At 42.4% G+C, this 144,179-nt stretch overlaps 1 protein-coding gene across 1 annotated transcript; it reads left to right on the top strand.

Annotated features, from left to right (window-relative positions):
* The first annotated feature begins 42,204 nt into the window (after window positions 1-42,204).
* On the top strand, window positions 42,205-128,367 carry OPRK1 (opioid receptor kappa 1). The gene is made up of 4 exons (XM_056518556.1): window positions 42,205-42,446; window positions 92,771-93,092; window positions 109,736-110,088; window positions 127,296-128,367. The coding sequence occupies exons 2-4, from the start codon at window positions 92,794-92,796 to the stop codon at window positions 127,817-127,819; spliced, it is 1,176 nt and encodes a 391-aa protein (XP_056374531.1). The 5' UTR covers window positions 42,205-42,446; window positions 92,771-92,793; the 3' UTR covers window positions 127,820-128,367.
* The last annotated feature ends 15,812 nt before the right edge of the window (window positions 128,368-144,179 follow it).

Genomic DNA, 144,179 nt, shown 5'->3' with positions numbered 1-144,179 from the left:
GCCATAGTTGAGGGATAATTTCCTGCGGTTGCTTGCGCAGTTGGTGCTGACTCATTTATTGCTAGGGACGATTGGGGCTTGGGAGCTCGTATCTTCCTGCAGTAGCTCCCGTCCCCGATAAGACAGCACTAGGGATGGGCAAATCGAATCTGACGAATCCAAATTTGTTACGAATTTCATGAAAAATTTGATTTGTAATGAATTCGAATATCAGTGTGATTAGATTGCGCAAATTGCTTTATTAAACTCCATTTAGTTTAATGGATCCACATGTGAGGACATAGGGCAAGGAATCCTGGGAAGGTGGGAACAAGTGTAGGCGTGATGACCCTGAATCACATGCAGCATGCAACCTATCAGCCGACAGTCGCCCCTGTGATGTCACAGTCTTATATAATTGGCAGCCATCTTGCGGCCAGACACTTCAGCCTTTCATTGCAGAGAGATAGAGAGGGAAACTGTGCTGTATGTTGGCCAGAAAAGCTTTATTCACCTCCTAGTCACATCAGTGTTCTGTTGCACAGAGGGACAGAGAGCAGTGTGTGTTGCACAGAAAAGCATTCCTACTGCAGCGATTCACCTCCCAATCACTACAGCTTTCTATTACAGAGAGGGACAGAGAGCAGTGTGTTGCACAGAACAGCAGCGATTCAGCTCAAGCACAAATCCTGCCTTATAGGGAAGGGAGTGAGATTGAGAGAGAAAGTGCAATTTTGCGTGTAGTACACAGCGACTGTGTGCTGCAGCACTGGTGTGTACTGCTGGTGTAAACAAATACTTTTTTAAGTGTACTGGAGTGCATTGTCCTCCCCTCATATGTGCATACCACATATCTACATCTAAGTGGTGTACAATATTGTTCATGTTAAAGTCTCAAGGGCCCAGATACTGTGAAAGGCCAGTCAAAACTACACACTGGCTGGTGTTGTACACAAATACTTTTTTAAGCATACTGTAGCACATTGTCCTCGCCTCATAGGTGCATACCACATACGTACATCTAAGTGGTGTACTATTTTGTTCCTGTTAAAGTCTCAAGGGCCTAGATACTGAGAAAGGCCAGGCAAAGGTACTCACCGGCTGGTGTTGTACACAAATACTTTTTAAGCGTACTGTAGCGCATTGTCCTCCCCTCATAAGTGCAGACCACGCACGTACATCTAAGTGTTTTGTTCCTGTTAAAGTCTCAAGGGCCTAGATACTGTGAAAGGCCAGGTAAAAGTACACATCTGCTGGTGTTATAGACAAATACTGTTTTAACCCCTTAAGGACGCAGGGTTTTTCCATATTTGCATTTTCATCTTTTCCTCATCACCTTCTAAAAATCATAATGCTTACAATTTTGCACCTAAAATTCCATATCATGGCTTATATTTTGCGCCACTAATTCTACTTTGCAGTGACATTAGTCATTTTACCAGAACATCCACGGCGAAGCGGAAAAAAATGTGCGACAAAATTGAAGAAAAAATTCAATTTTGTAACTTTTGGGGGCTTCCGTTTCTATGCAGTGCAATTTTCGGTAAAACTTACATCTTATCTTTATTTCGTAGGTCCATACGGTTAAAATGATATCCTACTTATATAGGTTTGATTTTGTATCACTTCTAAAAAAAAATCATAACTACATGCAGGAAAATTTATACATTCAAAATTGTCATAGTCTGACCCCTATAACTTTTAATTTTTCCGCGTATGGGGCGGTATTTGCACAGTGATCTGAAGTTTTTATTGGTGCCATTTTTATATTGATCGGACTTTTTGATTGCTTTTTATTCATTTTTTCATGATATAAAAACTGACCAAAAGTACGCTATTTTGGACTTTGGAATTTTTTTTGCGCGTACACCATTGACAGTTTGGTTTAATTAATGATATATTTTTATAGTTCAGACATTTCCGCATGCAGTAATACTACATATGTTTAATTTTATTTACACATTTTTTTTTTTGTTTAAATGGGAAAAGGGGGGTGATTCTTACTTTTATTAAGGAAGGTGTAAAATGTTAAATTAAATATTTATTAACTTTTTTTCACACTTTTTTTTGCAGTGTTATAGCCTCTCCTAGTGGCTATTACACTGCACACACTGATCTGCTACACAGATCATTGCCGTGCATTGACACTGCAAAGATCAGTGTTTTCGGCGGTCGATTGCTCAAGCCTGGATTTCAGGCTTGGAGCAACCAATCGCCGATCGGACATGATGGAGGCAGGTAAGGGGACCTCCGCTCGCATTCTAGCTGATGGGGACATCGCGATTTCACCGCAATGGTCCCAATCAGCCCGACTGAGCTGCCGGGAAGCTTTCACTTCCATTTTAGATGCGGAGATCAACTTTGAACGCTGCGTCTAAAGGGTTAATAGGGCGTGGCATAGCGATCAGTGCCACACACTTTCAGCCCAGGTTCCCGGCTTTCATTAGCCACCAGCATATTGTCATCCCCTCATATACATGCTAAGTATATCAGGCAGGCCAGGATGTGTACAGAGGAGTGGCAGAGGCCTAAATTCACCAGGCAGAGGTCACAGCAGACTAGGGGAGAGTGGCAGAAGGAGTCGCAGTAAGAGGCCGGAGCTCTCGTTATCAACTAGCGGTCGTGTCTCGACCAGCAACCCATCTGCTGTCATCGATTGGTTAACATGGTCATCCACTTCATCACAAGTGACATCTGACACCCTCAGTTGGCATGGCCTGGCTGCAGTCTCTGTCCTCCCATTGCCTCTGTCCTATGCTGTTCACTCCCGCACAGAAGTATCTTATGCTGTGGGTTTAGCTCCACTATTTAGTGAGGACCATCTAGAGGACAATCAGCAGCTAATGCCCAGCCAAGAAGTGGAGGAAACATCCGCCGCTTCCTCCGCTAGGCGGGCAAGCAATGATGAGGAGAGAGTCAGGTAAGTGGTGTTGCGAGCTTTCAGCAGACACTGTTGAGGAACCTGAGGAGGACATCAGTGAGGTGCAGACACAACTCGATGATAATGAAGCCGATCGCACTTGGGAGCCGGGTGCAAAAGGGGCATCATCATCAGGAGAAGAGGGTTGCTGGTTGCCCGTGAGGCAGCAGATGAGCCAGCAAGGTGGTAGCATGGTTGGCAGTCAGTATGGTGGCAGAAGTGGAAAGTCTGGAGCCAAACGTGGCCGGGGTAGACCACCTGCTTCGCGGAAGCCTACCTTCATGGGAGGTAGTGAAACAGGGGTTCCTGGAGTGGGCGGCAGTTACAATCAATCAGTGCGGACTGTTGGTGGGAAAATCAACTACTCAGCATTGTGGCAGTTTTTCATCCAGCATTCGGAGGAGGTTAACATGGCCATATGCAAGATGTGTCAGCAGAAGGTGAAGCATGGCCAGGGTCCCAATGTTGGCACCACAGCCCTGCGTCAAGATATGCAGTGTCACCATAAAGCGGCCTGGGAGAACCCAGTGGCACGCCACTCCCTGTTTCAACCAGCCAAGGCTCCAATACCTCAGCCGAAGGGAGCTGTGTGTCATACCCATCTTCTATCGCTCCAGATGCTCCTGCTCCTCCTACTTCGAGTCAGTCATTTCGTCAGCAATCCATCGGCGAAGCCATGTCCAAGAGACAACAGTATGCACCCACTCATCCAACGACGCAGAAGCTGAATGTGCTCCTGTCCAAGTTGCTGGTGCTGCAGTCCCTCCCTTTTCAACTGGTGGACTCTGCACCTTTCAAAGAACTGATGGCTTTTGCCGAGCTGAGGTTGAGAGTGCCAAGCCGTCATTTCTTTGCGAAGAAGGCAGTACCAGCCCTGCACAATTTTGTGGAACAGAAGGTGGGCCAGTTCTTGAGCCTGTCGGTGTATACCAAAGTGCACGGCAGCGCTGACGTGTGGAGCTGTAACAACGGTCAGGGAAAATACATGTCCTTTACGGCCTACTTGGTGAATGTGATTCCTGCACAGCCACAACAGCATCTTGGACAGGTCACTCCACTTCCACCTCCAACACATCAGCCACCCCACCCATTGAAACATAAATGAGCTGCATCCATCCAAAAGACCTGTGGTTTTCAATCAGGGTGCCTACAGCTGTTGTATTAGTTGCAGATTGATCTCTCTCCCACCAAGCAATCCTTCCACCCACTGAAGCAGTCAGGCTCCCTGTCATCAGCTGACTAGTGAGTCAGGTCTCAGACGCATTGCAACCTGGGAAAAATATGAGACAACAGTCATTTTGTATGATGGTAAAAATAAATATTGGAGTTAAAATCACAAAAGAATTGTGAGAAAACGTCACACACAGGTACAGACACTATATTATGAACTACACTAACTTTACAGCCCCTGTAGCATAGTCAAATAAAAAAAATTCCTGGAATACCTCTTTAACTCTGGCAACATCCATAAATGTATGTTGTGGACTTATGCTCAGGGGATATAAAGTGAGCTCAGGAGCCGACACTCCTAACTGACAAGCAGCAACATTCACATTGATCCTGTTCAGTTACCCTTTAAATGTTTTGCTCAGTGGCAATCACAGAATTTAAGAGAGAATGTCCGTGTTCCCTCAGGGTGCCATATGTAGGCTGTTTAGGCTCAAAGTCAGTGTGCAAAAATCAACAGTAATTTATTTTCAAGTTCATGATTATTGAGAATTATAATATCAAACATTTTCAAATGAATCCATGCAGCTCTGTGTATTTAATTTATAATCAGAAATAATCACACTCTGGGATTACATTCATGTCAATACAAGAAGGGGACATTGGAATGTGATTTATATATATATATAGAGTTGAGCAGGTTTGAGCAAATGTTTCGTTTGCTGGGCTTGCAGAACTGAAAAAGTTCAGTATGCTGTGAGCCTGCAATGCAATAAGCCTCAAAATATGGGCATAATGCTACCTGAGGGCTCTAAACCCCTGTATAAACATGCTAACATCACCTAGAAATGTATTCATATACGGGGAGATTTATCATCATTGCTTTGGTAAGCGAGTTCTGTAGGCATTTTTTTTTTTGCTTTAGTTTTGCTTATGTATGACTTATTTATCATACTATCACAGGGGGTTCATAAATTTGGCTTACATAAGCAAAAACAATAAATCCCTTTTGAATACCATTTTTTTTAGCACACATAAGCAAAAACCGATAAACGACTTCAGAACACCAATTTGCAGCTTTGAAAAAAATGTGCAATATATATATATATATATATATATATATATATATATATATATATATATATATATATATATATATGTTTATTACATTATTTTTACCACTTTTTTTCCCTTAAATGTACTAACTCATTTGCTGGTTTTTTTTTCCACTTTTTATTTCAGATCCGTGTCTCCTGTAAATTACTTTAGATTCTGAGGAGTATGGTAACCAATGTTTTTTTGGTTTAATGTTAATAAAATGGTTAACAAGAGCTTTTGGAGGGAGTGTTTTTTTGGAGTAAATTGTTTTTTTAAACGTGTTGTGTTTTTAAAAAATGTTTATTTACTTGACAGACTTAGTAGTGGAAGCTGTCTTATAGACGGAATCCATTACTAAGCCAGGCTTAAAAAACAAAAACAGCTTGTGCTAACCCCCAATTATTACCGTGGCACTCACCGCCACAGGGGTGCCGGGAGGAGCCGGCAACAACAGGCCCGGAGGGTCAAAAATGGCACTAAGGAGTTAAACAGAAAGAAAAAAAAAAATGCTGGTCATCAGCGCAGTCCACCGAATCCGAAGTAGTCCACAGGATACACGGATCGGAAATGAGAAAAAAAACACAAGAAAAATAGGTTTATACACTTATTGTCATCTGCTAGCGCAACTCCCAGCATGCCCTTACAGTAAGGACATGCTGGGAGCTGTAGTCATGTGGTGCGGGAGAATAACATGCTTGTCACCTAAACCCCCCCCCCCCCGCTGCACCACTACAACTCCCAGCATGCCCTAACAGTAAGGACATGCTGGGAGTTGTAGTTGTGCGGTAGGGGGCAGGTGACAAGCAAGCCAGGGAAGCGGGCGGTAATGTGCTCTGCTTCCTGGCCGGCGGTTATCAGAAAATCACTGTAATTTCATATTTCCCGCCGGGTCCTGTGACACGGGACCTGGCGGGAAATTTGAAATGACAGTAAACTCTGTGGCGCCATAGTAAAGGGAGCCCGGGCTGACATAACACTGCAGCTGCCCGGTACTCCTGCAGCTGGACTGGGAGATGTGCAAGAGCCATCCCTGCTATCTCTCAGTGTATACCGCAGCGCTTAAGGATGGCAGGGACGGCTCCTACACATCTCCCAGCCTGTCTGCAGGAGTCCCGGGTGGCTGCAGAGTAATGCCAGCCTGGTCTCCTATTAACATATAACGGAGCCGCAGAGTTTTAGTCCCTACTCTGTAAGATTTCCCGCCAGGTCCCGTGATTGGCTGCTCGGTCCTGGCCAATCACAGGACCAAGTGGGGAATGTGGAATTACATTAGAGACTCCAAAAGCTCTGCGGTGCCAAGGTATGTTAAAAGGAGCCTAGGTTGACATCACTCTACAGCTGCCCGGGCTCCATTCTAACTCCACCACTCTAACTTAATGAGGAGACGGGAGATGTGCAGCGTGGGCGAGTGGGAGACATCCCCCCTTGTCTCCCACCCGCCCACAATGAGACTACAAATCCCACCATGCCCCCGCTGTAAGGGCATGCTGGGAGTTGTAGTCTTGTAGTGGGCGGGAGATGTGCAGCGTGGGTGGGTGAGACACAAGGGGGAGGTATGTAAAGCAGTGTCCCTGTCCCCTCAATAAGTTAGATAGAGTGAGGGGGATAGAATCAGACGGTGTCCAGAGCGGCTGCGGGATGATGCCAGCCCGGGCTCCTTTTAACCCCTTAACGACGCCAGACGTAAATGTACGTCCTGGTGAGCTGGTATTTAACGCACCAGGACATACATTTACGTCCTATACATAACCGCGAGCATAGGAGCGATGCTCGGGTCATGCACAGCGGGAGTCTGTAGGCAGAGGTGTTAAAACGTCCGTACATAACGGATGTCACAATGGGTCTTAACGGATGAATATGCACTTTATTTGGACAGACATTATTCAGCCGTTAGCATCCGTTACTTCACCCGTTATTAAATGTCCGTTAACAATACATTATAATGTAGGTTTATTAATGGGTGAACTTCATAGTGTGAAAGCACCCTAAGAGTGTGGCTATCCAGTTCTCATCTCTTTTACTGCACAAGCAAGAAAGCATACAGCTCGCCATCCTTGGTAGCTTTTTCGAGGGCCCGACTTGTTTCCCATCTGTCCCATGCAAAGGTCACGGCAAAGTTTGGTCATCATGGTCCTTGTCATCATCATCATGTCTGTCACTTTGTGTAGGTTTCTTGCCTCCTATCCTTTCGACAGATCATGATCATGATAGCTGTATATAGTGTATACAGAAGAAAAGATCCCCTTATCTCCCTCGTTCCTGTCCCTGCCAGTTCCATGTAGCTCCGCCCCTATTGATGGCATCATTAGGGGGGGAGCTACAGACGGGAGCCAGGCTGGTAAGCCTGAGGCTCTGTTCACATTGTCCGTTTTGTATGATGTGAACGGACACTTCTGCAAGTGTCTTCCCAGACAGGGAGACTCCAGATGTTGATAAACTACAACTCCCAGCATGCCCAGACAGCCAAAGGCTGTCTGGGCATGCTGGGAGTTGTAGTTTTGCACCATTTGGAGGCTCCCTGTTTGGGAAGAGATTGCATTATGGGCGCTTTCCCTTGCGGAGAATGCCAAAAATGTCCTAACCCATTTTTTGGTGTTTTTTTCTTCTTCTCGTTTCAGATTCGTGTATGCAGAGGATTACAGCGGATTTGATGGACTATGGTAGATGAACTGGATTTTTTTATTTTAATAAAATGGTTAACGAGGGCTGTGGGGGAGTGTTTTAAAAAAAAATGTGTTGTGTTTTTTTTTTTATTGAATTTTCAGGCTTAGTAGTGGAGGCTGTCTAATAGATGGAATCCATTACTAAGCCAGGCATTAGCGTTAGCCCCAAAAACAGCTAGCGCTAACCCCCAATTATTACCCCAATAATACCCCAATTATTACCCCAAGAGCTGGTACCAACAGGCCCCGAGTGTCAAAAATGGCCTCCTGTGCCTAGGCGGTAACAGGCTGGCATTATTTAGGCTGGGGAGGGCCAGTAACAATGGTCCTCGCCCACCCTGGTAACGTCAGGCTGTTGCTGCTTGGTTGGTATCTGGCTGTGAATAAAAATACAGGAAACCCTATGCGTTTTATTTATTTATGAAAAAAAAAACGCATAGGGTTCACCATATTTTTATTCACAGCCAGATACCAACCAAGCAGCAACAGCCTGACTTTACCAGGGTGGGCAAGGACCATTGTTACAGGCCCTACCCAGCCTAAATAACGCCAGCCTGTTACCGCCTAGGCTCAGGAGCACCATTTTTAACACTCCAGGCCTGTTAGTACCGGCTCTTCCCGGCACCCCTGTGGTGGTGGGTACAAGGGTAATAATTGGGGGTTAGCTCTAGCTGTTATTGGGGCTAACGCTAAGCCCCGGCTTAGTAATGGATTCTGTCAATAAGATAGCCTCCAATACTAAGCCTGAAAATTCAATTAAAAAAACACAACACATTGGAAAAAATATTTTATTTAAAAAAACTCTCCCCCACAGCCCTCGTTAACCATTTTATTAAAAGAAAAAAAATACAGTTCATCGGCCGTAATCCATCGAATTTCCGTAATCCTTTGCATACACAGATCTGAAATGAGAAGAAAAAAAACACAAAAAATTGGTTAGGACATTTTTTACGCTGTCCGGTTGGGAGAGCGCTCATAATGCCATATCTAGCCAAACAGGGAGCCTCCAATTGGTGCAAAACTACAACTCCCAGCATGCCCAGAAAGCCTTTGACAGCCTGGGCATGCTGGGAGTTGTAGTTTATCAACCGGCGGAGTCTCCCTGTCTGGGAGGACACTGCTAGAAGGGTCTGTTCACATTATACAAAAAGGACAATGTGAGCAGAGCCTCAGACTTACCAGTCTGGCTCCCAGGCAAGTGTACTGCATTAAAGTAAACCTCTTTATAATTGTGTTCAAATTTCACTCCATAAGTAATCTTTTTTATTACTTTGACTTTTTTTTTTTACTTCTGTACATTTTATGATAAAATTTTAAATAAAATTGGTCCAGCAAAAAAAAAAATAATAATAAAGAAAAAAAAACATACAAACAAACCCTCATGTGGCTCTGTAGATAAAAAAAATAAATAAAAGCATTATGGCTCTAAGAAAAAGGGAATGTCAAAAATGAAAATTTTGTAAAGGGGTTAAATGCAGAACTTCAGGGTGGATACAGCACCAAATAGCTGAGGACTCAGGCTAGTAGATGGAACAAGACTTTATTTGCCATCCATGTGCAACGTTTCGGCAAAAAGGCAGTTTATTGCCGAAACGTTGCACATGGATGGCAAATAAAGTCTTGTTCCATCTACTAGCCTGAGTCCTCAGCTATTTGGTGCTGTATCCACCCTGAACTTCTGTATGCCATTCCGGGTTGGCATTCCCCGATGATCACCTGCACATGCTGATTGGATCGGTGCTGTCTCTCCTCTTTACCTTTTGGGGTTAAATGCAGTTTACATGGGAAAAAAGCAAGCTGAAAATGCCAACTCAATCTGCTTCAATGGGAGCTTCAAAGGAGAAACGTGTTGCTGACCTGGCCTGTCTGATTTTCCTGTGTAGGGGCTGTCGCCCAGTTGAGGGCCACCGTTTAGGGGAAATTGTCCAAGGAGGAATTGTCTGGGTTTGGGGTAAGTTCTAGTCTGCACTATTTCCTATCCTAACAAGTGCCTTTCTGAATTCATATTTTTTAAGCATGCTATTCTTTCCTGGTGTTTCTGCCAGTGTTATATATAGAAGAAACGTGGCCTTAAAGCAAATAAGAAATTTGACCTCCTATTAGGTTACCTGTTTTTGCCTCTCCCCGACCACAGACAGAGAGGTCTGGTGTTTATTTTGTCTTGCTTTGCATAATCCTTGGGTCACAACCTTTATCCCTTTATTTCCAATTCAATTCTCTGTAGAGAGAAATCCTGCATGGTTTCTTACCAGCAGTAAAAGAAATAGGTATGACTGGCCCCCCTCTTTCTATGGAGCCTATAGTTACACCATGGTCTGCTTCTTTCATAGGCATGCAAGGCATGCACCTAAAAGCCACAGCCTTAATTTTGGGGGACATTTCACTTCCATTCTGATGAATGGTGGGGATTTCTCCTGTAGGTAGGACCCCCTATTGATAGTTCCCTCTGGTAGGTAGTTTTCACCTGTATAGGCCCTCTATAGGTAGTTTCCCACCCCCTGTCGGTAGATCCCCCAGTATTTAGGTCCCTATATTGGTAGTAAGTAGTGTCCCTATATAAGTAGTAGTGTCCCTATATAAGTAGTGTCCTCCCCCTCGTAGGTGATTACCCCCTGTATATTGCTAGTCCCCCCCGTATGTAGTTTCCTCCTGTATATAGGTCCCAATATAGGTAGTTTCTCCCCCCGTAGGTAGTTACCTTCATATATAGGTCTCCATATACAGATGTAGCAATCATTACCATGATCGCGCTAACACCTTACCCCGTCACAGTCAAGTTTTCTTGTAGCGTTTAGAAAAGAAATCTTAACGAGTTAAAAGGCACATTGACCTACAGAACGTATATTGTAGTGTACACATAAGGAAATCTATTACATAATTGTCAAGTAATGGGAGATAATAAGTAGTCAGTTGTAGTAGATATCAAAGTTGTAAATTATCTAAAAAAAAAGTTAGTCCAATAATATTTAAAAAGGCAAACTGCAAGGCCCTTCAGTCAGCTAATATCGAAGTAAGAATTAGCAAATAAATATACTGTAGATTAAGCTCTTGATCCAAAAACAGATATCTACATATATCATAATGTTTTTTTTAGAGACGTTATGTAGAATATTAGTGCAAGCTAATAGCAACAAGCCTTGTCTCATTCTGATACACTCTATCCATGGGTTATGGCTGTTCTGTTTAACATTTTTCCATCCCCTAATAACCAGAGGATGGTATGTGTGTACATTTAATGCTCAAGATTAAACACTGGGGGACTGCGGGCATACCTGTACATCCTGGTCTCATTACAGGCGTTTAAAGCGTTCTCAAGAGCAGTCTCAAAAAGTCCCATCAAAACAAAAATGGTACAGATTAAAACTAAAGACCACAGCACAAAAAATTAGCCCTCATACATCCCTGTATAGAGAAAAATAAAAAAGTTATATGGGTCAGAAGATGACAATTTTAAACATACTAATTTTGGTGCATGTAGTTATACATTTTTTAAGTAGATTATGTTATATAATAAGTGATGTCATTACAAAGTACAATTGGTGACACAAAAAATAAAACCTTATATGGGTCTGTAGGGGCAAAATTCAAAGTGTTATGATTTTTAGAAGGGGAAGAGAAAAAAACGAAAGTGCAAAAAACGAAAATTGGCCTGGTCCTCAAGGTGTTAAAAGATCAGGATCATAAGTCACAAGGCAATGTCCCTCTACACACAATACTGCTATATTGTTCCTAAATAAAAGCCACTATACATAGACCAATATTCTCACATACAGTGATCATATAGTGGAAGATATCAGAAGATGGCACCCTGAAGACTGAATTAGTGGTGGTCTAAGCTGGATAGAGTTCTCCCATATACATATACATTTTCAGGGGGTCAATGCGACCTCCATCTCCTGAGGGGGAAATCATGTGATTCGGCAGTCATCAGACCCGCAACGAACATGCTTGGGGGCTGATGGTAACAGGGTGCTGCGTCAAAGATCACTGGGGTCCCCAGTGGCGGGACCCCCGTGATCCTATCCTTTAGATAGGGGTTAAGATGTCTTAGCGCCAGAGTACCCCTTTAAGTGGTTAAGATGTGCCCAAGCACAGGCCCCGTGTTCATGCCTTTGGCTTTTTAGTATGTATCGTCAACCTTGGTTTTTCATTTTCCATAGAGAAAATATAAACCTTTGGAAACATTTATCAAAATCTGTGCAGAAGAAAAGCTGACCCGTTGTCCATAGCAACCAATCATATTGCTTTCTTTTTTGTTTTTCAGAGGCCTCTGAAAAATGTAAGAAGCAATCTGATTGGTTGCACCACTCTTCTTCTACACAGGTTTTAAAAAAAAATCTCCCCTATTGTTTGTAGTGCCTTTTGTGTTATTTTACTATTGACATTCTGCTAACATCTGTGCAGTTAAAAATATAAAAATAAATAAATAGCCAGGAAAAAAACTTCCCTTTTTAAGTGATACAAATAAGTTACAATGTACAATGTTCATAAGTAGTTAGAGTTGCTGTATGCAGGTAAAATAACGTCATATATAAAAAGAAAAAAGGAGTGCAAGATGTTTTTTTAAAGGTTAATTCTAAAAAGAAATTTTGTTTGCCAGCCCTTTTTATTTAGCTGCATAGTCAGATCTGCTTCACAACTGTAGGTGCAAATTGAACAACTTCCATGATATAGGCCACACTACAAGACTCAAGTTATTCCCTCATAACTTCTTTTTATTGTCTATTGACTAAATGATATTACAGCATGGGGTAAAGGTAGTTTTTGCTTTAGTCATTGACAAGCATTATCATCTCTCGTACAATCCATCGAATTGTCGATGGCTTACAGATGAAATTTCACACCTTCTACAACACACTTCCTTTTCTTTTCCTTTTTTTTTTTTTTATATATTTTAAAAAAAAAATCACATGGGAATTAATGAACACAATATCTATATTTTTTTTTAAAGAAAAGTTTAAATGGGCACTGTCATTTGCTATGCACTCCTTATACAGTAGAAAATAAAAAAATGTTTTATTTGTGTTTAAAAAAGCTGCCACTAGGTGTCTCCCTACTTGTCCAGAGCACATTTTCCCCCATCTTTTGCACAGACTTTGAACTTCTGCTGTCCTGGCAGAAGTCCAAAATCAGGAAATGCAGTCTGGAGTGCTGAGGGGGGGGCTTAGCCAATCATAGCTCATCTCACACACTAAACTGCTCTGGGGTGTGTGTAGCAGAGGGAGGGAGGAAGTTCTCTCCTGTATGGCTTCAGATGATGTCACAGCCTGCTGGTGAATGCCCATTCCCAGTCTGGGAATCTAATTGAGACTGAGCAGAAAATACAGAGCAATATCGCGGTAGAAAACTAACTTGTGGTAAAGGGTGTGATGAGGGCAGATGGAATTGCCCTAGGGGTAGATGGTATTAATACCTTGTGTTCATGGCGTGGTTTATTCCCAATACTACCTGAAGGTATACCGCTGGATCCTGGGCTAGGCACGGGGGCAATAATGACTCCGACGCAAAGTTATGGAACAACGTTAGCTTTACTGAGTTAGACAGGGAGAATAGTCTATACAGCTTAGCCAGGCCCACGGAGGTGACCAGTGACTTCAGAGACTTTAGGGTTTGCTGAGGCTTGCAGTGGACTGGGGCAATTTTGATGCAGGCCACGCTGACTGAAGACAGGTTGACTTTGACTGACTTGACTGAGACTGACTATACCCTGTTTTTTGCTTATCAGGCTCTGACTGGGACCTGGGGGTTGTTGACTTGTAGACTTTTGGCTGCGTGGTTGACTTCAGGCCTCCTCTGGACTCCAGACACACTCTTAGGATTTGACTGGACTGGACCTCAGCAAAGACTTAACTGGAAACCAAGAGAGTGAGCTAGCTCCTCCCAGGGCTTATATGGGGGAGACTAGAAGGGGTCCCATAGGTCACCCTAGGGTCACATGGTAACTGATACCTCACCAGGTTACAATCACATGACACTGGTTAATCAGATGTCAACGGTTCTTAAAGACATAACACTTTTATATACAATACACAGCATAAAGATAACTATACAAGGGGAACAGGAGCAGGGGGCCCAGGGAACACTGCAAGAAGGCTGCCTGACAGGGCAGCTAGGGTACATGGGTACAACCCCTGTACCGGTCCACCACAATAAAATGCAGGGGGTGGTTTATTATGGTTTATCATGATGGGGGCATTGAACTGGAAGATTATAAAATTTAACAAGATAATGAGAGGTACTGTTTAACCCCTTAAAGGGGTACTCCTGTGGAAACCTTTTTTTTTTTTTTTTTTTTTTTTTAATTAACTGGTGCCAGAAAGTTAAACAGATTTGTAAATTACTTCTATTAAAAAATCTTAATCCTTCCAGAACTTTTTAGGTGCTATATACTACATGCTTTTCTTTTTGGATTTCTCTGATGTCACGACCACAGTGCCCTCTGCTGACCTCTGTTGTCCATTTTTTGAACTGTCCAGAGGAGGAGAAAATCCCCATAGCAAACATATGCTTCTCTGACAGTTCCTAAAATGGACAGCAGAGGTCAGCAGAGAGCACTGTGGTCATGACATAAGAGAAATCCAAAAAGAAAAGCATTTCCTCTGTAGTATACAGCCCATATAATTTATTGGAAGGATTAAGATTTTTTAATAGAAGTAATTTACAAATCTGTTTAACTTTCTGCCACCAGTTTATTTAAAAAAATAAGTTTTCCACAGGAGTACCCCTTTAAGGACGGAATTTGAAAAAAAAATTGACATGTATCTCTTTAAATGGTAATAACTTTAGAACGCTTTTTCTGAGCGGAGCGATTCTGAGACAGTTTTTTCGTGACATATTGTACTTTATATAAGTGGTGCATTTTTGTTGACACATGTAAAAACATGTGTTCACACATGTGAAAAACTCCAAAATATTGTGAAAAAATTGAAAATTTCTTAAGGACACAGGGTTTTTCAGTTTTTGCATTTTCGTTTTTTCCTCCTTACCTTTTAATAATCATAACCCTTTCAATTTTCCACCTAAAAATCCATATTATGGCTTATTATTTGCATCACCAATTCTACTTTGCAGTGACATTAGTCATTTTACCCAAAAATCCACGGCAAAATGGAAAAGAAATCAAAAATCGAAGAAAAAACACCATTTTGTAAATTTTGGGGGCTTCCGTTTCTACGCAGTGCATATTTCGGTAAAAATGACACCTTATCATTATTCTGTAAGTCCATACGGTTAAAATGATACCCTACTTATATAGGTTTAATTTTGTCGTACTTCTGTAAAAAATCATAACTACATGCAGGAAAATGTATACGTTTAAAAATGTCACTGACCCCTATAACTTTTTTATTTTTCCACGTACAGGGCGGTTTGAGGGCTGATTTTTTGCGCCATGATCTGAAGATTTTATTGGTCCCATTTTTGTTTTGATCGGACATTTTTTAATGGTATAAAAAGTGACAAAAAATAATCTTTTTTGGACTTAGGAAATTTTTTACGTGTACGCCATTGACCGTGCGGTTTAATTAACAATATATTTTTATAGTTTGGACATTTACGCAAGCGGCAATACCACATATGTTTATTTTTCTTTTTATTTACACTGTTTTATTTTTTTTATGGGAAAAGGGGGTGATTCAAAACTTTTATTAAGAAAGGGGTTAAATGATCTTCATAAACAAATTTTTTAAACTTTTTTTGCAGTGTCATAGGTCCCATAGGGAGCTATAACACTGCACACACTGATCTTTTACACAGATCACTGGCGTGTATTAACACGCCAGTGATCAGTGTTATCGGCGCTTGACTGCTCCTGCCTGGATCTCAGGCACGGAGCAGTCATTTGCCGATCGGACACCGAGGAGGCAGGTAAGGTCCCTCACGGTGTCCTGTAAGCTGTTCGGGATGCCACGATTTCACAGCGGCGGTCCCGAACAGCCCGACTGAGCAGCCGGGATAGTTTCACTTTCACTTCAGACACGGCGGTCAGCTTTAATCGTCGCGTCTGAAGGGTTAATACAGGGCATCACCGCGATCGATGATGTCCTGTATTAGCCGTGGGTCCCGGCCGTTGATGGCCACCGGGACCGACCCGATATGACGCGGAGGATGTAAATATACGTCATAAATTTTTTTTTTATGGTGTACATTGTGCGGTAAAAGTGATGTTATATTTATTCTGTGGGTCGGCTGATTGAAATGAACTACCGTATTTTCCGCCGTATAAGACGCACTTTTTCTTCCCCAAAACTTGGGGGGAAAAGTTGGTGCGTCTTATGCGGCGAATACCTGCAGCCATCAATGGCCGGGACCAGCGGCTAATACAGGACAAAACCGATCGCGGTGATGCCCTGTATTAACCCTTTAGAAGCAGCGATCAAAGCTGACCGCCGCGCCTGAAGCGAAAATAACACTAACCCGGCTGCTCAGTCGGGCTGTTCGGGACCGCCGCGGTGAAATCGTGGTGTCCCGAAAAGCTTACAGGACACCGGGAGGGACCTTGCTTGCCTCCTCGGTGTCTTCTCCGTGCCAGGATCCCCTGCACTCTCCTTCGACGTCATCGCGCATGCTGCCAATAGGAGCGGCGTGCGTAGCGGCGTGATGACGGCGACGTGAGGACGTTGACAGAGAGCGTGGATCCCGGGCAAGAAGAAGTCTGGAGCGTCGGGGACACCACGGGGACGCGGCGACAGCGATTGAGCGACATCCAGGGCACCGGTGACGCGTCCGGAGCGGCGGGGACACGTGAATACTACCTCCTATACCAGTGGTCTTCAACCTGCGGACCTCCAGATGTTGCAAAATTACAACTCCCAGCATGCCCGGACAGCCAACGGCTGTCTGGGCATGCTGGGAGTTGTAGTTTTACAACATCTGGAGGTCCGTAGGTTGAAGACCACTGTTGGGTTCAGAATCTTTATTTTTTTAGATTTTGCACCTATAAATTGGGTGCATCTTATACACCAGTGCGTCCTATAGGGCGAAAAATACGGTACATATTTATGTATGCGGTCCCGTATGGCTGAAAACATGATGTGAACCCAGCCTAACTTATTATTTGGGAAAGAATATAAATAACGCTTTTACTACATTATTAAATCATATGCATACAAAGTTTAACCTCTTAAGGACCCAGACATTTTACACCTTAGGACCCGGCCATTTTTTGAACATCTGACCACTGTCACTTTAAACATTAATAACTCTGGAATGCTTTTAGTTATCATTCTGATTCCGAGATTGTTTTTTCGTAACATATTCTACTTTAACATAGTGGTAAAAAAAAATTGTAACTTGCATCCTTTCTTGGTGAAAAATTAGAAAATTTTATGAAAAATTTGAAAATTTTGCATTTTTCTAACTTTGAAGCTCTCTGTTTGTAAGGAAAATGGATATTCAAAATATTTAAAAAATTTTTTCACATATACAATATGTCTACTTTATGTTTGCATCATAAAATTGACAAGTTTTTACTTTTGGAAGACACCAGAGGGCTTCAAAGTTCAGCAGCAATTTCCCAATTTTTCACAAAATTTCCAAACTCACTATTTTTCAGGGACCAGTTCAGGTTTGAAGTGGATTTGAAGGGTCTTCATCTTAGAAATACCCCACAAATGACCCCATTATAAAAACTGCATCCCCCAAAGTATACAAAATGATATTCGGTCAGCCTTTTAACCCTTTAGGTGTTTCACAGGAATAGCAGGAAAGTGAAGGAGAAAATTCACAATCTTCATTTTTTACACTCGCATGTTCTTGTAGACCCAATTTTTGAATTTTTACGAGGGGTAAAAGGAGAAAATGTATACTTATATTTGTAGCCCAATTTCTCTCGAGTAAGCACATACCTCATATGTCTATGTAAAGTGTTCGGTGGGCGCAGTAGAGGGCTCAAAACCGAAGGAGTGACAAGGGGATTTTGGAGAGTACCTTTTTCTGAAATGGTTTTTGGGGGGCATGTTGCATTTAGGAAGCCCCTATGGTGCCAGAACAGCAAAAAAAAAAAAACACCTGCCATACCATTTTGGAAACAAGACCCCTTGAGGAACATAACAAGGAATTAAGTGAGCCTTAATACCCCACAGGTGTTTCATGACTTTTGCATATGTAAAAAAATAAAATAAAATTTCACTAAAATGTGTGTTTCCCCCCAAATTTCAAATTTTTGCAAGGTTTAATAGCAGAAAATACCCCCAAAATTTGTAACCCCATCTCTTCTGAGTACGGAGGTACCCCATAAGTTGACCTGAAGTGCACTACGGGCGAACTACAATGCTCAGAAGAGAAGGAGTCATATTTGGCTTTTTGAGAGCAAATTTTGCTCGGGGGCATGTCCCAATTAGGAAGCCCCTATGGTGCCGGGACAGTAAAAAATACCCACATGGCATACCATTTTGGAAACTAGACCCCTTGAGGAACGTAACAAGGAATAAAGTGAGCCTTAATACCCCACAGGGGTTTCACGACTTTTGCATACGTAAAAAAAAAAAAAATTCATTAAAATGGGTGTTTCCCCCCAAATTTCACATTTTTGCAAGGGTTAATAGCAAAAAATACCCCCCAAAATTTGAAACCCCATCTCTTCTGAGTATGGAGGTACCCCATAAGTTGACCTAAAGTGCACTACGAGCGAACTACAATGCTCAGAAGAGAAGGAGTCATATTTGGCTTTTTGAGAGCAAATTTTGCTCGGGGGGCATGTCGCATTTAGGAAGCCCCTATGGTGCCAGGACATCAAAATAACCCCCACATGGCATACTATTTTGGAAACTAGACCCCTTGAGGAATGTAACAAGGGGTACAGTGAGCATTTACCCCCACTGGTGTCTGTCGGATCTTTGGAACAGTGGTCTGTACAACATTTTTAATTTGCACAGCCCACTGTTCCAAAGATCTGTCAGACACGAGTTGGGTGTAAATTCTCACTGCCCCCCTCATTACATTCCGTGAGGGGTGTAGTTTCTGAAATGGGGTCACATGTGGGGTTTTGTTTTTTTTGCGTTTGTCAAAACCGCTGTAACAATCAGCCACCCCTGTGCAAATCACCTCAAATGTACATGGTGCACTCTCCCTTCTGGGCCTTGTTGTGCGCCCCCAGAGCACTTTGCACCCACTTATGGGGTATCTCCGTAGTCGGGAGAAATTGCATTACAAATTTTGGGGGGCTTTTTTCCCTGTTACCTCTTGTCAAAATGAAAAGTATAGGGCAACACCAGCATATTAGTGTAAAAAAATTATTTTTTTACACTAACATGCTGGTGTAGACCCCAACTTCACATTTTCATAAGGGGTGAAAGGAGAAAAAGCCTCCCAAAATTTGTTAGGCAATTTCTCCCGAGTACGGGGATACCCCATATGTGACCCTAAACTGTTGCCTTGAAATACGACAGGGCTCCAAAGTGAGAGCGCCATGCGCATTTGAGGCCTAAATTAGGGATTTGCATAAGGGTGGACATAGGGGTATTCTACGCCAGTGATTCCCAAACAGGGTGCCTCCAGCTGTTGCAAAACTCCCAGCATGCTTGGACAGTCAACGGCTGTCCAGCAATACTGGAAGTTGTTTTGCAACAGCTGGAGGCTCCATTTTGGAAACAGTGGCGTACCAGACGTTTTTCATTTTTATTGGGGAGGGGAGGGGGGCTGTGTTGGGGTATGTGTATATGTAGTGTTTTTTACTTTTTATTTTGTGTTAGTGTAGTGTAGTGTTTTTAGGATACAGTCACACGGGCGGAGGGGTTACAGCGAGTTTCACGCTGCGAGTTTGAGCTGCCGCGCAAAATTTGCTGCATCGCAAACTTGCAGCCTGATACTCACTGTAAGCCCCCTGCCCATGTGAATGTACCCTGTACATTCACAGGGGGGGGGGGGGGACCTCCAGCTGTTGCTAAACTACAACTCCCAGCATGCACAGTCTATCAGTGCATGCTGGTAGTTATAGTTTTGCAAGAGCTGGAGGCACACGGGTTGGGAAACACTGAGTTAGGAAACAGACAATGTTTCCCAACCAGTGTGCCTCCAGCTGTTGCAAAACCACAACTCCCAAACATTCTCAGGCATGCTGGGAGTAGTAGTTCGGCAACATCTTTAGCGCCAGATGTTGCCGAACTACAACTCCCAGCATGCTTGGAGTTGTAGTTTTGCAACATCTGGAGGACTACAGTTTGCAGACCACTAATACAGTGGTTCTCTATCTGTGCCGTTCCAGATGTTGCAAAACTACAACTCCCAGTATGCCCTTACTGTCCAGGCATGCTGGGAGTTGTAGTTCTGCAACATCTGAAGGGCCAGATGTTACAGAACTACAACTCCCAGCATGCCTGGACAGTAAGGGCATGCTGAGGATGTGTAGTTTTGCAACATCTGGAAGGGCACAGTGGTCTCCAAACTGTGGACCTCCAGATGTTGCAAAACTGCAACTCCCAGCATGCCTAGACGCCAAGGGCTGTCTGGGCATGCTGGGAGTTGTAGTATACAGGGTCCCATTACAGCAATGTCGCTTTACGGCAACGTGCATTGCTGTAAAGGGCCCGACCGCGGCTGAAGATCAACTCACCTCTTGTAAAGGGCCGCCGCCGTCTTCATCGCCAGGATCCGGGTCTTCAGGCACGAGGTAAGTACCGGGGCCGGTCCCCAGCACTCCCCCGTCCCCCGACGCGTCCTCCGGTCTTCCTCCCGTCCTCTCCGGACTTTCAGGGGCCGGGCAGGACGGGAGGAAGTAACCGCCCCCCCTCCTGCGATTGGTCGGTTAACTAACCGACAGATCGCAGGGTATAGGAGGAGGTGGCCGGCTTGCCACCTCACTCCTATGCTTTAGCATGGTCCTGGCTGTCTGTGACAGCCGGGATCATGCAAAATTACCGGCGGTCGGGTCCCAGAGACCCGATCAACCCGGTATCGCCGCAGATCGCAAGGGCGATTTCCCTTGCGATTTGCGGCGATCGCCGACATGGGGGGCCTACATGGCCCCTCGGCGTTTGCCCTGGATGCCTGCTGAAGGATTTCAGCAGGCATCCAGTTCTGATCTCTGCCCGTATGGATACGCCCTTGGTCCTTAAGGCCTAGGGTGTGAGGGCGTATCCATACGCCCTGGGTCCTTAAGAGGTTAAAGGGGTACTCCAGGGAAATATATATCTATAATGTGTGTGTGTGCGCATATATATATATATATATATATATATAATATATATATACCAAAGCCATTATACTACCTGGATGTTGATCATTTTAAAAGAAATGAATTGGAAAGTGTCTGCCAATTACACAAGGAACACTATATTAAAAGTTTTATTTGGTGACATGTACTCTTTAACACATCAGGTTGTACATTTATGTCCTCTACATGCAGCGATGGCAAGAGCTACATGCAGGGCAGGTCCCGGCTGCTAGCAGCAGCTGAGGATTCGTTTAGAGTGGTAGACATCAGCAGTCCTCTAGATACCCACCATTAACCCTTTAGATGCTGTGATGAATACTGATCACTGGATCTGCGGCATAATTGGGCTCAGGGGAGGTCCCTTCACTTGCCTTCAGTCCAGTGATCTTCTCCTCTGGTCTGCCTTCTATCAGACCAAAGAAATAGATTGTCAATATATGCATATGCATAGCACTAAACAGTAATAGCAATCTATTGATTGCTATGAATAGTCCGCTATGAAAAAAAGTTAATAAAAATTGCCAATAAAAATTGAAATCACCTTTGCCTTTTTTTTACAAAAAAGTGTAAAAAAAACTAAACAAAATAAATATATTTGGTATCGCCATGTGCATAAATGTACCTACTATCAAAATATAATGTTTATGATCCTGTACAGTGAATAGCATAAACATAAAAAAAATAAGTCCAATATTGCTGCCTTTTGGTCACATCACATCCCAGAAAAATGAAATAAAAAGTGATCAAAATATCTGCATAAGTGGAAAAAATAAAAACATCAGAACATGGTGCAAAAAAATTAGTCCTCATACGAAAAAAATTGGGAAAGTTGTAGGGGGTCAGAATAGAGCATTTTTAAACATTCCTACTTTGTCTATTAACCCCTTAAAGGTGTATTCCGCCCTTAGACATCTTATCCCCTATCCAAAGGATAGGGGATAAGATGTCTGATCGCAGGGGTCCTGCTGCTGGGGACCCCCGGGATCTCGGCTGCCGCACCCCACTGTCATTACTGCACAGAGCAAACTCGCTCTGTGCTTAATGATGGACGATACAGGGGCCAAAGCATCGTGATGTCACGGTTCTGCCCCTCGTGACATCACGGCCCGCCCCCTTAATGCAAGTCTATGGGAGGAGGCGTGAATGGTATCGCCGCATGCGTAAATGTCCGAACTATCAAAACATAATGTTAATGATCCCTTACAGTGAGTGGCTTTTTTGTCACATGTTACTCCAAAAAAAAAAACTTATAAAAAGTGATCTAAAAGTTTGATATATGCAAATGTGATATAAATAAAAAGTACAGATGACGGCGCAAAAATGGAGCCCTCAAAAAGTTTGCGATTTTTTTAAGCGGTATAAAATTGAAAAGTATCTAGCCATGGGTATTATTTTAATCATATTGACCACAGAAGAATGAAAACATGTCATTTTTGCCGTAAAGGGTACAGCGTGAAAATAAAACCCTCCAAAGTGTGCAAAATTGTTGTTTTCATTTAAATTTCCTCCATAAAAAAATTATTCTTTGGGTTCGACATACATTTTTGGTAAAATTAGAGGTTTCATTACAAAGTACAATTTGTCATGCAAAAAACAAGCCCTTATATGGGTCTGTAGATGGAATATAAAAGAGTTATGGATTTTAGAAGGCGTACTGGTATGCCCTGACACCCTGGTACTTAAAGACCAAGGGCGTACTTGTACCCCCATAGGAATTTCGGTCCCCGCTGCACACCGGGCGGGGACTGGACCGGGATGCCTGCTGAAATCATTCAGCAGGCATCCCATGACAACACTGATCTGTGGGGATTCTAGTCATATAGGCCAAGGTGTATACTACACCACCAATCACCTCTTGTTGCTGGGGGGAGATTGCAATCCTGCTACCACCCCCCCAGGAGCGTTGTTATTGGGTCCAACCAATAGCAGCTGGCAGAGGAGAGGTTAATGTCCCCTTCTCTCAGCTCAGCTCGCCCACCAAGCTCAGTCAGTGGGCAGAGCTGAGAGAAGAAGCCAGTGACCCCCTCTCTGTCAAGATCTGTGCCGCTCAGGGCAGAAGATGTGGCTTCCTGCCACCTGTAGTCAGGGTGAGTTTTTCTGTTAGGGAAAGTCAGGGGTGTTCAAAAGTTAAAAAAAAGTTTAAAAAAAAATTCCCGACGCCCCCGAATAGGTCCTCAAGGTTCTGCCACAGATTTTGCAGTGTGACCCGAGCCCTATTAGGGTTTCAAGGTGCTGCGATTTGCCACCCTTTTTTTTGGGCCGCAGCGGTTTATATATTTTTTATTATAACGGTGTGTAATTTGTAATCACACACCGTTATATATAGTCTACACCAAGCACATACACACTTTGCCACCCCCTGCACACAACCTATACCCTCCACACCGCCCCCCCCACCACCGTAGGAAAAAGTCGATAGCCCGCCAGGCATATTCGGCGGAGGAGGCATACGCTTCACTTGCCTCCGACTCCGAGTCTGCCAGTGAGGACGAGGAAAATCCTAATTTTCTGTGTTCTTCCTTGCCCTCCTCATCATCTAGCAGTGATCATGAGTTCCCCAGAAGGTGGAGGAGGTGCTTCCAGGTGAGGCCACGCACCCCCATGAAAGTGACCCAGTGGCTGACACTAGTACGAGCGTCCATGATGCTTGTAATAAGAGTCCAACTCCCCAGACAATTTTACCGGAGCCCCCTTCTGGTGAACCTGTCTAGAGACCCCTAGAGGGATATCTGCCATGGATTCCTGGGTTTGTTGGCAACTCAAGAATCCATATTGACACAGCCGGATACACTGAACCAGACTATTTTTGTTATTATTTCAGTGAGGACTTTGTCAATCATATGGTAGAGCAAACAAACTTGTATGCCCAACAGTTCATTGCCCACCACCCTGATTCGCTTTTGGCTAGGCCCAATGAATGGTACACCGTTAATGCAGCCAAAATGAAGACATTTTGGGGCCTCGTGCTGCATATGGGCCTAGTCAAAAAAAAGTTTCAGGCAGTACTGGAGCGGGGACGTCCTCTACCCCGCTTTATAGTACGGCCAAGGCACAGAGGCGGTTTGAGGCCATTCAGAAATGTCTGCATTACGCTGATAATGCAGCATGTCCCCCTCCCAAATTTTGGGAGGCTTACGTACCCCTCAGGGAGCTCTTGGTAGATGAGTTTCTTATCAGTTTTAAAGGGAGACTCATCTTCTGCCAGTACATTCCCTCGAAGCGGGCGCGGTATGACGTGAAACTCTACAAACTTTGCGAGAGTACATCCGGGTACACTTGCAAGTGTAGAGTATATGAGGGACGAGATTCCCATATTGAACCCCCAGAATGTCCCCCACTCTGGGTGTTAGTGGGAAACTCATGTGTGCACATTTGAGGCAACTGGTTAGGAACGGCCACACACATCACATTCCCAGAAAGATGATTCAGAGCATAGGGTTTGGGGTGGGCATATTTTTTAATTTTGGCTATGCTCTGGGTCATCATTCTGGGAACATAACCTATTTTGTCATTTTACGGCCCACTGTGCCACACTTTATTAACTCAGTGTACCCCATGTAACGTGTTCCTTGAGGGGAGGTCCCGCTGTTGTGGCTCCATAGAAGCTCAGTAAATGCTCAAGGCCCCTGGCTGCATTCCTGCTCTTCGGAGACCTGGTGTGCACCCACAGAGCAGTTTACTCGAATATATGAGGTATGTCCTTACTCCAAGGAAATGTATTTACAGATTTATGGTGACATTTTCTCCTATAATCACTTGTGAAAATTTTTGGTCTAAAAAATCAAAATTTTCCCTTTCACATCCCACTTTAATGAACATTTATCAAACACCTGTGAGGTGTTAAGGCTCACTGTACTGCTTGTTACATTCCTTGAGGGGTGTAGTTTCCAAGATAGTATGCCATGTGTTTTTTTTTTTTTTTTTTTTTTTTTTGCAGTTCTGGCACCATAGGGGCTTCCTGAATGCAACATTCCCCCCAAAAACCATTTCAGCAAAATTTGCTTTCGAAAAGCCAAATGTGACTCCTTCTCTTCTGAGCATTGTAGTTCACCCGCAGTGCACTTGACCTCCACACATGGGATATTTCCATACTCAGTAGAGATGGGGTTACACATTTTGGGGGGCATTTTCTCCTATTACCCCTTCTAAAAAATGTAAAATTTGGGGGAAAACCAACATTTTAGTGAAAAAAAACTATTTACACATCCAAATTTAATGAAAAGTCATCAAACACTTGTAGGGTGTTAAGGCTCAGTGTACTGCTTGTTACATTCCTTGAGGGGTGTAGTTTCCAAAATAGTATGCCATATGTTTTTTTGTTGTTCTGGCACCATAGGGGCTTCCTAAATGGGACATTCCCCCCAAAAACTATTTCAGCATAATTTGCTTTCCAAAAGTTAAATGTGGCTCCTTCTTTTCTGAGCATTGTAGTGCGCCCGCAGTGCACTTGACTTCCACACATTGAATATTTACATACTCAGGAGAGATGGGGTTACAAATTTTGGGGGGCATTTTCTCCTATTACCCTTGTAAAATGTAAAATTTTGGGGAAAACCAACATTTTAGTGAAAAAAAAAATAATTTACACATCCAGCTTTAACGAAAAGTCGTCAAACACCTGTGGAGTGTTAAGGCTCACTGTACCCCTTGTTACTTTCCTTGAGGGGTGTAATTTCCAAAATAGTATGCCACGTTTTTTTTTTCCTGTTCTGGCACCATAGAGGCTTCCTAAATGTGACATGCCCCCCTTCTGAGCCCTCTACTGCGCCCCCACCGAACACTGTACATACACATATGAGGTATTTCCTTACTCAAGAGAAATTGGATTACAAATTTTGGGGGTATTTCTCTCCTTTTACCCCTTTGAGGGGTGCAGTTTTTATAATGGGGTCATTTATGGGGTTTTTCTAATATGAAGGCCCTTCAAATCCACTTCAAAACTAAACTGGTCCCTGAAAAATTCAGATTTTGAAAATGTTGTGAAAAATTGGAAAATTGCTGCTGAACTTTGGAACCCTCTGATGTCTTCCAAAAGTAAAAAATGTCAACTTTATGATTTAAACATAAAGTAGACATATTGTATATGTGAATCAATATATAATGTATTTGCTTTGTCTATTTTCATTACAAGCAGAGAGCTTCAAAGTTAGAAAATGCAACATTTTCAAATTTTTCATGACATTTTTGAATTTTTCAATAAGAAATGATGCAAGTATTGGCGAAAATTTACCACTATGTTAAAGTAGAATATGTCATGAAAAAACAGTCTCGGAATCAAATTCATAACTAATTAGAGTTCTTAATGCTTAAAGTGACAGTGGTTGGATGTGCAAAAAATGCTCTTGTCCTTAACCTGTTGGGGACGAAGGGCGTATGCATACGCCCTTGCGTCCTGGTACTTAAGGACGAAGGGCGTATCCATACGCCCGTGGGAATTTCGGTCCCCACTGCGCGCCAGGCGGGGACCGGACTGGGGTGACTGCTGATATCGATCAGCAGGCACCCCGCGCGAATGCCTAGACCCCCCCCATGTCATCAGACCCCCCCATGTCAGCGATCGGCGCAAATCGCAAGTGAATTCACACTTGCGATTTGCGCCGATTACGGGTCATTACAGGTCTATGGTGACCCGGTGACCTGGAATATAAGGGGGATTACGGTTGTCTAAGACACCTACGATCCCCCTGAAGGGATAGGAGTGAGGTGGCAGAGGTGCCACCCCTCCTATCCCTGCTATTTGTGGTCTAGACGCAACCACAAATAGCAGATCGGGGGCGGGGGGTTAACTTTCGTTTTCCCCGTCCTGCCCACCCACAATAGGCGGGGCAGAACGGGGAACCGAAGGGGACCGAACGCTGACGTCCACTTACCCGTCCGGAGGCAGCGGGCGACGGTGATCGGCGGGTGGCGACGTAGATCGGCGGGCGGCGACGTCGTGCGGCAGAAGAGGATGGCTCCCTGGATCCTACGGAAGCCGGTAAGTTGCCTAACAACATCTGGAGGGCTACAGTGGTCTCTAACCTGTAGCCCTCCAGAAGTTGCAAAACTACAACTCCCAGCATGCCCAGACAGCTGTTTGCTGTTTGGGCATGCTGGAATATGTAGTTTTGCAACAGCTGGAGGACTGCAGTTTGAGACCACTATGTAGTGGTCTCTAAACTGTATCCCTCCAGATCTTGCAAAACTACAACTCCTAGCATGCCCAAACAGCTCTTTGCTGTCTGGGCATGCTGGGATTTGTAGTTTTGCAACATCTGGAGGGTCACATCTGGAGCAAACAGCTGTCTCGGCATGCTGGGGGTTGTAGTTTCGTACCTCCAGCTGTTGCATAACTACATCTCCCAGCATGCCCTTTGGCGATCAGTACATGCTGGGAGTTGTCGTTTTGCAACAGCTGGAGGCACACTGGTTGGAAAATACTGAGTTAGGTAACAGAACCTAACTGAAGGTTTTCCAACCAGTGTGCCTCTAGCTGTTGCAAAAGTACAACTCCCAGCATGCACGGTCTGTCAGTACATGCTGGGAGTTGTAGCTTTGCAAAAACTGGAGGCACACGGGTTGGAAAATACTGAGTTAGGTAACAGAACCTAACTGAAGGTTTACCAACCAGTGTGCCTCCAGCTGTTGCAAAAGTACAACTCCTCAGTACATGCTGGGAGTTGTAGTTTTGAAATAGCTGGAGGTTTGCCCCCCATGTGAATGTACAGGGTACATTCACACGGGCAGATTTACAGTAAGTTTCCTGCTTCAAGTTTGGGCTGCGGTAAATTTTTCGCCGCATCGCAAACTCCTAGCGGGAAATTCACCGTAACCCGCCAGTGCGAATGTACCCTAAAAACATTTTTTTTTTACACTAACTTGATGGTGTTGCCCCATACTTTTTATTTTCACAAGCAGTAAAAGGAAAAAAAGACCCCCAAAATTTGTAACGCAATTTCTCCTGAGGACGGAAATACCCCATATGTAGGCGTAAAATGCTCTGTGGGCGCACAACAAGGCTCAGGAGTGAGAGCACACCATGTACATTTGAGGCCTAAATTGGTGATTTGCACAGGGGTTGTTGATTTTACAGCGGTTCTGACATAAACGCAAAAACATAAATACCCACATGTGACCCCATTTTGAAAACTATACCCCTCACGGAACTTGACAAGGGGTATAGTGAGCCTTAACACCCCACAGGTCTTTGACGAATTTACATAAAATTTGGATGGGAAAATGAAAAAAAAAAAAGTTTTCACTAAAATGCGGTTTACCCTAAATTTTTAATTTTCACAAGGGAAAAAAGGAAAAAAAGCCCCCCAAAATTTGTAACCCCATTTCTTCTGAGTAACAAAATGCCCCATATGTGGATGTTAAGTGCTCTGCTGGCACACTACAATGCTCAGAAGAGAAGGAGCACCATTGGGATTTTGAAGAGAAAATTTGTCCGGAATTGATGGCCACGTGTGTTTTCAAAGCCCCCATAGTGCCAGAACAATGGACCCCCCACATGTGACCCCATTTTGGAAACTAAACCCCTCATGTAATGTAATAAGGGGTGCAGTTAGCATTTACGCACCACAGGTGTCTGACAGATTTTTGGAACAGTGGTCCGTGAAAATGAAAAATTTAATTTTTCCTTTGCACAGCCCACTGTTCCAAAGATCTGTAAAACGCCAGTGGGGTGTAAACACTCACTACACCCCTTATTAAATTCTGTGAGGGTGCAGTTTCCAAAATGGGGTCACATGTGGGGGGGTCCACTGTTCTGGCACCACGGGGGGCTTTGTAAACGCACATGGCCCCTGACTACCATTTCAAACTAATTCGCTTTTCAAAAGCTCAATGGCGCTCCTTCTCTTCTGAGCATTGTAGTGCACCAGCAGAGCATTTTACATCCTAACATGGGGTATTTCCATACTCAGAAGAGATGGGGTTACAAATTTTGGGGGGCATTTTCTCCCATTACCTTTTGTAAAAATGGTAAATTTGGGTAAAAAACTGCACTTTAGTGAAAAATTTTTTTTTTTTATTTACACATCCGATTTTTACAAAAAAGTTGTCAAACACCTGTGAGGTGTTAAGGCTCACTGGACCCCTTGTTACGTGCCTTGAGGGGTGTAGTTTCCAAAATGGTATGCCATGTGGGTTTTTTCTGCTGTTCTGGCACCATAGGGGCTTCCTAAATGTGACATGCCCCCCAAAAACCATTTCTGCAAAATTCACTCTCCAAAATTCCATTGTCGCTCCTTCGTTTCTGAGCCCTCTACTGCGCCTGCCGAACGCTTGACATTCACATGTGAGGTATTTCCTTAATCGAGAGAAATTGGGTTACAAATTTTGGGGGGCTTTTTCTCCTATTACCACTTGTAAAAATAAAAAAAAACTGGGTCTACAAGAACATGCGAGTGTAAAAAATGACAATTTAGAATTTTCTCCTTTATTTTGCTGCTATTCCTGTGAAACACCTAAATGGTTAACAAACTTACTGAATGTCATTTTGGATACTTTGAGGGGTGCAGTTTTTATAATGGGGTCATTTGTGGGGTATTTCTAATTTGAAGGCCCTTCAAATCCACTTCTAAACTTAACTGGTCCCTGAAAAATTCCGATTTTGAAAATTTTGTGAAAAATTGGAAAATTGCTGCTGAAATTTGAAGCCCTCTGATGTCCTCCAAAAGTAAAAAAAATTAAATTTTATGATGCAAACATAAAGTAGACATATTATATTTGTGAATTAATATATAATTTATTTGGAATGCCTATTTTCCTTACAAGCAGAGAGCTTCAAATTTAGAAAAATGACAAATTTTCAATTTTTTCATCAAATTTTTTAATTTTTCACCAAGAAATGATGCAAGTATCGACAAAAATTTACCACTTCTATAAAGTAGAATATGTCTCGAAAAAACAATCTCGGAATATAATTTATAAGTAAAAGCATCCCAGAGTTATTAATGCTTAAAGTGTCAGTGGTCAGATTTGCAAAAATGCTCCCGTCCTTAGGGTCATAATGGGCTCCGTCCCCAAGGGGTTAAGGTTAAATGGGCTTGGTCCTTAAGGTGCTAAGGAGTTAAAATAAAGAAAATAGATAAAATATATTATAAAGTAATAGAATCTCTTGGCAGCCTTTTTATAAAATCTAAATAATCATTCAACTTTGTTTGCACTTTTCATACCAATTTAATTCTGACTTTACATGGTACAGAAATAGGAGACACTTATAAGTGCAAAGAAATATATTATAAAAATACCTCTTTTCATTAAATCACAGTATTAGAAATCCTTTCAGGGGAAGGGGGCATGTCCCTCACTTGTGGGGGTGGGAGGTGATTGGTGCATCTGCTCATGCAGCCTTGTCCTTGAGTCATCTCTTGTCCATGACTGATGGAAAAGCTGATGCAGGTCTGGTTAGTGTCCCAGCAGTTATGGGGACTCCTAGTGGAGGGATTTTCAGGAGCCGTTTTTTTAATTAAATATTCAAACATTTTTAAACAACCGTATTAAACAAACATTTTTAAACAACCATATTACAAAAGGTCTTTCATCAGTAACAACATATATAAAAAATTAAAGACTGTGAAGTCTCATAGTTACTGTGGGATCTCTTTATTCACATTATTCCTGGGTAAAAAAAAACTAAATGCATTAGGTACTAATCTAATTGTGTGCATTATACCTCCACTATGACATCATTATATCTTTTTTTACTGTGCGATGGCATCATTGTGTATATGGGGTTCTTAAAGGGGTACTCCGCCCCTAGACATCTCATCCCCTATCCAAAGGATAGGGGATAAGATGTCTGATCACAGGGGTCCTGCCACTGGGGACCCCTGCGATCTCCCTGTTGCACCCGATGTTAGTTTAGAGCGTCGGGTGCAGTGCCAGAGGCTCGTGAAGTCATGGTCACGCCCCACTCGTGATGTCACAACCACGCCCCCTCAATGACGTCACACCTCCTCCCATAGACTTGTATTGGGGCGTAGCCATGATGTCACGAGTGGGGCATGTCTTTGATGTCAAGAGCCTCTGCCCCCCACCGCCAGTCATCTGGCATGGAACAAAGTTTCGCTCCGTGCATCGGATGTCTGGGGTGCCGCAGCTGAGGTCGCAGGGGGGTCCCCAGCGGCGGGACCCCCGCAATCTGACATCTTATCCCCTATACTTTTGATATGGAATAAGATGTCTAGGGGCAGAGTACCCCTTTAGGTTTTGATATAATGTTATGCATAATCCCTCTACTGTGGCATTTGTGAGCTATGACATCACTAATCATATGCTATTATATTGCTTAGAAAATGATCATTTTACTGTGATATCACTGTGAATATCTCCATGTTGTCTGCATTATCACTGTACTGTGACATTCCTTATTGTATAATGCCTGTACTGTGACTTCACAGAGCAGATTGTCTTTGTATATTATCCCACCATGCACATTATTCCACTATTATGATATAACGCTGCCCATGAGTCTCGTGCTTTTATTTCACTCAAATTATAACTTTACTGTCATTTAATGTTATGTTATTATCAATGTAAGCATTGTGCATAAGATAAAATATTCAAAAACTATTCATGTTATAAATTTCCTGTTAAAGTTGGCCAAGATAAGATTGAGTAGGACCCATTCAAAATTTTGCTATGGGCCCCTAGGCCTACTTGTTATGGCCAGACTAGAGATGAGCGAACTTACAGTAAATTCGATTTGTCACAAACTTCTCGGCTCGGCAGTTGATGACTTATCCTGCGTAAATTAGTTCAGCCTTCAGGTGCTCCGGTGGGCTGGAAAAGGTGGATACAGTCCTAGGAAAGAGTCTCCTACGACTGTATCCACCTTTTACAGCCCACGGGAGCACCTGACAGCTGAACTCATTTATGCAGGATAAACCATCAACTGCCGAGCCGAGAAGTTCGTGACTAATCGAATTTACTGTAAGTTCGCTCATCTCTTGGCTAGACTATAGTGGTCCATTGTTTTTGTACTCAGAATATAATATTATAACATTTAAAGTAAGAGCAGTAAAATTCAGTACTCACAGATTCTTTATATATTTGGCAGCCACATATAATCCTCAACAATAAAGCACATCATGCATAGAATGATTGATAATAAAAACATGCATGACCTTTAATTCTCTCAAAATATACAGACGGTGATAAAGAACTTTCATTTGCAGAAGTCCAAGTCACTGTAACCATAAGAGGCTAGGTTTCCACCAATGAAAAAAAAAATTTGTGAAAAAACGCTGCGGCCAGATGTTAGCTGCAAGTCAATAGGGAACTGCAAATGCCATATCCACTTGGTTATTTTTTTTTTCATTCTTTAGGCGTTTTTCAGCTATTTTTGGCTCCTTGGCAGTTTTTCAAAAATGATCTCTTGAGACTTTGTGGATTTTTTTTCGGGAAAATCTTGGTGTTTTCCTCTCATATAAGTCTATGGGAGTGAAAAAAAAACAAGAAAAACGCCATGTGGGTTTTAACTTTGGCGTTTTTACAGGCGTTTTTACAGGCGTTTTTATTTTTATTTTTTTACTTTAGCAATCCAAAAAAGGATGGAGATACCTTGTTTAACCTCTTAAGGACGCAGGGCGTATGGATACGCCCTGCATCCCGAGTCCTTAAGGACGCAGGGCGTATCCATACGCCCGTGGGAATTCCGGCCCCCACCGCTAGCCGGTTGGGGACCGGAGCCGGATGCCTGCTGAAATCGTTCAGCAGGCATCCCGGCATATCGCCCAGGGGGGTCATTATGCCCCCCCCATGTAGGCGATCGCCGCAGATCGCTGGACAATTCAGTCCAGCGATCTGCAGCGATTCCGGGTCAATTGGGTCTCCAGTGACCCGGTGACCCGGAATTACTGGCTGTTCAGGGCCGTCTCTGACGGCCCCGAACAGCCAGAGCCTGCAGGGGTGAGGTGGCACTGGTGCCACCTCACGATCGCCCTGATTCGTCGGCCGGATTACCAGCCGACCAATCAGGCGCCTGCTACGGGCGTCACTCCCGCACCCGCTCCGCCCCTCTTCCGGAGGGCGTGAGCGGGTGCGGGAAGACGACCCCGGGTGCTGGGGACCCCGATCCCCGGCGTCCATGTTGGGATTGGGGCCCCAGGAGCGACGGCGGCGGCGAGGGACAGCCTGCGATGGAGCAGCAGCAGGAGGTGAGTTACAGCCTCCTGCTGTTGCTTAGCAACAGCTCCCAGCATGCAAAAAGGGCATGCTGGGAGCTGTAGTTATGCAACAGCAGGAGGCAGACCACCACAACTCCCAGCATTCCCTTATGGGCATGCTGGGACTTATGGTTTTGCAACAGCTGGAGGCACATTTTTTCTATGGAAAAGTGTACCTTCAGCTGTTGTATAACTACAACTCCCAGCTTGCACAAACAGCTAAAGTGCATGCTGGGAGTTGTAGTGGTGCATCTGCTGGTTGCATAACTACAACTCCCAGCATGCCCGTTGGCTGTCGGTGACTGCTGAGAGTTGTAGTTTTGCAACAGCTGAAGGCACACTGGTTGTGAAACTTAGAGTTTTTTTTTTTTTACCTAACTCAGTGTTTCACGACCGGTGTGCCTCCAGCAGTTGCAAACTACAACTCCCAGCAGTCACCTTACACCATGCACCGTACATTCTGGGAGTTGTAGTTTTGCAACAGCTGGAGGCACACTGGTTTTGAAAAACTGAGTAAGGTCACAAACTCCGTGATGCATAACCAGTGTGCCTACAGCTGTTGCAAAACTAAAACTCTCAGCATGTACAGTCTGTCAGCGCATGCTGGGAGTTGTAGTTTTGCAACAGCTGGATGTCCCCCCCAATGTGAATGTACAGGGTACACTCACATGGGCGGAGGCTTACAGTAAGTATCGGGCTGCAAGTTTGAGCTGCAGCAAATTTTCTGCAACAGCTCAAACTGCCAGCGAGAAACTACTGTGAACCCCCCGCCCGAGCGACTGTACCCTAAAAACACTACACTACACTAACACAAAAAATAAAATAAAAAGTCAAAAACACTACATATACACATACCCCTGCACAGCCCCCCTCCCCTTCCCAATAAAAATGAAAAACGTCTGGTACGCCATGGTTTCCAAAACGGAGCCTCCAGCTGTTACAAAACAACAACTCCCAGTATTTTCGGACAGCCGTTGACTGTCCAGGCATGCTGGGAGTTTTGCAACAGCTGGAGGCACCCTGTTTGGGAATCACTGGCGTAGAATACCCCTATGTCCACCCCTATGCAATCCCTAATTTAGGCCTCAAATGCGCATGGCGCTCTCACTTTGGAGCCCTGTCATATTTCAAGGCAACAGTTAAGGGTCACATATGGGGTATCGCCGTACTCGGGAGAAATTGGGCTTCAAATTTTGGGGGGTATTTTCTGCTTTTACCCTTTTTAAAAATGTAAAGTTTTTGGGAAAAGAAGCATTTTAGGTAAATTTATTTTTATTTTTTTTACATATGCAATAGTCGTGAAACGCCTGTGGGGTATTAAGGTTCACTTAACCCCTTGTTACATTCCCCGAGGGCCCTAGTTTCCAAAATGGTATGCCATGTGGTTTTTTTTTGCGGTCCTGGCACCATAGGGGCTTCCTAAATGCGGCATGCCCCCAGAGCAAAATTTGCTTTCAAAAAGCCAAATGTGACTCCTTCTCTTCTGAGACCTGTAGTGCGCCAACAGAGCACTTTTCACCCCCATATGGGGTGTTTTCTGAATCGGGAGAAATTGGGCTTCAAATTTTGGGGGGTATTTTCTGCTATTACCCTTTTTAAAAATGTAAAACTTTAGGGAAACCAAGCATTTTAGGTAAAAAAACTTTTTTTTTTTTTTTACATATACAAAAGGCGTGAATCACCTGTGGGGTATTAAGGTTCACATTACCCCTTGTTACGTTCCCCGAGGGGTCTAGTTTCCAAAATGGTATGCCATGTGGTTTTTTTTTGCAGTTCTGGCACCATAGGGGCTTCCTAAAGGTGACATGCCCCCAAAAAAACCATTTGACGCTCCTTCCCTTCTGAGCCCTCTACTGCGCCCGCCGAACACTTTACATAGACATATGAGGTATGTGCTTACTCGAGAGAAATTGGGTTTCAAATACAAGTAAAAATTTTCTCCTTTTTACCCCTTGCAAAAATTCAAAAATTGGGTCTACAAGAACATGCGAGTGTAAAAAATGAAGATTGTGTATTTTCTCCTTCACTTTGCTGCTATTCCTGTGAAACCCATAAAGAGTTAAAACGCTTACTGAATGTCATTTTGAATACTTTCGGGGGTGCATTTTTTATAATGGGGTCATTTATGGGGTATTTCTAATATGAAGACCCTTCAAATCCACTTCAAACCTGAACTGGTCCCTGAAAAAAAGCGAGTTTCAAAATTTTGTGAAAAATTGCAAAATTGCTGCGGAACTTTGAAGCCCTCTGGTGTCTTCCAAAAGTAAAAACTCATCAATTTTATGATGCAAATATAAAGTAGACATATTGTATATGTGAATAAAAAAAAAATTATTTTGAATATCCATTTTCCTTACAAGCAGAGAGCTTCAAAGTTAGAAAAATGCAAAATTTTCAAATTTTTCATCAAATTTTGGGATTTTTCACCAAGAAAGGATGCAAGTTACCAAAAAATGTTACCACTACGTTAAAGTAGAATATGTCACGAAAAAACAATTTCGGAATCAGAATGATAACTAAAAGCATTCCAGAGTTATTAATGTTTAAAGTGACAGTGGTCAGATTTGCAAAAAATGGCCGAGTCCTTAAGGTGATAAAGGGCTCAGTCCTTAAGGGGTTAATAAAATGTCATAGGGTACCATTTAAAAAAAATAATAAAAAAAACATACAGTAGGGATGGAAAATAAAGTATTTAACAAAATCTATATTTTTTATAATGAAAATATTATTAATTTTTAAACAGGGATCAATTTATGTGGGCGTGCAGGGAACTAGAAATGTAGCCGACAATAATAAAAAATGTAGAAAGGGGCCATTGATATGTAAAAATACTAAAAAAAAAATTTACATTCATTTTTTTAAACTTTTTTATCAGTAATGCATTTTAATAATGTGTTTAATAAAGTGTGTGTGTGTTTTTTTTTTTTTACTTTTTCACTTTTTTTCTTTATTTTTTTAATTTTTTAGGTAGCACTATTACTCCCAGCATGGAACAGACTGTTGCATGATAGGAGTAGTAGTACCTGTACTAATAGACAAATCGTCCCAGGTGTCACTTCTGACACCCGTTGTGATCCTCTTACATAATGTATAGAAGCGGACGGCACTGCCGCTCTTCTCTGGTCCCCTACACTATGTTCTGCAAAGTGAGGTTCTTTACATCACAGATTCATAGTTCCTGCAGAGAGCTGTGATTAGCCAAATGGTTCCAGCCAATCATAACTGTCTGCGGGAAATATGAATAATAGGTATATATACGGCATATACTACAGTGAAGACCAAACTACAGTGGGACCAGAAACCGCATCTATACATTATACAGGATGATCGCAGCGGGTGTCAGGAGTGATTCATATTTAACGCTGAGAGCAGTGATTGGCTGCCACCATCCGGCCAATCACCACTCTGGGAGGAAAATATGAATCAGTGATATGAATTCGACTCACATCACTGGCTGGCCCGGAGTTCAGAGCAGAGATGCAAGTGCAGGAGAAAGCCGCTCATCTCTGCCATCTCTGCAATATAAAGGACAATTGCATTGGGTGTCAAGAGTGACACCCGGGGCGATCTGCTTTTTAGTACAGGTACTACTACTACCAGCATGAAACAGTCTGTTCCATTCTGGGAGTAGTAGTACTAGCTAAAAAATTAAGAAAAAAAAAGTGGGAAAAAAAACATACACTTTTTATTAAACACATTATTAAAATACATTACTAATAAAAAGTTTAACAAAATAATTTTTATTTCATCCCTACTGCATCCTTTTTTTCCCCCTTTGGTAACCAACAAATTTTGAAAAAAACGCCAAAGGGGCCAAAAATGCAATTTCCACTCAAAGGCCAGAAAAAACGCAAAAAAATATGCCAAAACGCAGGCAAAATCAGTGGCAGTTTTTCTGCTGTTTTTTGTAAAAATAAAACGGCAGAAAAGAAAAAGTCAGTGCGTCTTATACGGCGAAAACACCCCTATCGCGGTGGTCCCTGTGGCCATCAACGGCCGGGACCCGCGGCTAATACAGGACATCACCGATCGCGGTGATGCCCTGTATTAACCCTTCAGACGTGGCGATCAAAGCTGACCGCCGCGTCTGAAGGGAAAGTGACATTAACCCGGCTGTTAAGTCGGGCTGTTCGGGACCGCCGCGATTTCACCGCGGCGGTCCCGAACAGCCTGACTGAATAGCCGGGTTAGTGCTTACAGGACACCGGGAGGGACCTTACCTGCCTCCTCGGTGTCTTCTCCGTTCAGGGATCCCCTGTATGGACGGCGCTCTCCTTCCTTGTCATCACGTCGTCGCGTACGTGCGTCGGCGTGCGTAACAACGTGATGGCGGCGACGGAGAGCGAGGATACCCGGCCGGCAGCAGAGACGTTCCGGAGCGACGGGGACACGACGACAGCGATGGAGCGACATCCAGGGCAGCGGTGACAGGTCCGGAGCGGCGACATGTGAGTATTACCTCCTATGCAGTGGTCTTCAATCTGCGGACCTCCAGATGTTGCAAAACTACAACTCCCAGCATGCCCGGACAGCCAACGGCTGTCCGGGCATGCTGGGAGTTGTAGTTTTGCAACATCTGGAGGTCCGCAGATTGAAGACCACTATTGGGTTCAAAATCTTTATTTTTTAAGATTTTGCACCTATAAATTGGGTGCGTCTTATAGGGCGAAAAATACGGTAAAGGAAACCTAGCCTAAAAGTACTACCATGAGAGTACTTCCTAAATCTTTTACTAAAGTACCCACAGCATGACTCCACAGTATTGCCTCCGCAGGCAGACAATGCACTACAAAAACTTGGGTGAGAAAGGCAAAGACTCCTCCAATCCAAATGAAAATAAACTACCAAACAGAAGTTACCCTGTAGTCCTTGATTCACCATTCTGTTCCAGGTGAGGATTTCCTCTTCCTAGTAGCCATGAATGGAAGTGTTTAATTGCATCTGTCAGCTCTTTATCATACTCAAATCTCAAGTGTCAAGGAGGCATTGCTGATTGAGATACAGAATGCATGCCTATTACCTCCCCCACCCCTCCCTGTCTATATTTATTGTTGTACTGGGCTTAAAGGGGTACTCCGGTGGAAAACTTTTTTTTTTTTTTTAATCAACTGGTGCCAAAAAGTTAAACAGATTTGTAAATTAAAAAATCTTAATCCTTCCAGTACGTATTAGCTGCTTAACCCATAAAGGACTCAGGGTTTTTCCGTTTTTGCACTTTCGTTTTTTCCTCCTTACCTTTCAAAAATCATAACCCTTTCAATTTTCCACCTAAAAATCCATATTATGGCTTATTTTTTGCATCACCAATTCTACTTTCCAGTGACATTAGTAATTTTACCCAAAAATGCACGGCGAAACGGAAAAAAAAATAATTGTGCGACAAAATCGAAAAAAAAACGCCATTTTGTAACTTTTGGGGGCTTCCGTTTCTACGCAGTGCATATTTCAGTAAAAATTACACCTTATCATTATTCTGTAGGTCCATACGGTTAAAATGATACCCTACTTATATAGGTTTGATTTTGTCGCACTTCTGGAAAAAATCATAACTACATGCAGGAAAATTTATACGTTTAAAAATGTCATCTTCTGACCCCTATAACTTTTTTATTTTTCCACGTACGGGGCGGTATGAGGACTCATTTTTTGCACCGTGATCTGAAGTTTTTATCGGTATGATTTTTGTTTTGATCTGACTTTTTGATCACTTTTTATTCATTTTTTAATGTTATAAAAAGTTACCAAAATACGCTTTTTTGGACTTTGGAATTTTTTTGCGCGTACGCCATTGACCGTACGGCTTAATTAATGATATATTTTTATAGTTCGGACATTTACGCACGCGGCGATACCACATATGTTTATTTATTTTATTTTTTTACACTGTTTTATTTTTTTTATGGGAAAAGGGGGGTGATTCAAACTTTTATTAGGGAAGGGGTTAAATGACCTTTATTAACACTTTTTTTTTACTTTTTTTTTGCAGTGTTATAGGTCCCATAGGGACCTATAACACTGCACACACTGATCTCTCATCCTGATCACAGGCGTGTATTAACACTCCTGTGATCAGCATTATCGGCGCTTGACTGCTCCTGCCTGGATCTCAGGCACGGAGCAGTCATTCGTCGATCGGACACCGAGGAGGCAGGTAAGAGCCCTCCTGGTGTCCGATCAGCTGTTCGGGATGCCGCGATTTCACCGCGGCGGTCCCGAACAGCCCGACTGAGCAGCCGGGATACTTTCAGTTTCACTTTAGAAGCGGCGGTCAGCTTTGACCGCCGCTTCTAAAGGGTTAATACCGCACATCGCCGCGATCGGCGATGTGTGGTATTAGCCGCGGGTCCCGGCCGTTGATTAGCGCCGGGACCCACGCGATATGATGCGGGATCGCGGCGCGATCCCGCTTCATATCGCGGGAGACGGCGCAGGACGTAAATATACGTCCTGCGTCGTTAAGGGGTTAATACCACAGATGAAATTATTTTCTTTTTGTAACAGAGAGCTCTCTGCTGAATCAGGAGCACAGTGCTCTCTGCTGACATTTCTGTCCATTTGAAGAACTGCCCAGAGTAGGAGAAAATCCCCATAGCAAACATGTGCTGCTCTGAACAGTTCCTAAAATGGACAGAGATGTCAGCAGAGAGCACTGTGCTCCTTATGTCAGCAGAGAGCACTGTGTTCCAAAAAGAAAATAATTTCCTCTGTAGTATTCAGCAGCTAATAAGTACTGGAAGGATTAAGATTTTTTATAGAAATAATATACAAATCTGTTTAACTTTCTGGCACCAATTGATTTTAAAAAAAAGTTTTCCACCGGAGTACCCCTTTAATACTTGAAGCTAATCAGGGAGGGGTGGGAGAGGGTGGAGGTGAGCATGTGCAGCTTTGCAAAGCCTCCTTGACACTTGAGCTCTGAGCATGGTATAGAGCTGACAGATTTCCTTTAACAGACACTGCTGTTTCAACAAACTTTACATAGAACATCAGTGCAAGCAAATATAAGAAACCTTATAATATATCTGTTCAGACAAAAATGCTTCTCTCTTTTGTTATCAGGCTTTCAAAATGTGTGCCCTTTCTGTGCCAGAAAAATGGAATGCAAGCTTTGATAGATTTTCCCATGAGTTTCTTATTAGTCTCTAATCTGTATCCTTAAGGCTAGGTTCAGACTACGGAATCTCCGGGCAGAAAATTTCCGCCCGGAGATTCCGAGTGCGGCCATTTGTGAAGTGAAATTTGTGAACGGAAAATCAGTGTCCGCGCAGTCCTAGCGCCAACTGATTCAATCACCGCTGGCCGCACTCGGAATCTCCGGGCGGGAATTTTCTGCCCGGAGATTCCGTAGTCTGAACCTAGCCTTAACCTAGTGGAAGAAGATGGAGATAGCTGAGAAGTTTAGAGTCCAGCTTTTCTAGTCCTGCCTTGAAATCATCAAAGTAGGGGGGACTTCGCTGTTCATAAATTACTGCTCACACACAAAGTTAAAGGGGTACTTCACTGCCTCAGCATTCGTAACATTTTGTTCCAAACCCTGAGTGCAGGCGCCGGGGCTCCCATCCGCCAATCTCCCTCCCATAGACTTGCATTGAGGGGGCATGGCATGACATCCCGAGGGGCGTGGCTGTGACGTCACGAGAACCAGTGCCTGCATTCAGCGTTCGGAACAAAATGTTTTGAACACTGAGGAAGTGGAGTACCCCTTTAACTAGTAATAACTATAGTTTATTATTATTATTATTATTATTATTGGTCAGGTGGCAACCCTCGGGAGAGGTCGGTGATTACACAATTCTATTAGAAACTCAGATAATGTGGAAGAGTTATGAAAAATCTATCCCCTATCCACAGGGTAGGGGATGAGCGTCTGATCATGGGGGATCTGACCACTACGACCAGGGGACAAGTCTTGGGGGAAAAAAAGTGTGGGACATTACCCAAGATTTCCACTCAAAGGCTGGTCCTGCTAATGGGAATGGTGTTCATGCTGTGGAAAAAGTGCAGGAACTCAGTTCCCACATGTTTCTGCAGGACTTGAACCCTAACTAGGGCCCTGCGCAATCTCCAGAACAGGGGGCCTCATCTCTCCCATCTGAGCACTCTGGCCTCCACTATCCACCACTAACAAGTATCGGCAGTGATGACCTGCTCAACCATCACTAAGACACCTCTGGCGACACCTCTGCAGCCAATGATTGACTGAGCGGCTCGTCATTACAGAAACCAGTTTGTCCTGGAAGGTGGGGGCCAAAGCGCTCAGTAAAGAGAGATGGAGCCCCCTGTTTTGGAGATTGTGAGGGATCCTGTGGATAGGGGATATGTTTGTCATAATTGGAATACCCAGCACATATCCCTTTGTACACAGAGAATATGCCGCCGATAATAATGGAAGTGAACATGGTGAACATGGCTGCCGATCAGCTTGTATATATACAATTGGTACTCGATAACAGACAATAATCTGCCCATGTCAAAGCACCCTAATCTGCTATGTTTATAAGCTGAATATTGTTCTTGGTATTAGTTTATTCCTCAGCCTTCCACAATTGTACTTCTTGTCATTGAATTAGTGTATAGTCTACAAAAATGGAACTATTGCTTCGATGTCTTCATAGTAGTTCATCATGCTGCTATAGCAACAGGTAACAATCCAAGGGCCTCCATTATGTTGTAGTTCAGCACAATTCTTGACCTTAGTAGTTTACAGAAATATGAATAGCAGGAATCATTGTGCAACGTGTGCTAACACACATCCATATCCATACCTACACACACATACATACACAGCATGGATGGATATTAAACAAACCATTACACTTCACATGTGTAATGAATTTTTTTACAATGTAATTCAAACGCAAGGAAATAAACACAAACATGAGTTATTGCTCCTGGGTGTACTCCATTCCTTTTGGCTTTTCTGTGCACTTGGCAGGCAGATGTCATGGTGCTATAGCTGGCCATACATCCAATCATCGGAGACCAGAGCCGGGGATCTGGAGAGAGAAGAAGAGAGGGGGGAAGAGAGAGCAAAGTGGATAGGAGGGGCTGGGAACCACAAGCAGAGAAAAGTGTTACAATGAGGTTAGCATAGGGAAAAGGAGACGCTGAGAGAGCGCAGAAAACTAGCAATTGAAAAAAGGAGCTTTCCACAGACATAGATCACATGTGAAAATGAAATAAGCATGAAACGCCTAAGAGCCTAACATAGACTTCTGAAGGGAGACAATCTCTTTTCTATAGGGTGTCAGTGGAGTGACAAGCACCTCCGGCAAGAGCCTCACATTCCACTTCTTCTAAGCTCCCTGGAACAGGTAATTTTCTTGTATGATTTCCCATCTTCATTATGCAAATGCATAACATGAATATGAATATATATATATATATATATATATATATATATATATATATATATATGATTTCCTTTTAGATTTTTTTTGCTATGATTTTTTTTCTATCTGTAGTCCTGTAATATTATGGCAGACTGATGAGTTTTACCTAATGATACATTCTACATCTGGCAAACTGAGCTCTGCCAGTTATCCTAAGCAGTCTCTGTATATGAAATATTTACTTCGAGAAATAATTGCCGGCATTTATCATTGTAGGTGTAAGTGAAGCATTTTTCTACACCTTTTTTTTGTGTGCTGGTAATGTATAGGAGCACCAGATTTATTAAATGGTCACAGAGCATTTGATACATTTTGTGCAGGTCATGTTTTCTGAAATTTCTCTCTTCACATACACCAAAAAGCTAAGTCTGGGCTGGTGTAGTTTTAGAGACATTTCAGTGGCTTTGTGCCTTTTTTTGCGCCTTTTCATAAAAAGGCGCAGTTCATAAAACCCTTCTATATCATGTGTATTGCCAAAATCAGTGGATTGCAACTCAAAATCAGAAGAAATGTGTAAACCAAAAGGAGCAAAAAAGGTGCAAATAAACCCTGCTTGTGTCTTTTTTGCGCCTTTTGTAGACACAAAAAAACTGTCTAAAGACAATGATAAATGTCAGCCAATGAGCCTATCTATCTATCTATCTATCTTTCTATCTATCTATTTTACTAGAAGTGTTCTATAATGTATACTTATTTAGAGAAACTTATACGAACCTCTGTCTATAGTTTCTCTTGGCTTCTATTACGTTTGCAGTGTGCACGCTTTTTTCTGCTGTGTTAATGACTGTAGAATGTTTCCCATTTAATACTATGATGAAGTGCTGAAAGAAAGTGTTGATGTGTGACTGAGAGAATTTACCGTAAGAGATCTGGACAGAGGAGATAGCAAATAATAGAAAAAAGCAGAGAAGTGATCAGTCAATGAGCACCGTTTAATATCACTGCCACCACTCATGTATGGCTGATCAATATCCTGTACCAAAGGGATTGAAACGTAAATGTGAATTAATTCTTCATAGAAGTGGCACATTGGTATTCTCTAGACACATTCAATTACAGTACCTAAGATATGACTGTAGATCTGTTGTAGCATATTATTTACTCCATCCACATTATATCAGGCTGAGCTGTCAGCTACTCAGCGAGGTGTTTGATCCTGTTATCGGAGGCACTCGTATCCTCTTGTGTTATTGGGAACGGTAGTGCCTGCTAACCATGGTGATGATAATCAGCAACGATTAGCCACAGATTTACATGACAGCATGTGCTCCTTGTCTTCAGAACTTCTTAGTTTCCATAGGTACATGAGTCTCTATACAGTATACTGTGATATAACAGGTACTGTCTTGTTAATGCATATAAAACATGTAACTAAATGAATTATTGATAGTTGTATAGTTGACATTGGATTATTACATTGGATTATTACATTATAAAATATGGTTAATTACTTTATAATATTTTTGTAGTCAGATTTGTTAATGGGATCTCCACGTAAGGAAATATGAGCGATGACAGCTGTCTGCCTTTTTATGCTTTTAATTGATCACATACTGGAAGTCCATATATAAAGGACAAAGGCAGCCATATAAATACTATAGGCTTGATAAAAGTCATTACATATAAACAACATTTATGCAGCTTACACAGTAAACAACAAAGCTTGTCGATGGATGGCAATGGAAGGCTGCTGAATAACAATATGGCTATTGATAATATAGCAACAGGTGATTCACTAATATTCTTCTTGTACAGTATTTACCAATAGGACACTGGACCATTCACAAACTGTAAGTGTTTAGCACATTTCATAGAAATAGTTTTGCTTTTAATGTAACAGAACAAGCAGGGAATTCTACATGATATATGTTTGGTTCTAAACATATACATAAAAATACCTAACTAAAAAAAAGATTTTTTTCTATTCCTATCCCGTTATGGTGGATTATTGTTTATTAACCTTCAAGGCTGGAGAAAGTTTTGAGTGATCAATGTATCTAAACTTTTCTTTTCGCAAGTATCAATTGCAGTCTTTTCTGCAGACATCATGTTATAGAACAGGAGACACTGAGAAGATTATACATAATTTTGAGGGAAAGGTTCAGGGTAAATTTTTCATTGATTCATGTAAATATCTGCTTATTCTGGACTAAGTAGGCAAGTATACAAGGGACAGAACAAGATACAGTTGCATTGACTCTTAGTTCTCTAACCCAGGGGTTCTCAACTGGTGATCCCTAGGGGTACGCCACCGGTTGTTCAGGGGTACGCCAATGCGCTGACAAATACCGGCCATGCATTGGTCAGTATTTGTCAGTGCCTAGCGGAGAATGGCTGCGGCACCTCTCTGTACAGTAGCGCGGCCGGAGCTGTGGCCTCGGCTACTGTAAGGGAGCTGCGTGGTTGCCAGGGAGACGTGTGACCTCCACTGACGTTGAGCGGAGGTGCCGTGCAGCGCAGGAGAATGTCACACATCAGTGCGGCCCTGCCGAATGGGACGCGCTGCATGCACTGACAGACCACACTGGACCGCAGGAGGCCGGGTAAACCTAAAAAAAAAGTAAAAAATATGTGTATGGGATGGAGGGAGGGTTTTTGTATGTGCAATAATAGCACAAGGCATTAAGATGGAGGTGGGGGAGAGATAATGGCAAAAGGGAATCAGAGGGAGGGGGGATAATGGCACAAGGGAGTTAATATGGAGGGGGGCTGATGATTATCCCCCCTGCATATTAATCCCCTTGTGCCATTATTCACCCCTCCCTCTGATTCCCTTTTGCCATATTCGATAATAATAATAGCACAAGGGGATTAAGATGGAGGGGGGAATATTGGCACAAGGGGATTAATATGGAGGTGGGAGGGAGTAATGATTAACCACCCCTCCATCTTAATCTCTTGTGCAATTATTCCTCCCTCCCTCTGATTCTCTTGCGCCATTCCACCCTCCCCTCCTTCTTAATCCCCTGTGCCATTATTCCCCCCTTCCTCTGATCCCCTTTTGCCGTATCTGATAATAATGGCACAAGGGGATTAAGATGGAGGGGGGGAAATGGCAGAAGGGGATCAAAGGAAGGGGGGAATAATGGCACAGGGGATTAATATGGAGGCGGGAATAATGGCACAGTGGATTAATTTGGAGGGGGAAATAATAGCACAAGGAGATTATGATGGGGGGAATAGTGGCACAAGGGGATTAAGATGGAGGGGGGAATAATGGCAAAAGGGGATCAGCGGAGGGGGGAATAATGGCACAAGGGGATTAATATGGAGGGGGAATAATGGCACAAGGGGATTAATATGGAGGGGGGAATAATTGCACAAGGGGATTTATATTGAGGGGGGAATAATAGCACAAGGGATTATGATGGGGGGAATAGTGGCACAAGGGGATTAAGATGGAGGGGAGAATAATGGCACAAGGGGATCAAGTATCTCATTAGTATAAAGGTAAGCACACCTCTTTTGTCCACGAATACCCCTTGCGCATACATTCCGCTTGAATTTGCGCGCGAGGGGTACCCGCGGACATACTTTCAGCCTTTGGGGTACAGTCGTGAAAAAGGTTGAGAACCACTGCTCTAACCAATCACAACTCAGAACAACACTAACTCCTCTTTGCTATGCCATGACATAATCCTGGTGAAAGTGCACTGTACTGAACTGGCTGTTATTGGGCTGGGATGTTGTCTTACACAGTGCAATACTAGATGGCGTTCATATAATGGTATTATCTACATTATATAAAATGTTTTTGCTAACGACAGGTACACTTTAAGCTTCAGATTGGTTGGAGGAATGCAAATGGAATCTTTACCCTGTGTGCAGAAAGATCTAGCTGCACCTCTGACATAGGCATCACATAGAGGAAAGTTTAAAACTACAGTAACCATTTAAGAAAGATTACATATTTATGTTCTTACATGCCAACACTTTACACTAGATCTTATTGCTATTCGGTAATATCAATAACATTGTGAGGGTAGCTGAGCAAAAAAGAAGCACAGTGCTTTTTGGAGGACTTCAATTAAGCAACTGGTGGGGTTATCTGCACCTGGACCCTCAACAATCAAAACTTTTGACATGTTACTTTAATATGTCAGATGTTTGTAAGTATAGAGTTTAATGTAAAGTCAACAAAGAAAGTTGCACCTTCAAATAAACAAACCCAGGTGTAGCTGTATCTTGTACTGATGTTATATCCTTCATCACTCTTTACTTTTTAGAGGAATGGAATTGGAATAACACTGTGACTGCATAATGTGACTAGAAATCAGGTTTGTTTGCTATGGGTAACCATGGAGGCATACAGATCTGCATAGGAAATGCAGACACAAAACAGTTGGGCATCTGTAATTTAGTGCAACCTTCAACTGATGATGAGAAACCAGTAATGTGACTGAAAGATAGCAGGCAGTGCTAACTTTAAAGGGAACCTGTCTCATCTGCAGGCAGCATGTTATAGAGCAAGAGGAGCTGAGCAGATTGATTTACAGTTTTGTGAGAAAAGTTCCAGGATAATCATAAATCTAATGAGCAGTCATATGAGTTCTCCCCTTCACACCAATGGTATTTTCCCGAGCAGACAGGAAGGCAGGAGGGAGCAGGGACAGAGCTCTCCGCATTCAGAGAGTGTGATGTGATGTAACAGCTACAAACCAGACGGCACAGCTCAAATGGTAGATTGTGCAATATGGCTAACAACATTTATTCGAAAGTTGCTCTATTATACATTTTTGACAACATACACAGGTTGTTTCTTTTGCTGGACATCCCCTTTAATAGACTGCCAGTCTAGGTTTGAGATGAATCCCTTAGTGGGATAGAATGGTTGCTATGGTTATAATACTCATGGCATAATAGCTACTGTATGTTTTGTTAAAAGGAGATTGCAGCAATGATGTCCCTAAGCAACTATCCAAGACCAATCTGATCAAGGTTTATCAATGTGTCTGAGAAAATGATGTGTCTGATTTTTGTCTCAGAAATAGCAAACAATCAAAACTCATTTTGAGAAACAAAAATCAGACACACTTTTGCAGCATAACACCCTACTGTTGTCAGTTTGTGAAAAGAAGAATGTAAAGTTCCAGAGGATGAAAAATCTAAAACCTTTGACTACCAGGCATCTAACTTCCTGCTTATTGTTGTTTTTACTTCCCGTGAGGGGAATTATGTTTTAAGTATCACAGAAATGAAGATAGAACACAGGAAATAAGGGCAGGTCTTAGTTGTGCAGGGTAAAAAGCCTGGGACAGTATGTTTGCCATCTAAGCCTGTCTACCTCCTCCAGAGGGTAGATGTTTTGCATAAGAGGGTCCACGCTGTGTGGCTTTCCTCTTATATTTAATCACTCAAAGTTCTGGGCAGATGTCCATTGTGTAATTACTTGTGGTCATATTATGTTATGCTTTGCCTGGCTGTAACACTGTTGCTGTTTTTCTTTCTGTTCACATATCACCTTGAAAACTCAGTTCCTTTACACAGATTTTGATAAATCTCCCTCATAGGGAGTAGCCACGGCAATAGTATTAACTAATCAGGGGCCTCTAGCCTTGTCTCCACCCTGGTCTCGTCAGACAGGGTGGATCCTTGAGTTAGCAGTCTGACTTTGGTAGAGCAGTGAGCATTTGACTGTTCCAGAGTGACTGTACACCCCTTACACCGATCTCCTCACCCAGGGTAAAGTCAAGTCGTCTCAACCATCTTAGTTCAGGCTTTGGGGACAAAAGCAGTGTCTGTAAGGCCCCATTGGAAAGATAGAATAAAGGTGTGATTATCCTCCTGACCACATTTATCTATTGTGTCCTGTCTAGTGGTATGCACTAAAATTGGTACTCAATTTGTGAAGAAGCTAGTCAGTGTCAGTCATCTCCTATTCAGTCAAGTCCACAGTCAGAGTTAAGTCCACAAACAGAGTCAAGTCAGGTCAGAGTGTCTTAGTAAGTACAGTGACCCCTCGACTTACGATGGCCCTGACATACGATAATTTCAACATGCGGTGGCCTCTCAGTGGCCATCGCATGTTGAAGGCAGCATCAACATACGATGCTTTTGTATGTTGGGGCCATCGCATAAACGGCTATCCGGCAGCGCTGACTGCTTCAGCTGCCGCCGGATAGCCATTTACGTGCCCCGTGTGGTCCGATGACTATCACTTACCCGTCCTCGGGGCTCTGGCGCATCCTCTTCGGGATCCTCTGCATCATCGGCGCTCTCCATCGTCGTCATCACGTCGCTGCGCACGCCGTCCCGTCATCCAATTGGAGTGGCGTGCGTAGCGACGTGATGGCGGCGAATGAGAGCGCGGATGCCGGGGAAGCAGAGGCCTTGCTTGAGCATCGGGGACACCTCGGGGATGCGGCGACAGCGATGGATGGCGACATCCCAGGCAGCCGAGCGGTGACGGTCCGGAGCGGCGGGGACAGGTGAGTATGACTTCCTCTAACAGTGGTCTACAACCTGCGGACCGCCAGATGTTGCAAAACTACAACACCCAGCATGTCCTGACAGCCAATGGCTGTCTAATTTACCAATTTTTCACAACATTTTCAAAATCAGAATTTTTCAAGGACCAGTTCAGTTTTGAAGTGGATTTGAAGGGCCTTCAAATTAGAAATACCCCACAAATGACCCCATTATAAAAAATGCACCCCTCAAAGTCTCCAAAATTCAGTAAGTTTGTTAACCCTTTAGGTGTTTCACAGGAATAGCAGCAAAGTGAAGGAGAAAATTCTAAATCGTTATTTTTTACACCTGCATGTTCTTGTAGACCCAGATTTTTTATTTTTACAAGGGGTAACCCAATTTCTCTCGATTAAGGAAATACCTCATATGTGTATGTCAAGTGTTTGGCGGGCGCAATAGATGGCTCAGAAGGGAAGGAGAGACAATGGGATTTTGGAGAGTGAATTTTGCAGAAATGGTTTTTGGGGAGCATGTCACCTTTAGGAAGCTCCTATGATGCCGGAACAGCAGAAAACCCCCCACATGGCATACCATTTTGAAAACTACACCCCTCAAGGCACGTAACAAGGGGTGCAGTTTTTCCCCCAAATTTGCCATTTTTACAAGAGGTAATGGGAGAAAATGCCCCCCAAAATTTGTAACCCATCTCTTCTGAGTATGGAAATAACCCATGTTAGGACGTAAAATGCTCTGCTGGCGCACTACAATGCTCAGAAGAGAAGGAGCGCCATTGGGCTTTTGGAAAGCGAATTCGTTTGGAATGGTAATCAGGGGCCATGTGCGTTTACAAAGCCCCCCGTGGTGCCAGAATATTGTGAGTATTTACACCACACTGGCGTTTGACAGATCTTTGGAACAGTGGGTTGTGCAAATGAAAAATAAAATTTTTCATTTTCACGGACCACTGTTCCAAAAATCTGTCAGTCACCTGTGGGGCGTAAATGCTCGCGGCACCCCTTAATACATTACATGAGGGGTGTAGTTTCCAAAATGAGATCACATGTGGGGGGGTCCATTGTTCTGTCACTATGGGGGCTTTGAAAACACACGTGGCCTTCAATTCCTGACAAATTTTCTCTTCAAAATGTTCTCAAATTTTCTCTTTTCCCAATGGCGCTCCTTCTCTTCTGAGCATTGTAGTGCGCCAGCAGAGCACTTTACATCCACATATGGGGCATTTTCTTACTCAGAAGAAATGGGGTTACAAATTTTGGGGGGCTTTTTTCCTATTTTCCCTTGTGAAAATGAAAAATGTAGGGTAACACCATCATTTTAGTGAAAACTTTTTTTTTTTTTTTCATTTTCCCATCCAAATTTCATGAAAATTAATCAAACACCTGTGGGGTGTTAAGGCTCACTATACCCCTTGTCGCGTTCCGTGAGGGGTGTAGTTTCCAAAATGGGGTCACATGTGGGTATTTATGTTTTTGTGTTTATGTCAGAACCGCTGTAAAATCAGCCACCCCTGTGCAAATCACCAATTTAGGCCTCAAATGTACATGGTACGCTCTCACTCCTGGGCCTTGTTGTGCACCCACAGAGCATTTTATGCCCACATATGGGGCATTTCTGTACTCAGGAGAAATTGCGTTACAAATTTTGGGGGTCTTTTTTTTACTGCTTGTGAAAATTAAAAGTATGGGGAACCACCAGCATGTTAGTGTCAATTTTTTTTTTTTTACACTAACAGTCTGGTGTAGCCCCCAACTTTTCCTTTTCATAAGGGGTAAAAGGAGAAAAAGCCCCTCAAAATTTGTAGTGCAATTTCTCCCGAGTACGGAAATACCCCATGTGTGGCCCTAAACTGTTTCCTTGAAATACGACAGGGCTCTGAAGTGAGAGAGCGCCATGCGCATTTGAGGACTAAATTAGGGATTGCATAGGGGTGGACATAGGGGTATTCTACACCAGTGATTCCCAAACAGGGTGCCTCCAGCTGTAGCTAAATTCCCAGCATGCCTGGACAGTCAGTGGCTATCCAGAAAGGCTGGGAGTTGTTGTTTTGCAACAGCTGGAGGCTCCGTTTTGGAAACACTGCTGCACTATACATTTTTCATTTTTATTGGGGGGGGGGGGACAGTGTAAGGGGGTGTATATGTAGTGTTTTACCCTTTATTATGTGTTAGTGTAGTGTAGTGTTGTGTTTTTAGGGTACATTCGCACTGGCGTGATACGGTGATTTTCCCGCTAGGAGTTTGCTCTGCGGCAAAAAATTTACCACAGCCCAAACTTGAAGCAGGAAACTTACTGTAAACCTGCCCGTGTGAATGTACCCTGTACGTTCACATCGGGGGGAAAACCTCCAGCTGTTTCAAAACTACAACTCCCAGCAGGTACTGACTGAGGAGTTGTACTTTTGCAACAGCTGGAGGCACACTGGTTGGAAAACCTTCAGTTAGGTTCTGTTACCTAACTCAGTATTTTCCAACCAGTGTGCCTCCAGCTGTTGCAAAACTACAACTCCCAGCATGTACTGACAGACCATGCATGCTGGGAGTTGTACTTTTGCAACAGCTGGAGGCCCACTGGTTGGAAAACCTTCAGTTAGGTTCTGTTACCTAACTCAGTATTTTCCAACCAGTGTGCCTCCAGCTGTTGCAAAACTACAACTTCCAGCATGTACTGACAGACCGTGCATGCTGGGAGTTGTACTTTTGCAACAGCTGGAGGCACACTGGTTGGAAAACCTTCAGTTAGGTTCTGTTACCTAACTCAGTATTTTCCAACCAGTGTGCCTCCAGCTGTTGCAAAACTACAATTCCCAGCATGTACTGATCGCCGAAGGGCATGCTGGGAGATGTAGTTAAGCAATAGCTGGAGGTACACAACTACAACTCCCAGCATGCCGAGACAGCTGTTTGCTGTTTGGGCATGCTGAAATTTGCAGTTTTGCAACATCTGGAGGGCTACAGTTTATAGACCACTGCCCAGTGATCTCCAAACTGTGACCCTCCAGATTTTGCAAAACTACAAATCCCAGCATGCCCAGACAGCAAATAGCTGTTTGGGCATGCTAGGAGTTGTAGTTTTGCAAGATCTGGAGGGATACAGTTTAGAGACCACTGTATAGTGGTCTCAAACTGCAGTCCTCTAGCTGTTGCAAAACTACATATTCCAGCATGCCCAAACAGAAAACAGCTGTCTGGGCATGCAGGGAGTTGTAGTTTTGCAACATCTGGAGGGGTACAGTCTCAGACTGTAGCCCTCTAGATTTGGCTAGGCAACTTACCAGCTTCTGCCGGATCCAGGGAGCCGTCCTCTTCTGCCGCACGTCGCCCGCCGATCTCCGTCGCCGCCCGCCGATCTCCGTCACTCCGCTGCCTCCGGACGGGTAATTGGACATCGGCGCCCGGTCCTTTTCTTTTTCCCCGTTCTGCCCCACCTATTGTGGGTGGGTAGGACGGGGAAAACGAAAGTAAACCCCCCCGCCCACCGATCTGCTATTGGTGGTCGCGTCTAGACCACCAATAGCAGGGATAGGAGGGGTGGCACCCCTGCCACCTCACTCCTATCCCTTCAGGGGGATCGTGGGTGTCTTAGACAACCGCAATCCCCCTTATATTCCGGGTCACCGGGTCACCATAGACCCGTAATGACCCAGAATCGGCACAAATCGCAAGTGCGAATTCACTTGCGATTTGCGCCGATCACCAACATGGGGGGGTCTGATGACCCCCCTAGGCATTTGCGCGGGTTGCTTGCTGATTGATATCAGCAGTCACCCCGGTCCGGTCGCCGCCCGGCGCTCGGCGGGGACTGAAATTCCCATGGATTTATGGATACGCCCTTCATCCTTAAGTACCAGGACGCAAGGGCGTATGCATACGCCCTTCGTTCCCAACAGGTTAATACCTCTTCTCATTAGCTCACAGTGTTAGAAATCCTATCAGAAGAAGGGGGCTTGTCCCTCCTTGAGGTTGTGGGAGGTGATTTGTGTGTCTGCTCCTGCAGCCCTGTCCATGAATCTCTAGCCCAAAATAATCTGTGACACTGTGCCCCTAATGATCTGTGACACTGTGTACCTAATAATCTGTGACACTGTGCCCCTAATAATTTGTAACACGGTGCCCCTAGTTATCTGTGACACTGTGCCCCTAATGATCTGTGACACTGTGTCCCTAATATGTGACACTGTGCCCCTAATAATCTGTGATACTGTGTCCCTAATAATCTGTGACACTGTGTTCCTAATAATCTGTGACACTGTGCCCCTAATAATTTGTAACACGGTGCCCCTAGTTATCTGTGACACTGTGCCCCTAATGACCTGTGACACTGTGTCCCTAATATGTGACACTGTGCCCCTAATAATCTGTGATACTGTTTCCCTAATAATCTGTGACACTGTGCCCCTAATAATTTGTAACACGGTTCCCCTAATAATCTGTGACACATTGTACCTTATAATCTGTGACACAGCGTTCCTAATAATCTGTGAAACTGTGCCCCTAACAATCTGTGACACTGTGCCCCTAATAATTTGTAACACGGTGCCCCTAGTGATTTGTGACACTGTGCCCCTAATGATCCGTGACACTGTGTCCCTAATATGTGACACTGTGCCCCTAATAATCTGTGATACTGTGTCCCTAATAATCTTTGACACTGTGTTCCTAATAATCTGTGACACTGTGTCCCTAATAATCTGTGACACTGTGCCCCAAATGATCTGTGACACTGTGCCCCTAATAATCTGTGATACTGTGTCCCTAATAATCTGTGACATTGTGCCCCTAATAATCTGTGATACTGTGTCCCTAATATTCTGTGACACTGTGTTCCTAATAATCTGTGACACTGTGCCCCTAATGATCTATGACACTATGCCCCTAATGATCTGTGACACTGTGCCCCTAATGATCTGTGACACTGTGCCCCTAATGATCTGTGACACTGTACCCCCAATGATCTGTGACACTGTGTTCCTAATGATCTATGACACTGTGCCCCTAATGATCTGTGACACTGTACCCCTAATAATTTGTAACACGGTTCCCCTAATAATCTGTGACACATTGTACTTTATAATCTGTGACACAGCGTTCCTAATAATCTGTGAAACTGTGCCCCTAACAATCTGTGACACTGTGCCCCTAATAATTTGTAACACGGTGCCCCTAGTGATCTGTGACACTGTGCCCCTAATGATTCATGACACTGTGTCCCTAATATGTGACACGGTGCCCCTAATAATCTGTGATACTGTGTCCCTAATAATCTTTGACACTGTGTTCCTAATAATCTTTGACACTGTGTTCCTAATAATCTGTGACACTGTGCCCCAAGTGATCTGTGACACTGTGCCCCTAATAATCTGTGATACTGTGTCCCTAATGATCTGTGACACTGTGTCCCTAATAATCTGTGACACTGTGTTCCTAATAATCTGTGACACTGTGCCCCTAATGATCTATGACACTGTGCCCCTAATGATCTGTGACACTGTGCCCGTAATGATCTGTGACACTGTGTTCCTAATGATCTATGACACTGTGCCCCTAATGATCTGTGACACTGTGCCCCTAATGATCTGTGACACTGTACCCCCAATGATCTGTGACACTGTGTTCCTAATGATCTATGACACTGTGCCCCTAATGATCTGTGACACTGTACCCCTAATAATTTGTAACACGGTTCCCCTAATAATCTGTGACACATTGTACCTTATAATCTGTGACACTGTGCCCCTAGTTATCTGTGACACTGTGTCCCTAATGATCTGTGACACTGTGTCCCTTGTGATCTGTGACACTGTGTCCCTAATGATCTGTGACACTGTGTCCCTAATAATCTGTGACACTGTGTCCCTAATGATCTGTGACACTGTGCCCCTAATGATCTGTGACACTGTGTCCCTTGTGATCTGTGACACTGTGTCCCTAATGATCTGTGACAGTGTCCCTAATGATCTGTGACACTGTGTCCCTAATGATCTGTGACACTGTGTCCCTAATGATCTGTGACACTGTGTCCCTAATAATCTGTGACACTGTGTCCCTAATGATCTGTGACACCGTGTCCCTAATAATTTGTGACACTGTGTCCCTGATCTGTGATACTGTGTCCCTAATGATCTGTGATACTGTGTCCCTAATGATCTATGACACTGTGTCCCTAATGATCTGTGACACTGTGTTCCTAATGATCTATGACACTGTGTCCCTAATGATCTGTGATACTGTGTCCCTAATGATCTGTGACACTGTGTCCCTAATTATATGTGACACTGAGTCCCTAATGATCTGTGGCATGGTGTCCCTAATATGTGACACTGTGCCCCTAATGATCTGTGATACCGTGTCCCTAATGATCTGTGGCATGGTATCCCTAATAATTTGTGATAGTACCCTCTAATGATCTCTGACACTGTGCCCCTAATAATTTGTGATAGTACCCTCTAATGATCTCTGACACTGTGCCCCTAATAGTTTGTGATAGTACCCTCTAATGATCTTTGACACTATGTCCCTAATGATCTGTCCCTAATGATCTGTGACACTGTGTCCCTAATGATCTGTGACACTGTGTCCCTAATGATCTGTGACCCAGGCATACACTGTAATAAATCCCCCCCCCCCTTTGTGTTTCTGCTTGCTGGGTGTGAATGAAATATTTTTACCCACATAAACAGATTGAACACCTGTCCTGTTCATATGCTGCTCAGTTCAAGCCACTGGATTTAACCAACAATGTTTACTCAGGAGATTTTGAACTGGTGAAGAATTGGAATATGAAGTTGCATAATTTTTCATTATGAATGATTAAGCTTGATTTACATCAAACTAACAAACACCTTTCTGGTTTACTTGTTTTTCCTGTTTGGTTTTGTCTATAAATTGAAATGACAAAATGCATACAATTGCCTTGAGACCAGAAGTCTTATGTGTTACATGGATATAGATTACTGGATGATCTAATAAGGTGAAAATTCCAATATGCAAATGTATACATCTAGACAGCAAAAATCAAAGATTACTTCTTAAGAAGGACACAGCTGTGCTCGGGGAGAAGATGGCCAGAAGGGTGGAGAAGTGTTTAAACTAGGGACTTGGGGGAGGGGGGTAGGAGGGAAACTACAATATAGAAGGGAAAGATAGTGTAGATAGAAAACTGGGGATAGGTAATAAAACATGGGGTGGAGCAGGAGGAGGGGCTAGAACAGTCATACGTGATCAGAGGAAAGAAATCAGAAAAGAAAACATTAAGTGCATGTACAATAATGCCAGAAGCCTAAATAAGAAGGTGGAGGGACTTGAACTATTATCGTTATATTAACCAATAGGCTAGACATAGTATCCAAACTAGAGGTGCGTGTGTGTGTGGGGGGGGGGGGGGGGTTCCTTAGGAAGGCCAATTTTCACCAACTAAGAGACGACCTCAGTAATAAAAGAACACAAGCTAAATTGGACATTTTAAATAGCATCCAGAATAGATCTCGTGAACAACATATACCCTACCGGAATAAATGGGCTAGAAATAGGAGAAAAACTATTTGGCTAATCAAAACAGTTGATAAGAGGAAAAGAGGAATGATAAGAGGAAAGCGTTCAGACTACGAAAACAAAAAGGTAGTGGGGGAAGGGGGAAATTATAAGGAGAGGAACAAACTCTGTGTAAAAGAAATAAAACTAGCAAAAATTGCAACAGAGTGAACAATTGCCGTAGAAAGAAAAAGAACCAAAAAAGAGTATTCAGCTACATAAATAATAAGAAACTTAAAACTTGAAAATGTTGCCCCCCCCCCCCCCCCCCTAAGAAATAGTCTGGGTGTAAAGGTGGAGGAGGAGGAGGAAAAGTCCAATCTACTAAATGTCTTCTCTCTACTGTATTTACACAGGAAAATCCAATGTCAGATAACAGGGTAAACTACAAAGTAAATTCTCCAGCAAATCTCGCCTGTGTAGCCCAACAAAAAGTGTGGTGCCGCCTTAGAAACATAAAAATACATAAATCACCGGGCCCAGTTGGCATCTATCCCAGAATTTTGTAGGAATTAAGTACCATGCCAGACAGACCTTTTTTCCTTATATTTACAGATTCTATAATGACAGAGATTGTTCCACGGGACTGGCGTTTGGCAGATGTGGTACCAATATTCAAACAGGGGTCAAAAGCGGATTCTGGAAATTATTAGCCTGTAAATTTAACATCTGTTGTGGGTAAGATTTTTGAGAGTTTTCTGTTCTGAGAGATGCTATTTAGGAATAAAACCTTCTGACACCGCAACAACATAGGTTTATGCAGGATCGGTCCTGTCAGACTAATCTAATCAGCTTCTATGAGGATTATAGATTGGACTGAGGTGAAGCTGTAGATGAAGCTGTAGATGTTGCTTTTCTGGACTTTTCTTAGGCATTTGATACTGTGCCACACAGAAGGTTTGTACATAGAATGAGGATGCTGGTTACTACAAGTGGGGTACCGCAGGGGTCAGCACTCGATCCACTTCTTTTCAATATCTTTATCAATGACCTTCTAGAGGGATTACAGAGGAGAATTTCTATATTTTCAGATGCCACTAAACTGGGTAGGGTGATCACCACAGAGGATGATAACATAATATTACAGAGGGATCTGGGGAAGCTGGAGGCTTGGGTAAAGACATGGCAAATAAAGTTTAATGTGGAGAAATGTAAGGTTATGCACTTGGGCCATTAAAACAAAATTTACAAGTATGTGCTAAATAATAAGACATTATGTAAAACTTCTACCAAAACAGACTTGGGGGTACTGGTGTACAGTAAACTCAACTTTAGTGACTAGTGCCAAGCAGCTTCTACCAAGGCCAACAAAGTCATGGGATGTGTCAAGAGAGACATAAAGGCTTGTGACACGGAAATAGTTTTGCCTTTCTATAAATCATCAGTCAGACCACACATGGAGTATTGTGTCCAATTTTGGACACCTGTATACAAGGACTTGGCTGAACTGGAGAGAGTGCAGAGGAGGGTGACAAAGATAATTACTGGTATGGGAGGGTTACAGGACCAAGACAGGTTATCAAGCTTAGGGTTATTTAGTTTCGAGAAAATACATCTTCATATAATTTTACTAATTATATCACATATTTGTTCCTAATACAAGACAACAGGACATAATAACAGGCCACAGTAGACAGCTTTAATATTCTGTAGTTGCTTTACTATATTTCTAGAAAAAAGCTGTAAAAGCATTATTTGAGCCAGGGAATGTGTATAATTATGGCCCTTTTGTATTGATTAAAACATATAAGGACCTTGAAGTTGCAGTGAACAAAAAGAATAAGTTACAAAGACACATAAAATAGATTTATTGACATAAAAATGAACACTGAATCCCAGAGGAGTTATACTATTAATAATTCAGTTGGGCTTCAGTTATTTACTAAGGAGAACCCTTTTTTTGCTAACCACTGCATCCAAGATCAATCAGCCTTAAGAGGTGACTATAAAGCAAGCGAGCGGTCTGGGTGATCAGCAAATCAGTAAGACATAAAAATATTGCACCACAGTAGCACATTAACATGACAAGTGTGACCTTCATCCTCAAAAAAATCTTCCTTTGTTCTTGAACCGACCAACGTTCCATTGCATAACGTTCTCATAATATTTCTGTCATGCAATGGTTGTCTTATTAGGGTATGTTCACATGTAGTGTACTAACTGCAAATGTTGTGCTATGTTTATCTGTATTGGAAAATCAAAATAAGGTACATAATTAAACACAGCATATATTCCACAATGTATACACTACATGGGAACATACCCTTATATTGTATTTTGGACATATTTGTTTTTTTATAGTAGGCAAAGGCCATGTGACAACTGGTCAGGTGAAGCTTAACAATTTAGTACTGTGTTATGTTAGAAGAAGAATGTGATCATGTATGTGACCATGACAACATGATCCTTCATCCTGTATCATGGCTATACCTCTCTTTGTTAATGATGCATGGGAACAGAATTTAGTCATACATAATTCTAGTGTCCCACTGGGTCCACTATAAAACATTTGGTTAGGTGTTTTGTGTGCCTTTTACATTGTTGTACTGCCTTATAATGTGTTATGTTTTACACTGGGCATTTGCTTTTTAATGCTGGGTTCACATATGTCCAGTGTCCGACATAGGTGAACTCAGCCAAAATCTCGACACAAGTGATGACGAGTTGTCATCAGTTGTATGGCATCCGGTGTCCATTGTGTCTGGGTAGTGGATAGGGAACGCAGCAAGCTGAGTTCCCCTGTCCCATGCCCTCTGGCATGTTCAACCATTTGGCAAATTGAGATGCTGGATGATTGTGAACTGTCCTATTCAAATGAATGGGATCAGTTCTAGCATCATTTTCCCTCCGGAGCACGATGGAGGAAAACTGTGCCGGACAATGGACATATGTGAACCCAGCCTAACCAGGCAGTGATTTGAGAGAAAAGATTAATCAAATCTAAAATTGTTAGAACCTTCTTGAAGGAAGATAGAGATAAGTGTAGCCCAACATCTCTTCAGGAGTCAGTTCACAACAGTCTAGGGCTACGTCGCGTATATAAGTTTTGGCTGCTTTTATGGACCAGAAGCAAAAACCTTCTAAAAAAAACTGTGTGGAAACATAGCCTCATAGAAAAGAAAGCTGTATGGAAGGCTAAAAATACAGCCAAAAAAACTGAGTTATAACATAAGCTACGTTTTAGAGAAGTCAGTAGACGTTGTGCAGGGATCTCATAACTCAAAACTAGGACACTCAGGCTTCTAGTGCAGTCATGGCTAATATATCAACATATGTACATCTTTAGGATTGGAACCACAAAACTAGGAATTGTTGCACAGAGGTTTGCACACCCCTGGAAAATCAATATGAATGACTTAAGTAAGGGACAAGCAGTTAAGTTCCTTAAACTACAAAAAATGTGCTTCTAAAAGGCTACAGAAAAAAACTACAAGAAAGCTACAGACTGGATTTACAGAAAAACTCTGCAGAAGTGATTGCAAAACCTGGCTGAAACCCCTCCTAAATTACATAGTACATAGTTCATAAGGTTGAAATAAAAACCAGAGTCCATCAAGTTCAACCTATAACCCTGAGTCCCTACTGAGTTGATCCAGAGGAAGGCAAAAAACCCTCATACTAGAGGTAAAAATTCCTTCCCGACTCCAAATATGGCAGTCAGAATAAATCCCTGGATCAACTTTCTGTCCCAATAAATTTAGTATACATAGACAGTGATATTAATAATCTCCAAAAATGCATCCAGACCCCTTTTGAACTCTTTTACAGAGTTTACCATGACCACGTCCTCAGGCAGAGAATTCCACAGTCTTACTGCTCTTACAGTAAAGATGGTGTAGAAAGCTTCTTTCCTCTAGACGTAGAGGATGCCCCTTTGTTATAGATACAGTCCTGGGTAAAATAGATCATGGGAAATATCTCTGTATGTCCCCCTGATATATTTATACATAGTTATTAGGTCTCCCCTAAGCCTTCTTTTTTCTAAACTAAGTAACCCTAATTCTGATAATCTTTCTGGGTACTGTAGTCCACCCATTCCCCGTATTACCCTGGTTGCCTGTCTATGAACCCTCTCCAGCTCCTCTATATCTTTCTTGTACACTGGTGCCCAGTACTGTACACAGTATTCTGTGTGGTCTGACTAGTGATTTGTACAGCGGCAGAATTGTCATGGGCATCTATGCCTCTGTTGATGCACCCCATGATTTTATTTGCGTTGGCAGCAGCTGCCCAACACTAGTCACTACAGCTAAATTTACTGTTAACTTAGACTCCCAAGTCATTTTCCACGTCAGCTGTCCCAAGTGTGCTCCCATTTAATACATAATCCCAGCCCGGATTTTTCCTCCCCATGTGCATTACCTTACATTTATCAGTGTTGAACCTCATGTGCCACTTCCCAGCCCAAACCTCCAACCTATCCAGATCCATTTGTAACAGTGCACTGTCCTCTATAGTGTTTACCACTTTACAGAGTTTAGTATCATCTGCAAAGTGTCACATCTGGGCAGGGAAGGAGTGCACACTATTCTCGCCCACTCCCCTGTCCCTGTCTACTAACGTACCTGCCCTAGACAACAGGTCCGTAACCACGGTGACAGTCCCTTCCTAAATAAGTGAGGGACATTGAAAAGGTCAAAAAAATTAACTACAAAACTGACAAAAGGTCGGGAAAGGCTGGAGGTACACGACTAACAGAAAAAAAACTAAACACGCACAAAAAAACTAAACAGGCACACACAAAAATACGTTAACAGAGGGCCAAGTCTAAACCTGGAGAGCACGAAGCACAGTAACAGTATCAAAGGGAAGTCAAAAGCCAAGCCAAAAGTCACAAAACCAGAATAAACAGAATGAGCACAGAGATAGCTAGGTAAGTTACTAAGAACTATCACAAGCAGAGACTGACTGAAAATGGCCCCCTTATGTATGCCTGAGCTGCAACCAGGAGGACTCTTATTGGCTCAGCAACATTAACCACACCCAGGAGCACAGAGGCATCATCCCAGCAACCAAAATAAACAAAAGGGTTAAAATCATTAACCCTATGGGTTCTGGCAGAACCAGTCATCACACAAAGATTGCCACTTTACTATTCAACCCCTCTACAAGGTCATTAATGAATATATTAAATAGGACAGGACCCAAGACTGACCCCTGTGGTACCCCACTAGTAACAGTCACCCAATCAGAATAACTACCATTTATAACCACCCTCTGTTTCCTATCACTGGGACAGTTACTTACCCACTTACACACATTCTCCCCCAACCCAATCCTTCTCATTTTATGCACCAACCTTTTATGTGGCACTGTATTAAATGCTTTGGAAAAATCCAGATATACGGAATCCAGCGATTCCCCCTGGTCCAGTCTGGAGCTCACCTCCTCATAAAAGCTGATCAGGTTAGTTTGACAGGACCGTTCCCTCATAAAGCCATGCTGATATAGAGTCATACATTTATTTTTATCAAGATATTCCAAAATAGCATCTCTTAGAAAACCCTCAAACAAATTACATACAACGGAGGTTAAACTAACAGGTCTATAATTCCCGGGGTCACCTTTTGTCCACTTTTTAAATATTGGCACCACATTTGCCATGCGCCAGTCCTGGGGAACAGTCCCTGTTACTATACAGTCCCTGAATATTAAAAATAGCGGTCTGCCTATTACATTACTTAATTCCAAAGACTGGGCCTCTATTTTCAATCAGATGTTTAAATATTTTGGCAAGTAACCTCAAGCTAGTTATTTGAACACTATCTTTGTCCCAGTAATATTAACCCCTTAACGACCAAGTACGTATATTTACGTCCTTGGCTGGCTCCTGCAATATATCGTGGGGTCACGTGGTGACCCCGCATCATATCGGGTCGATCCGGGCATGTATCTGAAGCCGGGACCCGGGGCTAATTGCATGCGGCAGCAATCTCAGTGCCGCGCATTATTAACCCTTTAGACGCGGCGTTCAAAGTTGAACGCTGTGTCTAAAACGAAAGTGCAAGCTGCCCGGCTGCTCAGTGGGGCTGATCGGGACCACCGCAGTGAAAAATGCGGTGTCCCGATCAGCTGGGACATGAGCGGAGGTCCTCTTAACTTCATCCGGCGTGTCCATTCGGCCATTGATTGCTCCTAGCCTGAGATGCAGGCTTGAGCAATCGACTGCTGATAACACTGATCAATGCAGTGCTATGGCTTTGCAGTGAACAGTGTATAAGATCAGTGTGTGCAGTGTTATAGCCCCCTATGGAAGCAATAACACTGCAAAAAAAAAGTATAAAAAAAAGTTCATAAATGTCATTTAACCCTTTCCCTAATAAAAGTCCAAATCACCCCCCCTTTTCCCATAAAAAAAACATGTAAATAAAAATAAACATATGTGGTATCGCCGCGTGTGTAAATGTCCGAACTATAAAAATATATAATTAATAAAACAGCACAGTTAATGGCGTACGCACAAAAAAATACCAAAGTCCAAAATAACGTATTTTTGGTCACTTTTGATATCATGAAAAAATTAATAAAAAGCGATTAAAAAGTCTGATCAATACAAAAATGGTACCGCTAAAAACTTCAGATCACGGTGCAAAAAATGAGCCATCATACCGCCCCATACGCGGTAAAATAAAAATGTTTTAGGGGTCAGAAGATGACAATTTTAAACGTATACATTTTCTGAATGTAGTTATGATTTTTTACAGAAGTACGACAAAATCAAACCTATATAAGTAGAGTATAATTTTAAACATATGGACCTACAGAATAAAGATAAGGTGTCATTTTTACCAAAAAATTTACTGCGTAGAAACGGAAGCCCCCAAACGTTACAAAATGGCACTTTTTCTTCAATTTCGTCGCACAATAAATTTTTTTCCGTTTTGCAGTACATTTTTTGGTAAAATGACTGATGTCACTGCAAAGTAGAATTGGTGGCGCAAAAAATAAACCTTCATGTGGATTTTTAGGTGCAAAATTGAAAGCGTTATGATTTTTAAAAGGTGAGGAGGAAAAAACGAAAGTGCAAAAACGGAAGAACCCCGGGTCCTTAACCCCTTGGAGACGGAGCCCATTATGACCCTAAGGACGGGAGCATTTTTTGCAAATCTGACCACTGTCACTTTAAGCATTAATAACTTTAGGATGCTTTTACTTATAAATTTGATTCCTAGATATTTTTTTTCGTGACATATTCTACTTTATGATAGTGGTAAATTTTCGTCAATACTTGCATAATTTCTTGGTGAAAAATTCAAAAATTTAATGAAAAATTAGAAAATTTGGCATTTTTCGAACTTTGAAGCTCTCTGCTTGTAAGGAAAATAGACATTCCAAATAAATTATATATTTATTCACATATACAATATGTCTACCTTATATTTGCATCATGAAGTTGACATCTTTTTACTTTTGGAAGACATCAGAGGGCTTCAAAGTTCAGCAGCAATTTTTCAATTTTTCACAAAATTTTCAAAATCTAAATTTTTCAGGGACCAGTTCAGTTTTGAAGTAGATTTGAAGGGCCTTAATATTAGAAATACCCCATAAATGACCCAATTATAAAAACTGCATCCCTCAAAGTATCCAAAATAACATTCAGTAAGTTTGTTAACCCTTTAGGTGTTTCACAGGAATTGCAGCAAAGTGAAGGAGAAAATACTAAATCTTCATTTTTTACACTCGCATGTTCTTCTAGACCCAGTTTTTGAATTTTTACAAGTGGTAATAGGAGAAAAGCCTCGAGTAAGGAAATTCCTCATATGTGTATGTCAAGTGTTCGGCAGGCGCAGTAGAGGGCTCAGAAGGGAAGGAGCAACAATGGGATTTTGGAGAGTGAATTTTGCTGAAATGGTTTTTGAGGGGGCATGTCACATTTAGAAAGCCCCTATGGTGCCAGAACAGCAGAAAACCCCACATGGCATACCATTTTGGAAACTACACCCCTCAAGGCACGTAACAAGGGGTCCAGTGAGCCTTAATACCCCACAGGTGTTTGACGACTTTTCGTTAAAATCGGATGTGTAAATGAAAAAAAAATGTTTCACTAAAGTGCAGTTTTTTCCCCACATTTACAATTTTTACAAAGGATAATGGGAGAAAATGCCCCCCTAAATTTGTAACCCCATCTCTTATGAGTATGGAAATACCCCATGTTAGGACATAAAGTGTTCTGCGGGCGAACTACAATGCTCGAAAGAGAAGGAGCGCCATTGAGCTTTTAGAAAGAATTAGTTTGGAATGGTAGTCAGGGGCCATGTGCGTTTACAAAGCCCCCCGAGGTGCCAGGACACATAGGCGTGCGCAGCCTATTGCATTAGGGTGTGCACCCTAAAGCACAAACTCACACCGCGCGTGTATGCATTTATATATATATACACACACACATACATACATATACACACACAAATACACTCTTGCTTGCATGCACACATACATAAACAGACCTGCACAATTTTCTCCTTATCTCTTTGTGAATTGCGCTCAGTAAACAGCTCAGGTCAGGTGCTCTGTGTGAACAATATGGAGTATAATGCAAGTTTAAAACAATAAATCAGAACAATGTATATTTGAATCTAAACTATCAGGAGGAGCCATTTGCCCCTTTAATATGTGACACAGATGTGTCTGAGGCTGAACGAACGAGTAAATGAAATAAAAATGCAGCATGAAGGAAGAAGAAATAAACTCTTATTATTAGTGTACATGGCTGAGGGAAAAAAAAATCTGAAAAATATATATAAAATAAATAAACAATGGCTGTTATCATTAAAGCAGCTAAACTAAAACATTCGGGTGACTAACTAGAGAATCCATAGAAATATGGTAGTGCTGGCGTACACTATCATAATAATTATAGAACCAATAAATTACACAATTTATTACAAATTGATGATTTAAAAATGAAGAAATCACCTCTAGCAGATATTGGCTGCCGTAAGCCGTTCTGGGAGTGTGAGTAATGCCGCTGGTGTTGCGCAGTAACCACATGGCCGTGCCTCACACTTGCGTAGCCGCCGTGCATTCTACAGGGGAGGTCTGGAGGAGGAGCATGTCCGTCCTACACTGTGCGGCGATATCGCTCGCATAGTGTAGGAGGATTGGATCAGCAGGTTAACAAATGCTCGGCAAGGCAGTGCAGCACAGAGGTGATAGAGCCTCATGCAGGGCCGGACTGGGACCAAAAATAGGCCCGGGCTTATAAGACTATGCAGCCCATTTCTTTTTTAGGTGTGGGTCCCAGCAGTTGGACCTCACCAAAATAAAATGGACTGCATAGTCTAAAATCACTAAGGTTGAAGTGGCTCTCCAGCTGTTGCAAAGCTACGACTCCCATAATGCCTGCAGAGTTTCAGGCATGATGGGACTGGGAGTTGTTGTTTTATAACAGTTGGAGAGCCACAGATCAGTGTATAGTTTCATCCATCTTCACTGCAGAAATAATAAGTGACCTCAGCAGTGATGGGACAGTCAGGCAGAATACATAATGCTATAATGACTGACAGGAGACGTCTTCTCTTTTGTTGTTCCTTTTCTTCTTCATCTGGTCCAGACATCAGAACGTCTTCCAGTTACATCTTTTTTTGCAGAGTCTGACACTGGACATCATTGGTTCCTTATGCTCATCCTCTGTATGAAGACAATAATCATTATAACCCTGCCAGACACTGTGCCTCCTGAATATAACTCACACGTTTCTTCTGTTTAGCAAAATCTCACCCCTGTACTTGTCCACACAGCGGACATTAAAGGACATCTGCAGCAAAAGACAACATTTGGGACCCCCTGAGATCTCCTGCATGGGGCCACGGCTCTCCCGTGTAGGAAGCATGCTGGCCGCAGCATGACGCCATGGCCGACACACCTCCTCCATGTATCTCTATGGGAGAGGCGGGGAGGCAGCGTTCGTGCCTCCCCGTCTCTCCCATAGAACTGTATGGGGAGGGGGCATGGAGGGGGCGTACCATCGCCCTCAGAGAGGTTGATGCTACGCGTATTAGCCGCTCACATAGAGTGGCAATGCGGGGGCCCTGTTTGAGAGATCACGGGGGCACCCAGTGGTGGGACCCCCGCGATCAGACATTTATCCCCTATTCTGTGGATAGGGGATAAGTTGTCTTTTGTTGCAGATGTCCTTTAAGCCAGCTGAATGTCTGCTAGGCGCTGCTAAAGTCATTGGATCTCATAGATGGTAAAGCAGTCCGGTGGAATTCAGCCCAAAGAATGAACATGTTCATTCTTTGGGTAGATGTCCATTCCACTGTGACGATTTCGCACTATGCACAGTGCAGCAGAATCCCATTGAAAACAATGGGTTGCTGCTGCAAGTGGATTTCTGTCGACAGACTCCAGTGTGAACGAGACCCAAGTCCCCCCCAGACCCCCTTAGTACTCTTTCAGACCCATCTTTCCCCTCTTCCTTTAGACCCCTAAGTCCCCCAGACTCCTCTGCCCCCGTCATCCTCCTTAACACTTTTCTGACCTCCCCCCAGACCCCTTCCCCCTCAGGGGTCATGTGTGAGTTATATTCAGGAGGCACAGTGTCTGGCAGGGTTATAATGATTATTGTCTTTATACAGAGGATGAGCATGAGGAACAAAAAAAGATGTAACTGGTAGAAGTCCTGACCCCCAAGACCCCTCAGTCATCCTCCTTCACACTTTTCTGCACCCCCCAGACTCATCCTCCCCCAGTCATCCTTAACATTTTTTCTGACCCCCTCCTGATCCCTTCTCCACCCCAAGACCCCTCAGTCATCCATTTCTCAAGCCCTTCCCCTCCGCACACCTCTCTTCAGTCATCTTTCATTGTTACTCAGCCCCCCTCCCCCCCAGCCCCCTTCCCCTCCGCACACCCCTCTTCAGTCATCTTTCATTATGTTACTCAGCCCCCCCCCAGCCCCCTTCTCCTCTGCACACCCCTCTTATCTTAAGTTATCCTTCGTTTCTTCCCAGCCTTCTTCTCCTCCGCACCCCCTGCCATTGAATTATCCTCCTTTATACTTTCTTCATTTCCCCCTTCCTCTCTTACCTTGTAGGGGAGGATTAGTCAGCTGTAGAAGTGAGCGGGGCTGCGGGTTCCTCTTCTCCTCGGAGCAGAGCAGCCGGGGCAGGGACGTCCGTGACGTCAGGGGCGTGCCTGCGCATGGACGTCTGCTGCTCATAAAGCAGCAGTGTCCCTGCCCTGGTTTACTGCAATTGGGGCCGGAGGACTGGTCACCGGACGGAGTGAGGCCCCTTTTAGGGTAGGGACGGGCTGTGTCAGTGAGGAGGCAGAGCGGGCTGTTTTCTTCACTACACCGACCCCTACTTTCAAAGCGGAGGCCGAAACTTTGAAAGCAGTGGCCGGTGTAGTGCAGAAATCAGGTGTATCGCGACAGGGCAGGTGAATGGCCCGACCCACTGGGCAAATGCCCGGTCTGCCCAATGGCCAGTCCAGCCCTGGCCTCAAGTTTGAGGCTTGATTAGGGTGTGCCCAGGCACACCCGGCACACCCCATGCGCACGCCTATGCCAGGACAGTGGACCCCCCACATGTGACCCCATTTTGGAAACTACACCCCTCACAGAATTTAATAAGGGGTGCAGTGAGTATTTACACCCCACTGGCGTTTGACAGATATTTGGAACAGTGGGCTGTACAAATTAAAAATAAAAATTTTCATTTTCACGGACCACTGTTCCAAAAATCTGTCAGACACCTGTGGTGCATAAATGCTCACTGCACCCCTTTTTACATTACATGAGGGGTTTAGTTTCCAAAATGGGGTCACATATGGGGGAGTCCATTGTTCTGGCACTATGGGGGCTTTGTAAACACACGTGGCCTTCAATTCCTCACAAATTTTCTCTTCAAAATCCCAATGGCGCTCCTTCCCTTCTGAGTGTGCCAGCAGAGCACTTTACATCCACATATGGGGTATATTCTTACTCAGAAGAAATGGGGTTACAAATTTTGGGGGGGATTTTTGCCTATTTTCCCTTGTGAAATGAAAAATTTAGGGTAACACCAGCATTTTAGTGAAAACATTTTTTTTTTTCATTGTCCCATCCAAATTTAATCCAACACCTGTGGGTTGTTAAGGCTCACTATACCCCTTGTCACGTTCCGTGAGGGGTTTAGTTTCCAAAATGGGGTCACATGTGGGTATTTATGTTTTTGCATTTATGTCAGAACCGCTGTAAAATCAGCAACCCCTGTGCAAATCCCCAATTTAGGCCTCAAATGTACATGGTGCGCTCTCACTCCTAAGCCTTGTTGTGCGCCCATAGAGCATTTTACGCCCACATATGGGGTATTTACGTACTCAGGAGAAATTGCGTTACAAATTTTGGGGGTCATTTTTTTCCTTTTTACTGCTTGTGAAAATAAAAAGTATGGGGCAACACCAGCATGTTAGTGTAACTTTTTTTTTACATTAACAGTCTGGTGTAGCCCCCAACTTTTCCTTTTCATAAGGGGTAAAAGGAGAAAAAACCCTGAGTATGGAAATACCCCATATGTGGCCCTAAACCCTTTATTACCCTTTATTTTGTGTTAGTGTGATGTAGTGTAGTGTTTTTAGGGTACATTCACACTGGCGTGTTACGGTGAGTTTCCACTAGGAGTTTGCGCTGTGGTTAAAAATTTGCCGCAGCCCAAACTTGAAGCAGGAAACTTACTATAAACCTGCCTGTGTGAATATACCCTATACATTCACATGGGAGGGGGGGGGGGGGAGGGGCAAACCTCCAGCTGTTTCAAAACTACAACTCCCAGCATGTACTGACAGACCGTGCATGCTGGGAGTTGTACTTTTGCAACAGCTGGAGGCACACTGGTTGGAAAACCTTCAGTTAGGTTCTGTTACCTAACTCAGTATTTTCCAACCAGTGTGCCTCCAGCTGTTGCAAAATTACAACTCCCAGCATGCACTGACAGATCGTGCATGCTGGGAGTTGTACTTTTGCAACAGCTGGAGGCACTCTGGTTGGAAAACCTTCAGTTAGGTTCTGTTACCTAACTCAGTATTTTCCAACCAGTGTGCCTCCAGCTGTTGTAAAACTACAACTCCCAGCATGTACTGATCGCCGAAGGGCATGCTGGGAGATGTAGTCATGCAACAGCTGAAGGTACGCAACTACATCTCCCAGCATGCTGAGACAGCTGTTTGCTATTTGTGCATGCTGGGATTTGCAGTTTTGCAACATCTGGAGGGCTATAGTTTATAGACCACTGCACAGTGATCTCCAAACTGTGACCCTCTAGATGTTGCAAAACTCCAAATTTCAGCATGCCCAGACAGCAAAGAACTGTTTGGGCATGCTAGGAGTTGTAGTTTTGCAAGATCTGGAGGGATACAGTGTAGAGACCACTGTATAGTGGTCTCAAACTGTAGCCCTCCAGCTGTTGCAAAACTACATATTCCAGCATGCCCAAACAGCTGTCTGGGCATGCTGGGAGTTGTAGTTTTGCAACATCTGGAGGGTTACAGGTTAGAGACCACTGTATAGTGGTTTCAGACTGTAGCCCTCCAGATGTTGCTAGGTAACTTACCGGCTTCCGTAGTATCCCGGGAGCCGTCCTCTTCTTCCGCACGACATAGCCGCCCGCCGATCACCGTCGCCCGCTGCCTCCGGACGGGTAAGTGGACTTCGGCACCCGGTCCTCTTCGGTTTCCCGATCCTGCCCCGCCTATTGTGGGTGGGCAGGATGGGGAAAACGAAAGTAAACCCCCCCCCCCATCTGCTATTGGTCGTCGCTTTTGATGACCAATAGCAGGGATAGGAGGGGTGGCACCCCTGCCACCTCACTCCTATCCCTTCAGGGGGATCGTGGGTGTCTTAGACAACCGCGATCCCCCTTATAATCCCGGTAACCGGGTCACTATAGACCCGTGTTACCCGGAATCGCCGCAAATCGCAAGTGTGAATTGCGTTGATTGCCAACATGGGGGGGGGGGGGGGGTCTGATGACCCCCCTGGGCATTTGTGCAGGGTGCCTGCTGATCGCTTTCAGCAGTCACCCCGGTCTTGTCCCCGCCCGTGCACGGCGGGGACCGAAGTTCCCACGGGCGTATGCATATGCCCTTCACCCCCAACAGGTTAAGGGGTTAAAGGCATAACTGAATTATGAATGACGAAACATCATAAAAATTTGATATTAATATATCAAGATATTAGTAAAGCATTATAAGCTTGTTAATCGATTACATAACAGTAGAACAATACAAATCAGTAGTAAGCAAATTTGTTACAATATAAGAAAAGTAACTAGGTTAGAGGATATCATATTCAGATAGTGGGAATATACTCTGCAAGAGGAAACCTCATGATATCAAGATGGACAATATCTAAACATAGACATTTGTGGTACCCGGGTGGTGTAGTGCAGATAGTAGTAGGGCAGGTGGCAATAGCCCAGGGACAGATGGTAATATAATCCCTTGCAGTGTTCGTGATGCCAGGATGTGGTTGTTTGGTGTAGGACACTGCCGACAACCAACCCAAAAATGGCATATATTGAATGAGAGTCCAAAGGAGGTATTGATGCAACTGGATCTTTACTGAAGAAGGCAGTATAACAGTCCTTACAGATAGCCAACTTCCACAGAGGTGACCGGGACACAGGAAACCTCTCAGGCTTGCTTAGACTAGTAGTGATAATAATGATGATGCAGGTCACTGTGCTACTGTTATGACTTTGGTAGGGACAGTAGAGACTTGACTTGTAGACATAGACGAGTCTTACAGATTAGATGTGGCTGCAGACTTGTAGGCTTTGGCCTAGCTGGACTGGACTGAACTTGTACAGGACTGGTGCTTGCTTTACTGTCCAGGAACTAAGAGCAGGAACCAAGAGGAAGAGCGTGGAGACTACAGCCCTTTATACATCAGGGGGCTGGACTAAAGCCCATAGGTATCTGGTTGCCTGTGGTCACCTGTGCCCCTGGAACTCTGGGTATCAGGTGATCACATGACCTTAGGATGGTCCTATACCGTTTAAACATCCTAATAACCTTTGCACATGGCTTATATTCACTGTACAATACCTAACATAAACGTACATAATTAATGTACAATAGAAACCATAATAATGACCTAGGGGGATCCTGCAGGAGAGCCCTGTGGACTTGAGGGACTCTACCTGAGGGGACTTTAGGAACTGTACAGAACCATGTTCTGTACCGGGACACAACACAGTAATATGGAATGATACATTACAATCCCCCTCTTCTAACTCACTACACATCAAATGACTTCAAGAATGGGCACACTCCATTTAGGATGTATATAACATGGAAGAGATTTGGTATCCTTCGGCCCCATTCTGGACTATTTTCACACATTGGTAAGACTATTAAGACAGATAGCAGACATATATGATCTTTGCCATGCACTATATTTTAAAGGGAATGCTCAGAAATTTACTTATAACACTTAGCTTGGCGAAAGGGGAGTCTTATCACCTAAAGCAATAGTTCAATGCCTTGATAGGTCTGGAGAATGAATTGTTCTGCAGTTAGAATCCAGCATCTCGAACATCCCAAGACTATAATCTCAATATAAAGATAATAAATTAATGAATTCATCTATTTTATGGGAAAAACATCTGTTTCATAGTTTCTCTATTCCCCCCCCCCCCTATCATGGGTGAATTGTACCAGTTATGTCCAGAGAATATGACTAACTAGCCTTCTCTCATGTCTTAGCTCACCAGCCATAAATACTGACTGGACAATGGATACATTCCTCTCTCTCAAAGAAAGACACTTTAAAAAAAAAAAAAATAAACTATAGAAGAAACTGTGGCCTTTTCATAAACCCACTTGGGCCTACGTAGAATACATCCAAGATGACCATCATTCACAACATGACTGACACAATATTTTTGAACAGATTGGTGATTCATTGGCTGGAAAACCTTAAGCCGGGAGACTTACACACACACAGGGAGTGCCCTGTGGTAATACTTCCACTATCATCCTTAAAGCAACCTAAGTGCAAAGTGTATTTTTGGGGGAGCTATGTGAGCTCAAACTGTGGTGAGTCCATGCCTGCTGAGGAGTACATGTGTGGTGTATGAAGAAAAACCCTGGAGCTTAGACTTTTGGTACAAGACAGAAAATAAATTAATAATGAAGATAATGCATTGACACTGCTAGAAAATACTTTTGCAAACCAATAAAGTACCTTAAATTGGCAAAATGCATTCAACAAACCTATTATACCTCAGCCACCCAACTACTTTTATGGGCAGCAGCTAAAGATGCTGTACTGGGCCACCACAGTACAATTTTAAATACATTTGAAAAGTCCAGAAAACAACATCCACTCCTCACACAGATCAAATCAAGAACTGACCTTCTCATAGAAGCTCATCAGAGGGATGAATATCTTCAAATGGTTCCAGGGTCACTATTTGACCCTTTTTTTTTTTTTTAATATTGGTTTCACATTTGTTTTGACCAGTCCTGGGAAAGAGATCCTGTCACTGTAGTATCCATAAATATTAAGAGTAATAGAGGTTTGTCTATTACAGTATTTAGTCCCTGCAGAGATCAATGGTGAATGACATCTGGATTTGTTTATTGTAGTGTTTGTAAGGTAGATACTTTTGTCCATCTTTGTTATCAGAAATTTCATTCAAGAAAAATTCTAAAAATAATCAAGAGGAAAAAAAACTAAGTTTATTTCCAAGGCCCTTTTGTACTGTACATATAGTAAACATATTTTTCTTTGTTTCAGGCATAGAAATAAAACTTATTTTATGTATCTTATGATGGGCTCACAAAGTATGTTTATATTTCACTGATTTCCGCTTTATGTTTTTTTTCTGCTGTAAAGTAGTGTGTTGTGGTCCAGCAAAAAAAGCATTCATGTGGCAATGCGATTTTATTTTTATTAAAAAGTCAATGACAAAAAGACTTTTTTTTAGCATTTATTTAGTGCATACTGTTTTTTTTGTATTCTTTTCAAAAATATAAAATGTATACATTTAATGTAAACAAAATGTAGTGTGAATACAGTTCATATCTGATAATATTTCTTGTTCACTATTATTTGCTGCCATAAATATTTTTGAAATGTGTTTCCTTGAAAGCCACTGCGGATTGTTGTGAGAAATGCTTCGCTTAGCTTTTAACTGCAATAGTGCCCGGGCTGCAAAAACTAAAAAGCAAACATTAATTCACCTTCCTACGTTCCCCCATTGTGCCGGTATTGGCATCCCGTTCCTCCGCTGCCGCTCGTCTTCATGTTTCTTAGGCTCGGAACATCACACTGCCGCCAGCATATCTTTGTCCGCATCGATGTCTTGCCTCGGCCTGTGATAGGCACATTGCAGTGGATGGCGGTGAAGCATGAAGGTGAGCATTAGCGGAGGAACAGGATGCCAATACCGGCACAATGGGGGAACGTAGGAAGGTGAGTTAAGGTTTGTTTGTTTTATAGTTTTTACAGCCTGGACACTATTGTGGTTAAAAGTTAAGCACCACATTTCTCATTTAAAGGGGTACTCCGGTGGTCAACGTGTTTTTTCCGTTTGTGACTTACCCTATTTGTTTTGTTTCATTTCTATTCTTGTTGTTTCAGCGACTCTATTTCTGTTCTTTGTTGTCTTTTAATCTCCGACTTTGTTTTCCTATTTTTGCTTCTATTTCCTGTTTCTTGTTGTGCTGAAAACTACAAATCCCAGCATGCCACATGCCTTGCTGGTTTGGGGCGGCTCCTTTTTTAAAATTTGTTTGTTATTTTAAAAAATCCACAGACACACCTTGGAATAGAAACAGGTGTAGGTGTAGGGCATATAAGCCTACCTGTATCTGCTGTTGTAGTGTCAGGGCTCTTGCACTAAGCTGGCTCAATGTGTTTGCAGTCATTCCTGACAGCAGGCGGTTATGTTGACTGTAATTGCTAGCTTTACTGCTTCCTAGGAAACATGCCTGGCAAACATTTCATTCAAGTGCCTATATGTGACCCTACTATCATTTGCTGAACCTGAACCCAAACAAAAAGGGTGGTTGGCTGTGTCGATTTCTCCAACATGTTTTCCTACCTATTTTACACTGTCCTTGTCATTTGAAAAATCTTACTTTCAAGCCCAGTTGTCTTTACTTCTCTGTCTATCTATCTATCTATCTATCTATCTATCTATCTAGATATAACCCACTAGTAGAAACCCCATGTATAGCTCTGCATTGAAAGGCATCTACTTCTTGCTCATTTCTTTGCTAAGAAACACAATGGCCCCCAAGATAATAAGCAGGATACCGTAGAGGTAAAGTGATAATTATACTGTGACCTTGAAGTTGCTGCTGTTAGTAAAGCAATGTGAGACATTAGCACAAATTTTTCATATTACAATGTATAATAAAACAGACAAGGATTTAGCACTCCAAACTTAGTGATGTGCAAATCATAAAGCCTCAAAAACAAGGAAATGCTCCTCAAATACAAGGCAAGTCATGAAATGAGGCTCAAATGTTTTCAAATCAACTGATACTACAGAGGAAGGGATATACTGTAGTTCCTTTCAGTCTGACCACAGTGCACAGTGACACCTCTGTCCATGTCAGGAACTGTCCAAAGCAGGAGAAAATCCCCATAGCAAACCTCTCCTGCTCTGGACAGTTCCTGACATGAACAGAGGTGACAGACCAGAAATAACTTCACAACTTCCTGTGGAGCATACAGCAGCTGATAAGTACTTAACAACATAATATTTTTAAATAGAAGTAATTTGCAAATCTGTGTAACTTTTTTGTACCCCTTAAACTGGTTAAATTGCACACAGCAGGTGGTATAACACCCATCGGGCTACTGATATAACGTTACTTGCAGTGATTTGAAGTCCCAGGCATTCCAAACATGGTGGTGGTGTCCATTCATGCTTCCTTTGATAGGTCCCCTCCATGCTATACCCTGGAATGCTGGAGATCTTGCAGCCAATATTCCACTCACCTGTACTGTCACATCTTGCCAGATAAGAAAGACAAACCACATATTGTAGGCCATTTTCATATTAAAAAGTGTTTTAAAAAACTACTTAAACATATTCTTGAAAAAGTGCATAGATTGGATATCACTGGTGCTTCACCAAACCAAATAACACCAAATTTGGGATTTTGCCCTTCTGACTTTATTGTGATCTTCTTTGTTACCATTACAATATATTTTATCCTTTTAAGTGATCTTATGAAAAACACTTTTCATTTTGGGGTAAGGTCTCATACACATGGCAGCCATGCACACTTATTACATACTGAGACATATGGTGTCCTTGTAGGGCTGTGTTAGACTGTAAGGTACACTATGAAGCACCATTGAAGCATGGCAACATTTTTTGAATTAAAGTAGAATTACCGTATTTTTCGCCGTATGAGATGCACTTTTTCTTCCCCAAAACTGGGGGGGGGGGGGGGGGGGGGGAGTTGTTGCGTCTTATACGGCAAATACACATTAAAACCCTGTCCTATCGCGGCGGTCCCTGCGGCCATCAACGGCCGGGACCCGCGATTAATACAGGCAATGCCCTGTATTAACCCTTCAGATGCTGCGATCAAAACTGACTGCCGTGTCTGAAGCGAAAGTGACACTGACCCGGCTGCTCAGTTGGGCAGTTCGGTACCGCTCCGGTGAAATCGCGGCATCCTGAACAGCTTACAGGACACCGGGAGGGCCCTTACCTGCCTCCTCGGTGTCCGATCGAAAATGACTGCTCCGTGCCGGGATCCCCTCCGTACCGGGATCTCCTTCGTCATCATCACGTCGTCGCGCACGCCGTCCCATCATCCAATAGGAACGGAGTGCATAGCGAAGTGATGGCGGCAACGGAGAGCGAGGATACCGGGCAGCAGAGACATTCCAGAGCAACGGGGACACCCCGGGGATGCGCAACAGCGATGGAGGGCGACATCCAGGGCAGCGGTGATGGGTCCGGAGCGGCGGGGACACGTGAGTATTACCTCCTATACTAGTGGTCTTCAACACGGCTGTTCGGGCATGCTGGGAGTTGTAGTTTTGCAACATCTGGAGGTCCGCAGGTTGAAGATCACTGTCCTATACTTTACATTGTATTTGGTTCAGAATCTTTTTTTTCTAGATTTTCCTTCTTTAAAATTGGGTGCGTCTTATATGCCGGCGCATCTTATATGGCAAAAAAATACGGTAACCCAAAAATGGTTTTCAACAAAATTTGCCTATAATTTTATATTAATCTTTCACTAAATAAATCTAAATAACTCTAAATCTTGCCATGAAAATGAACCAGTCTTGGACAGGCTGTGGCTGGGTTCATCCTATGTTTGTGTTTACTTTTTATGGGGTATTCTGGAGAATTGTCACTGGTGACAGAAGGTTATACAAATTTGTAAATTACTTCTGTTTTAAAAACTAAAGCCTTCTAGTACTTATCAGCTAATGTATGCTCCAGAGGAAGTTGTGTAAGATTTCCATCCAGACATTGGGGGTTATTTACGAACATGATCCCAACTCTTTTTTCTTGGGTTTTCCGTCCAAATTGTGTTGCACGTTCCGTCCACCACAAAACCCTAAATTTTACAAGAAAAAAAATGAAAAGGGGGTGTGGCCACATGGGAAAGGGACATAGTCCCCACAAAAGGGGTGTGTACCCGACAGTTTTTAAAAAATCCCAACTTTTTTTTTACTAAGGTTTCCACATAAAATGTGGTGGATTTGAGCTGGGAAAAACCAGAAAGATCAGAACAGTTGTAAAAAAAAAAAAGCAAAATGTAGGGAAAAATGCTAAATGTAGGGAAACATTAGTAAATACCTTGGAAAAATACCTGTCGGGAATCAAAACCTATAAGAAAACTACACTCCACTCTTAGTAAATAACCCCCATTGTGCTCTTCGCTGCCACTAAATAACTAGAAACACCTTGTGGATCAGCTCACACTCCTCTCTCTGAACAAGTTCCACTGCATAGGCCAATCTGGAGGAAGATCAGATAAGATGCTATGAAAACAAATGTTAAGTAGGGAATGTGTCAGATTTGATGGTCCTGGTTCCATGTCTTTTTAAAATGTGCTGACTTAAAGGGAAACTGACAGGCAGTTTACCAATACACTGGGTTATAGTGCACGTGAAGAGGAGTAAAATGATGTCTTACTTACAGAAGTTGATGAATGCATTCACAAGACATGGCCCCCAATTGCTGTTTTGCTATAGGTCTAGGTCTGGGTCTAGGTCTAGCTTGCCGAGCTTCCACCCCTCCATTTTATGCCCCACATTGTCCACCAGTGTTAGGAATATTCAATTTTCTTTACTGGCATCATGTGAGCTCTCTGCTATTGTAGCAGAGTGCAGGCACTGCTCTTCTCGGTGTCAAAAGGAAGCAACACCCGCACTCTGCTACAGCTTCTCATGCATTATATAGAGACTCTCTATACATTGCACACACACAGAGGGGGAAAACCTGCACTTCTATGGGGGAGATTTATCATTGAGTTTACCCCTTTTTCTTGTGTATTTTTTTTTGCGCAAAAATTTGCGCAGTGACTTTCACTGCATCTTTTTTGTGCATCTTTTTTGATAGAGCAAAAAGCAAGTACTCTATTTTATTGTGTATTTTGGAATGCATTTTACAGTGTATACTAATTTATCATGTGCATTATTTTTTTGTTTAGACACTTTTTTTGCACAAATATGTTTTTTTTTTTTTTTTACTCAAAAATACACCATCAAAAAGAACACTTAGGAAAGTGTTCTACCGAGACAGCCGGGGGATGCAGGAGCCTTCCCTCAACACTCCTGAACTACAACTACTCCCATCATGGGACAGAGTCTGTCCCATGATGGGAGTAGTTGTAGTACCGCAATGCTGAGAGACAGCACTTGCACTTCCCCCCCAGGCTGTGGGACAGATTGCACCGGGTCATTCTCCAGAGACCCGCTGCGATCCGCATATATTAACTGTAAAAGCCGGCAGCACATGTGGCTCCATTGTGCTGCCCACCGGCTCCTGGCAGTGAGTATTGTAGACACTGTCACAATTCATAATCCCCGTCTCCTGGCGGTGGGGACTTTGAATTTTGGGAGCTGTATACAGGAGCTGGCAGGGAGCACAGTGGAGCTGCATATGCTGCTGGCTTTTACAGTTAATAAATGCGGATCGCAGCGAGTCTCTGGAGAATGACCTGCTGCGATCTGCTCCTCAGCCCCTGTACTAAAATGCCCATCATGGACAGTCTTGTCCCATGATGGGAGTAGTTGTAGTACCGCAGCGCTGAGGGATGGCACCTGCACATCCCTGGCTGCAGGACTTTTAGGACAACTACTCCCATCATGGACAGACATCCATGATGGGAGTTACAGTCCAGGGGTTGAGGAGCAGATCAAAGGAGGTCATTCTTCAAACACACGCTGCAATCTGCATTTATTAAGTTAACAAGCCGACAGCACATGCGGCTCCACTGCGCTCCCTGCCGGCTCCAGGCTTCTGTATACGCTGTCATAATTCATAATCCCCGCCGCCGGGAGACGGGAGCTCTGATTGGTGTATAGCTATTCACCAATCAGAGCTCTGGTCTCCCGGCGGCGAGGATTATGAATTATGACAGTGTATACAAAAAATGTACCAACCCAAATTTCTTGTTTTTCTTTTCTTCTCATTTCAGATAAGTGAATGCAGAGGACTACATCAGATTTGGTGGACTGCGATGATGACCAGAGTTTTTTTTATTTCAATAAAATGGTTAACAAGGGCTGTGCGGGAGTGTTTTTTTTTTAACAAAATTTTTTTTTCAATGTGTCCGTGTTTTTTATAATTGAATTTTCAGGCTTAGTAGTGGAAGACGGAATTCAATACTAAGCCAGGGCTTAGCATTAGCCTCAAAATCCGCTAGCGCTAAACCCCAATTATTACCCTGGTACCCACCGCCACAGGGGTGCCAGGAAGAGCAAGTAACAACAGGCCCGGGGCGTCAAAAATGGCGCTCCTGGGCCTAGGTGGTAACAGGCTGGTGTTAATTAGGCTGGGGAGGTCCAGTAAAAATGGTCCACGCCCACCCTGGTAACGTCAGGCTGTTGCTGCTTGGTTGGTATCTGACTGATACTGAAAATAGGGGGAACCCTATGCGTTTTTTTATAATAAATTTAAAAAAATGTGTGTGGTTCCCCCATTTTTTCAGTATCAGCTAGATACCAACCAAGCAGCAACAGCCTGACGTTACCAGGGTGGGCGAGGAACATTGTTTCTGGCCCTCCCCAGCCTAAATAATGCCGGCCTGTAACTACCTAGGCCTGTTGGTACCGGTTCTTCCTGGAACCCCTGTGGATGTGGGTAACTGGGTAATAATTGGGGGTTAGCACTAACTGATTTTGGAGCTAACGCTAAGTCCCGGCTTAGTAATGGATTCTGTCTACAAGACAACTTCCACTCAAAGCCTGAAAATTCAATTATAAAAAAAACAACACATAAAAATTTTTTTTTTTAAACTTACCCACAGCCCTCGTTAACCCTTTTATTGACATTTTAAATAACACTGTTCATCGTCCCAATCCACTGAATTTGACGTAGTCCTCTGCATTCACATATCTAAAATAGAGGATACAGTAGGCAGATGTCCACAATTGGAGGCTCCCTGTTTAGGAACACCCCAGGAGAGAGCGCCAAAAATGTATTAACCTTTTTTTAGTTTTTTTTCTTCTCATTTTAGATATGTGAATGCAGAGGACTACGTCAAATTCAGTGGATTGGGACGATGAACAGTGTTATTTACTCTGTATAGAGACATAGAGGTACAGGATCTCCTCCTCTGTGTGTACAGTGTATAGAGACATAGAAGTGCAGGATCTCCTCCTCTGTGTGTGCAGTGTATAGAGACATAGAAGGGAAGGATCTCCTCCTCTATGTATAGTGTTGAGTGGCATAGGCCATATTCGATTTCTCAATATTTCGCAAATAAATGGATGAATATTCTTCATATATTCGCTAAATTCGCATATTCGTAATATTCACGTTTTATTTTCGCATATGTGAAAATTAGCATATGAAAATTAGCATATGCGAAAATTACCATATGCAAAAATCGCACGCCAGTCTCACACAGTAGTATTAGAACCTTCTTTACACCACACAAGCTGGAAGCAGAGAGGGATGATCACTGTGATGTGTACTGTGAAAAAATGCATATGCGAAAATAAAACGTGAATATTACGAATATGCGAATTTAGCGAATATATGAAGAATATTCGTCCATTTATTTGCGAAATATTGAGAAATCGAATATGGCCTATGCCACTCAACACTATACATAGAGGAGGAGATCCTTCCCTTCTATGTCTCTTTACACTGCACACACAGAGGAGGAGATCCTGCACTTCTATGTCTCTATACACTGTACACACAGAGGAGGAGATCCTGTACCTCTATGTCTCTATACAGAGTAAATAACACTGTTCATCTTCCCAATCCACTGAATTTGACGTAGTCCTCTGCATTCACATATCTAAAATGAGAAGAAAAAAAACTAAAAAAAGGTTAATACATTTTTGGCGCTCTCTCCTGGGGTGTTCCTAAACAGGGAGCCTCCAATTGTGGACATCTGCCTACTGTATCCTCTATATACAGTCATCTATAGACAGCTGTGTATACAGAATAGCGCACAAAGACTTAACCCAGAACTGCTCAGCATCAGCGTGGGTTAACTCTTTCCTTGCTGGGCTCCTGTATAGTATACATGGGGACACTATGCACCCCTGTATACTATACAGACAGCAGAGGTAAGTAGTGATGTTCTGCACCCTGTATATGCTATACATCACTCCTTACCTCCTTACACTCTGTGGACTGGGTGCTCTGCATCCGACCCGTGGAGTGGTGCCCTTAAGGCAGTAAAAAAATTGCCACAGGGTACAAGAATGACTGTTTCCACACACCAACAAAAAGCCAAGAAAAAATGCAAGAAAAACTGACAAAATGCAGGAAAAAGCTGTGACAGTTTTTCTGGCGTTTTTGCTGGTGGACAAGAAACCTCAATGGAATCCTGGCCTATAAGCAATAGAACAAAATCCCTGTCTCCACTTTTTTGTGAGGTACATCTCAGGTGTACAAATAGAACTGTGTGGAGATTTAGAACTTTGCACAAAATGTATCATGTGTCTTGCACAAGTATGGTAAAATTGGTGCAATTGCACCAAATTTAGACAAACCAAAACGTTGTACAAAAAAATTCTACCTACACCAACATTGATTCATTTCCCTCTATGTCTCTATAAACTGTACACACAGAGAAGGAGATCCTGCACTTCCATGCCTCTATACACTGTACACACAGAGGAGGAGATCCTGCACTTCTATGTCTCTATACACTGTACACAGAGGAGGAGATCCTGCACTTCTATGTCTCTATACACTGTATACAGAGGAGAAGATCCTGCACTTCTATGTCTCTGTACACTGCACACACAGAGGAGGAGATCATACACTTCTATGTCTTTATACACTGTACACACAGAGGAGGAGATCTGGCACTTCTATGTCTATATACATTGTACATACAGAGGAGGAGATCCTGCACTTCTTTGTCTATATACACTGTACATACAGAGGAGGAGATCCTACACTTCCATGTCTCTATAAACTGCACACACAGAGGAGGAGATCCTGCACTTCTATGTCTCTCTACACTGTATACACAGAGGAGAAGATCCTGCACTTCTATGTCTCTATACACTGCACACACATAGGAGGAGATCCTACACTTCTATGTCTATATACACTGTATACACAGAGGAGGAGATCCTGCACTTCTCTGTCTCTATACACTGCATACACAGAGTAGGAGATCCTGTACTTCCATGTCTCTATACACTGCACACACAGAGGAGGAGATCCTGCACTTCTATGTCTCTCTACACTGTATACACAGAGGAGAAGATCCTGCACTTCTATGTCTCTATACACTGCACACACAGAGGAGGAGATCCTACACTTCTATGTCTATATACACTGTATACACAGAGGAGGAGATCCTGCACTTCTCTGTCTCTATACACTGCATACACAGAGGAGGAGATCCTGCACTTCTCTGTCTCTATACACTATATACACAGAGGAGGAGATCCTGCACTTCTATGTCTCTATACACTGTATACACAGAGGAGGAGATCCTGCACTTCTCTGTCTCTTTACACTGTACACACAGAGGAGGAGATCCTGCACTTCTATGTCTCTATACACTGTACACACAGAGGAGAAGATCCTGCACTTCTATGTCTCTATACACTGTAGACACAGAGGAAGAGATCCTGCCCTTCTATATATCTATACACTGTATACACAGAGGAAGATATCCTGCACTTCTATATCTCTATACACTGTATACACAGAGGAGGAAATCATGTACTTCTATGTCTCTATACACTGTACACACAGCAGAAGAGATCCTGCCCTTCTATATCTATATACACTGTACACACAGAGAAGGAGATCCTCCACTTCTATGTCTCTATACACTGTACACACAGATGAGGAGATGATGCACTTATATGTCTCTATACAATATACACAAAGAGGAGGAGATCCTGCACTTCTATGTCTCTATACACTGCACACACAGAGGAGGAGATCCTGCACTTACATGTCTCTATACACTGTACACACAGCAGAAGAGATCCTGCACTTCTATATCTATATACACGGTACACACAGAGGAGGAGATCCTGCACTTATATGTCTCTATACACTATATACACAGAAGAGGAGATCCTGCACTTTTATGTCTCTTTACACTTTACACACAGAGGAGGAGATCCTGCACTTCTATGTTTCCATACACAGATGATACAGTATCTCTTACTAACACACTTCTCTCTCTTGCTGTCTGTATTATCTCTCCCTGTCTCTCTGTGGTACTGTTATGTTCACAGGCACTTGTGGCAGATACCCTTGACAAATATATGGTTTGCACTATATAGAGCATTTTAGAGGGACTGGGATGCAGCACAGTCGCAGGCAGCAATCAAGATCAACCCTACTGATTGCAGTACTGCAGCGGCAAGCCCGCTGCCGCCCGACCCCTGACAGCCACACGTCTTTATTATTTTAAAAGAAAAAAGAAATACACAAGGCAGTGCACACCCTGTAATAAGTATACAAATAGTTTATTGTGAATTACAAAAATCATACAGCAGACAAGACAATTAAAACACCTTAATGGCACAGAAGGCCACTACACAAACAGGGAGGGAGGTGAGACCCCTCCCAGGGTACCTGCTTTATCTCAACATAATATTGCACCAGTCCCAATAGCCTATTCTATAAACCAACAGGTAATACATTTGTGGTAGCCCTTGGGGGGGGGGGGTGTATGGTAGTGGTGGTATGGTATAGGTATATAAGGGGTTAATGTTAACCCTAGAAGAGTTTGTGACGCCAGGCTGAGGGCTGGTATGCTGAATCAGTGTTACGGCCTATCGCCGCCCTTCCCAATAACGATAAGTGCATAAAATAACTGAAGGTCCACAAGGAGATTTGAACTTGAATAACGTTTACTGAAGTGCTTGCAATATTCACAACAGTAACAGTCTCGTGCAAACAGTCCTTTGGTTACTTAGCGACTGGCAGTAGTTGCGGACCTTGAGCTAGACAATAAGTCTCGTAATTTAGGAAGAAATTTGCAGATCCGTCTGGATTTAGGGGAGGTATTAGGTTCGGAGATGCTGCAGAGTGTTTGGGAGGTGATACACTCTATAATTATAATTGTTCAGCCGTTGCCGCAAGGCTCGGGCCTAACTCACTGCGATTACTGCTGTACAGGTCTTGCTTGCTTGACAGCCCACGAGGTAAGAGAGAGAAGCATGGCCGCCGCTCCCTTATATGGGCAGGGGCGTGGCGAATCTGATTGGTCCGAACGTCTGCCATTCACCTTACATGGTGTGATGGGATTGCTTACGTCACAGGGCCTCCTAAGGTCCTTAAGCCAAATACCATAGAGTTCACCTTGTCACATGACCCGCAGGTCCTGCAACGCCAATGGAAACAAGTAATTAAATATTTATCTACATATATGATGCTTTTTACATTAACATATGCATAAATTACTGATTATACATTAGAATAGAGGCGACTAGGGGTAGACTAGATTACAGGGATCCCTATGTCCTAGGAACTCTGGCTATGGGGACCCATAAAGAAATAAGTACCGTATAGAATGCGGTACTGGGACACCACACAATATAGTGAAAATCCTCTCTCAGAACAATATTAGATATACAACCTATATTTGGATATTTCAATATACCGCTAGGAAGGCAAGACTACGGATGTCAGACGGAGAATGAATCAGGCAGGTGTCCCCCTAGACTCCACGCTTTACATTGCACGTTGGCAACTTCCTCAGGGGTGTTGTGTTCCCCTGAGGTTCCCCTGAAGGAAGTTGCCAACTGGCAACGTAACATGTGTAGGCTATTGTGACTGATGCAATATTTTGTGAAGATAAAGCAGGTGCCCTGGGAGGGGTCTAACCCCCACCCCGTTTGTGTGGTGGCCTTCTGTGCCTTTTAGAGTGTCTTGTCTGCTGTATAATAAACTATTTATGGTATACTTATTACAGGGTGTGCGCTGCATTGTGTATTTCTTTTTTCTTTTATTGCAGTGTTTATGCTTTGATACACATGTCCAGGCATGCTGTCCAGGCATGCTGACAGCATGAAGGCACCATGGTTGGAAAACACTGGCTTAAGTAGTTGCTTTGCGCAACTACTATGAAATGAGGACAGGAGCTCCTGCGCTTACTTCATAGCCGTGCTGTAAAAGAATGGCGCTGCACAGTGGTTTAAGTCATACTGGGCGGGCTGGCTGGAGGGAAGGAAAATGTTCCACACTAAATGGGCGGCCAGGCAGATGAGTGGGCGGACGGGTGGATGAGCAGGCGGTCGGGCGGATGAGCGGGCGGTCCAGCTACACTGCGGAAGGAGAGGGGCAGGGCTTTCTGGACTTGGCGCCGTATGTACCCTGTAAGGCAGGGGTAGGCAGGGGTGGGACAGTCACCGCGTGATGATGCCGCCGTCGTGTCCCCGCCTATTCCAGGACCTGATGCCACTGCGCTGTCCTCAGGTCCTAATGCAGACTCCGCTGCTGCCGGATGGACAAGTCTGGTAGCAGCGGCTGTCATATTGATATGAATGTGGCAAGGGGGCCCTGCATGGCTAAGGGTCCGGTCGTAATAGCGACCGTTGCGACCTCTATAGCAATGCCACTGGGTACAGGTATCACTGTGGAGAGCTCTATTCTTGAGCGCTGTTGGTGGCTGTGTAATACACAACTCAGCTGCTTCACACTGCTTCATTACAAAGAGTAAGACAATGATTAAATTATTCACTATGCAAAGGCTGAAGTGTGCATTATAGGTAATAATCTACGCACTTACTGTAAAGGTCTTATGTTATGAACTAGTCGTGGAATTCCTTGGATGTGTGTCCTCGGGCCCCCTTTTGCCCCCTATTACATTATGATTAAAGATCAGAGATTATTCACAATTAAGTACATCTTCACTATACAATAGCCTGGTGCAGCAGAAAAGTATGGAATATATTTTCATTGGGTACGTTCACTAAAGTTACTCACATTGTTCACCCCAAGACTCTTTTACATGTCTTATAAATTACCTTTTACAGTCTTGTAGATAGCTGCAGTTGTTCTGTATTTACATGGCACAGTCTTTACCATATACTTAGCTTAATAAATTGCTTCGAATCTCCAGATTGTTGCAGTTGTGTTTTACTAAGGCACGATACTGTCAGTATGGAAAGCTTTGAAAACACATATCAGAAAATCCAGTGAATACATTATATCCACTTCTTCAATATAAAAGCAGTTGACCTGCTTTGTTTTCTGTCTCTGTTCTTCTGATGGTTGTTATATCCAGCCCAGAGCCCTTATCTCATTACTCCCCAGAGTGCAATGCATCAATTAGCCAGCAAGTACATTTCCGGGCCTAGCGCTGCACTATTTAATGGCAATTTTATTTACTGCTTTACAGCAGCTACTCATGATATATGTACAAAATCTACTATCATAAAGCTTTGCTAACCAATATATTCTTCTGTCTCTTGTACTTTCTAACATGACAAAGAATTCAAATGGCTTCTCATTGAAAAAGAACATAACTGTATATGGTCCCTATAGCAGAAAAAATAAATAAAATTAGATCTAAAGTTTATGTATAAAATTAGATTTCAAGCTACATGCAGAGTTTTTGCATGGTGACCATACAGTATACAGTATATATATATATAGACACTTATGTGGGTTTATAATGTCATAACTATGGATGAGTAGTGTTGAGCGGCATAGGCCATATTTGAATTTGTGATATTTCGCGAATACATGGACGAATATTTGTCATATATTCGCAAAATTCGCATATTCGCAATATTCGCAGCTTTTTTTTACTATGCGCCATAAAATTTGCATGCACATTCACCATTAAATTGCACAATATCACGTGATAAAAAAACTAAAAGAAGGAAGGGATCAATATGCGTGAAAATTTGCATATGCAAATTTTCGGGCGCCCGCCAGTCTGACACAGTAACAAGTATTGGAGTCTTGTTTACACCACAAGCTGGAAGCAGGGAGGGATGATCACTGTGATGTGTACTGTAAAAAAATTTGAATATTCGTAATTGCGAAAATTTTGCGCTATATTCGCAAATTCGAGAATATGCGATATTCGCGATAAATATTCGCATTGCGAATATTCGCGCCCAACACTATGGATGAGTGAATTGAATCTGACAAATCCGAATTCATTATGAATTTTTTGAAAAATTCGATTTGAATTGCTTCATTAACGCCTTAAGGACCGAGCGATTTCCCGTTTTTGAACTTTCGTTTTTTCCTCCTTACCTTTAAAAATCATAACCCTTTCAATTTTACACCTAAAAATCCATATGATGGCTTATTTTTTGTGCCACCAATTCTACTTTTAATGACATCAGTCATCTTACCCAAGAATCTACGGTGAAATGAAAAAAACATAAGTGTGCGACAAAATTGAAGAAAAAGTGCAATTTTGTAACTTTTGGGGGCTTCCATTTCTACGCAGTACATTTTTCAGTAAAAATAACACCTTATCTTTATCTTAAGTCCATACGATTCAAATTACTGTATATAATCGAGTATAAGCCAAGTTTTTCAGCACAATTTTTCGTGCTGAAAATACCCCCCTCGACTTATACTTGAGTGAACTCTCCGCCCTCAGTGGTCTTCAACCTGCGGACCTCCAGTTGTTTCAAAACTACAACTCCCAGCAAGCCCGGGCAGCCATCGGCTGTATGCACCCACTCATCCAATGATGCAGAAGCTGAATGTGCGCCTGACCAAGTTTCCAATACTGCAGTTCCTCCCTTTTCATGTGGACAATCAGTAATGAGCATGGGGGTGCGCATGGGGGTGCGCTGAGAGACAGGGGCTGGGACAGGTTATAGCTGGCCTCACGGCGGACCGCCAGCTCAATTTTAAGATACAACTAGGAGCTTTTCCATAGTTTACACTACAGCAATTATGCACTATTGGAGCTGGAATTACCGCGGCTGCTGGCACCAGACTAGCCTTCCAATGGGTCCTCAAGAAAGGATTTAAGGTTTGCTCATTCCAATTACTAGGCTCTGTCATTGTGCCACTGTGCGGCAGTGATTCTAAAAGCGACGCCTGTGATCTGCATGTCATACTGAATAGCAGTATTATTATACTAACACAGCACACTCCCTATGCGTGTTACGACTAGTGATGAGCGGCATAGGCCATATTCGAATTTGCGATATTTCGCGAATATATGGACGAATATTCATCATATATTCGAGAAATTTGCATATTCGTTATATTCGTTTTATTATGTGCATATGCGAAAATGTATGCGCATATGCGAAAATCGCTGCGCATATGTGCATTTTTGCGAATATTGAGCACTCCCTTCTTTATAGGGAACTAATGGGCTAGTGCTACTAGTGTAACTGTGATTTTTTGCCTGTTGAAACCAATAGGCCCATTGTGGTATATGGAGATCTTATAGTATATCAAACTTTAAGATAAGCAGGAGGATCTCTGCAGTACAGTGTATGGGAGACCTGTGAGGTGGTTTGATTCCTGGGGTGGGACAAAGTGTTACAGTGTTGTGGTTGAACTTTACTTTCCTGGAAAAGCTGCTGAGTTGCTGATAGCAACCAATCAGATTGCTTCTTTCATTTAGCAGAGGTCTTGTGAAAAATGAAAGAAGCGATCTGATTGGTTGCTATGGGCAACTGGACAGCTTTTCCTTTGCACAGGTTTTGATAAATCTCCCCCTAAATGGGAAATTTATCAATTCCTGTGCAGAGTAAAGGTTGCCCAGATGCCCATAGCAACCAATGAGATTGCTTCTTTCATTTTTCAAAAACCTTGTTAAAAATGAAAGAAGCAATCTGTTTGGTTGCTGTGGGCAACTGCACCACTCTTCCTCTACACTGGTTTTGATGAATCTCCCCCTATGTTCCTTAACCTCCCATTCATTCATTCATACCCAGCCTTACACATTACATCCAGTTTCAATTAACCCCAATACCCATATTTGGTACGCCATTAACCTAGTTCCCACGGTTCAAACACTCAGTTTATTGCCAATTGACCTAGTTCCCACGGTTCAAAGGCTTTCTTAATTACCAATTGACCTACATTTGTCAATCACGAGTAAAAATGTTAAACCACCACATTGTAACACTCCATCCCACCCCTGGACCACCACACAGGTCTCCCATACACTGTACTGCCAAGTCCCTCCTGCTTATCTTACAGTTTTACATACCGTGAGATCTAATAGACCACAATGGGCCTATTGATTTCAACTGGCAAAAAATCACAGAGTTAATGCACTAGCCCATTAGTTCCCTATACCATTAAAGAAGGGAGGGCTCAATATTCGCGAATATGCACATATGCGAAGAGCAGAGAGGGATGATCAGTGATCACTGTGATGTGTACTGTGAACAAAAAAAAATGCGAATATTCGTAATTGCGAATATATAGTGCTATATTCACAATATTCGCGAATTCGCGAATATGCGATATTCGCGATTAAAATTCGAATTGCGGATATTCGCAAGCAACACTAGTTATGACAAGGCAAAGTGTTCTACATTCCTATTGAGGCTCTCTGTAGCCCAGAAATAGACATTTTTAAAGGGGTTATCCACCATAAGGTGATTTTAGTTCGTACCTGGCAGACAGAAATGGACATGCTTAGGAAGGATCTGCGCTTGTCTTGGGCCTAAATGGCTATGTCATGAGATTACCATAATACTATGGCTAACTTTTTGTGAACTGGTATTTCCTGTTTGACTTTTCTTTTTTTTACTACAAATCCCACAATTCCATTTTCCTCCTTCCCACACTTCAGCCACCCCACCCATTGAAACATAAATGAGCTGCATCCATTCAAAAGACCTGTGGCTTTCAATCAGGGTGCCTACAGCTGTTGCATTAGTTGCAGATTGATCTCTCTACCACCAAGTGATCACTCCACCCATTGAAGCAGACAGGCTCCCTGTCATCAGCTGACTAGTGAGTCAGGTCTCGGCCGCATTGCAACCAGGGGAAATTCTGACACAACAGTTATTTTGTATGCTGTTAAAAATAAATATTGGGGTGAAAATCACATAAGAATTGTGGGAAAACTGTCACACACAGGTACAGACACTATATTATAAACTACACTAACTTTACAGCCCCTGTAGCATGGTCATATAAAAAAAAAATCCTGGAATACCCCTTTAATAGTAATTTGCCGCAAAAAAATTTGTATCGAACCAAAGTTTTTTTTGAAAATTCTGCGAATTGGCCGAATCGAATTTTCCAAAAATTTGCTCATCTCTAGTCATAACATATGAGATGTGTTTATCTGCAGATGTGGACTAGAGAATAGTACAGTATTATAAATTGTTTTACTGATGTTAAGGAAAATGTAAAGAAAAAGGCGCATCACACTGATCAAATTCTGCATTTATATAAGGGATGGTATAAAATAAATATTGGTTCAAATAATGTAGACTAAAAAAGAATGGGTGTTTTAAATATTTGACAACTAAAATTCAGTGCCAGAATATTGTCTATTCTACAATTTTTGGCACAATATTGTTTACAACTATTGGCACATGAGTTTAAGAAGGACTTACTGAACTGAAGCAGGTGCAGGGGAGGTGATAAATATAGGAACGTATGGACTGCAGCACAAGACAAATGATCAGATTTGGGGTTATTCAGTTTGGATTAAGAATGATTTTGGATCACTCTAATTACTATGTACAAAGATATGTGTTACTCACCTTGCCTAGTTCCATCATCGCTATGTCCTTACTAGCAGCTCCTACCGATGGCCACGTCTTTAAGCTAAGTAACTGAATGCTTCTTTTCCTTCTCTGACTCCTGTCCCTTGCCATTTCCTGCAGTCTCCTTCTCTGGATGGGCAGCAAGGCCCAAAGATGACATCAGGCCTGGAAGCCTATTTAAAGGATAATAGTCCCGCCAAGTGTTGTCTGCAACTTTAAGTCCTACTCCTGGACCTGACACTTGTCTACCACCAGACTTTACTTATGTTTCTTCACTTGCCCGTTCCATTCTGTCTGCCTTCCTACTGAACAGCCCTTGGCCTTATTCCTTACCATTTCACAGGCCCAAAAGTCATACCACCACCAATCTGTGACCAGGAACCTTCCTGCACCAAAGTCCACACATCCTTTTGTAGAATAAGGGTCAAAGCCAGAAGATTCCTTAGACTCTGCACCACAAGAAAGCCTGCAGTGAATAGAGTTTACATTCTGGTTTGTTAGCATAGAGACAGAATTACTAGGTTTATGATTTCCAATGTTGCTGCCGCTTCAACCTCCATGGGTATCAATGTTTCCAAACCAGTTGTGCAAATGACCCAGCAGTACTCCCCTGTAATCGCATATGCTCTCTGGATGCTCTGAAACTGCTTGTCTCCACTCTATCTGCTGCTTTTGTAACCTAGAAAGCTTCAGGTGTGGTCACACAGCCACACTTCACTCCTCCATGACAGATTCCATGCTTTGTCTTGCATCTATAGTGAGATGGAGATCTTAAGACCCATCGGGTCTCTAGTGTACACTTTGAGCTGTGCCAGCATCAAATTTGCTCAGACTTTGCTAAGGTGTCTTATGTAATCTCATGGTGAGACACAACATCAAGGTTATTGTTTCCTCTTGCACCAAAGGTTCTCAGTTTAATGGGGTACTCCGCCCCTAGACATCTTATCCCCTATCCAAAGCATATGGTATAAGAAGTCTAATTGGGGGGGGGGTCCCGCTGCTGGGGACTCTCACAATCTCACCTGCAGCACCCTAGATATCTGGTCCTCTCCGTACCAGATGACTAAAGATGTGGGGCGGAGTCTTGTGACGTCACAGCCGCACCCTGCTCGTGATGTCACAAGCCTCCAAACGAATGCTGGGTGCAGCAGGGAGATCGTGGGGGTCCCCAGCCGTGGGAGCCCTGTGATCAGACCTCCTATCCCCTACCTTTTGGATAGGGGATAAGATGTCTAGGGTCAGAGTACCCCTTAAGCAATTTTGGTAGACACCCTCTAACCTTACTTTGACCAAACTTTGGACTGACATTTTAGTGAACATTGGCACTGATTTTCCTCTTGCCTGGGGTTTTAATACCTTCTAGGAAGGATTTGATAGGTAATTATGTATTCATGTTATTTACAGAAAGTAAATCACAGGATAGACCTCTTCCTGTTATATATGAAAGCATGTCATTTTCTGTTAATAAAAAACTTGGAGGGATCTCATAGATGGTCAACATCTTATAAAAAAATAATAGGAACAGTTTTCCATATTACTTATCCCAAAAAATATTTTAATGCTGGTCCAATCAAGTGTAAAACTTTCTGTTTGTGCCTATATATATATATATATATATATATATATATATATATATTTTTTTTTTTTTATTTTTATTTTTTTTATTTTTTTTTTTTTTTTTTTAAAGATGTTGTAGATATGATGGAATTATTGTTAAGTGCAGAGCTGTGTATAGGAGACTTATGGCAGTGCATGGAGTCCTCTGGGTCTGCGTACCGTGAAGCCACAGGAACTTCATGTGCACCATATGGTGATGTCTATGGTGATTCAGTTTTATGTATTATATAAAATGTTACTGTTTGTATGTTTTCTGTAATTGACATAACTGAAAATTCTTAGGAAATCAAATAATATTGATTTTTATTAAAACATTTTTTTATTTTTACCTGTATACTAAAATGATCATTGCTCATTATTGTTTATATAAACAGTGTTTTTCAGAACTTCAGATTCAATGGAATCTCCAGTCCAGATTTTTCGAGAAGAGGAGATTGACCCAAAGAGAGCTGCAATGGGTACTACTTGCTCCCCAGGCTGCATACCTGTCTGTACCTCCATCTGTTATCCCAATTCCAGCTTGCTGGTTGGCTGGGGTGACTATGAGAATGTCAGTAATTACATAGTGTCCCCAACACATGAAAGCAACTATACCACTATTTCTCCTGCAATATCTGTTATTATTACAGCCGTCTACTCCATGGTATTTGTCGTTGGCTTGGTGGGAAATGCTTTGGTTATGTTTGTAATAATACGGTAAGTGAACATTTAAATAATTTCAATATGAATGGATCTTCATGTTAATTCAACTTATGCAATTTATTTCCTTTACAGGCACAGAAATATAATATTCATAAGTCTGTTACAAACGTCTTATCTTCTGAAATGTCTGGTAAATCAAGCTCATCTATATATATAAAACTCCATGGGGTTTATTTACTAACGTGATCCCGACTCTTTTTTGTCGGGTTTTGTGCCCAAATTGTGTCGCACGTCCCTTGCAACACAATTTGCGACCAAAAAAAACCAAACCCTCCATTTTACAAGAAAAACCCGAAAAGGGGGCATGGTTACGGGATAAAGTGGCCGTTGTCCTGACAAAGTGGGCATGTCCCCGACAGTTTTGAAGAATCCCAACATATTTACTAAGGTTTCCACAGAAAAAGTGGTGTATTTGAGCTGAGAAAAACCTAACAGATCAGAACAGTTGTAAAAAAAGCAAAATGTAGGGAAAAGTGCAAAATGTAGGGAAACCTTAATAAATACCTTGGGAAAATATCAGTGGGAAATCAAAACCCACAAATAAACCTACACTCCACTCTTAGTAAATAAACCCCAATGTGTGTATGTATGTGTGTGTGTGCGCGTGTGTATGTTGCAGCATCCCGTCCAAACGGCTAAAAATATTAACATGAAACTTGGCGCACATGTTACTTATATGTCAACAACAAACATAGGATAGGTGATTTAACCCTTACTCACCCCCATTTGCCAGTGTTGGGGTTTCTGTTTAAAGTCCAATACAAGTCAATGGGAAATATATGTTACTGCATAACTTCCAAACGGCTGGAGATATTTTGATAATTCTTGGTCACTTAAAAATAGGATAGTTAATTTAACCCTTAACTACCCCCATTTGTGAGGGTCGGGGTTTTTGTTTAAAGTCCCATGCAAATCTATAGGAAATGAATGTTCCCACATAACTTCCGTACGGCTGGAGATATTTCAATACCTGATACACATATTACTTATATAACAAATAAAAAGATATGATAGTTAAATTAACTCTTACCTAGACCATTTTTTTTTGTTTCAAGTCCCAAGCAAGTATATGGGACTTCCAGTACCTTACTCCACAAGCTCCGCTCTGCATCTCCTGGTGAATGTGTCAGTCCAGCTTGCAAGCCACACCCCATCTCACAAAGACATGCCCACTGTTTAAGCCCCACCCCTTTTATTCTTTAAGCCATAGCCAGAGGTGGACCCAGCAGAAGGAAATATGAATCCATACTTCTTATTCCTTTCAAATACACTTCTGGCTTTGACTCATTGGTAGTCTTCCCAAAAGCTTCCAAGAGGAAATCCAGCCTAAAGAGCTGCCTAAATGAATCCAAATATAACCTAATTATTAAAAAGAAACAACTGGCAGACCTTGAAAACATGCCATAAGCATTAAAAAAAAATTTCGCTTAACCTTACAATTTTGCCAAACCTGACAGCCATTTAGTATGTATGGGGACCAACCAATGCAGATGTTAGGGAACATAAGGTTTGGGCAGTTATTTTTCACCCCCTTCATTTGTTTTTTTTGGGCAGATAAGCTTCTACCAGAGGAGTCGTGCAGCAGCGTATCCTCTTTCAGTAGTAAAAACATCTGTCTAGCAAAAGACCATTATACTACAAGGAAGTATCTGTGGCTCTGGTGTCTTTCTAACATGTATTCAGAATCAGAAATGTTATTTTTTTCTCTATATTGCTCCAAAGTTCCAAGTAACATTAAAAACATACCCTGCATAAGTGTAGCTTCTAAAAGAATGTGGGCTGAGGAGAAGCTTTTGGAGTCTGATACAATTGTATATTCAGACAAAAGCTTTTCCCGATCTTTGCGCCTATGACAACCATCATCTACATAAAAGCTGTAGTCTGGATGGTCTTCTGAAGTGTCTTTGAGGTCTTTCTGTCAGACAAAGTACTAAACCTGGTTTGTGTAAGTGTATGTGTAAATGAGTCACAGTGACAAATCCTGGTATTGCTGTACTGATCCACTTAGTCTTCATATACATAGCATTGCCCCTATGTTCTTGTGAATGTGAGCTTTGTAATGCATGTGATATAATGGTCCCTGCAGCCCCCATATAAAGAAAATAATCAGCCCAGTAATTTATCTAAAACTTAAACTTTAATATCTGAGGAAAAAGATTTGATTTTTAAAGGGTGCACTCTGCCCCTAGACATGGTATCCCCTATTCAACTTGGGGAGAACAGTTTGGAGACCACTGTGTAGTGTCCAAACTGTAGCCCTCCTGATGTTGCAAAACTACAACTCCCAACACGCCGAGACTGTCCAGTCATGCTGGGAGTTGTAGTTCTGCAACATCTGAAAGCCAAGATGTTACAGAACTACAACTCCCAGCATGCCTGCACTGTCTGCACAGTGGTATCCAAACTGTGGCCCTCCAGATGTTGCAAAACATCAACTTCCAGCATGCTTAGAAAGCCAAAGGCTGTCTGGGCATTCTGGGAGTTGTAGTTTTGAAACTCCTAGAAGCAGCAGTGAAGATCACTTTACAGCGATCCTCACTGCTGCCTCTGACGTCGCCTCCGCTGCCTCTCCTTTCCTGCATCTCCTTTCTGCCGCCAGTCCCCAGGTGTCTTCAGGTAACTGCCGCCGATCCCCCCCGCACCATCACTGCCATCTTCCCCCGCTCTGCCCGGACTTCCAGGGGCGGGCAGAGCAGGGGATCAGAACTTTCAACCCCCCACAGCGATTCGCCGGTCAGCTGAGATCGCTGACCAGGACCAATCACAGATGGTCCTGGGATGTCAGGCAGATGTTGTCTCTCACCGGTAACAGCGGGACTTCTGCCTTGTTAACCTGTGCGATGCCGCGAACTAGCTGCATAACCCGCCGTTTATATAATGCATTCTGCGGGAAGGGGTTAATGAAATAGGAACATAGATAATACAGACAGAATGTAGATACAGAATCCGGCACTGCTGTATATATGGCAAATAATCAGCAACAGGTGAATGGTAGAAGCAAAAACACAAATCTTTGTGGTGCTCAGTCCAAAGAAAGTAGTTCAAATCCAATATACATGTAGTGAGAATAGAGGATGGCAATCACCCAGGATGGTAGCTTCAAAAAGGTTCTTTATTGTATGAACACGGTGGCGGTGTCAGACAGGTGAATAGACAGGAACGCTGAGGCCCTCAGCGTTCCTGTCTATTCACCTGTCTGACACCGCCACCATGTTCATACAATAAAGAACCTTTTTGAAGCTACCATCCTGGGTGAGTGCCGTCCTCTATTCTCACTACATATAGATAATACAGAGTTTAAAATATTTCCCAGTGTAACTTTAGCCTAGCTAAATGTGTTTGCAAGATGTTAGTCTGCATTTTGAGGTCACAGGTGCTTGTTTAGGGTTAATACCCTAGTGGTGGACATAGCTGCTTGTAAAGGGTTTATATTCTGAGTCTCTCTCACACACACAACCAAACTGCAGCAGCCATACAATACAGTTTTGGTTTCAGGTAGATCTGTGCCACTGAAAAGACAGCGTACCTCTGTTACTACTGTGGTAGCTTCTTCCTCAATTCGTCCTGCTGCATAATGCACAGAACTCCTACATTTACATCTAACATTGCTAACAAAATACATAAACAAGCATAAAGTAAGATAACAGCACATATCTTCCCAGTGTATACAGTCTGCCCCACACTATTGGGAAGATTTATCAAAACCTGTGAAGAGGAAAGGTTTACCAGTTGCCCATAGCAACCAATCAGATCACTTTTTTATTTGTAAAAAGCTATATTATTGGTTGCTATGGGCAACTGGTCAACTTTTCCTCTGTACAGGGGATTTACCAATTATGTTGTTTCTGACAAACTTATTAAAGGGGTTCTCCGGTACTTAGACATCTTATCCCCTGTCCAAAGGATAGGGGATAAGATGCCTGATCGCAGGAGTCCCGCAGCTGGGGACACCCATGATCATGCACGCGGCACCCCGTTTGTAGTCAGTCCCCGGAGCGTGTTCGCTTCGGGTCTGATTACGGGCGACTATAGGGCCGGCGGCGTGTGACGTCACGCCTCCGCCCCCGTGTGACATCACGCTCCACCCCTCAATGCAAGCCTACGGGAGGGGGCGTGATAGCTGTCACACCCCCTCCCGTAGGCTTGCATTGAGGGGCGGAGCGTGACGTCTCACGGGGGCGGAGGCTTGACGTCACACGCCGCCGGCCCTGTAGTCGCCCGTAATCAGATCGGGAGCGAACACGCTCCATGGACTAATTACAAACAGGGTGCCGCGTGCATGATCACGGGCGTCCCCAGCTGCGGGACTCCTGCAATCAGGCATCTTATCCCCTATCCTTTGGATAGGGGATAAGATGTCTAAGCCCTGGAGAACCCCTTTAACATGATGTAACTGGTTTGGTAAATTTGGTTGGATCAAGCATCACATTTTGTCCTGTTATGCGCCAATAATTTGTCCTCCTGATTTTGTTATAAACATGAATACTCAATCACTGTATGCCTTTAAAAAAAATTGGAAAAACAAACATAGAAAAGATAAAACAAACATAAAACAAGATAAACACACCTTCATGCCAAAAACAGTGAAAAGCTAAAAAGAAAAGAGGGCTATTTTTTTCACCGTATCTCTTTTAGTAATGTGCCAAATATGTCCACATGCTTAATGAACCTGTCCAAAATGAGAACACATTGGAAGGAACAGCCACTTTTTCAGATGTGGACCAAAAATATGTATCAGTCAGAAAAAGTAGGATTTTTTGGCAGATTAAAAATGCTGTTTCCACCAAATATTTGGTAAAGTGGCATGGAACAGCCCTAGATAGCTTTTACTACCTAAGCAGTGATATCTATTATGCTGTACATCGGCCCTCATCCTATCCACCTTGCTATTTTGTTGACTCTTTCTATACAGAGTTTATGTGTATACTTATTCTGCTAATTGTAAGGCTATGTAAAATTCATGAATACTATATCATAATAACCATGTGAGTTTGGTGCTCCTGACATCCCCCCTGACCCCAAGGAGCCTATCCCTCTACACTTGTCATTTAATCTGTATGCTAATCATAATTAGTCTCACCACTGTGACCGACCCCCAGCTCAAGCGCTTCTCTTTCACACACTACAGTGGGACTATGTGTTGTAATATTATAACATTTAATTTGCTACATAAGATAGGCATTGTTTTTCACATTTATTTAATAAGACCTGTATGTGTAAAGTATGCTTGTTGAATTTTTGTTATGGCTGATGAATTATTTTAATCATACTCAGAGACTCAACCTTTGACTAGTCATCCCCATTGATTATTACTTGATGCATACTTTCAGGGCTCCATGGAGACTAGTCACTTACCATCCAATTGCTGGGGTGATAATATTCACTTACTATCCAATGAATGTATAATGGGAAAGCAAAAGAGTACCGTATTTTTCGTCCTACGCACCGGCGTATTAGACGCACCCAATTTTTAGGGGCAAAATCTAAAAAAATAAAGATTTTGAACCCAATAGTGGTCCTCAACCTGCGGACCTCCAGATGTTGCAAAACTACAACTCCCAGCATGCCCGGACAGCCGTTGGCTGTTCGGGCATGCTGGGAGTTGTAGTTTTGCAACATCTGGAGGTCCGCAGATTGAAGACCACTACAGGAGGAGGTAATACTCACGTGTCCCCGCCGCTCCGGACCCGTCACCGCTGCCCTGGATGTCGCTCCGTCACTGTCGCCGTGTCCCCGTCGCTCTGGAACGTCTCTGCTGCCAGCCGGGTAACCTCGCTCTCCGTTGCCGCCATCACGTCGTTACGCATGCCGACGCACATACGCGACGACGTGATGATGAGGAAGGCCGGCATACAGGGGATCCCTGAACGGAGAAGACACCGAGGAGGCAGGTAAGGTCCCCCCGGTGTCCTGTAAGCACCAACCCGGCTATTCAGTCGGGCTGTTCGGGACCGCCGCGGTGAAATCGCGGCGGTCCCGAACAGCCCGACTGAACAGCCGGGTTAGTGTCACTTTCCCTTCAGACGCGGCGGTCAGCTTTGATCACCGCGTCTGAAGGGTTAATACAGGGCATCACCACGATCGGTGATGTCCTGTATTAGCCGCGGGTCCCGGCCATTGATGGCCGCAGGGACCGCCGCGATAGGTGTGTATTCGCCGTATAAGACGCACCGACTTTTCCCCCCCAGTTTTGGGGAAGAAAAAGTGCGTCTTATACGGCGAAAAATACGGTAATTCCTCTAGTTCAAATCAACATCTAGGGCCCATTCAGTATTCATGTAAATGCACTGTGACTTACAGAAAAATAATGGAAATGTTATGAAACCTCATAATGATGGCATCCAAAATGAATTGCAAGAAGTTTTCCAAATGTATTATTTTGTAAGGGGTGCAGATTGATGGACTGTAAGAGTTTCCCTAAAATCTACTGTATTTAAATCACATTGGGGCTCATTGTACAACTGTGTTAATGCATAGTCCCTCCACTGCTCACAAGATTATCATCTAGGACCAACTACTGTCACCTACCATCTTCTGTGGCTAAAAATGCCTTGTTGATGCTAGAGATCAGAAGAGAATGGGCAGACTGGTTTGAAATAACAGGCAACAGTAACTAAAATAACCACTCATTACAACCAAGGTATGTAGAATACCCTCTCTAAATGTACAATATGAAGCAAATGGGCTACAGCTACAAAGACCATAATGACTGTCACTGCTATCAACTAAGATGTTGGAAGAATGTTACCTGGTATGATAAATCTTGATTTTAGCTGCAAAATTCACATAACAGGGTCAACATTTTGCATAGACAACATGAAGAATGTATCCATCCTGCCTTGTATCTATGGGTCAGGCTGATAATGGTGTGGGGGACATCTGCTTGGCACACTTTGAGCCCGTTAGTACAAATTGAGCATTGTTTAAACATGACAGCCTACCAGAGAATTGTTGTTGACCATGTCCATCGCATAATGACCACAGTGTAGCCATCTTCTAATGGCTTCTTCCAGCAGGATAATGCCCCATGTCACAAAGCTCAGATATCATGCATGACAATCAGTTCACTGTACTTCAATGGCCTTCACATGGCCTATTTGTATGAAAAGTTTTCACACCTTGTAGAAAGTATGCCACGAAGAGTAAATGCAAAAGGGGGCCCAGCCAGGTACTAGCAAGGTGTATTGAATAAAGTGGCCAGTGAGTGTATATGTTATGGCAGTAGTATAGCAATATTAGTACTCATGCATGTTACCACATTGGGATCTTTTTACACTGTGTTTTTGCAATGTCCAGCGGAGATATACATCAGGAAATTTTTTTGACAAAAAGCCTTTAATGTATTTCTATGATAGATGCCTCTTAGTGGCATCCGTCTTAGGCTGAGTTCACATATATCTGGCACAGGCAGAGGGGTAGCTTATGGGCCTGATTCAAAATCTGCAACGGGGCCCCATATGCCAATAAACATACTGGTCTCTTATGGGGAAGATGTGTTTTGTGGCCTCGGTACGACTGCTACCTCTATAGCTACGCCCTGGGCTTAGGTGAACTCAACCTAGATCTCAACACAATTGATGCCTCAACTGACAAGTTGTCATCAGTTGTATAGCATCCGGTGTCCATTGTTTCTGCACGTTGGACAAGGGAACGCAGTAAGATTTAGTCTGCTGTCCGGCATGTCCAACCATCCGGCATAAAAATTGAGACACTGGATGATTGTGTACTGTCCCATTAAAATACATGGGATCAATTCTAGCATTAGTTGCACGCTGGAGGGAAACTATGCCGGACGCCTGAAATATGTGAACCCAGCATTACATAGACTACCTCACTCAAAAATGTATACTGAACTTTGCTATTCCATCCAGCAAATAAATGCTGATCATGACAAGAACCACCCAAATGGAGACCAAAATAACACTTCTGGGTTCTGTTGAGTAAATTGTAAGTCTAATGGATACAGTTGCCATATGTGTCAGATTTCCTAATACATATGGCAAATATATACCACAAAAGTGCAGTGAAAAGGGGTGCCAGAAAGTTAAAGAGATTTGTAAATCATAAGCCGCTAGAGGAGGAGAGAGCACACCGTATAGCTTAAAGGGGTACTCCGGTGAAAACCTTTTTTCTTTTAAATCAACTGGTGGCAGAAAGTTAAACATATTTGTAAATTACTTCTATTAAAAAATCTTAATCCTTCCTGTACTTATTAGCTGCTGAATACTACAGAGGAAATTATTTTCTTTTTGGAATGCTCTCTGATGACATCACGAGCACAGTTCTCTCTGCTGACGTTATTATAATAATAATAACGCTTTATTTCTTGCTGTCCTTAGTGGGATTTGAACCCAAGTCTCCAGCACTGCAAGGCAGCAGTGCTAACCGCTGAGCCACCATGCTGCACTTAGCATACTTTTGCTATGCATGGTTGCTAAAATGGACAGAGATGTCAGCAGAGAGCACTGTGCTCGTGATGTCATCAGTGTTCCAAAAAGAAAGGAATTTCCTCTGTAGCATTCAGCAGCTAATAAGTACTTGAAGGATTAAGATTTTTTAATAGAAGTAATTTACAAATATGTTTAACTTTCTGCCAACAGTTGATTTAAAAGAAAGAAGGTTTCACCGGAGTACCCCTTTAAGCATGCAAGTACACGATACCAGTGGTAAACACTGGCAGCCACCGGACCCGCTAAATAGCATACGCAGCACCTGCGGGGTGCACACACTAGATAAAGTATCAAACAATACAATGTAAAAGGGTAGCGTGCACTCACCGCGGGTAAACAGCTGCAGGCCCGAGGTCCAGGATCACCGCGGCATAGACGAAGACGGTAAGGGGCGCTCAGAGGCTACGCCGGCAGTTTCGGACGTAAGAGCGTCCTTCTGGAGGCCAGAAGAAGGACGTTCTTACGTCCGAAACTGCCGGCGTAGCCTCTGAGCGCCCCTTACTGTCTTCGTCTATGCCGCGGTGATCCCCGACCTCGGGCCTGCAGCTGTTTACCCACGGTGAGTGCACGCTACCCTTTTACATTGTAAGATTTGTAAATCACTTCTATTTAAAAATCTTAATCCTTCCAGTACTTATCAGATGCTTTATGGTCCACAGGAAGTTCTTTTCTTTTTTAATTTATTTTCTGTCTGACCACAGTGCTCTCTGCTCACACATTTGTCTGTCTCAGGAACTCTCCAGAGCAGGAGAGGTTTGCTATGGGGATTTGCTCCTGCTCTGGACAGTTCCTGACATAGACAGAGGTGTCAGCAGAGAGCACTGTGGTCATACAGAAAGGACATTCAAAAATAAAAGAACTTCCTGTGGAACATGGAGGCAGGTGATAAGAACTGGAAGGATTTACAAATCTGTTTACCTTTCCGGCATCAGTTGGTTAAAAAAATAAAATGTTTTCCAGTGGAGTACCCCTTTAAAAGCCTCTAGAAATCCTGCAGGGTGCACATAAGGTTAATGCATTTTCACGTGGAATACAAAAGGTTAGTGCACAGGGTTAACAAAGATAAAAGGCTAAGCAATCTTCATGTCCAACCACAGACAGGGCAAAAGGGCGGCGGAGGGGGGAGGGGGGGGGATGCCTGCTAATAAAAAGCACAAGCCTTGCCACACAATAATAGTATTGTTACACACAGAAGCACACCAGCTTAGCAACATTAGTCACTAGACTCCAAAATATTGTTGTTTAGAAGAACCTGAATTGCTTATTGTTGGCAAGTAAATAAAGCATCATCTGTAAAGCTGCTAAATGGTAAGGCAGTCTGATAAAATACTGGGAATTGCTTTCAGGACTTTTATTGCCTAGTAAAATAAAATTGTCATAAACTCATTGCAGTCAGCTATCTGCACATTACTTAATTTGGGAGGCAATTGTGTCATTTGGCACCACTATATAGTATCCAAAATCAATTTAAACAGGCAAACTAAAAGCTGAATATTGATATTTCCTTGGCTTGGATATGTGTATACAAATGTAGACCTCCAAATTGGGAAAACCAGGGCTGTTTTTTATTTTCCCAATTGGATTCAAGATGCTTAAAATGAACATATTAAAAGTATTAATGTGGTGTCTGGGGTGTTGCAATGGTGAATGAAGGGTCTGGTGGTTTGCTTAGTATTAGAGATCCTGACACCAACTGGCTCACAAACGGCAGTGATAATAAACGGAATGTCCACAACAGATTTTATGAGATAACTGAAAACTTTTACTTGAACTTTTATGCAACAGTCTTTACAATGAAACAGTTTCTCCTGAGGTAACCGGGATGCAGGTTCCTCACAGGCTTTGCTGGGACATGTAGCTTTTAGCTTTAAGCAGGCCACTGTGCTACTAATTATAAGATTTGAGTCACACAGGATTTGTAGGTTTGAGCTTTATAACTCATGGTTTTAGTGGCTGCTAGTTCTTTAGGCTTTGGCCTAGTTGAATTCAGATTGAAGATATGCTGATTTGCGGATTGTGCTTGCTTGATAGTCCAGCAGGATGAGAGAGAATTTACAGACTACACCCCTTTATATATAAGGGGCTGGACTAAGCTCATTGGCCAGAAAACCTGTAAGTCCTGAACCCAGTGAACTCTGGTACATCACATGACCCAGTAAGGTCCTTAAACAATTATACATCACAACTGTACATCACATGACCCAGGAAAGGTCCTATATATTTAGATTTCCTATACATTAAATAATATATCAACATAATTTATATAAGGCGACCAGGGATAAGCCCTGCAGGAGAGCCATATGGAAATGGTGGGACTCTAGCTGAGGGGACTTTAGACAGGGACAGGATCAGGTCCTGTACCGGGACACCGCAAACCCCCTTACTTGAGAACATTTTTCTCAACGTAGGTCCCCTAAGGTAGAGGGAAGGAATTGCCATAGGGCCGGATGCAGTCCTGAGCATTAATACAAATGTCCATATTCAGGCTGTTGTAAAGAACTGGTATAGAGTCTCTGTGCATTTTAAAAATGTCAATACAAGCTCTAACAACAATACAAACAGAATGGTTGGGGATTAGTTCACGAACTGAATTATTGATAGCTAATCCCAGAAACACTTTAGTCCTGCCTTCTTAAACAGGATGAACAGAATATGAGAAGTTTATCAGTATACCTGTTGGTATCTCTACCTTATTATCATCATTTTTTTAAATGAAGTTATGCATTTAATGACTATGCATGAAATTAAGTGATATCTGACATTGGACTGATATTTGATTTTTTTGACTGACTTGACTAACAAATAAACTGATACTCGACTACAAGTATGCACAATGACGGTAATGCTACTACATACTGTAATAAATCTCACTTTAATTTTTTTTCTTTTTGACATACATTAAATATTATACCACATATTATTTTCTTTTTCATGTTATACACTGGTTGCGGATTGGGTTGTCTGAGGCTTTCTGCCCAATGCCTTAGCTACTAGGGTCTATCGGTACTACACACTTACCCCTAGAACTCTTTAGACCTAGATAACAATTAAACATACGGTTACCTTACTGGATACGTGTATTTTTAGTTAGCTACAGGTATATCTTCTGGCCAGGAAGAGCAACCTGAACACGTAAAGACAAAAGAACACATTAGTGCATGACATTAGTGCATAACAGTGGTATGGACTGAAATATAGCATGTTACAGTCCCTAAGGCTTAATTTTATTTTTGTGAGATATTTTTCTGAGTTATGTGTATTGAATCTTCTGAAAGTACACTAGTGAATTTTATGTACTGTACTATGTGTACATTGTATTGGATGACTGGAGTCAGTCTTGATGCCTTATTGGTATGTTTTGGTAGGCGCTAGTGAAGGGTGGCATTATTGTTACTCCCAGAGGAGCTGGGAGGGCACCTTTAAGTAAACACTATAACACCTAGAAAAGATATGTACTTTGAATCCAGAGATTGGATATTTCTGTACAATGACCACTTAAATTTGTTAGACATTTTATGTCAACAGACAATTTATTTATTAGAACACAAGGGCTACCTGATAGCAGCACAACACTTGATGCATTCAGGTAACATTTACCTGCTGTATGGGTGCAACATTTTATGAACAAAAATATATTACTATGAGGTTATTTATAATAAACAGCCATGTAAGGATCAGCAGTCCACCTACGTTATGAGTCCTCAATCAAACACGGCTGTTGCCGGAGCCGGGTACAAACTTACTATAATCTCCTCAGGCAGAGTCCTACCAGTCTCTTTTTTTTGAACAGGTAACCAAACTGAAGAATCTATAGGAAGAACAAAGGTACTGGTGTACCAAACAGTTAATGGCAAGTAGGGAAAAAAAAAAATGACCCTTCTTGATTCCCAACCTCGCCTTTCAGCGTGCTTCCTGTTCTGCGACATGTAGCGAGGAGCACGAGGTTGGGATTCTCTCATAGGGTTTATAGCAATGTCCCATGAGACATTGGTGAGTCGAGACTGTGATACAGATGGGTTCATGGTCACCACAAAATTGATAGCAGAGGCTGAGGCCACTGGTACTACCGTTGGTGTTGGTTGGTCCGGCCTCACCTCCTTGGGTGGAGTAGGCCGCGACACTTCCATCGGTGCCTGTTGGTTAGGCCACACATCCGGGCGTGGAGTATGCCTAGGCACATCTGTTGGTGCCCATTGTTTAGGCCTCAGCTCCTCAGAGGGAGTAGGCCTTGGCACATCTTCTGTTAGAGACGCTGTAGAAGAATAGGACCTCGGCATATATTTAGGATCCATGATGGGTACTCTGTACTCCTCCTCTTCACAGGCTGTGTTAGGCAGCCTTATCGGTCTGATTCCGTGGGAATCTGCATCCCAGTCGTCCAAAGGGAAGTACGTGAAGGGGATTTGTGTTGGATCCTTAAGTCCATTCAGCCCATTCACCTTGAAAACTTTTGACTGGGGTGTATTCGACAATCTCCCCTCGCTCCAGGGAGTGGTAACTTTTGGGCAGGTAGTCCTGCTGAACGGCCCTTCTGTTGACCAATATGGTCCCTCCGTGTCGGCAGTCCAGGAGGGTCCCGAAGCCTCTGGCCTTGTAAAACTTGACCACCATGCGGATATAAAGAGCTTCTAATTTTTCAGTGTCCCTCTGCTGCTCTGCCTGGACTTCATACGGGAGGCATTTCGGGCCATTCCTCTCCCTGTGCTGGGCCTTTACTCTCCCCCCTTACTTTTTCTTTTGCCCCGGCTAAGCACAATTTCAGCATTAAAGTCTTGTACACTTTTGAGTGATATTTCAGTCGCAACTTGCGATAATCCCAGGACAGTTCATAAAACACATTCCGGCATAGGGGGAGGACTATGGCTCTTGCAATAACAGTATACACCCGTTTTTTTGCTGCGGGTGGTCATGGTAGCAAAGTTCTTAAAGGCACACACCCGTATCCTGTTCGTAAGACGCCAAAAGAGTTGTGGTTTCTGGGGTGTTGCAATGGTGAATGAAGGGTGTGGTGGTATTAACCCTTACTTGTTGTGACGCCAGGGTGAAGTTTGCTTATTATTAGAGATCCTGACGCCAACTGGCCCACAAACGGCAGGGATAAGAAACGGAATGTCCACAACTGATTTTATGAGATAACTGGAAACTTTTACTTGAACTTTTATGCAACAGTCTTTACAATGAAACAGTTTCTCCTGAGGTAACCGGGAGGCAGGTTCCTCACAGGCTTTGCTGGGCCTTGTAGCTTTTAGCTTTAAGCAGGCCACCGTGCTACTAATTATAAGATTTGTGTAGAATAGTAGTCACACAGGATTTGTAGGTTTGAGCTTTATAACTCACGGTTTTAGTGGCTGCTGGTTCTTTAGGCTTTGGCCTAGTTGAATTCAGATTGAAGATATGCTGATTTGCGGATTGTGCTTGCTTGATAGTCCAGCAGAATGAGAGAGAATTTACAGACTACAGCCTTTTATATAATAAGGGGCTGGACTAAGCTCATTGGCCAGCAAACCTGTAAGTCCTGAACCCAGTGAACTCTGGGTACATCACATGACCCAGTAAGGTCCTTAAACAATTATACATCACAACTGTACATCACATGACCCGGGAAAGGTCCTATATATTTAGATTTCCTATACATTAAATAATATATCATCATAATTTATATGGAGGGACTCTGGCTGAGGGGCCTTTAGACAGGGACGGGAGCAGGTAGTGTACCGGGACACCACATTAACATTTAATAGGATCAGATATATTCTGCTTTGGCAGAATGCTGGGTACAGTATTGTGGCTCTAAAAACAGCTTTAGGGTGCTTTCACACTGCGGAATCTCCACTTGCTATTCAGAGAGCGGAGATTCTGTCTGGCATCCACCGCTGAAAATACTTTGTCGCAAGGGCCACGGGGCACTGAGCCGTCACCATTGATGGCTATGCAGTGCTCGTGGAATCCGTGCAAAGAATGAACATGTTCTTTCTTTGCATGGAACAGTTTCAGCGACGTAATTGTCCGCCGCTGAAATTCCGCAGTGTGAACGGGTCTCTCGAAGACCCATTCACACTAATGTTAAGTTCACACCGAGTAATTCCGCTTGCGTAATTCCTCTCGTGGAATTCCGTGGGAATTGCGTAGTATGAACGTACCCTTAGACAGAAGATTTCAGTTGGGTGCCTCATCGACTGCTGTTCACTTAGATAGCTTGGCTATGTTAGATAGCTTTAATGGGTTATTCACCATAAGGTGATTTTAGCATGTACCTGGCAGGCAGTAATGGACATGCTTAGGAAGGATCTGCGCTTGTCTTGGGGCTAAATGGCTATGTTGTGAGATTACCATAATACTGTGGCTAGCTTTTTGTGAACTGGTATTTTCTGTTTGAGTTTTCTTATTTTGCCTACAAATCCCATAATTCCATTTTCCTCCCTCCCACACATCAGCCACCCCACCCATTAAAACAGAAATGAGCTGCATCCATTCAAAAGACCTGTGGTTTTCAATCAGGGTGCCTACAGCTGTTACATTAGTTGCAGATTGATCTCTCTCCCACCAAGCGATCGCTCCACCCATTGAAGCAGACAGGCTCCCTGTCATCAGCTGACTAGTGAGTCAGGTCTCGGCCGCATTGCAACTGGGGAAAAATCGGAGACAACAGTCATTTTGTATGCGGTTAAAAATAAATATTGTGATGAAAGAATTTTGAGAAATTAGTGTATAGTGTACAGACACTATATTATGAAGTACACTAACTTTACAGCCCCTGTAGCATAGTCAAATAAAAAAATAATAATAATAATCATGGAATACCCCTTTAAGGCATTAACTGGCTATTAAATTCTATTGAAGCCAAGCAACCTGTCCATATAAGTGCTTACAAAAACATTTTGAATATCTTTATTTTCTCCTTTTATTAAAATGCATGCTTACCATTGGTCATACACTCATCCAGCATACCTATATATATATATATATATCATTCAATTTGAGATGGCTTTGGTGCTTAGGCTTCGCAGTATACTTTCTTACCTATCTTTTAATGACACCGTTTGCCTGTAGGTTTGGATATGTTACACATTAGGCCCCAATGGCTGTTCTCTAAAAGCTATCTGAAAGCCAAGCCTATTATGTGTTCTGGAAAGCAATGAATGTTGAAAATCAGGGGGTTGAGAGAAGCAATAGATTTATCAATGAAGCAATTGCAAATAAAAATAGACAGCTTGTTAACTCATGGTGTTGATGTCAAATGTAGTTTGCTTTATTAAATAATGATTTTGTAATGTGAATAGGAAGTTAACCCCTTAATAAAGATAACAAATGCAAGAAAAAAAAACATCCCCTTGTTTTATTTTATTTACCTTATGCTTTATCTGAACCCCATGGTAAATTCTTAGGATCTAAATTTTAACTGAGACATTTGGATCACATGTATCATATTCACCAATGTTTAACTTTTCTGCAGAACCCCTTAAAATGACACCGATTTGACAGATAATTGATCAATAATCATCCAATAGATGTTAATGGGGTTGTCCCTCCTGGGGTTTTGGATGTCAGATAAGGAGTTCAGAATTGACATCTAATAATATAGGACAGAACATGTACAAAGCATTCTTCTCCCTCTGGAGGATTCTGTATTTCAGTAAATAGCCAGTCATTTATTTGGCAATATCAGTTTATCTCCAGTACAATATAAGTCATTTCTATTGCCCATTTTGTAATATGTTATTCCTTCTTAAACACAAACATGCACAGTCCCCATTTGTGGCTTAATTTCAATGTCCTGAAAAGCATTAATATCTATGGTATATATAACATCTTTACAAAGTGTATTTTGAATCTATAATAATGTGTTTTTTTTTAAATGGTTTTGTTCCTTTGGTATTTTGTATAGTACATAAAACCATACATACATACATAAAACCTTGATTGTATCATACTGTTGTAATTATATAATGTCAATTAGTCAATACTTTATAACATAAATATTTTTATTTTATTTTATTGCAGCAATAGATAGTTCTTTAACATTAGATTGATGCAATTGCCTGAAAGTGAAGGTTTTTTTTTCCCATTAATTTAGCAAATTTACATTATAATAGCCTATGATACATATTCTTTTACTGCATTATTTAACACACAGTTTTTAATAATTTTAATTGATTTTCAATGACCTTGATATTTTTTTCTCCACAGATATACCAAAATGAAGACTGCGACCAACATTTATATCTTTAATCTGGCATTGGCTGATGCTCTGGTGACAACCACCATGCCTTTCCAAAGCACTGAATTTCTAATGAACTCCTGGCCGTTTGGAGATATTTTGTGTAAAATAGTTATGTCTATTGACTATTATAACATGTTTACCAGTATATTCACTTTAACCATGATGAGTGTTGACCGATACATTGCGGTATGTCATCCTGTAAAGGCACTTGATTTTCGTACACCTTTGAAAGCCAAATTCATCAATGTGTGTATCTGGATGCTTTCATCTTCTGTTGGGATATCTGCCATCGTACTTGGAGGCACCAAAATGAGTGATGGTGAGTATGTTCTCTGTATATCAACCAACTACAATACATGTTTCTTTATTGTGTACAAGGATAATGCTACTCATATACTATATGAATTTATATTTTACCACCAAATGTCAAAGAATAGGCATAGTAAAGGACGTATAGGCCAATAATGGGTGCTCAAACTCCAAAGGGTTGACTTATGGTCCATATTTATCCAAATTCCAAAGTAGAAAAGTAACACTCCAAAAGACTGTGTACACAATTGTGTTTTATTTAACCATCAATATGCAGATATGACATTTCAATCCTACAATTGGGACCTTGAAAAAGAGAGGTAGGATTAAAACGTCATATCTGTATTTGGATGGGAAAATACAGCACTTTCCTACTTTGGAATCTGGATTAATAATTTTTTTTTACCATGTTTATCTATTGATGTATCTATCTTTCTACCAAACTATTTTTCAGCCTATTGAACTTTGTAATTTTAAGATAGGAAATCAAGATAGAAGATAATGCACCCCATATTTATCTATATGTAATGTAGCAAATATCTTCTAGGGGTTGAAGCACTAACCTAGGGCTGAAGTAAAGATCTTGATCGCTCATTTGGAAACAGAGTAAATATTTTGCCCACATATATTTCTTTCATAGGAAATGTGGCAAGCAACTATTCAATATCACTTTTATATAGTTAAAAATATACCTGTGCAGGGGGCATTCACTTATTGTACGAGTACTTTATTTATGTTAAATGGCTGGATGTGGCTTAACCCCTTAAGGACCAAGCCCATTTTCACCTTAAGGACCAGAGCATTTTTTGCACATCTGATCACTGTCAATTTAAGCATTAATAACTCTGGAATGCTTTTACTTATGAATTTGATTTCGAGAAAGTTTTTTTGTGACATATTCTAATTTAACATAGTAGTACATTTTTGTCGATACTTGCATAATTTCTTGGTGAAAAATTGCAAAATTTCATGAACATTTTTAAAATTTTGCATTTTTTTTAACTTTGAAACTCTCTGCTTGTAAGGAAAATAGACATAACAACTAAATTATATATTGATTCACATATACAATATGTCTACTTTATGTTTTCATCATACAGTTGACATGTTTTTACTTTTGGAAGATATCAGAGGGCTTCAAAGTTCAGCATCAATTTTCCAAAATTTACAAAAAATTTCAAACTCTGAATTTTTCAGGGACCAGTTCAGTTTTGAAGTGGATTTGAAGGGCCTTCATATTAGAAATACCCCATAAATGACCCCATTATAAAAACTGCACCCCTCAAAGTATTCAAAATGACATTCAGAAAGTATTTTAACCCTTTAGGTGTTTCACAAGAATAGCAGCAAAGTTAAGGAGAAAATTAAAAATTTGCATGTTCTTGTATACCCAGTTTTTTTTATTTTTACAAGGGGTAAAAGGAGAGAAATCCCCCCAAAATTTGTAACTCAATTTCTCTCAAGAAAGGAAATACCTCATATGTGTTTGTAAAGTGTTCGGGCGCAGTAGAGGGCTCAGAAGGGAAGGAGCGACAATGGGATTTTGGAGAGTGAGTTTTTCTGTAATGATTTTTGGGGGGCATGTCACATTTAGGAAGCCCCTATGGTGCCAGAACAGCAAAAAAAAAAAAAAACATGTAACATACTATTTTGGAAACTAAGCCCCTCAAGGAACGTAACAAGGGGTACAGTGAGCCTTAATACCCCACAGTTTTTTGACGACTTTTCGTTAAAGTTGGATGTGTAAATTAAATAATTTTTTCGCTAAAATGCTGATTTTCCCCCAAATTTTACATTTTTACAAGGGGCAATAGGAGAAAATGCCCGCTAAAATTTTTAACCCCAACTCTTCTGAGTATGGAAATACCCCATGTGTAGAAGTCAAGTGCACTGCAGGCACACTACAATGCTCAGACAAGAAGAAGTCACATTTGGCTTTTAGAAAGCACATTTTGTTGAAATGGTTTTTGAGGGGCTTGTTGCATTTAGGAAGCCCCTGTGGTGCAACGTAACAAGGGGTACAGTGAGCTTTAACATCCCACAGGAGTTTGACGACTTTTCGTTAAAGTTGGATGTGTAAATGAATTTTCCCCCCAAAATTTTACATTTTTACAAAGGGTAATAGGAGAAAATGCCCCTTAAAATTTGTAACCCCATTTCTTCTGAGTATGGAATTACCCCATATGTGGATGTAAAGTGCTCTGCCGCCTAACTACAATGCTCAGAAGAGAAGGAGTGCCATTGGGCTTTTGGAAAGAGAATTTGTTTGGAATAGAGGTCGGGGGTCATGTGCGTTTACAAAGCCCCCGTGCTACCAGAACAATGGACCCCCCACATGTGACCCTATTTCGGAAATTACACCCCTCAAGAAATATAATAAGGGGTGCAGTGAGCATTTACACCCCACTGGCCTTTGACAGATCTTTGGAACAGTGGGCTGTGCAAATGAAAAATAAAATTTTTCATTTTTACGGACAACTGTTCAAAAAATCTGTTAGACACCTGTGGGGCATAAATGCTCACTGCACCCTTTATTAAATTCCCTGAGGTGTGTGGTTTCCAAAATGGGGTCACATGTGGGGGAGGCCCATTGTGCTGGATCCATGGGGGCTTTGTAAACACAAATGGCCTTCAGTTCCAAACACATTCTCTCCAAAAGCACCTTCACTTCTGAGCCCTGTAGTTCACTTTACATCCAGATATGGGGTATTTATATACTCAGAAGAAATGGGGTTACAAATTTTGGTGGGCTTTTTTCCTATTACCCCTTGTGAAAATGAAAAATGTAGGATAACACCAGCATTTCAGTGAAAAAATACAAAATTTTGAATTTCACATCCAACTTTTATGAAAATTCGTCAAACACCTTAAGGCTGTTAAGGCTCACTGTACCCCTTGTTACATTCCGTGAGGGGTGCAGTTTCCAAAATGGGGTCACATGTGGGTGTTTTTTTGTTTGTTTTTATGTCAGAACTGCTGTAACGTTCATCCCCCCCTGTTCAAATCACCTCAAATGTACATGGTGTGCTCTCACTCCTGAGCCATGTTGTGCGCTTGCAGAGCATTTTTTTTACATCCACATATGGGGTATTTATGTACTCAGGAGAAATTGCATTACAATTTTTCGGGGTCTTTTTTTCCCCTTGTACTTCTTGTGAAAATAATGAATGGGGCAACACCAGCATGTTAATGTAAAAATTTTTTTTTTTTTTTTTTTACAGTAACATGTTGGAGTAGACCCCAACTTTATCTTTTTATGAGGGGCAAAAGGAGAACCCCCCCTCCCCAAAAAAACTAAATTGCTAGGCAATTTCTCCCGAGTACAGAAGTACCCCATATGTGACCCTAGGCTGTTGCCTTGAAATACGACAAGGCTCCGAAGTGAGAGAGCGCCATGCATATTTGAGGCCTAAATAAGGGATTTGCATAGGGACGGACCCGGAGGCAGGAAGTACACTTGTCTCCGATACCAAAAATACCTTACGGCAGTGTTTCCCAAACAGGGTGCCTCCAGCTGTTGCAAAACTTCCAGCATGCCTGGACAGTCAATGGCTGTCCGGCAATACTGAGAGTTGTTTTCCAACAGCTGGAGGCTCCGTTTTGGAAACGGTGTCATACGAGACATCTTTTCTCTTTATTTAGGGGGGGGGGGGCTGGACTGTGTAGGGGGTATGTGTATATGTAGTGTTTTACTTTTTATATTTCGTGTTAGTGTAGTGTTTTTAGGGCACACTCACACGGAAGGGGTTTACAGCGAGTTTCTCTCTGGGAGTTTGAGCTGCGGCCGAAAATTTGCTGCATCTCAAACTTGTAGCGAAAAACTCGCTGTAAACCCCCTCCCATGTGAATGTACCTTTTACATTCACATGGGGGGGTTGGGGAAAACCTACAGCTGTTGCAAAACTACCACTACCAGCAAGCCCTCTGGCTGTCCGTGCACGCTGGATGTTGTAGTTATGCAACAGCTGGAGGACTAGAGTTTGAACACCACTTCAGGACTCTAGTCCTCATGATGTTGCAAAACTTCAACTCCAAGCATGCCCAGACTGTCCAGGCATGCTGGGAGTTGTAGTTCTGCAACATCTGAAGGGCCAGATATTGCAGAACTACATGCCCAGCATCCCTGACTGTCTGGCCATGCTGGGAATTGTAGTTTTGCAACATCTGGAAGGGCTACAGTTTGGACACCACTGCACAGTGGTCTCCAAACAGTGGCCCTCCAGATGTTGCAAAACTACAACTCCCAGCATGACCAACAGCCTTTGGCTGTCTGGGCTTACTGGGAGTTGTAGTTTGACAACTCCTGGATGGCAGCAGTGAAGATCACTTACCGCTGATCTTTACTGCTGCCTCCCCCACTGCCTGCTGCCTATCCCACCGCTGCCTGCCACCGGTCCGCCATCTTTCCCCCACTCTGCCCCGACATCCAGGGGTGGGCAGAGCGGGGATTTCAACTTTAACCCCGCGCCCCCAAATGCCATTGGTCGGTAAGTCCTAACTGACCAACGGCAGGGGATAGGAGGAGGTGGCACCACTGCCACCTAGCTCCTATCCCTCAGGATGATCGGGGCTGTCTCTGACAGCTCCGATCATCCCTATTTTCCAGGCTATCAGGTCACCAGAGACCCAATCAGCCCGGAGCCGCCGCGAACCCCGCAAGTCCCTTGTCATTGGTCAGTCACCTACTGACTGTCCAGTGACAACAATCAGCAGCAGCGGACCATTCTGATTGGTCCCCAGCAGCATAGTGTCATCGGTCAGCTGTTCAGAACAGCTTCAGTAACGTTTTCTATCACCATGCCACCATACATGGTGATAGAAAATGTATTGGAAATTTCTGAATGTCCATTTGCTTTAAGTGACAGGAAAAATGGACGCTCAGTATGAAGAAGTGGCCACTTAACTAATCTCTAAAGTGCCATAACCTTCCATGTGGATGATAAAAGAGTAATGTTCCCACTAGGACAATGATATCACTATTAGTGTTGAGCGGCATAGGCCATATTCGAATTTGCGAATATTCGCGAATATATGGACGAATATTCGTCATATATTCGTGAATATTCGCATATTCGTGATATTCTCGTTTTATTTTCGCATATGTGAAAATTCGCGTATGCGAAAATTAACATATGCAAAAATTATCATATACAAAAATTAGCATAAGCAAAATTTCGCATGTGCAAAAATTAGCATATGCAAATTTTCGCATACGCGAAAATTCGCACACCTGTCTCACACAGTAGTATTAGAGCCTTCTTTACACCACACAAGCTGGAAGCAGAGAGGGGTGATCACTGTAATGTGTACTGTGAAAAAAAACTAAACGAATATTCGTAATTACGAATATATAGTGCTATATTCTCGAATATTCGCGAATTCGCGAATATGTGATATTCGCGAATAAAATTCGCATTGCGAATATTCGCGAGCAACACTAATCACTATATAAAAGAAAAGAAAGAGTTGGAGTAAGCTTATTAAAATCATTTCAAGCATGTTAAAATATGGTGACTGTCAATAGCCAAATGGCAGTGGTAGGTTGTCATACATCTATACAGTCTATGAAGATCCTTTATTGAGGGGCAGTTGTACTCAATTTTTAAAAGTTTATACATTTATTAAAGGGTACCTTTCATAAAAAAAAAACTTTTGATATATTATAGATTAAGGTATGCAGAATAACTTTCCAATAGCATGTTATAAAAAAATATGCTTCTTTCTATTTAATTTTCCACTTTGAAAAAATGACCACTAGGGGTCTCCCTACCAGTCCTTTTTATAGATTTCAGACTCATGCAGGAGTCCTAAATTTCAGACTGCATCCGGGACACAGAAAGCGCAACATTGCTCCCTGGCATTGAACAGTGGTGAGTTTGTGTGTGTTCCGGATACAGTCTGAGATTTAGGACTCCAGCATGAGTCTGAAATCTATAAAAAAAAGGACTGGTAGGGAGACCCCCTAGTGGTCACTTTTCAAAGTGGAAAATTAAATAGAAAGAAGCATAATTTTTAATAACATGCTATTGGAAAGTTATTCTGCATACATTAATCTATAATATATCAAAAGTTTTTTTTAATGAAAGGTACACTTTAACCCCTTAAGGACACATGACATGACACATATAACGCGGGGCCACGGCGTCATAGCGGGTCGGGCCCGGCCTCTAACAATGGCCAGGACCCGTGGATAATAGCACGCGGCATTGATCGCTGTGCCACGCGCTATTAACCCTTTAAATGCGGCGTTCAAAGTTGAACGCCGCGTCTAAAGTGAAACTGAAACCGTGCCGGTTAGCTCAGTGGGCTGTTTGGGATAGCCGCGGCGAAATCATGGCATCCCAAACAGCTTACAGGACAGCAGGAGGGTCCCTACCTGCTTCCTCGCTGTCCGATCGCCGAATGACTGCTCAGTGCCTGAGATCCAGGCATGAGCAGTCAAGCGGCAGAATCATCGATCACTGGTTTCTTATGAGAAACCAGTGATCAATGATAAAGATCAGTGTGTGCAGTGTTATAGCCCCTATGGGAGCTATAACACTGCAAAAAAAAAGTGAAAAAAAAGTGAATAAATATCATTTAACCCCTTCCCTATTAAAAGTTTGAATCACCCCCCTTTTCCCATTAAAAAAAAAAAAAAACACAGGGAAAATAAAAATAAACATATATGGTATCGCCGCGTGCGGAAATGTCCGAATTATAAAAATATATTGTTAATTAAACCACGCGGTCAATGGCGTGCACGCAAAAAAATTCAAAAGTCCAAAATAGTGCATCAATAAGTCATATCAATGCAAAAAAGGTACCGTTAAAAACTTCAGATCACGGGGCAAAAAATTAGCCCTCATACCGCCCCATACACGGAAAAATAAAAAAGTTATAGGGTTCAGAAATGACAATTTTAAACGTATTAATTTTCCTGCATGAAGTGATGATTTTTTCCAGAAGTACGACAAAATCAAACCTATATAAGTAGGGTATCATTTTAACCGTTTGGACCTACAGAATAAATATCAGGTGTCATTTTTACCGAAAAATTTACTACCTAGAGACGGAAGCCCCAAAAAGTTACAAAACTTCGTTTTTTATTTCAATTTTGTCGCACGATGATTTTTTTTTTCATTTCACCGTAGATTTTTGGGCACAATGACTAACGTCATGACAAGGTAGAATTGATGGCGCAAAAAATAAGCCATCATATGGATTTTTAGGTGCAAAATTGAAAGAGTTATGATTTTTTAAAGGCAAGGAGCAAAAAACGAAAATGCAAAAAGGGGTTAAGTACCAGTCCAATCCAGTCCAATGGTTAATGTCCAACTGTATACTTTTTGTGGTAGTCAGCAGAAAATGGATTTTAATAATATCCTTGAAGTAATAATTTGCAATATGCAGTAATGGGGTTACATTGAATGACCCACAGAAATAATGTCAAAGTTAAATAAAATAAATAAAAGGTCTAGTGCATTTTATGCCAAAGAACTATCTGTAACTACTTGAACCATTCTTCCATATGTTTTAGACACTTTCCTTACTCGTGTAAAGAGGGGGGTCGGACATGCAGAAAAGGGGGTGGTAAATGTGGAAATGGGTGTGACTTAAATGCAACAATTTTTGGCAACATATTGGGAGTAAAACTAAGTCATATGCGTCAAATCTAGACTTTACAGTCTAAATATACACTCTTATACCATTTGGAGGCAGGTTTTCTATGTCCATCATGTTAATAAAATCATATTTTTAAAATATTCTAGATGAACTGTTATTTTTACCAAAATTGCATTGTCAAAGAATGTCCTCCATGCAGAAGCTCTGTGCTGCGTGTCTATAATATATGGTAAACACCCCATTACTCACATTTTTCAATCACAAAATTTAGGCACCATAGAGACTCTAACAGATTAAAGTTTTTATTTATGATTCCAAATATCGGTGTATTTAGCTTTTAACCATTTTTTTTATCCTGCTTTTGTAAGCAAGCCACTAAAGCACAATCTCTACTCTTACATCCAAAGATAATCAGACTATTGGTTGTCACAGTTTAACTATGAATTTCAATGAGGTTCGATAGTGTTTTCAGGCCCTCTCGGGAGGCTCTTTACTATTCTTTTGTATCCAGTTATTGATTCGATTTTGTCTTCACTTTAATTAGTTTTCTTCTTTTGGCTTCTTTATTGAAACAGTAAATCAATGTGTGATAATTTATTGGTGTCAAAAAAGTTACAAGTATGCTAATCTTAAAGGGGTACTCCGGTGAAAATTTTTTTTTTTTAAATCAACTGGTGCCAGAAAGTTAAACAGATTTGTAAATTACTTTTATTTAAAAATCCTAATCCTTCCAGTGCTTATCAGCTGCTGTATAATACAGAGGAAGTTCTTTTCTTTTGAATTTCTTTTCTGTCTGTCCACAGTGCTCTCTGCTAACACCTATGTTCATGTCAGGAACTGTCTAGAACAGGAAAGGTTTGCTATGGGGATTTGCTTCTGCTCCCGCCCGGCATGGACAGAAGTGTCAGCAGAGAGCACTGTGGACAGACAGAAAAGAAATTCAAAAATAAAATAACTTTCTCTTTATTATACAGCAGCTGATAAGTACTGAAAGGATTAAGATTTTTTAAATAGAAGTAATTTACAAATCTGTTAAACTTTCTGGGGCACCAGTTGATAAAAAAAATAATAATAATCCACCGGAGTACCCCTTTAACCCCTTAGGGACTCAGCCTATTTTCACCTTAAAGTGGTATTCCAGGCAAAAACTTTTTTTCATATATCAACTGGCTCCGGAAAGTTAAACAGATTTGTAAATGACTTCTATTAAAAAATCTTAATCCTTCCAATGGTTATTAGCTTCTGAAGTTTTCTGTCTAACTGCTCAATGATGATGTCACGTCCCGGGAGCTGTGCATGATGGGAGAATATCCCCATAGGAGCTGGACAGCTCCCGGTACGTGAGTTATCAGAAAGAAGTTAGACAGAAAACAGCAACTCAACTTCAGAAGCTAATAACTATTGGAAGGATTAAGATTTTTTAATAGAAGTAATTTACAAATGTGTTTAACTTTCCAGAGCCAGTTGATATATAAAAAAGTTTTGGCCTGGAATACCCCTTTAAGGACAAATTTTCGTTTTTGCATTTTCGCTTTTTCCTCCTTCCTTTCTAAAAATCATAACGCTTTCAATATTGCACCTACAGACCCTTATCAGGGCTTGTTTTTTGCATCTCCAATTGTACTTTGCAATGACATCCCTTATTTAAGAATATAACCTGTTGGGAAACCCAATAAAAAATTTTTGTGGGGTGAAATAAAAAACGCCATTTTGTAAATTTTGAGGGCTCCCGTTTCTACACAGTGCAATATTTGGTATAAATGACACCTTATCTTTATTCTGTATGTCCATAAGGTTACAAAGATACCCAACTTATTTAGGTTTTATTTTATTTTAATACATTATAAACTACATGCACCAAAATTAGTATGTTTAAAATTGGCATCTTATGACCCCTAAAACTTTTTTATTTTTCCATGTACGGGGTGGTATGAGGGCAAATTTTTTTGCGCCGTCATCTGTAGTTTTTATAGGTACCATTTTTGTTTTGATGGGACTCTTTGATTGCTTTTTATTAATATTTTTATGGTATATGAAGTGACCAAAAATGCACAATTTTGGGCTTTGGCATTTTTTTTGCATGTACGCCATCGACCGTGTGGTTTAGCTAACCTAATATTTTAACAGTTCGGACATTTATGCATGCGATGGTACCACATATGATTATTTTTATTCTTTATTTAATTATTTTATTTAACAAATGGGAAAAGGGGGTGATTTAAACTTTTAATAGGGAAGGGGTTAATGAACTTTTATTAATTTATTTTTTTAAACTTTTGTTATTTCTTTTTTATCCCCCATAGGGGGCTACAACATGCAATCTTCTGATTGCATACACTGATCAGTGCTTTGCCATTGCAAAGCACTGATCAGTGTAACCGGCGATCTACTGCTCTAGCCTGCTGGGCAGGCATGGAGCAGTAGATCGTCGATCGGACAACGGAGAGGCAGGTGAGGACCCTCCCATCGTCTGGTAAGCTGATCGGGACATTGCAATAGTCCAGATCAGCTCCACTGAGCTGCTGGGATTCTTTTACTTTCATTTTAGATGCCACAATCAACTTTGATCACGGCATCTAAAGGGTTAATGCTGGGCATCGGCCTCATCAGCCAAGCCTGGCATTAGCCGTGGGTCCTGGCTACCCGTAGCAAACGGGACCATGGCGTACAGGTACGCCCTGAGTCCTTAAAGGCGTACTCTGGTGGAAAACTTTTTTTATTTATCAACTGGTGCCAGAAAGTTAAACTGACCTTCCAGTACTTATTAGCTGCTGAATGCGGGGGGTTCAATACGGGAATCTCATCCCTCATACACTCTAAACTTGAGAGTGTACCCGGAGGTACTCTCACAAAGTTTATAGAGCTTCACGCCATACCGCGCCCGCTTCGAGGGAATATATTGGCGGAAGATGAGTCTCCCCTTAAAACTGATAAGAAACTCATCAACCGAGAGCTCCCTGAGGGGCCTCCAAAAATTTGGCCCCAAAGTGATCGATGACTGGCCTCACTTTGTAAAGCCGGTCATGGGCGGGATCACCTCGGGGCGGACATGCCGCATTATCTGCATAATGCAGGCATTTCCGAATGGCCTCAAACCGCCTCCGTGCCATGACTGTAAATACTGTAAAGCGGGGTCTGGTAGAGGATGTCCCCGCTTCAGTACTGTCTGACACTTGGTTTTTTGACCAGGCCCATATGCAGCAAGAGGCCCCAAAATGTCCTCATCTCTGCTGCATCAATGGCGTACCATTAATTGGGCCTGGCCAAAACAGAATCAGGGTGGTGGGTGATAAACTGCCTGGCATACAGATTTGTCTGCTCCACCATCAGATTGACAAAACTGTCACTGAAAAAATAACTGAAATAGTCAATTTCAGTGAATCCAGAATTGTCAATCCGGATTCTGGAGTCGCCAACAAACTCCGGAACCCGTGGCTGATAAGCCTCTGGGGGTCTCCAGACAGGTTCACCGGAAGGGGGCTCCAGTAAACTTTTCTGGGGGGTCGGACTCCTAGTACGAGCAGCATCACCACTTGCACTAGTGCCGGCCACTGGGCCACTTTCATGGGAGGTGCGTGGCCTCGCCTGGCGGCGTCTCCGCCGCCGTGCAGGGGGCTCATCATCAGTACTAGAAGACGACGATGAAGAACACAGGAATGTTGGATCTTCATCGTCCTCACTGACAGATTCGGAGTCGGAGGCAAGAAAAGCGTATGCCTCCGCTGCCGAAAATGCCTGGCGAGCCATCGCCTTTTTTCTACGGTGGTGGGGGGGGGGGTTGGTGGCGGGAGTGGCGGGTGTGTGTGTGTGTGGAGGGGGGGGTGAGTATGTAGTGTGTGTGATTGGTGTAACTAACTGTATGGGGGGGGGGGGGGAAGCGCTGCGGCCCAAAAAAAAAAATGGCCAAATGCAGCGCCCTGAATCCCTGCAGGCCCAGGTCACACTAAAAAAATTGTGGCGGACCCTTTAGGTCCTATTAGGGGGTCAGGGGGGGAAATTTTTTTTTTTTACTTTTTTTTACTTTATTTTACTGGTTAACCCTACCTGTCCCTGGGGCTGTACTCTCTCCCTGCTCTAAGGGGGGTCTTCCTCTGTGAGGGGCTCCGATCTTCACAGAGGGGGGGTCCCTGGCTCCTTCTCGCAGCTCTGACCGCTGAATAAACTCAGGGAGCAAGCAGAGCCACGAGAAGGGTCCGTTAACCCCTCCCCTGCCGGCTGCTATTGGCCGGACGATCGTCCGGCCAATAGCAGCGATCCTGGGGGGGTGACGAAATCGCCACCTCCCCATAGATACAGAGGGTGATAGGGGGTGTATCCTACACCCCCGATCACCTTGTATCTCCGGGTCAGCGGGTCACACGTGACCCGCATCACTGTAATAGCCGAAAATCGCAAGTGTGAATTCACTTGCGTTTTTCGGCGATCGCCTACATGGGGGGGGTCTGATGACCCCCCTGGGCATTTACACAGGGGTGCCTGCTGATCAATATCAGCAGTCACCCTGGTCCGGTCCCCGCCCGGCACGCGACAGGGACCGAAATTCCCATGGGCGTGCAGGTACGCCCTTGGTCCTTAAGTACAAGGGAGCAAAGGCGTACCTGTACGCCCTTGGTCCTTAAGGGGTTAAATTACTTCTATTAAAAAAATATTAATCCTTCCAGTACTTATCAGATACTGTATGCTCCACAGGAAGTTATTTTCTTTTTGAATTTCCTTTCTGTCTGTCCACAGTGCTCTCTGCTAACACCTATGTTCATGTCAGGAACTGTCTAGAACAGGAAAGGTTTGCTATGGGGATTTGCTTCTGCTCCCGCCCGGCATGGACAGAAGTGTCAGCAGAGAGCACTGTGGACAGACAGAAAAGAAATTCAAAAATAAAATAACTTTCTCTTTATTATACAGCAGCTGATAAGTACTGAAAGGATTAAGATTTTTTAAATAGAAGTAATTTACAAATCTGTTAAACTTTCTGGGGCACCAGTTGATAAAAAAAATAATAATAATCCACCGGAGTACCCCTTTAACCCCTTAGGGACTCAGCCTATTTTCACCTTAAAGTGGTATTCCAGGCAAAAACTTTTTTTCATATATCAACTGGCTCCGGAAAGTTAAACAGATAAAATGGAACCGGGGACCGCACGCTGAGTATGAAGAGCTTGCCTCGTGTTGCCGGTGTGTGACGTCAGCAGATCTTGGAGTTGGGATCACTGTACCAGAGTTGAACTTGTAATCGTTGGACCGGACGGTACTGGACTGGATAGAATATAGTCCGATGGTTCACAGAAGGTAACTGACCGTTGATAGTGGGTACAGTTCACAAATAGCGTTTGTGCCAGTGACTATGTAGACAAGACTAGACGCAAGTGACTATGTAGACAAGAGTAGACTACTGAGGAAAGGGTTACATCATTTAATTCTGAAACGCGTCTAGTCTTGTCTACATAGTCACTGACATAAACGCTATTTGTGAACTGTACCCACTATCAATGGTCAGTTACCTTCTGTGAACCATCGGACTATATTCTATCCAGTCCAGTACCGTCCGGTCCATCGATTACAAGTTCAACTCTGGTACAGTGATCCCAACTCTAAGATCTGCTGATGTCACATGCCGGCAACACGAGGCGAGCTCTTCGTACTCAGCGTGCAGTACCCGGTTCCATCCAGCCAGCATTGAAGCCCAGCGGTGAGGACTGTTCCATCTCCAGCGCCTGCCAGTGCCAGCGGTCTCCCGGCATCTTCTAAACATCAGCGCCTGCCAGCGCCATAAGCCCGGGGCAACCACCACCGCTCCAAAATAGGACTCTGCTTGGCCACTACCTGAATACCATCTGGGACCACCGCTTAGAGGATCAGGTGCATTAAAACATCTAGGCACCTTACAGCATCGCTTGCCTCCAGTGTAAACTGCCCGAGTTGTCACAAAAAGGACGGATAACATCAATTTTCTAATTGCTACAAACTGTCCAATATTTTAATAAGGAAACATTTCATCTTAACTATTTTTATGCGGGAATTAGCCAAGCAAGTATATAGGCTTTCCCTACTATTTGATCTGTGCAACAAGTAATTGCTTGTTACAATTAGGCATCTGCTTGTTGCACATAATATGCCAGTGTTATATATTTATTCTATGCATACTTAGTATCAATTGATTGCCTGCAATTTTATATGTTCTCCACACAAGGGCCCTGTGAGGAGTAACTTTTTATATATTGTGATATTTTAATAAACATATTGCATTATTATTGAAGCATGATCCAATTTTTTAATATATCAATTTCTACTCATTAGTTCCAAATAGTACATTTATAATCTATCTTAAATTTACATATACTCACCTAGAAGGTCGGGGCTAAATATCTTGTTTCTGGTTTTCAATCACCAGTTGAGTCTGGACCCTGACCAATCAAAACTTTTGCCATGTGCCTAGGACTTGTAGTGCTTGTAGTGACAGTGCCCATTCAAGTTCTACACCAATCTGGTGCTGTGGGCTTTGGATCTATGGAATCGTATTAGCAGAAAGATTTGTCTGTGGCCAGATTACAACCTACCACCTACCAATTTACAACCTGCCAACCCACCAACAATGTGTTTACATCTGTTTACTTTAAACTGAGTAACACAAGAAAATGATTGCAACATTTTATTTGCAAATTATTATTACATACAGTAAGGGATTTAGCTTACTTTAGACTTGTTGGAATACAGTATATCACATCATTGCCTTTCTACTGCTTTTCTTATGAATGTGAACTGATTGAAATTGAACCTTGAGGTTGTTCTAATGCCTTAAATTGATTCTATGCTCCTGAAGCCACAATAATTCAGTTTGTGTTGTGAGTAAACGTGTTAGTTCTCTATCAGTTTCTATTTTCCGCTGATTGTCGTCCTTCACTCCGTCCTGCCATATCACAAGATTTCAGGAAATTGTATTTATGCGTCTTCATATTCCATGTGAGAGAAAACCTTGGAAAATTGTTTAATAATCTTACTACAGATATGGCCTTGGCAGTGATAGTGGCCAGGGTGTATTATTCATGATCACGCTTTCAGTATGTAAATTGGAAGTAAGAAAGTAATAAGCCAATGCAAGAATCTGTCCTAGAAGTTGTTGATCAGATAAGTCACAGAAAGTCCATATTCTGTGCTGCCATACATCAGTTACTGCTGGATTTCATTAGCATTTTAATGTAAATATATTTAAATAATAATATAACTGCTAATACCGATATACAGGCAGATATCAATATTCTTTAATATAGACGTCTATAGACTTCTCACGCTACCAAGCAAATAAACATAAACTCTGACCAGTAGAAAACACCCGGCTTATGGTTTCTCATTGCAGTTACTATGGAGAGTACAGTATTTTGTGAGTGTCTCATGCAATATTTTAATCCATATTACTTCAATGTAAAAACAGTTATTATATTCTTAAACAATATTTTTAATGGATAAAATAGATATTAAAGGAATACTCCATTACTTCAAAATGTATCCCCCAATAAACAAGTGTCTGATTGCAGGGGATTCCTAACTCTGGGACCTCCCTCGCAAGCTCCTGTACTCGGGTATCTCCAGTGCTTCTAAAAACAGTTCAAACAGTGCATACTGACACACCACTCCATGTACAAGGAGAGATGGGGCCTTGTTTTGAGGAGAACAGTGTGGAACCCAACCCCACCCCCGATAAGACACTTATCTCCTTACCTGCAGATAGGGGAATGTTCTGAAGTTGTGAAGTACCATGTTAAGTACTGTTAAAAAGAATATACAGTGATCCCTCAACTTACAATGGCCTCAGGTTGCAATATTTTTAATATACAACTGTCCTGGACAATTGTAACTTGAAACTAAACTCAATGTACAATGCTATGGACAGTCAAGATCTGTGAAACGTGTCAATTGCTGAAAGATCAGACCAATCAGAATGGATATTTCACTGGTTAAACCCCTGTATTACTAAAGTCCATGTTCTGACTGGCTTTCCAGGAGCATCCCCTATAGTACAGGGAAACACTACATCTTCTGTAATACTCTTCACCTGTGCCAGGGTTAACTGTTCCTTTAGACACTAGGTGAGGGCGGCTCCTTTTAACGTTTTTTGGGACATTATGTATACTCTAAAGTACCCTGAAGAAGCTCCTGTCCTTTACATAGACAATTATTTACAGCTTTCAGCAGCTCTTTCTTACTTTTATTTGTACTTTTATATGTATACTTGCTTTATCTATATTAGTCTTCTTATTCCTTTAATCCTCCTATTGACATTTTGGTGGCTTCAAAGCCAATTCTAAGATTTCCATAGAGTTATGGTCTCATTCTACAATCGTTTCAACAAACTATGGTCATCCTGGAACCAATTAATATCGAAATTTGACAGACCACTGTATAACCTTATTTTTTATATTGATAAATATTAACATGGAAAATGTTATTTCAAATGGACACTGTCAGATATAAAAACTTTTTATATGTTGTACATCTTGGCAAAACATGAACTATTATAATGTATAATGTTCTTCATAAGAAAATGTTATTTCCTTTTTATAGAAATCATGGCTTATAAAATCATGGCTTTGTCCAAGCAGAAGCACACTCACGGACAAAATCCAGTTTGTGAGGGTGGGCTAGCACTCATCTGTACTTTCTCCTGTCTGATAGGACTCCTCTGTGCTCTCTCCTGTCTGATAATACTCCTCGGTGCTCTCTCCTGTCTGATAGTACTCCTCTGTGCTCTCTCCTGTCTGATAGTACTCCTCTGTGCTCTCTCCTGTCCTATCAGGGGCACAGGGGAGTGCTAGCCCACCCTCACTTACTGGACTTTGTCCATGCCTGTGCTTCAACTTGGACAAAGCTATGATTTTATAAGCCATGATTTCTATAAAAAGGAAATAACATTTTCTTATGAAGTATCTTAGAAAGGTTAATGTTTTGCCAAGATGTACAACATATAAAACATTTTTGTATTTGAGTGCCCATTTAATAAAAATCATTTTTCATTTTTTGTTTGTAACATTTTTATTCTGGTCTTCATGTATTATGGGGACAACCATCTTTCTTGAGAAAGTTAGGAAACAACCTTATAATTCCTGTTAGAGATTGTTGCATGCATGCTGTGTTATATTTGCTGAGGTTATGATGCAGGTAAGGTCAAGGGCCATAACCTCTGTTTACTTTATAATAGAGATGTTAACTTTCATTTTAATCCTGCCTGAGAATTATTCTCTACAACACATAAAAGGTTAGCCTATTCTGAGGCCCTGCGCACACTGTGAACATTTTAGGATATTTTTTTAACCTTAAAGGGACTATATGATCTAGATTTTTTCTTGATTTAATACAGCCAAATACTGGAACATGCTCTTAGATAGTCTTTGGCCACAGGATGGAATAAAAAAAAAAGTACAGTTGTCAAGGTTCTGTTGAATTCATCTTTAGAGACCAAATAATTGCCATAACAGCTTTTGAAGTAAAATAACACAGTATACATTATTTGTAAAAATGAAATAGTAATTGATAAAATAAGAACCTGGAATAATTTGTGAACATACAAGAGTATTTCTTTTTGCCAATCTAATGACTTGATTCTTCTTTTTAACCTTCTAGGTGTTATAGAATGTGCCCTTCAATTTCCAGCTCCTTACTGGTACTGGGACACAGTGATGAAAATCTGCGTCTTTGTTTTTGCATTCATCATTCCTGTACTTATCATAATTATATGTTATACCTTAATGATTCTGCGATTAAAAAGTGTTCGGCTACTCTCTGGTTCTCGGGAAAAAGACAGAAACCTCCGCCGAATAACAAGACTTGTGCTTGTTGTTGTAGCTGTATTTATCATATGCTGGACCCCAATTCACATTTTTGTGTTGGTTGAAACCCTTGTCGATGTACCACAAGGCATTGCTGTAAGCTCAATCTATTATTTCTGCATTGCTTTGGGCTACACAAATAGCAGTTTAAATCCAATCTTATATGCTTTCCTGGATGAAAACTTCAAAAGGTGTTTCAAAGACTTTTGTTTTCCTTCAAGATTAAGATTGGATAGGCAAGGAAATAGCCGAGTTGGGAACACTGTCCATGACCCAGCCTACACAAGGGACGGTGAGCGGACTACCAAGCCGGTATGACTAGCAGTGGAGATGACTTCCTACACACCTCATGGAGGTGGTGGGGTAAATGAACTGGGCCTTACTCAGATAACATCTGCAGTATGATTATATTTGAGATTTCTCGATAAAAGTTTTTAGTGGATCTGTTCAAGAACTTTGCTGGGAACCCTATGAACCCATTGTCCTATACACACATCAGAATTCGAGCAGTGTGTTATATTCACTGTAATATGAGTAATGACTACACATATGATCTTATAGATTTATTTAAATATATGTATATAGTTGGAAACTGTATATGAATAATTCCTTTTGTGTCTTTAATTTAGCAAAAATAAAAGTAAAATAATGTACTTCAAAGTATTGTAAAATCTGCAATGTGGTATTTGATACTGGAGTGTTATTGCACATTGTTCTCTATTTTTGTCTGTGAAATGTACTCTAAACACTATGCACAGTGTTATGTTTGCTGCTTAACAATACTTGATTATGTATATTGTATATACATAGTAGTATATAAATTGTATTGTAAATGTTTATCTATGGCAAAATAAAGTTTACTTATAAAACTATCGTTATTCCAAACAATATTCACCCAACAATGTACATTGATTATTTTTATAATTTTGTTTGATTAGCAGTTTTGCCTTTGACAGTTTTTGAAGCAGTTTTGTACTTTACTGGGACCAATTTTTTTAAATATCTTCATTAGTGATATCGCAAAAGGTCTCGATGGTAAGGTATGTCTTTTTTCTGATGATACAAAGATATGTAACAGGGTTGATGTTCCTGGAGGGATACGCCAAATGGAAAAGGATTTAGGCAAACTAGAAGAATGGTCAGAACTCTGGCAACTGAAATTTAATGTGGATAAGTGCAAGATAATGCACCTGGGGCGTAAAATCCCTCGGGCAGAATATAGAATATTTGACACAGTCCTGACTTCAGTATCTCAGGAAAGGGATTTATGAGTAATTATTTCAAAAGACTTAAAGGTAGGAAGACAATGTAATAGAGCAGCAGGAAAATCTAGCAGAATGCTTGGATGTATAGGGAGAGGTATAAGCAGTAGAAAGAGAGAATGGCTCATGCCGCTGAACAGCACGCTGGTGAGGCCTCACTTGGAGTACTGTGCGCAGTACTGGAGGCCATATCTCCAAAAGGATATAGATACTCTAGAGAGAGTTCAGAGAAGAGCTACTAAACTAGTACATGGATTGCAGGATAAAACTTACCAGGAAAGGTTAAAGGACCTTAACATGCATAGCTTGGAAGAAAAAATAGACTGAGGGGATATGATAGAAACTTTTAAATACATAAAGGGAATCAATATGGTAAAGGAGGAGAGCATGTTTAAAAGAAGAACAACTACCACAAGAGGAAATAGTTTTAAATTAGAGGGGCAAAGGTTTTTGCCGTAATATCAGGAAGTATTACTTTACTGAGAGAGTAGTGGATGCATGGAATATCCTTCCTGCAGAAGTGGTCGTTGCAAATAGAGTGAAGGAGTTTAAACATGCATGGGATAAGCATAAGGCTATCTTTCATATAAGATAGGGCCAGGGACTATTCATAGGATTCAGATTATTGGGCAGACTATATGGGCCAAATGGTTCTTATCTGCCGACACATTCTATGTTTCTATGTTATTATTTTCCTAAAATATTTATTTAAAACATTGTTTCTATACATAGAGTGCATCCAATTTCCCCAAATACATTCAAGACATTAAAATTCATAATTATGCCTTTAAAGATTTCATGTCAATAATTTTCTTTAAAACCACACGTATATCTCTTATGCAGGAGGCATCTTAGGTGTGCTTTAACTGTGGACCCAGGAAGCTAATGCCATTAACACTGTAATGATGACTTCTGACAATGGCTTCCAGAAACGTGTGTACAGTGGGGCAAAAAAAAGTATTTAATCAGCTATCAATTGTGCAAGTTCTCCCACTTAAAAAGATGTGAGAGGCCTGTAATTTTTATCATAGGTATACCTCAACTATGACAGACATAATGAGAAAAAGAAATCCATAAAATCACAGTCTGATTTTTAAAACATTTATTTGCAAATTATGGTGGAAAATAAGTATTTCGTCAACAACAAAAGTTCATCTCAATACTTATTATGTTACTTGAGTATATTGTTATATACTCTTTGTTGGCAATGTGTGTTGCACAGAAAAACAGCTTTACAGCAGCAATTCACCACAAGCCCAAATGCAGAAAAGCACTGACAGGGAAGGGAGAGAGAAAGTACACTTTTGGGTGTACTACACAGTGACTTTGTACTGCTGCACTGGGGTGTACAACAACTCTAAGGCTAATAGGGGCCAGTTAGGGTGTGCAGTGCAGTTAAAGACATAGGCACCTGTTTTTAGTGCTTAATACAGGTTGCGTAGCGGAGCGTATTGTCCTCTCATAAGTGTAATCTGTGCATACATAGGTGGAGTACAATTTTTTTTCCTGAAAAACTAATTTTGGCCTAGTTACTGTGAAAGGCCAGCCAAAGCTTCAAACTTGTTTTTGTAGCCTAATACAGTTTTAAGCGGAGCGTATTGTCCTGCTCTCCCAAGTGTTAACTGTACGTACACCTATGTGATGTCCTTTATATATTTTCCTGTTAAACTAATTTGGGCCTAGTTACTGTGAAAGGCCAGCCAAAGCTACACACTTGTTTTTATAGCCTAATACAGTTTGTAGCAGAGCGAATTGTCCTCCTCTCGTAAGTATAAACTTTACATACACCTACGTGGTGTAAGATTTTTTTTTCCTGTTAAACTAATTTGTGCCTAGTTACTGTGAAAGGCCAGCCAAAGCTACACACTTGTATTGGTAGCCTAATACAGTTTGTAGAGGAGCGTAATGTCCTCTTTTCATAAGTGTAAACTGTATGTACACCTACGTGGTGAAATATTTGGTTCCTGTTAAAGGGGTACTCTGGCCCTGAGACATCTTATCCCCTATAGAAAGGATATGGGATAAGATGTCTAACCACGAAGGTCCCGCCGCTGGGGACCCCCGCAATCTTGTATTAGCCACCCACATGTTTGAGCTGCACGCCACGGTGCCAGCTCACAAACAGCCGGGTGGCGACCACAGGGCTGGAGTATCTTGATGTCACGACTCCACCCCCTTGTGACATCCCCCCCACCCCAGCTATGCAGGTCTATGGGAGGGGGCATGAAGGCCATCAAGCCCCCTCCCATAGACTTGCATAGCGGGAGCGGGGGGGGGGAAGTCACTCCCCGAAAACTGGAGATGGGAACCGTGGTGACTGACAACGGGAAGATTATCTTGTCTGCGCTGCGTCAAGGAAGCTTGAGCCATGTGCCCTGCATGGCACACATGTTCAGTCTGGTTGTCAAGCGGTTCCTGAAGTGTTCCCCCATCTGCAAGACATTCTAACAATGGGAAGGAAACTTTGCATGCACTTCAGGCACTTGTACACCGCAAAGCAAATTCTCCTTGAGCTGCAGTGTCAGAAGGGCATCCCCCAACATAGTCTTGTATGCAACGTTTCCACCTGTTGGAATTCCACCCTCCATATGTTGTACCGACTATATGAACAGAGAAAAGCCATCACCGATTTATTGATGATCCAAGTGGATAGGGTGACTCCCATGTGCAACTTCAATGTCAACCAGTGGCAACTCATACGTGACACCTGTCATTTGCTCAGGCCCTTTGAGGAAGCCACATTAGTCACATCAATCCCCAAGATTATGGGATGAACAACATCATTCCACTGCTTCATTTCCTACAACAGATGGTGGAAACAATGGCTGGTTAGGGCACTGGAGATGTGGTGCCTACATCTCACGGCCACATGAGCCCTGTGGGAGCTGAACTGGAAGAGGAGGAGGGGGACAGTCGAGCACAGGCAAGTTTTCACGAAATGGGTGGAGGAGCAGGAGCAGACTGTGGAGCTAGAGGATGATGAGGAAGACGAGACAGAAGACCCATACACACATGGCAATATGCAGTGGAGATCGAGGCAGGGAGGACCTCTGAGTCACTTGCACAAATGGCACAATGCATGCTCACTTGCTTGCGTAGTGACCATAAAATTGTTACCATTAGGCAGTGGGATAACTTCTGGCTCTCCACCTTGTTGGACCCTCGCTACCGGCACAAAATGGGGGCCTTTTTTTACACCCACTGGGAGGGAGAACAAACTGACCTACTACAGACACATACTACGTAGTCAGTTGGCCGATGCCAATCTGCGCCATCTTCCATCCTCTTGCAGGTCTGACTCGGGGGCCATCTGCGCTCAAGTTCCACTGCCATGGCTGCTGGTGAGGGGTGGGGTGGCAGGAGCAGTACCAGCTCCATCAGCAGCCTGAGTCTATAGTCGCTGATAAGTAGCTTTCTTCACCCGCATAGTGAAGCAACTCAGAAGCAAATCAGCAGCATGTAGGCCTGGAGCAGGACCTGAACCAGTGGTGGCATACTTTGACATGACCATGCCAACCCACTTTGAAGATCCACTGGACTTCTGAGCAGCCAAACTTGATTTGTGGCTGCAACTAGCAAAGTTTGCCCTGGAAAAGCTGTCATGCCTAGCCAGTAGTGTCCCATCAGGGCGGGTGTTTAGTGTGGCGGGGGCCATAGTAACCCCAAGGAGAACTCATCTTTCCATCAAAAATGTGGAGAGGATATTGAGGATATGCATTAGATAAAACAAAACTTTTCTTAGGATAAAGTATATGGACCCAAAATGTTTTTTGAAATCTAACAAAAGGAAAGGTGTGCAAAAAAAACACCATGTGCCTCCTACACCACCAAGTATTAATGTGATGCAAAGACATCTAAAAGGTGGACGGGAACAAGGTATAGTTCATTGTAACAGATGGGGGTAAAAACTTCCCCTGTAAGGCCATATAGTGTTGCTCGCGAATATTCGCAATTCGAATATTATTCGCGAATATCGCATATTCGCGAATTCGCGAATTTCGCGAATATAGCGCTATATATTCGTAATTACGAATATTCGTTTTTTTTTTTTTTTTTTTTTCTTCACAGTACACATCACAGTGATCACCCCTCTCTGCTTCCAGCTTGTGTGGTGTAAAGAAGGCTGTAATACTACAGTGTGAGACTGGCGTGCGAAAATTCGCATATGCGAAAAATAACATATGTAAATTTTCGCATATGCAAATTTTCGTATGCGCGTATTTTCGCATACGCGAAAATAAAACGAGAATATAACGAATATGCGAATATTCGCGAATATATGACGAATATTCGTCCATATATTCGCGAATATTCGCGAATTCGAATATGGCCTATGCCGCTCAACACTAAGGCCATACTCTCGCACTATTAATTCGCTTCTTGGCAAGTGTTACTCGCCCTAAAAAGGGCAGCCCCACACATAAACCTCTCCATATTTCCACCTAAAAACACTGCAATTTCCCAGTGAATTAATAGGGCGAGAGTAAGGCCCTACAGGGGAAGTTTTTGCCCTCACCTGATACAACGGACAATATGTTGTTCCCTTTCACCTTTTGGAGGCAAGTGTTACTTGTCCTTAAAAGGGCAGCCCCACACAGGAACCTCTCCCTATTTCCAATTAAAAACCCTGGGGATTGGCAGTGTTTTTAGGTGGAAATAGGGAGAGGTTCCTGTGTGGGGCCATCCTTTTTGGGGCGAGTAACACTTTCCAAGAATTGAATTAATAGTGCGAGAGTAGAGCCTTACAGGGGAAGTTCTTACCCCCCACCAGTTACAATGAGCCATACATTGTTCCCTTTCACCTTTTAGAGGTCTTTGCCTCACATTAACCCCTTAAGGACTCATGACGTACTGCTACGTAATGAGTCCGCTCCCGATCTATAACGCGGGGCCACGGCGTGGCCCCGGGTCATAGCGGGTTGAGCCCGGCCTCTAACAACAGCCGGGACCCGTGGCTAATAGCGCACGGCACTGATCGCAGTGCGGCGCGCTATTAACCCTTCAGACGCGGCGATCAAAGTTGATCGCCGCGTCTGAAAACGAAAGTAAACCGTTCCCAGCAGCTCAGTCGGGCTGACCGGGACATCGCGATAAAATCGCGATGTTTCCCGATCATCTGGGACACAGACGGAGGTCTCCTTACCTCTCTTCGCGGTGTCCGATCGTCGATTGATTGCTCCAAGCCTGAGCTACAGGCTTGAGCAATCGACCGCCTATCTGACTGATCCCTGCAAAGCTATGGCTTTGCAGGGATCAGCATAGGAGATCAGTGTGTGCAGTGTTATAGGTCCCTATGGGAGCTATAACACTGCAAAAAAAAAGTGAAAAAAAAAAAAGTTAACAAAGGTCATTTAACCCCCTCCCTATTAAAAGTTTGAATCGCCCCCCTTTTATAAAAAGCGATCAAAAAGTCCGATCAATACAAACATGATACCGATAAAAACTTCAGAACACGGCGCAAAAAATGAGTCCTCATACCGGCCATGCGTGAAAACAAAAAGTTATAGGGGATAGAAGATGAGAATTTTTAACATATGAATTTTCCTGCAAGTAGTTATGATTTTTTTCTGAAGTATGAAAATATCCAACCTATATAAGTAGGATATCATTTTAACCGTATGGACCTACAGAATAAAGATAAGGTGTTATTTTTACCGAAAAATGCACTGCCTAGAAACGTAAGCCCCAAAAGTTACAAAATGAAATTTTTTCTTCAATTTTGTCGCACAATGATTTTTTTTTCCCGTTTCGCCGTGGATTCTTTGGTAAAATGACTGTCACTGCAAAGTAGAATTGGTGGCACAAAAAATAAGCCATAATATGGATTTTTAGGTGCAAAATTAAAAGCGTTATGATTTTTGGAAGGTGATGAGGAAAAAATGAAAATGCAAAAATGGAAAAACGCTGAGTCCTTAAGGGGTTAATACTTGGTGGTGTAGGTGGCACATGGTGTTTCTTGCACACCTTTCCTTTTGTTACATTTCAAAAAAAAAAATTGGGTCCATATATTTTATCCTTAGAATAATATTAAAAGTTAATGCAAATCTTCAATACTAACTTATGCACACCAACATTTTGACATAAGAGACTGTTTTCTTCAGCCTACCTACTTTTCTGATCCTGCCATTCAGCCACTATATGGTCTCCTCATGCTGCCGCCACCTCCAGACTGTGTCATTCTGCCACCATATGTTCTCCTCATGCTGATGCCACCTCCAGGCTGTGTCATTCTGGCACCATATGTTCTCCTCTTGCTGGTGCCACCTCCAGACTGTGTTATTCAGCCACTATATGATCTCCTCATGCTTCTGCCACCTCCAGGCTGTGCCATTGTGCTGCCATGTGGTCTCTTCGTGCTGCTGGCACATTAAATAAAACTTTTTATATTAATCTATTTATAATCTTCAATTTACATTTTTTTTAATATCTTTAATCTTTTCAATTGTGAGGCCCTATGATCTCGCCAGGCTGCTGCCACATCCAGGTTGGGTCATTCTTCCACTATATGGTCTCCTCATGCTGCTGCCACCTCCAGGCTGTGTCATTCTGCCACCATATGGTCTCCTCATGCTGTTGGCACATTAAATCAAACTTTTAAAATGCTAATCTATTTTAAATCTTCAATCAAATTTTTCAATTGTGTGGCCCTATGGTCTTGTCAGGCTGCTGCCACCTTCTGGCTGTGTCATTCCTCCACTATATGTTCTTCTCCTGCTGCCTCCAACTCCAGGCTGTGTCATTCTGACACATTATGGACTCCTTATTCTGCTGCTACCTCTAGGCTGTGTCATTTTGCCACCATGTTGTCTCCTCATGTTGCTGGCAGATTAAATAAAACTTTTTATGTTAATCTATTTGAAATCTTTAATTAAAATTTTAAAAAGTATCTGTAATCTTTTCAATTGTGAGGCCCTATGGTCTCACCAGGCTGCTGCCACCTCCAGACTGGGTCATTCTTCCACTATATGGTCTCCTCATGCTGCTGCCACCTCCAGGCTGTGTCATTCTTCCACCATATGGTCTCCTCATGCTGTTGGCACATTAAATTTAACTTTTAAAATGCTAAATCTATTTAAAATCTTCAATTACATTTTTTTTAAATATCTTAAATATTTTCAATTGTGAGACCCTATGGTCTCGTCGGGCTGCTACCACCTCTAGGCTCTGTCATTATGCTGCCATGTGATCTCTTTGTTATATTGGGTTTTGTGGTCATACATTATTAGTTCAAAGTAATTGCTTCAGGCACCCAGGACATTAAACTTGTAAACCTTATCACAATCTTTAATTTAAATTTAAAAAAATACCTTCAATCTTTTCAATTGTGATGCCCTATGGTCATTGTCATATATTACCTCATTAATTATCACAAGAATCCAATTAAACAGTTTGGAACGATAACAATGAACCATAATTGATGAAATGAAACATTCGCAATTTCCCAGTGTGTGTGTGTGTGTGTGGGGGGGGGGGGGGGCGCTAAGAGGCAGGGGCTGGAATAGGTGGTAACTCGCCTAGCAGGGGATCGCCAGCACGCAGGGGACTGTACAAGCTTTTTCACAAAAGCAAGTTATAGCAATATGCGCCCAGTCATCAAATTGCGCTTTAGCTGAATGTGCTCTTGTTCAAGTTGCTGACGCTTCAGTCCCTTCCTTTTGAAGTGGACAATCAGTCATGAGCATGGGGGTGCGCTGAGAGGCAAGGGCTAAGACAGGTGGAAGCTGGCCTCTCGGCGGACCGCCAGATTCATTTTAAGATGCAAGTACCAGTTTCTTCACTGGTTTCTTCACTGATCAGCTGGAAATACTGTGGCTGCTGGCACCAGACTTGCCCTCCAATGGGTCCTCAATAGAGATGAGCGAATCAAATCGGACAATTTTTAATTGAATTTTTAAAAAATGAACTCCTCTCTAGTCGTCATCATATATTACCTCTGGAATTACCACAATAATACAATGAAAGAGGTTGGAGCGATAACAATGAACCATAACTGATTAAATGAAACATTCACAGTTTCACAGTTGGGGAAGGGGGGGTTGGTGTTGCACTGAGAGGCAGGGGCTGGAACAGGTGGTTGCTCACCTCGTGGCGGACCACCAGCTCGATGCTCACCAAAATGGGTCCTCAAAGAAAGGATACATTTTTTTAATTTAGATTAAATCAAAATTAAATGAATAAAGTTCTTTAATCACATCCAGACACTCTGCGTCAGTGGTTCTAATAACAATGCCTGTAATCTACATTTAATACTGAATAACAGTATTATTTCACTGACCAGCACACTCCCTATGTGTGTTACAGCAAGGCAAAGTGTTCTACACCCCTATTGAGGCTCTCTGTAGCCAGGAAATAACAGCTTTTAATAGCGAGTTACTGCAAATAAATTTGGATCAAACCCGAAGCAGCCGAATCAAATTTTTCAAAAATTCATTCATCTCTATTCATCACCTGTACCCTCAGCTTCTTTAGCAACGCAGTGGTATTGGAGGTGTGTTTAGGGTTGTTTTCATATCTGAATACTGCCCTGTGGAACAGCCTTTGAAGGGAGGTGATCACGCTCTGCTTCAGTGTCTCACAGTACATGTTGGTATTCATAGTTCCCTCAATAAATTGTGGCTCCCCAATGCAAGCAGCGCTCATGCACCCCTAGAACATGACACTGCCACCACTATGCTTGATTGTAGGCAAGACACACTTGTCTTTGTACTCCTCACCTGGTTTCCGCCACACGCTTGACACCATCTGAACCAAATAAGTTCATCTTGATCTAATCGGACTACAAGGCATGGTTTCAGTAATCCGTGTCCCGAGTCTGCTTGTTTTCAAACTGTTCGAGAGTTTTCTTGTGCATTTTACCGTACATTGTGGTTTAGCTTTATTAACCTTAAACTGGAAAGTCTTTTTTTTATCAGGATCCAACACACTGGTATTATCTGCAATATGAATGTTTTATTAAGTTTCAGCATCACTGGTTGTTTTAAGTTTCAGGTTCCGCCAGGCAACCATTTTCACTTTATGAATACATATCACAACTGTATTTGTAATCATAGAAGTATTTTTTAGAACTCAGATTCAATACTGAGAATAGACAAAGGCATGTAACATGGTGGCAAAAATGCCTCACTTAAGACGTGTCACACACAATTGACTAAACGGTGGAAGAAAAACTATTTCCAGAAAAATATTGTTCAAAAAAAATTCCTTCTTCTAAATAAAATGATACCAAGTGATAATAACTAAAAATCTGACATTGTGACCTTCTCTAAATCAACACTGTATCACAACTCTTACGAATGAATGACAATAACAAGAAATACTCAGGTAAAAAGCAGTTCATGGTGTGATATTTTGAAAGTATATTGGAGAGATTTATTAAAACCTGTCCAGCGGAAAAGTTGCTGAGTTGCCCCATAGCAACCAATCAGATCGCTTATTTTATTTTTCACAGGTCTATTTAAAAATGAAAGAAGCAAGCTGATTGGTTGCTATGGGCAACTCAGCAACTTTTCCTTTGGACAGATTTTGATAAATCTCCCACATTGTCCCTGAATTGTAGTTCAAAGTCAAAGTGAATAAAGCTTTATCACTAAAAGAAATACTTTGTGTATAGTTTAACTCTTTTTTCAGATTTAGAATGAATGGAAATATTGGTCTGGAAACCAATCCTGACCTAGTCACAGCTCATGATATGATAAAAAGTATAGAAACCAGCTTGTTAATTTTTTCTTAGTCCTGCCAAGTCCCTATTTTTTCAGTGTTTTTAAAGGGGTACTCTTCCCCTAGACATCTTGTCCCCTATCCAAAGGATAGGGGATAAGATGTCTGATCATAGGGGTCCCACCGCTGGGGACCCCCGTGATCTCCCTGCTGCACCTGGCTTTCGTTTAGAGCAGTGAGTGCAGCGCTGGAGGCTCGTGTTGTCACGGCCGAACCCCTTCAATGCAAGTCTATGGGAGGGGGTGTGACGGTCACCACGCCCCGTCCCATAGACTTGCTTTGAGGGGCGTGGCTGTGGTTTCACAGGCGGGGTGCAGCCGTGACATCACAAACCTCCGCCCCACATCGCCAGTCATCCGGCATAGAGCGAAGTTTGCTAGGGGTCTCCATCGGTGGTACTCCCACGATCAGACATCTTATCCCCTATCCTTTGGATAGGGGATAAGAATTCTAGGGAAGGAGTTACTCTTTAAATGCTTGTAAAAACTTCCTTGGCATCTGAACCTGCTGAAAGAAGAAAACTGAAAACTCTGAGCATATGAGCACAAAATCAGATAAAGTGACATTTCTTTTAGACAAAGTGTAAACCTAATGCATAAAGTAACAACAGACACAGTGGGGGTAATTTACTAAAATGATCCTGACAGTTTTTTTTCTCAGGTTTTGCCTCCAAATTCATGAGCCAGAATTTTCAACCAAAAAAACCACAAAAACCCAACCAACTCTCCATTTTACTCAGAAAACCTTAAAAGGAGTGTGGCCGCTGAGAAAAGGGGCATGGTAACTAAAAAAGGGGCATGTCCTCAACATTTTTGGAAAATCCCAACAAGTTTACTAATATTTCGGCATAAATGTGGTGGATTTGAGCTCTGGAAAACATGACAACTCGATCTAAAGTTTTTTTTCTGATATTCAGTGTAGTTTAGGAGAACTTACTGTACATGCTGTATGCAGCTTGTGCCCAGCCCTGAAAGAAGAGTAACAGATAATAATTAGGGGTCGCTAACCCACCTACCATGACGCTAGGGTTCCTTCATATTACTGTGCATCGAGAGAAAACTGTCAATCCTGAGATCTCTGTATTTGTATCAGTTTTTCAGAGCGAGGGATAAGTTTTAGTAGGAGGGGCAAGGGAAAAAGGAGTCTGAGAGGTAAAGAAATAGGCATTTAAAAAAAATAAGATATACAATATTAGAATGCTTTGTATATATTCTGATACTATTGAGTTTTGTGCTCTACGACCAAGATGACTGTAAAGTCAGAATGGAGAAGTGCAGCCCTAATCTCAGCAGCTTCCCTGTACTTGGAGTAAATGCTCTTGGTAAAAGCCTCAACTGGATGATGGTCCCTACCTAACTAATTGCACAGTTAAAGATAGTATAGTCGGCCAGAAGGAAATGTGCATGACAGTTCCAAAGTCAAAACCAAAACTGTAGTCAGTAACCAAAGTCAGAGCAACGAGGTAACATTAGGCAAAAAGTAAGATTTCAGAGTCATACCAAGGAGGGAAAGTCAGAACCAGAACAAGGAAACCAGGCAAGAAGCCAGAGGTAAGAACTAGTGATGAGCGGCATATGCCATATTCAAATTTGTGATATTCCGCAAATATATGGACTAATATTTGTCCTTTATTTGCGAAATTCGCATATTCAACATATTTGTGGTTATTTTCGCTTTGCGTAAATGCGCATACACGCATAGGCATGCAAGTATGTGCATGCAGATAACTTTCTACCTATCTATATTATCTATTTTATCTCTCTATATCTATATCTATCTATATACCTAATTCTTGGTATATTCTTGGTCTATACAGAAGTGATAATGGGTCTATGGCATTTTTCATTTTGAATATTGTCCTGTCATATTCGCGAATATTGTCACTATCAATCTACCTACCTAATTTTAGTGACAATATTCGCGAGTATGAGGATATTCACATATTCTCAAATTCGTGAATATTCGCTCTTCAGTCTAATACAGTAAATGGTATAGGAACCTTCTTTAGACCACAAGCTGGAAGCAGGGAGGGATGAGATCAGGGGTCAAGTCCTGGGAAAAAAAGTGTGGGAACTCACCCAAGATTTCCACTTAAAGGGGTACTAGAAATCTGCCGCTGGGGACCCCCGCATTCTCCCTGCTGCACCCGGCGTTTCATTTAGAGCGTTGGGTGCAGCACCAGAGGCTCATGACATCACGCTCACAGCCATTCAATGCAAGTATGGGCGTGATGGCCGTTGTGCACCCTCCCATAGACTTGCATTAAGGGGGCATTACTGTGATGTCATGAGCCTCAGCCCCACATCACCAGTCATCCGGCTCGGAGCGACATTCGCTCTGTGTACTGGATGTCTGGGGTGCCGCAGCCAAGATTGTGTGGGTCCCCAGCAGCAGGACCCCTGTGATCTGACATCTTATCCCCTATCCTTTGGATAGGGGATAAGATGTCTAAGCGCAGAGTACCCCTTTAAGGGCTGGTCCTGCAGGACTCCTGCTAATGGTAACTGCGTTCCTGCTGTGGAAAAAGTGCAGGAACTCCGTTCCCATCAGTTCCTGCAGGACTTGAGCCCTGGAGGAGATCACTGTGATGTGTTCTGTGTGAAAAAAAAATTACAAATATTCATAATTACAAATATATATCGCTATATTCGCCATAATCGCGAATATGCGAAATTCGCAATAAATATTCGAATTGTGAATATTCGTGCTCAACATTAGTCAGAACACAGCAGATTCAATAAGCAGAAGAAAAAATGCTCATACTGTACTGGAAAGGACAATCACAGGCCACTGTGGCCAGCAGACACTTGTTTTTGCTGCATATTTGCTGCTGTGTATTTTCCTACTCATTAAAATGGGTAGCAGAATAAGCTGTGTATTTTGCAACCCTTTGACTTCAATGGGTAGGAAATTATGCAGCAGCAAATATGCACCAAAATACGCCACATATGAACCTACCCTAAATGTCAAAAAATGTGCTGAAATAGTTTACATGTTGTAGTGTATCTGTAAGCCAACCTCAGATGCAGTCACATGATTAACCCTTTAAAGGAGAACTACGGGATTGAAAAATGTATCCCCTATCCTAAGGATAGGGGATAAGTTTCAGATCGCGGGGGGTCCGACCGCTGGGGCCCCCGGCGATCTCCAGTACGGGGCCCGACTCTCTGGTTAGAGAGGGCGTGTTGACCACCGCACGAAGCAGCGGCTGACACCCCCCCTCCATACACTGCTATGGGAGAGCCGGAAATTGCCGAAGGCAGCGCTTCGACTCTCCCATAGCAGTAAATAGAGGGCGCGTGTCAGCCGCTGCCTCGTGCGGTGGTTGACACGCGCTCTCTATGCAGAGAGCCGCGACCCTGTACGGGAGATCGCGGGGGGCCCCAGCGGTCGGACCCCCCCGCAATCTTAAACTTATCCCCTATCCTTAGGATAGGGGATAAAATTTTCAATCCCGTAGTTCTCCTTTAACGATGCCAGACGTAAATGTATGTCCTGGTGAGCTGGTACTTAACGCACCAGGACGTGCTCGGGTAATGCGCGGCAGGTCCTGGCTGCTGATAGCAGCCAGGGACCCGCCGGTAATGGTGAACATCCGCGATCCCACAGATGTCCGCCATTAACCCCTCAGACACCGTGATCAATACAGATCACGGTATCTGCAGCATAGCGGTCATTAAAATGGATGATCGGATCGCCTGCAGCGCTGCCGTGGCGATCCAATCATCCAGAACGGCAGACGGAGGTCCCCTCACCTGACTCTGCTGCCTTCCACGGGTCTTCTGCTCTGGTCTGCGATTGAGCAGACCAGAGCAGAAGATGACCGATAATACTATTCAGTGCTATGCCCTATGTATAGCACTGAACAGTATTAGCAATCAAATGATTGCTATAGATAGTCCCCTATGGGGAGTATTAACCCCTTAACGACCACGGACGTAAATGTACGTCCTGGTTTGGCAGTTTTTCGCGCACCAGGACGTACATTTATGTCCTGTGTATGACCGCAATCGTGATCGGATCGCCCGCAGTGCTGCCACGGCGATCCGATCATCCAGCATGGCGGCCGGAGGTCTCCTCACCTGGCTCCGGCCGTCTCCTGGGGTCTTCTGCACTGGTCTGAGATCATGAGGAAAAATGAAAAAGTTATAGGTCTTCAAAAAAGGGGGATTTTAAACGCACTAATTTGGTTAAAAAGCAGAGACGTGAAGATCAGCTCACTCGCTCAAAGTCCAATCCACAGCATGACAGGTGTGCGGCAACACCAACAGATATGGAAAGGAGAAATAGGCCAGCGTGGAAGAAAGTGCAGAAAATCCCTTTATTGCATAAAATTCAAAACACAGGACAAGGAAACCAGAATGACGCGTTTCAGGCATATACCGCCCTTAGTCATATGACTAAGGGCGGTACACGCCTGAAACGCGTCATTCTGGTTTCCTTGTCCTATGTTATGGATTTTATGCAATAAAGGGATTTTCTGCAATTCCACGCTGAGCTATTTCTCCTTTCCAATTTGTTTAAAAAGTTTGCGATTTCTTTTAAGCTAACAGTAATAGAAAAGTATGTTATCATGGGTAGCATTTTAATCGTATTGACCCAGAGAATAAAGAACACATGTCATTTTTACTGTAAATTGTATAGTGTAAAAACGAAACCTGCCAAAATTAGCAAAATTGCGGTTTTCTTTAAATTTCTTTACATTTTTTTGGTTGCGCCATACATTTTATGGTAAAGTGAGTGATGACATTACAACGGACAACTGGTCGTGCAAAAAACAAGCCCTCATACCAGTTTATATCCTGAATGTGCTTGTAGTGTAAAGGAAGGGGGCTCAACCTATATCAAAGTCGGGTTGTACTCACAGCGAAAATGACTGAACATGCTATTTCAAGAAAAAGCTAATGCTGAATTGCCATAAATACTACTCAATATAAAGTGCTTGCTTTATTTAACAAATTATATTTCACATATACATGACACAATAATACACACAAAATGTACTGAGAGAAATCTTAAAGGGGTATTCCAGGAAAAAACTTTTTTTTTTTATAACAAGTGGCTCCAGAAAGTTAAACAGATTTGTAAATTACTTCTATTAAAAAATCTTAATCCTTTCAATAGTTATCAGCTACTGAAGTTGAGTTGTTCTTTTCTGTCTGGCAACAGTGCTCTCTGCTGACATCTCTGCTTGTCTTAGGAACTGCACAGAGTAGAAGAGGTTTGCTATGGGGATTTGTTTCTACTCTGGACAGTTCCTGAGACAGGTGTCATCAGAGAGCACTTAGACAGAAAAGAACAACTCAACTTCAGCAGCTCATAAGTACTGAAAGGATTAAAGGGGTATTCTGCTGGTCATCGTTTGGAACAAGCTCCCGGAGCCGGCTCCAGCGTTCGGAACAGTTTGTTCCAAACGCTGAGCAGCGGAATACCCCTTTTTTTATGAGAAGAAATTTACTAAATATAGTGGACAGGGCAACACAAGTTGCCAAGCGTCTTCATCAGGGTAGGTCAAGCGACCCCTGAGCCAAGCGACCCCCGAGGAAGTTGCTGTGTTGCCCCCACCATTCTATTTTTTGCTGCATCATCTTCTACCCCATGATGGGAGTAGTTGTAGTACTGCAGCGCTGCTGAGGGATGGCATTAGCACATCCCCCAGCTGCCAGACTTTTAGGACTACTACTCTCATCATGGAAAGA

This window comes from Hyla sarda, chromosome 5, assembly GCF_029499605.1.
Source record: "Hyla sarda isolate aHylSar1 chromosome 5, aHylSar1.hap1, whole genome shotgun sequence".
Classification (NCBI taxonomy): Eukaryota; Metazoa; Chordata; class Amphibia; order Anura; family Hylidae; genus Hyla; species Hyla sarda.
The sequence above is the reverse complement of the archived record's forward strand: the minus strand, read 5'-3'. Positions and strand labels throughout refer to the sequence as shown.

Bases quoted from the DNA above. Each gene is read 5' to 3' on its own strand.
- OPRK1 (XM_056518556.1), top strand. From the start codon at position 92,794: ATGGAATCTCCAGTCCAGATTTTTCGAGAAGAGGAGATTGACCCAAAG. The intron at 93,093-109,735 runs GTAAGTGAACAT...TTTTCTCCACAG, and splicing joins GTTATGTTTGTAATAATACG to ATATACCAAAATGAAGACTG. The intron at 110,089-127,295 runs GTGAGTATGTTC...TTAACCTTCTAG, and splicing joins AGGCACCAAAATGAGTGATG to GTGTTATAGAATGTGCCCTT.